Source organism: Rhinatrema bivittatum, chromosome 3 (genome assembly GCF_901001135.1).
Source record: "Rhinatrema bivittatum chromosome 3, aRhiBiv1.1, whole genome shotgun sequence".
NCBI lineage: Eukaryota > Metazoa > Chordata > Amphibia > Gymnophiona > Rhinatrematidae > Rhinatrema > Rhinatrema bivittatum.
This window is the reverse complement of record NC_042617.1, coordinates 116,546-260,724: the sequence shown is the minus strand read 5'-3', so window position 1 is coordinate 260,724 and position 144,179 is coordinate 116,546. Positions and strand designations below refer to the sequence as shown.

The window sequence follows — 144,179 nt, the reverse complement described above, 5'->3', positions numbered from 1 at the left end:
AATTATATGTTCACGTGTATCTATACATATACGTGAATGTTGCAGGGTAGATTTGCACATACTTTATAACCCACATGTATATGATATGTGCCAGTAATAAAATGTTAGGGTATATCTACACACAGCTAGACATGCACGCACACGTGACTACACACACACGGGGCTGCACGCAATCTACACACAGCTAGATATGCATGCAGTTTTCAGATCCTGCCCAAAACATGCCCTGGGAATATTTCCCCTCAATGCAGCCAATTTGTTGTATATTACCCTGAGCAGCCTCATTAGAAAGGTGATTGATAAATCATTAAGGGGATCATTTTCAAACTGCACGCATAAGGAAGTCAGAAGAAACATTTCTAAAATGCACCAGTTTTTAAGGCAGACTTAAGCACATAAGTTTGCTTCAAAACATATCCCATCCAAACTACTCTGTGCAAGTTACACCTGCTGTACGGTGTACACACATTTTCCAGAAAGGTTATGAGCATAATGCCAAATTTTATAAACTATGCAGGTAAATACAGATCTCCACCCCGATGAGTGCCTTTGCTCAGTCCAGGAAACATGTGTGTGAACATGAAATAAGAACATGCCATACTGGGTCACACCAAGGGTCCATCAAGCCCAGTATACTGTGGCCAACCAAGTCCCGAGTACCTGGAAAGTACTCAAACATTAAATGAATAGATCCCAAGCTACTAATCCTTATTGATTAATAGCAGCTTATGGACATCTGCTCTAGGAACCTATTCAAACCTTTTTTAAACCCAGATACACTAACTGCCTTAACCACATCCTCTGGCAATGAATTCCAGAGCTTAACTATGCGCTGAGTGAAAAACTTTTTTTCTCCAATTAGTTTTAAATGTGCTACTTGCTAACTTCATGGAGTGCCCCCTAGTCTTTCTATTATCTGAAAGAGTAAATAACTGATTCACATTTACCCATTCTAGACCTCTCATGATTTTAAACACCTCTATCATATCCGCCCTCAGCCGTCTCTTCTCCAAACTGAAAAATCCTAACCTCTTTAGCCTTTCCTCATAGGGAAGCTGTTCCATCCCCTTTATCATTTTGGTTGCCCTTCTCTGTACCTTCTCCATCGCAATTATATCTTTTTTGAGATGCGGCGACCAGAATTGTACACAGTATTCAAGGTGCGGTCTCACCATGGAGCGATACAGAGGCATTATGACATTTTCCGTTCTATTAACCATTCCCTTCCTAATAATTCCCAACATTCTGTTTGCTTTTTTGACTGCAGCAGCACACTGAACCGACGATTTCAATGTGTTATCCACTATGAAGCCTAGATCTTTCTTGGGTTTTAGCTCCTAATATGGAACCTAACATTGTGTAATTATAGCATGGGTTATTTTTCCCTATATGCATCACATTGCACTTATCCACATTAAATCTCATCTGCCCAATACACATCTAAGTGAGGCTTTGGCTAATACTTGTAAGAACAAGATTATATCTACTTATTCTAAATTTACAGGAAAATTGCTTTTACCAATATTAGATTCCAAGTAAATTGAGGAACAATGGGATGCTTTCCAAGCAGTTACTGAAGATGGGATAATTTGGTGTATCGCATCCATGAATTCCTCTACATGCATCTTTGCTCCTTGTTCAGCAGCACTTTTGAAGATTTGTTGCTTGGACACAGCAGGCAGTACAAAAGATTGTTAATTTATCTCTGAAGGAAGGTTTCCTTCCATCTCAGTTATAGTTAGTGGTGGTCTGACTAATCTTAAAGAATCACAAGTTGGATCCTTATCTTCTCCCTAGCCACCGCCCTATTTCTTCCACACACATTTTGGCTAAGGGCAAAAACAACCACTGGAAATTTTACATCTAAACACTGTGGACCAATTTCAATTCTGCTTCAGGCTAGCTCAAGATACAGAAATATTACTGCTCTTGAGTCTCAACGTCTTCTGATAAGGTTCAGCATTCAAAACCATCACCCTTAACTGGTTAGACAATCTGGGCATCTCTGCGACTGTTTTGGATTAGTTCACTTCTTTTTTCTAACTAACCGACAATACCAAATCAGAAACAGCCACACATCATCAAACTGTGCCCCGAAGTCCCAGCGGTTTTTAACATTTATCTGTGTCTGGTCTGTAGCATCCTCTCTAATTTAGGAGTTGCTTACAGACTGTAGATGGATGATGACCAATTTTTTGTCCCAGTTACATCGACTTTGCATGATGCTTTTTCGATAATCATTGTTTGAAATAAGTAAGTCAGTGGCTGGTGAGCAGTGGATTGAAACTAAATATAGATAGAACCAAGATAATGATTCTTATTTTTTCAGTTTTATTTATATTCTGCCTTTCAGGCACTTCAGAGGATTACATTCAATTACTGTAGATATTTCCCTGTCCCAAGAGAGCTCACAATCTGAGTTTGTACCTAAGTCAGTGGAGGGTGAAGTGACTTGTCCAAGGTCACAAGGAGCAGCGGTGGGATTTGAACCCTGAGCTTCCTGGTTCCTACCCCTCTGCTCTAACCACTAGGCTTGGCCTCCAGTCCTTTAACTGTTTTTTGTTTTCCATTGTGTCCTTTCCTTTTTTAATTTTAAAGTGTAGACCACTCCAGTTTCCTCACAAATAAGGAACTTAGGGGTTTTACTAGACCCAACGCTTTCACGTCACCTTGAGATAAAGACCATGGTCAGAAATGAGGAAGTTAAAACATTTATCACTTTCCAGTTTCCATCCTGTGCTGTTGTCTCTTGTACTGTCTGGTTTACACTATTGCAATGCATTTCATAGGTTGCAGAACATGGCAGATAGGATTAATGTTACCCCAGTATCCTGGCAAGTTAAATTTAAGACTCTAATAGAAAGAGCCCTGTGTACGTGAATGCCTCCCCTAAAATCTACAAGCCTGCGAGATCATTAAGAGATGGGGAGAGAGCCTCCTTGATATCCTGAAGTGCAGCCCCAGGTATGTGTGGAAGAGACCTGGAAAAGGGTTTCAGTGGTGGCAGCCCTTCCAGATGACATTAAAAGAACTGAATTCCCTCAGACTTTCAGGAAGAGTAAATGGGTTTTGTCCATCCCCTGCGCTATGAAGCACAGATGGAAGCTTTTCTTGTGCTTTGGCCTGACCTCTTACAAAGTGATAAATGATGATACCTCTGTGGCTTTTGTTTGCGAAGGTTTTGCTTATGTGATGTGTTTATCTACATTCACAACTTTTTCTGGTAAGTGAATGCAGTGTTCATTTACAATAATATCTTTAAATAATTCTTTAAGAACCTGAGCCAAAGTAATTAGCTAATTGAAATGTAGTCTTGAAAGTGCCCAGTTTTCACTCTTGAGCGTGCTTTGTGTTCCTGCTAGAACCTCTTTATACAAGGAGAGTGGAGAATGGCTGTGACTACACAAATAGCACATAATAATAAACTTACTGGATACAGAAAATTCTCCTTTCCCCATCCGGTGTGTCATTAATATGAACCCCCTCCCTAAAGAAATGAGATCATCCTGTTCCCTGTAAATAGCAGAAAGACCCATTAGTGCTAAAGAAGAGACTTTAAGACCCAGTGTGCCGGAAGCTCAGCCAAACACGAATTATTTTCTGCTCAAACAGCCTCATGCTCTCATCTCACCTTCCCCAGGCTTTGCAACAAGATCATCAGCATTTTTCCTTTCCTTCTATCCTTCCTCTCAGCTGTCTACATTCTCAGTTTTTCTCTTTTCCCTTTCTATTTTATGCTTTATTTCCTCGGTGGAAATTTTCTAAATAAAAAGATACCAAATCTGGTCCAGCAGCAGCCCCCACCCTCCACTGTTTATCTGTGGGGAAAAGGGAGGAAGTTGAAAAAGGTTCCTGGCAGAAACTCTCCTCTTAGCTTCCCCACCGTACACCCTAGGTGTACCCTGACCTGAATTCTTGCAGTGTGGTATTTCCTTACCTTCTCTGATGACTATTCAGTGCCTCCTTTCCTTTTATTCTCTGAATTGTATTGTAATAATGTGCTGTATTTTTAGGTGGGATTATAGATGCATTTGTATGAAAAATGTGACACTGTATAAAATAAAATCATACTGGAAGAATATGAATTCTAATTTCATTATCTATAAATGTCTTACTACAATGCTCCACTTTGTTATGAAAGTCATTCCATTGGATAATAACATATTTCTTTTTAAACAGATGTATGACATTCAAACACAATGGGCCGGATTTTAAGAGGTACGCGCAGGCGTAGATTTGTGCGCCCAACCCGGTGCGAACAAACGTATGCCCGATTTTATAACATGCGCACGCAGCCTTTCCTCCCTTCCCTCCACCTTCCCCTACCTAACCCGCCCCCCAGCCCTACCTAAATCCCTCCCCACCTTTGTTTTGTTATTTACACCCATAGGCTTTGAAAATCTGCCCCAATGTGTCTGAAAATCAGTTGGTACATTCCTGTGAAGGAAGAGATATAAGCAGAGTATTTGTCAACCTCCATTATAGTAACAGCATTTACAATCCAGTCCGAATCAAGGCCCTACGCATGCTGAAGCAGGTAGATATGTGCATGACTCGGCCTGGCGTGCACTGCAAGAATTTAAAAACCCACGTTGGTATGAGCGTATCTCCCAGTACGCGCGCACAAATATTTTTTGCAAGCAGGGTGTGGGCGTGAGCTGGGTGGGGCATGGGCAAGCTGGAACTGCACCAGGAAGTCTGCGCATAAGTCTTTAAGCACACAAGCACCTGCCAGGGTCCCCTACCACATACATTTACTTCTGCTGTGGATGATGTGTAAGCTGTAAATAAAGAAAGCGCGGGTAGTCAGCAGGGTTTTAAGGCTGTGGCCTAACAGGGTAAAAGGAAGGCAAGTTAGCTAGGGGGATTAGGAAGTCATCTTCTTTACTGGGGCGAAGTGGAGAAAAACTGGGAACAGAGGTAATTGCATCGGCACACATGTCTAGTAGAATCCCCCCATTGATGCAAGCAAGCTGGCATTTGTGCGTACATGCACACGTCAATATGAAATCGTGCGCACATGTATGCGCGAATAGTCCATTTCAAAACATGCACGCTTGTTTTACCATTGCCGCATCCATAGGCGCGCGCTGGCAAATGCACGCAGATGTGCGCCCGTACCAGGCTCTTAAAATCTACCTCTATAGTTCTATGTTTGCTTGTATGATTCAATGTCCCTCTTTCATGGAAGAACCCCAGTCTTGCAAGAGTTAATTGCTGGGAACTTAACTTCTTCCTGTCTGAATTTCACTGACTCACCAATCATTGTGTTGTCCTCCACACTGCATGACTTGAAATTCTTCCAGCCTGTGTTGTAAATCTTTCCTCCTTTTTCAGTTTGGATTAACTTGTTTTATGACCTAAGCAAACTGAAAAACTTACTTTTGTAGCACATTGTTATTTAATTAAACCAAATCATACTTATTGTTTAATTATTTATGTAGGACTACACTGGGATTTGTTGGCTTGTATAGAGAAAAGATCGGATCGAGTCTGCAGCTATTGGTCCTTCACTTTTTTCCTGAACCAAACAGTCCAGTTCGAATCCCATCAGCCCTCCTAACTTATGAATACATATACAGGAAGTCCTCAAGTTAAGGTACTTTGAATTACAATGATTCAGATTTACAATATTTTTAATTGTCACCCATTATTCAATTTAGAAGACTTGTTTTGACTTTAAGACATCAAAGCATCTTCCAACAGTCACATGTTGGTGTGCTGATGACCATGAGACCTGGCAAGGTGACATTGGTAGGAAGAGTACCAGGGCCTTCATCTCAAAACAGTGTCAATGCAAGTCCTGTAGGCACGCCTTGGCAGTTTCCTCTTCAACTATTTATTTATTTATTTATTTACAATAATTTGTGTTCTCCCTAGTACCAGAACCTGTTTTAGGAGGATTTCAACAATATAAAATACAAGCTATAAAACATAACACAAGAAAGAAAACATAAAACATCCAGAAACATAACACAAATAAATCATAAGCAACAAGACATCTTATTTATTAAATATTTGTATACTACTTATCAATACTGCTAGGTGCTTTCCAGGTTTTACATTCATAAAATCATTAAAAACATACACATATCAAAACAAAATAAACACAAAATAAAAAGTAAGCTCAACAAAGACTCAACTCTGCACATTAGAACATAAGAACATGCCATGCTGGGTCAGACCACGGGTCCATCAAGTCCAGCATCCTGTTTCCAACAGTGGCCAATCCAGGCCATAAGAACCTGGCAAGTACCCAAAAACTAAGTCTATTCCATGTTACCATTGCTAATGGCAGTGGCTATTCTCTAAGTGAACTTAATAGCAGGTAATGGACTTCTCCTCCAAGAACTTATCCAATCCTTTTTTAAACACAGCTATACTAACTGCACTAACCACATCTTCTGGCAACAAATTCCAGAGTTTAATTGTGCATTGAGTGGAAAAAAACTTTCTCCAATTAGTTTTAAATGTGCCACATGCTAACTTCATGGAGTGCCCCCTAGTCTTTCTATTATCTGAAAGAGTAAATAACCGTTCCCTGTACGTACCCGGATCAGTCCAGACACCTGGGTTATGCTCCCGCACCAGCAGATGGAGACAGAGCAAGATTTTGATTGGCTCAGCCCTGCATATATATAGCAGCGTGCCAGCCTCAGCCTCTCAGTCTTTCTTTGTCTCCAGCAGATGGTGCAGTTGCTAAGCCTCAGTCTCTGTGATTTGGTGTTTGTGGTAGTGTTAGTTTTTTAGTTAGGTTCTTTCTCTGAGAGTTTAAAAAAAGAAAAAAAAGAGGGTTTTGAAGAACAAAGAAGAATTGAAGCCTGTCCCGCGCCATGAGTTCCTCCCAGGGGGGTTGAAAGTCCTGAGGGGACCATCCCCCCTTGGTCGAGGCTGCTGCTAAGGGTCGAGGACCCAGCCTTTTCCGGTTAGCAGCATCGGGGGTTGACACCGGGGAGCCCGGTTCACTCACCCCTACTGGAGCAGGAGTCCAGTACCTGGGACAGCGCCGGCAAGTATTAAAAAAAAAAACTGTTTTATTTTTTACTCAGCGCGCCGACTCTCTGCTGCTAGTTTTAAGTTTATTTCGACTCGTTTTTCATTTTTATTACTTGCAGGTGGAAGGCAGGGGGGAGTCCGATGCCGCGGGGGTCAGCTTGTTGCGCGTGCGGTTCGCGCAAATTGTGTACCGGGTGGTGAAGGGCTGTCCGGGGCTGGTCGGGGGCTTAGCACGGGAACGGCGGCCATTTTGGAAACTTTTCAGGAGGCCACGCGGGCAGCTCTGGGGGAGGCTCCGGTGCCTCCCGCGCTTTCTCCTCAACAACGGCTGTCTCGGGGGGACGCTCTGGAGGGGACTGCCTCTCCTCTATCTGAAGATAGCCCTGAGGAGGCTTCCTGCTCGTCGGCCTCCACTTTTTCCTCGGACTTGGTGCTGTTGCTACAAAAGCTTTTGAAACACAAAGTTCTGAGGAAAAAGTCATCTAGAAAACAGAAGTCTAGGAAGAGACGTTCTAGGGATGAGTCCAGGAAGGGCTCCAACCCACCAAAGGATAAAAGACGTCTCAGGTCAGTTCCTCAGGACTCTGACACAGAGTCCACGTCTCAAGACGAGATGGATCTGCCCTTTGAGCCCTGAGGGGGTACTGGTGGGGCGGAAGGAGACATGTCAGCAAAAGCTGGTACCACTAAAGGTTCCACAGCAGTAGAAGGGGACGACCCTAAGGTCATTCGCCTCTTTAAAAAAGAAGAGCTATCCCCATTTATTCCAGCCATTCTTCAGGAACTCGGCTTGGAGGTGCCTCCCATGGAGTCCCGTCCGGGAACCAAGATGGACCTGGTTTTGTTGGGCCTCAGTGGTCCGTCAGTTGCATTCCCATTTCATTATTCGGCGACGGATATTTTGTTCCGGGAATGGGATACCCCGGAGCTCGGGCTGAAGGTCAGTAAGGCCATGGATAAATTATATCCATTACCAGAGGAAGCGCTGGAGATTCTCCGTCTCCCTAGAGTGGACTCGGCTGTGTCGGCCGTGACGAAGAGGTCGACCATTCCAGTTACAGGAGCTACCGCCCTCAAGGACTTACAGGATAGAAAACTTGAACTTCAACTTAAGAAGGTGTTTGAAGTCTCGGCTCTGGGGGTCCGAGCAGCTATATGCAGTAATTTTGCCTTGAGGGCGGGCCTGCGCTGGGCGCTACAGCTTCTAGCCAATGAAGGACTTTCAGAAGCAGAAGCGACTCAAGCGGATCGCCTGGAGGCGGTAATCGCTTACAGTGCTGATGCCTTGTATGATCTTCTACGCACGTCTGCAAGATCTATGGTTTCAGTGGTTTCAGCTCGTCATCTTTTATGGCTTCGGAATTGGGCGACAGATGGTTCGTCAAAGGCTCACCTTGGTTCCCTCCCCTTCAAAGGGAAGTTATTGTTTGGCAAGCAGTTGGATGATCTCATGCAGTCTTTAGGGGAAAACAGGGCTTTTCGTTTACCGGAGGATAGGCCTCGGACTAGGAGTTCCTATTCCAATAAGCACCGGTTTCGGGGGAATAGGAAGTCTAGACCAGCGAGGTCGTCTGGTACGTCCTACCGTTCAAGCTCTGCGCGGTAGTCGTCGTGGTCGCAGTCCTTTTGTGGCAGAAGTTTTGGGAGGCAGACCGGAGCCCCAGCGGGAACGGGGGCTAAGGCTTCCCAATGAGAATTGTGTGGCCCGTTCCTAAGGACAGGTTCCTCGCCTGGTCCCAATCGTGGGAGCCAGGCTATCGCTTTTTGTCGAGGAATGGGCCAAGATAACGTCGGACCAGTGGGTCCTCAACTGTGATAAGTCAAGGTTACGCTTTAGATTTTGTACAGATTCCCTTAGACAAGTTTCTCGTTTCCCCTTGCGAATATCAAGAAAAGCGCGAGGCGGTGCAGGACACTCTGCAGTGCCTAGAAGACTTGGGGGCAATCACTCCCGTGCCTCCCGGTCAGAGACATACGGGACGATACTCCATTTACTTCATAGTGCCCAAGAAAGAGGGAACCTTCAGACCGATCCTGGACTTAAAAGGAGTCAACAGGTGTCTACGGATTCCACGATTCAAAATGGAAACGATCCGTTCTATGGTCGCATCGGTTCGTCCCGGCGAATTTCTAGCCTCCTTGGATCTTTCGGAAGTCTATCTGCACATAGGAATTCAGCCGTCTTATCAGAGGTTTCTCAGATTCTGCATCCTGGGCAAGCAATATCAATTCTGAGCTCTTCCGTTCGGTCTTGCCACCGCGCCACGCACGTTCACCAAAGTGATGGTGGTAGTGGCGGCACAACTCAGAAGAGAAGGGTTTCTGGTGCATCCCTATTTGGACGATTGGTTGATCCGGGCAAAGTTGGAGTTGCTGTGTCAGAAGGCGGTCGCCAGGGTTCTACAGCTCTTGTGCTCTCTAGGGTGGTTGGTCAATCTTTCAGAAGGCGTTTGACAAAGTCCCTCATGAGAGGCTTCTACGAAAACTAAAAAGTCATGGGATAGGAGGCGATGTCCTTTTGTGGATTACAAACTGGTTAAAAGACAGGAAACAGAGAGTAGGACTAAATGGTCAATTTTCTCAGTGGAAAAGGGTAAACAGTGGAGTGCCTCAGGGATCTGTACTTGGACCGGTGCTTTTCAATATATATATCAATGATCTGGAAAGGAATACGACGAGTGACATTATCAAATTTGCGGATGATACAAAATTGTTCAGAGTAGTTAAATCACAAGCAGACTGTGATACATTACAGGAGGACCTTGCAAGAATGGAAGATTGGGCATCCAAATGGCAGATGAAATTTAATGTGGACAAGTGCAAGGTGTTACATATAGGGAAAAATAACCCTTGCTGTTGTTACACGATGTTAGGTTCCATATTAGGAGCTACCACCCAAGAAAGAGATCTAGGCGTCATAGTAGATAATACATTGAAATCGTCGGCTCAGTGTGCTGCAGCAGTCAAAAAAGCAAATAGAATGTTAGGAATTATTAGGAAGGGAATGGTTAATAAAATGGAAAATGTCATAATGCCTCTATATCGCTCCATGGTGAGACCACACCTTGAATACTGTGTACAATTCTGGTCGTCGTATCTCAAAAAAGATATAGTTGCAATGGAGAAGGTACAGAGAAGGGCAACCAAAATGATAAAGGAGATGGAACAGCTCCCCTATGAGGAAAGGCTGAAGAGGTTAGGGCTTTTCAGCTTGGAGAAGAGACGGCTGAGGGGGGATATAATAGAGATCTTTAAGATCATGAGAGGGGGCACTCCATGAAGTTAGCATGGGGCACATTTAAAACTAATCGGAGAAAGCTTTTTTACTCAATGCACAATTAAACTCTGGAATTTGTTGCCAGAGGATGTGGTTAGTGCAGTTAGTATAGCTGTGTTTAAAAAAGGATTGGATAAGTTCTTGGAGGAGAAGTCCATTACCTGCTATTAAGTTCACTTAGAGAATAGCCACTGCCATTAGCAATGGTTACATGGAATAGACTTAATTTTTGGGTACTTGCCAGGTTCTTATGGCCTGGATTGGCCACTGTTGGAAACAGGATGCTGGGCTTGATGGACCCTTGGTCTGACCCAGTATGGCATTTTCTTATGTTCTTATGTCTTGAACGAGTAGATGTGACTCGGTTATTTACACTTTCGAATAATAGAAGGACTAGGGGGCATTCCATGAAGTTAGCAAGTAGCACATTTAAGACTAATCGGAGAAAATTCTTTTTCACTCAACGCACAATAAATCTCTGGAATTTGTTGCCAGAGGATGTGGTTAATGCAGTTAGTGTAGCTGGGTTCAAAAAAGATTTGGATAAGTTCTTGGAAGAGAAGTCCATTAACTGCTATTAATCAAGTTTACTTAGGGAATAGCCACTGCTATTAATTGCATCAGTAGCATGGGATCTTCTAAGTGTTTGGGTAATTGCCAGGTTCTTGTGGCCTGGTTTGGCATCTGTTGGAAACAGGATGCTGGGCTTAATGGACCCTTGGTTTGACCCAGCATGGCAATTTCTTATGTTCTTATGTTCATGAAAGGACATCACCTCCTATCCCATGACATTTTAGTTTTCGTAGAAGCCTCTTATGAGGGACTTTGTCAAACGCCTTCTGAAAATCCAAATACACTACATCTACCAGTTCACTGTTATCCACATGTTTATTAACCCCTTCAAAAAAATGAAGCAGATTTGTTAGGCAAGACTTCCCTTGGGTAAATCCATGTTGACTGTGTTCCATTAAATCATGTCTTTCTATATGCTCTACGATTTTGATCTTGAGAATAGTTTCCACTATTTTTCCCGGCACTGAAGTCAGGCTCACTTGTCTATAGTTACCCGGATCGCCCCTGGAACCTTTTTTAAATATTGGGGTTACATTGGCCACCCTCCAGTCTTCAGGTACAATGGATGATTTTAATGATGGGTTACAAATTTTAACTAATAGATCCTATTGGTTCTATAAAAAGGATTAGTGACTTTCAAATATCAAAGGAGAATAGGACAGACATTCAAGAACCATCCTGAAAAGAATATGAAAGTAGGTCTCTGACAGATCCAGGGAAAAGAGTAATTTCCCTTGCTTTACCCCTACAATCACTGAACCAACAGTTTCATATGGAAATGAAGTATCCAAAGGTATTTGCCGATTCCTTCCAGATGAAAGATAGGTTCATAAGAACAGTTTTTCATGACCACAAAATAAATGGAGTACCAACTTTGACCCTGATCCCTGAGCAGGACTGGCACAATGGCTTGCAAACACTGAAACCATTCCAGAGTAGGCTTCACTGCCAGTCTTTTGAGGAGCAACACCATAAAAGCACCAGAAATGGGAGTGGAAAAGTGTAGGGATTAACCAGTCTGTATAATATCCAAGATCCACTGGTCTGAAGTGATGTGGGTCTACAACTGATGAGGTTACTGAAGAAGTTTGTAGTCCTCTGTCTCCATCTGTTGATAGGACGGTATAAACCCATTTAACTGGATAGGTCTACCAAGATAAGGAAATGTTTTTGCACACTTTTTTTTTTTGTATAGGGCAGGATATTTAGCAATTTTCTAAACGTACTTTTTGAATATGGAGTAAAATATAATTGTGTGCACTGCCATACAGAAGCTCTAGATTTGACTGATGGGTCTGGCTTCTGCAGTATAGGCTAATGATGCTATAGAAGCAGCATTGACAGAACCAAATAAAGAAGTCCTAGACAATAATTAACAGTGACACCTGTTGACTGTACACAGGGTGCACATATACCATGTTCAAGGTACAGCCATGCTCTGTGACCCCCTAAGGACCACCACTGCAAATGGATGAACTAGGCAGGGAAAGGAAAATTGGTTGTTAGCTGCTAATTTTCATTCCTGTAGTACTACAGATCAGTCCAGACTCCAAGGTTTATGCATCCCTGCCCACAGATGGAGACAGAGAAAGGTTCATGCTTCATAAACCCTAGTGGCACCTGCAGTTCCTCAGTATTGATCTGTACCCAAGCATAAAATAAAAAAGCCAATCAGATCACTCAACCGCTCAACAATCTTTGGACACAACAGATCAACAGCCTCCGCACTCAACCGCCCAACAATCATTGCACTCAACCACCTTACAACCTAACACAACCCCATCAGTGCTGGACAAGTTTGATCCCACATCTACTTTAGAAATAGAGAACATTCTCAAGAAGATAAAACCTTCCTCTCACCCATCGGACTATATCCCTTCAAACACCCTGAGTATGATCACCAACACCATAGCCAAACCTGTTGCAGACATCATCAACTGCTCTCTCACTCAAGGGCAAGTTCCCAACCAACTCAAGTTAGCCATACTCAAACCGCTCCTCAAAAAACCCAACCTTCCCACCTCAGATCCAGCCAGCTTCAGACCTATAGCAAACCTCCCTATGTTAGCCAAAACTATGGAAAAAGTGGTTAACAAACAACTCTCAGATTTTCTTGAAGAAAATAACATCCTCACCCCAAACCAATTTGGATTTCGTAAAACTAGGAACACAGAATCGCTATTAGCCTCACTATCAGACACCATTATCTTTAACCTAGAAAAAGGCCAACCTTGCCTCCTCGCTCTCCTGGATCTCTCTTCAGCGTTCGATACCGTAAACCACCTGTGCCTCCTGCAACGCCTAACGGACATTGGCATTACAGGAGCAGCGTTCAACTGGTTCGAATCATTTTTGGAGGACAGATCATACAAGGTCAGGATAAATAACAAAGAGTCTCGTGCCATCGAATCTAAAAGGGGAGTTCCGCAAGGATCATCCCTCTCCCCGACTCTCTTCAATATATATCTTCTCCCTCTCTGCCAATTACTCACCAACCTCAAGCTTATACACTTCCTATATGCGGATGACATACAAATCCTCATCCCTATAGAGGACACACTACACAAAGCCATGTCACACTGGAGTAAATGTCTCGCAGCTATCAACAACCTACTCACCAGCCTCAACCTAGTCTTAAACACAAACAAAACTGAAATCCTCATTATAGCACCGGAAAACTATGTCCCATCCACTCCTCCGAATGCCAACCAAATTCCGGATACCTTTTCTCAACAAGTAAAGGACCTGGGAGTCATCTTAGACGGTGGATTCAGCTTCAACAAATTCGTCAACAACACAACAAAAGAATGTTTCTTTAAACTACAAACCTTAAAGAAACTAAAACCACTCCTTCTGTACAGAGATTTCCGCATGGTGCTACAAGCCATCATACTCCCAAAACTGGACTACTGTAACTCTCTCCTCCTTGGCCTACCAGCTTGCACCACAAAACCACTTCAGATGGTCCTGAATGCCTCGGCAAGAATCCTCTCAAATGCCAAAAAAAGAGACCATATCACCCCAATCCTGCATCATCTACACTGGCTCCCGATAAAATACAGGATCCAATTCAAGTCCTTAATGATGATACATAAGGCCTTACATAATATCGCTCCACTCAATTTAACATTTCAAATTCAGCTACACACATCAGTGAAACCAACTAGAAGCGCATATCATTACAGACTAACCACACAACAGGCGAAATCCTCCCTGAGGAAACGTGCTCTATCCACAGCGGGCCCTTCTCTCTGGAACTCGCTCCCTCCGGACCTTCGCCTTGAACCGTGCCACACTACATTTAAAAAGAAACTTAAGACTTGGTTGTTCGAACAAGCATTCCCATAGAGCTAATGAGCAAGAAAAAAGGCATTTCATATCCTCCGTATCTTCCCCAGCTTACATCTTTCTGAAGAAATTAACACGAAACTGTACTTAAACATATGCAACACTATATTTTATCCTGTTACCAGATTCTACCAAGTTCAATGTTATTTACTTACTTATTTACTTATTAACCTGCTTTTTAGTTATTAACTGGTTAACCATTTTATATACTTCTCTCAAATTAACTATTTATGTTCATTTATGTTCATTTATGTTTATTTATGTTTCATTATGTTTTCTCAAATTAACTATGTTCAATGTAAACCGCTAAATGTTCAATGTAAACCGCTAAATCAGGGGTCGGGAACCCATGGCTCGCGAGCCAGATATGGCTCTTTTGAGGGCTGCATCTGGCTCGCAGACACGTGTCGCCATACTTCGCGGTTCCCCGCTGACCCAGCTGCTCCCCGGTCCTCCGCCGCCCGGGCTTAAAATGCTGTCAGCCCGGGCGGAACGCGGCAGGACAGCTGGAGTCAGCGGCACCGGCGTGCTCTCTTCTCCTCCCCCCCCCCGCGGCCCGGAAGAGGAAGTGGAGAGCATCGGGTGCCTGCGCGGGAAGAAGAGACCACACTAGCGTGGTCTCTTCTTCCGCGCAGGCACCCGATGCTCACCACTTCCTCTTCCGGGCCGCGGGGGGGAGGAGAAGAGAGCACGCCGACTGGAATCATCCGGGTGCCTGCGCGGGAGTCATCGGGTGTCAGCCGGGTGCCAGCGCTGGAGTCATCGGGTGCCTGCGCGGGTCTTCCCGCGCAGGCACCCGATGCTCTCCACTTCCTCTTCCGGGCCGCGGGAAGAAGAGAGCACGCCGGTGCTCTCTTCTTCCCGCGGCCCGGAAGAGGAAGTGGAGAGCATCGGGTGCCTGCGCGGGAAGAAGACTGCAGCGCGGCTCGGAGGAAAATGAAAATCTTCAACCGCGGCCGATGGGACTCCGCCTTCGCCTCCGCGAGGGCTGAAAATGAAGGAGGTTAGCGTTGGGAGGTGGCTGCTGCTGCCGCGAGTTCCCGGGGGGGGGGGGGGAGAGAGGGTGAATGAGCGAGCAAGCATGTGTGTTTGAGATCCTGTGTGTGTGAGTGAGAGATTGCATGTATGTGAATGATTGAGAGCCTGTATATGTGAAAGAGAGTATGTCTGTGATTGAGATCCTGCCTGTGAGAGAGAGAGCATGAATGTAAGTTTACCATTGGGAACCTGTATGTGTAAGTTTGTAATTGAAAACCTGTTTGTTTGAAAGAGTATGTGTGTATGATTGAGATCCTTTGTGTGTGAGAGAGATCATGTGTATGTATGATTAAGAGCCTGTGTGTATAAGTAAGAGAGAGATCATGTGTGTCTGTGTCTGATTGACAGCTGGTTTAGGTGATGGAGCATGTGAGTATGTGATTGAGAGCCTGTGTTTAAATGAGAGAGAGAGACCATGTGTGTCTGTGTGTGATTGAGAGCTGATTTAGGTGAGGGAGCATGTGAGTATGTGATTGAGAGCCTGTGTGTAAATGAGAGAAAGAGAGGACATGTTTGTAAGCATGTGAATGAGAGTCTGTGTGTGAGAGAAAAAGACAGCATGTATTTATGTGATTGAAAGCCTGTGTGTGTGTAAGCGTGAAAAGATAGACAGCATGTGTGTAAATGTGTAATTAAGAGCCTATATAAGTGAGAGAGAAAAAACATTTGTATATGTGAGTGACTGAGAGCATGTGTGTATAGGTGTGTCATTGAGAGCCAGTGTGAGAGAGAGCGCTGGTATGTGACAGAGAGGAGAAAGTTCCAAGCAAACCACCCCACCTCCTGCTAATTCAGAACAATCTCAGGACACCTGGATATCAAACGTTCCCAGGTATGCAGAGCAAAAAAATTTTTGTATCCTTATTATTTTTCATTACTGGATCTTTGTGTCTGCTATTTTGAAATATTTTGTTGGTATCTGGAAATGTTTTATATGAGTTTTTAATTATTGGATATTCCACTCATCAGCTGTTTCGAAATATGTTCTTTTTGTTAGTACAGTTTTACTGCTGATGATTTTATATTTCTTGATTTGTTTTATAAGGATGTGTGATGTTTCTTTTTTCCTTTGTTACACTGCATACAGAGACTCTGGCTTGTTGCAGTTTCCAATTCAGTTTTTGTCTGCATGCTTCTTGTTATGCGTTTTGGTCTCTTTATTCTATGTTAGGTGAGGGACAGCACGTGATTCAGGTGAGGTTTTCTGCTGGCGTGTAGTTTCTGTGTAGGACTCTATAGCAGCCTGACTTGGTCCGTTTTCCTAATAGGAGATGTATTGGTGTCTTAAGGCCTGGTGTAATATTTTCAGAGACTTATTGTACTTTAAAAGTGTGATCTTACATAAAATGCACACATTTACTTGTATTTAGTTTTAAACATATTGTATGGCTCTCATGGAATTACATTTTAAAATATGTGGCGTTTATGGCTCTCTCAGCCAAAAAGGTTCCTGACCCCTGCGCTAAATGATCGTTTCCTTAGCGATAGTTATGGTTCCTTGTAAACCGGGGTGATATGTATACTATACAGGAACCCCGGTATATAAATTCTTTAAATAAATAAATAAATAAATGTAAAACCAGCTAATTAAAAGATTGAGAACTACTAAACTGTTTCAAACAAGTCTGTTTCAAAAGAACAATAGTACAGCTGAGCGGCTGACTCTCCCCCAACTCCCATCGGGTGGGTTCTGGACTGATCCGTGGTACTACTGGAATGATAATTAGCAGGTAAGAACCAATTTTCATTTCCCTATATGTACCCAACTCAGTCCAGTCTCCTGGGATGTACCAAAGCCCTCTACTTAGGATGGGACCTAGATATCCCGCTCTCAGAACACTCTCATCAAAAGGAGAACCTGAATCTCCCACATCCAAATGATAGTGCCGTGCAAAGGGACTTCCAAGTTGCTGCTCTGTAAATCTCCTGAGGAGACACCAGTTGCGATTCCACGCAGGAGGTCACCTGCGAATGCATGGAATGAGCCTGCAAGCCCTCCGGAATTTCACGACTGCAAGCAATGTAAGTGGACCCATCTCGTTTCGCTCTGCTCCACCAAAGAGGTGGTCCGACCTCCTGAAATCATTCATCACCTCGAGATAGTACAAAAGAGCTCTCTGAACATTTAGCCGCTTGAGCTCTTTCGCATGAGGAGTGGATGCATCTAGAGATGGAAAAGCTGGAAGATCCACCGTTGGTTCCCATGAAAGGTGGAAACCACTTTTGGTTAAAAAAAAAAGAAGGCACTATCTTCAAGAAAACCCCTGAATTCGAAATCTGAAGGAAGGGATCCCTACAGAACAATGCTTACAACTTCAAAATCCTTCTAGCCTAGCATATTGCCATGAGAAAAACCACTTTGAGAGTTGGGTCCTTCAGTGTTGCTCTCCACAGAGGCTCAAAGGGAGCTGCACACAAACCTATGAGAACCGAATTAAGGCACCAAGATGGACAAATTATTTTGACTGGAGGACACAAATTCTTTGTTCCCCTAAGGAACCTAATAACATCCGGTGAGCTGAAACAGAAGAGCCCTCAATCTTACCACTAAGGCAGCCTAAGGCCATCACCTGTACTTTAAGCGAGTTAGTAGACAGACCCTTAGTGAAGCCATCTTGAAAATTTCAAGAATTGAAGACCTAAAAGCATGAACCACATTAGCAGAACACCAGGATTCAAACACCTTCCTTACTCTAATGTAAGTTATATGAGTGGATTTTCACCTGGCTTATAATAATGTGGTTACGACTGACTCTAGATAACCTCTATGCCTCAACCGCTGCCTTTCAAAAGCCATGCTGCTAGACAAAAGTGAGCAGCCTGGTTTGAAAATATGGGGCTCTGATGAAGAAGACCCTCCAGATACCTGAAGCGAATCTGCCCATCCACCGCCATGTTGATCAGATCCACGAACCACGGACGTCAAGGCCACGCTGGAGCGACCAAAATCACCTTGCTGCAATGTTTCTCTATGCGGCGCAACGCCTTGCCCACCAACGGCCAGATAGGAAACACAAAGTAGGATACCCTGCGGCCAAAACAGAACTGGAGCACTGATGCTTTCAGCTCAGTGTTGATGCTTCCAACTGAAGAATTGAAACACTTTGGCATTCTGACGAGTCGCCATTAAATCCACGTGAGATCCCCACTGATTCCAAATGAGCTGCATCGTGGCTTCCGACAATTCCCACTTGCCTGGGTCTAACTGTGTCTGACTCAAGAAGTTCGCTTGAACATTTTCAACCCCTGCTATGTGGGATGCAGCTTTGTGCTCCAGGTGTCTTTCTGCCCAAAGCATTAAATCTTGTGCTTCCCAGGCTACCGCCTGGCTCTTGGTTCCACCCTGCCGATTGAATTCTCACTGAACGACCCTGCACCAATGGCAGAAACCCGCTCAAGGCTAGATGGACCGCCCTGGTCTCCAATCGGTTGATACGACCACACAGATTCTCTCACAAACCAGGAACCCTGGACTGAATGACACTGACACATCGCTCCCCAGCCAGAGAGACTGGCAACGGTAGTAACTAGCACCCAGTCTGGGACCTCGAGATCCACCCCTCATTGGAAGTCTGAAGCCACTAAGAGAGACTCTCTGGCAACACCCTGAAGAAGCAATGGCAGCTGAAATTCCTCTGAGACTGGTTTCCAATGAGCCAAAAGCACCCTCTGTAATGGTTTCATATAGAAAAAGGCCTATGGAACCAAGTCCAGGGTCAATGCCATCAAGCCCAGAACCTGCAAATAATCCCAGACCTTGTGTATGCGCAATTACAACAACCGACGAACTTGAGTCTGCAGTTTTAGAACTCTCTCCTCTGAAAGATACACTTTGCCGAGCAGAGTGTCGAACCGAGTGCCAAGGTACTCCAAGGACTGAGTCGGTGTCAAATGACTCTTCAATATGTTCACTACCAGAGTGACTGAAGAACATTGAGAACCTTGTGGACCGATTGGTAACAGAGCTCCTTCAACTTCACCCTGATAAGCCAGTCATCAAGATATGGATGTACCAGAACCCCCTCCTTCTGAAGAGCTGCTGCTACCACTATCATCACCTTGGTGAAGGTGCATTGGGCTGAGGCCAGGCTGAAAGGAAGAACCTGAAACTGAAAATGTTGTCGAAGGACCATGAAGTGGAGAAACACTGCGAGTCCCAATGGATGGGAATATATAGATAGGCCTCCATGAGATCCAGCGAAGCCAAAAACCCCCCTTTGCAAACCGCCGCTATCTCAGACCATAAAGTCTCCATTTGGAAGCGCAGCACCTTGAGGGCTGCATTCACCTTTTTCAAATTGAGTAGTAAATCACCTGGACCGGATGGTATACACCCCAGAGTTCTGAAGGAACTAAAAAATGAAATTTCAGACCTATTAGTAAAAATTTGTAACTTATCATTAAAATCATCCATTGTACCTGAAGACTGGAGGATAGCAAATGTAACCCCAATATTTAAAAAGGGCTCCAGGGGCGATCCGGGAAACTACAGACCGGTTAGCCTGACTTCAGTGCCAGGAAAAATAGTGGAAAGTGTTCTAAACATCAAAATCACAGAACATATAGAAAGACATGGTTTAATGGAACAAAGTCAGCATGGCTTTACCCAGGGCAAGTCTTGCCTCACAAATCTGCTTCACTTTTTTGAAGGAGTTAATAAACATGTGGATAAAGGTGAACCGGTAGATATAGTATACTTGGATTTTCAGAAGGCGTTTGACAAAGTTCCTCATGAGAGGCTTCTAGGAAAAGTAAAAAGTCATGGGATAGGTGGCGATGTCCTTTCGTGGATTGCAAACTGCCTAAAAGACAGGAAACAGAGAGTAGGATTAAATGGGCAATTTTCTCAGTGGAAGGGAGTGGACAGTGGAGTGCCTCAGGGATCTGTATTGGGACCCTTACTGTTCAATATATTTATAAATGATCTGGAAAGAAATACGACGAGTGAGATAATCAAATTTGCAGATGACACAAAATTGTGCAGAGTAGTTAAATCACAAGCAGATTGTGATAAATTGCAGGAAGACCTTGTGAGACTGGAAAATTGGGCATCCAAATGGCAGATGAAATTTAATGTGGATAAGTGCAAGGTGATGCATATAGGGAAAAATAACCCATGCTATAATTACACGATGTTGGGTTCCATATTAGGTGCTACAACCCAAGAAAGAGATCTAGGTGTCATAGTGGATAACACATTGAAATCGTCGGTTCAGTGTGCTGCGGCAGTCAAAAAAGCAAACAGAATGTTGGGAATTATTAGAAAAGGAATGATGAATAAAACGGAAAATGTCATAATGCCTCTGTATCGCTCCATGGTGAGACCGCACCTTGAATACTGTGTACAATTCTGGTCGCCGCATCTCAAAAAAGATATAATTGCGATGGAGAAGGTACAGAGAAGGGCTACCAAAATGATAAGGGGAATGGAACAACTCCCCTATGAGGAAAGACTAAAGAGGTTAGGACTTTTCAGCTTGGAGAAGAGACGACTGAGGGGGGATATGATAGAGGTGTTTAAAATCATGAGAGGTCTAGAACGGGTAGATGTGAATCGGTTATTTACTCTTTCGGATAGTAGAAGGACTAGGGGACACTCCATGAAGTTAGCATGGGGCACATTTAAAACTAATCGGAGAAAGTTCTTTTTTACTCAACGCACAATTAAACTCTGGAATTTGTTGCCAGAGAATGTGGTTCGTGCAGTTAGTATAGCTGTGTTTAAAAAAGGATTGGATAAGTTCTTGGAGGAGAAGTCCATTACCTGCTATTAAGTTCACTTAGAGAATAGCCACTGCCATTAGCAATGGTTACATGGAATAGACTTAGTTTTTGGGTACTTGCCAGGTTCTTATGGCCTGGATTGGCCACTGTTGGAAACAGGATGCTGGGCTTGATGGACCCTTGGTCTGACCCAGTATGGCATTTTCTTATGTTCTTATGGATGAAACGCACCTTCCTTCTTTGGGCAACAAAATAGATGGAGTAGTGAACTTCTTGAGTTAGACACAGTTAGACCCAGGCAAGTGGGAATTGTCGGAAGCCACGATGCAGCTCCTTGTGTGGAGGTAGGCACAGAGGGATCCCCGCAGTCTTCGCATGTCTGCGTACCATGGTGTTCTTGGCCAGTCCGGGACCACTAGAAGTACTAGCCCCCCTGTGGTGTTTATCTTGCGGATGATCCCGCCCAGTAGTGGCCATGGGGGAAAGGCGTACAGCAGATCTCCCTGTGGCGACGTCTGGACGAGGGCGTCGATTCCCTAGGATTGTGGTTCTTGTCTGCGGCTTGAAGAACTTGGGAACTTGGGTGTTGGACCGGGTTGCCAGGAGCTCCATAGCTGACAGTGTCCATTCCCCAGGGTCTAGACTCTCTCTGCTGAGTTAGTCCGCAGTGACGTTGTCTTTTCCTGCGATGTGGGCGGCTGAGATCCCTTGCAGGTTTGCTTCCGCCCACGCCATTAGGGGGTCTATTTCCAGGGAGATATGTTGGCTTCTGGTTCCTCCCTGGCGGTTGATGTAGGCAACTGTTGTGGCATTGTCCGACATAACTCTGACAGATTCGCCTCGGAGTCTGTGACTGAACCTTAGACAGGCTAGTCTGACCGCTCGGGCTTCCAGGCGGTTTATGTTCCATCCCGATTCTTCCTTGTCCTATTGCCCCTGGGCCGTCAGTTCCTGGCAGTGGGCTCCCTACCCTCGCAGGCTCGCATCTGTGGTGAGCAAGATCCAGATCGGGGGTGATAGTCTTACTCCCTTGCTCAGATGGTCTTCCTGTAGCCACCATTGGAGCTGGGTCCAGATCTCTGCCGGAAGCCGGAGGCGAACGGCATAGTTCTGGGACATCGGGTTTCATCGTGACAGTAGGGTACGTTGTAGTGGGCGCATGTGGGCCCTTGCCCATGGGACGACTTCTAGGGTCGATGTCATGAGAACAAGGGCTTAGAGGTAGTCCCATACCTTGGGGTGAGGATAGCTCAACAGTTCTCGCAACTGGTCCAACAATTTCCTTCTTCTTGTAGAGGGAAGAATGATCTTGCAGGGCTCCGAAAATGCTTCCTTGGTGAGCCGCTGCCGGTGACCCTGGAATTAGTTCCATGGGGGTTTTGTTCCCCTGTATCTGAGATTTGCCTTTTTTTTTTTTTTTCCAGGCTCTATGTCTCAGTGAGAGGCTAGGCTACCGCCCCCCCCATCTTGGCTCTGTAGCAGGCCAACGCAGCCACCTGCACCTTGATGGAGTTGAGAGACAACCTCTTCTATAAGCTGTTCTGCAGGAATTCCAGAATTGTGGGAATTTTGACTGGCCGCGGGAGGTTGTCGCAGTCTTCACACCAGGCTTCGAATATTGTCTATATTCGTATGTAGGTTAGAGAGATGGAAAACTTGCATGCTCGGAGCAGAGTGTCAATCACCGCCCCCACGTATCCACTCTTCTCCAGGCGTGTCTTCTCAATGGCCAGACCATAAGAGAGAATCAAGTTGGTTCTTCGTGGAGGATCAGGCCTTATTGGAGCAGATCCCTGTGAGGAGGTAGAGGGCTCCCTGTCAGTAGTCTTTGCATGTCTGTGTACCATGGTCTTCTTGGCCAGTCTGGGGCCACTAGAAGTACTGGTCCCCTGTGGTGTTCTATCTTGCAGATGATTCCACCCAGTAGTGGCCACAGTGGGAAGGCGTATAGCAGGATTTCCTGTGGCCAGGTCTGGACGAGAGCATCGATCCTTTGGGATTGTGGTTCCCGTCTGCGACAAAAGAAGTTGGGAACTTGGGCATTTGACCAGCTTGCCAGGAGGTCCATGGCTGGTGTTCCCCAGCAGTTTACTATCAACTGAAAGGCTGTGTTCGACAGCCTCCATTCCCCTGGGTCTAGACTTTCTCTGCTGAGGTAATCCACAGTGATGTTGTCTTTTCCCGCGATGTGGGCGGCTGAGATCTCTTGTAAGTTTGATTCCGCCCACGCCATTAGGGGGTCTATTTCCAGGGACATCTGTTGGCTTCTGGTTCCTCCCTGGTGGTTGATGAAGGCCACTGTTGTGGCGTTGTCCGACATGACTCTGACCGATTCACCCCAGAATCTGTGACTGAACCGTAGGCAGGCTAGCCTGACTGCCCATGCTTCCAGTCGGTTGATGTTCCATCCTGACTCTTCCTTGTCCCACTGCCCCTGGGTGGTCAATTCCTGGCAGTGGGCTCTCCACCCTCGTAAACTCACATCCGTGGAGAGCAGGATCCAGGTCTGTGGGGATAGCCTTACTCCCTTGCTCAGATGGTCTTCTTGTAGCCACCATTGTAGCTGGGTTCGAGCTTCCTCCGGGAGCTGGAGGCAAACAGAGTAATTCTTGGACATCGGATTCCATCGTGACAGTAGGGAACACTATAGGGATCGCATGTGAGCTCTTGCCCATGGGACCACTTCCAGTGTGGATGTCATGATGCCTTGGGGGCGAAGACTGCTTAACAGGTTTTGCAATTGGTTCATCAGTTTTGTTATCCTTGTAGGAGTCAGAATGACCTTGTCTTGTCTGGTGTCGAACCAGACCCCCAGGTATTCCAGAGATTGGGAGGGCTGCAGCCAGCTCTTGTTTGTGTTGACCACCCACCTGAGGTTCTCCAGTAGAATTTTGATTCTGGTGGTCGCCTGATGACTTTCCTCTGGTGATTTTGCCCTGATCAGCCAGCCAATCGTCCAGATATGGGTGTACGAGGACTCCTTTCCTCAGTGTCGCCGCCACAACCATGATTGTGGTGAACGTTCGGGGTGCTGTGTCTAGCCCGAAGGGTAGTGCCCAGAACTGGTAGTGGTGGTCCAGGATCGCAAAGCATAAAAAACGCTGATGCTCAGGATGGATCGGGATGTGCAGGTAGGCTTCTGACAGATCCAGAGATGTGAGAAATTCTCCCGGCTATATCACTCTTATGACCGAGCATAGGGAAGCGAGGTGCCCTCAGGTGGCAATTGACGGACTTGAGGTCCAGGATGGGCCAGAACGTACCCTCTTTCTTGGGAACGATAAAATAAATGGAATAGTGCCCTGTATTTTCTTGTTGCGTGGGCACCGGCGTTATGGCCTTTAAGTCGAGCAATTTGGTTAGTGTAGATTCCACTGCCATCCTCTTGAAAGGGTCATGGCAGCGAGATTTCACAAACTTGTCCGGAGGGATGTTGTGGAAGTCCAGAAAATATCCCTCTCGAATGATGGTTAGGACCACATGGCCGAAGTGATCTCGACCCATCTTTGGTAGAATAGGGCAAGCCTGCCCCCCCTATGGCTTCTTCCTGTGGATGGGTCGGCTGATCTTCATTGCGGGGTGCGACTAGGGCGTGGACCAGCACCGGCTCCCCTTTTACTGTGTTTGTTCCGAAAGGACTGGCCCCTGCCTGCGGGGCGAGATGCTTGATATGTACTTCTGTATGGTTTGAAGGGCTGTGATCCCCTGCCCTTAGTTGGTCAGGGGGAGGGGCGCTGGCTTCTCTTGTTCTTGTCCTCCGGTAGCCACGGTACTGGGGATTCATCCCATTTGTCAGCTAACTTCTCCAGTTCGCTTCCGAACAGGACGTTTCCCTTAAAGGGCATTCTCGTGAGTCTCGTCTTGGACATCACATCAGCTGACCAGCTTCTGAGCCAGAGTTGTCTTCTGGCTGCCACAACGGACGAGACGCCTCTGGCTGCGGTGCGCACCAGGTCGGAGGCCACATCTGTGAGGAATGATACTGCTGGTTTTAGTGCTTTGACTGGTGTGGTGGCGTTCCTGGTCTTTGATAAGCAGGCGTGTGTCACCATGGCACAGCAGGCCGCGATCTGTAGTGACATAGCTGAAACGTCGAATGACTGTTTAAGGATGGATTCGAGATGTCTGTCCTGGGCATCCTTGAGTGCCGATCCTCCCTTGCCTGGGACGGTAATGCGCTTTGAGACCACGTAGACCATGGCATCCACTTTGGGGAATGCCAGGAGGTCTTTAGCGGCGGGGTCCGGGGGTATAGGGCTGCCAGGGTCCGTCCCCCCTTGAACATGGCCTCCGGAGCCTCCCATTCCAGGCCAATCAGCTGTTGAACAGCCTGCAGCAAAGGAAAATGGTGGGAGGCCTGACGGAGTCCCTCAAGGAGGGGGTTCGTCTTTGGTTCCCTTGTGGCACTCGTGCCTGCGATAGCGAGCTCTTTCAAGCTGTGAGCCACGAGGTCTGATAGTTCATCTTTAGTGAAGAAACGCCTCATGGTTCGGTAAGGTTCCGTTCCTGGAGGGATTTCCCCTTCCTCCAGGGATCTTGATCCTCATCCGAGGTGTCCACATCCCCAAAGTTGGGGCTCTGAGGTGGGAGGGGCACTTCTCTGGGTTTAGAGGGTCCCGGGACGTTCGGTCCTCTGGGGCAGGCTGTGGTATCGGGGGCACCAGTTGCATGTGGACAAAGGTATGTAGGCCTTAGAAGAATTCTACCAAGGAGAAAGATGCTGGGTCTAAATTGAGAGGCACCGCGTCCCCGGGGAGCCCCGTTTGAAGGAGGCTTCCACCGGGGGTAGCCAGATCCGGTGTACTGTCGGTGGATCCAGATCCCAGTGCCGTCTGGAGAAGACCTTGGCCTGGTTCACTCAGAGCCTCCTTGCACTGTAGACCCAGGGCCGTGGCCTCTTCGTGCTGTGCAGCTCTGATGTGGCATGCTGGGCAGAGGCCCTGAGCTTTGAGCTTCTTGTCCGGTGGTGCCATGGTTTGTGTGTGTAAGATTGCAGAAAACTCCGGTTTGTGTGTTCAAGTGTACGCCGGGAGGCTTAGTTATGCACTCCGGGTGCGCCGACATTGTGCATGTAGGTTGGATGCACTCTCAATAAGATGCACGTGCCGCTGTGCGCACAGGGTTTACTTATGCGCCCAGCACAGTGAAGTGTGTGGCTGTGTGCCTGGCGCCCTTGTGCACGTCGCTGTGCGCACAGCCCTTATGCGCATGCCGGTGTGTGCACAAGTGATTTTGTGCACACTGCTCGAATCGGCGGACAGGGTGGCGATCAAGTGAAAATGGCAATGGCGACCAATATGGCTACCACCTTGGAGAGTCTCCACGTGGGAGGGCCCTCATGTCGGACCGGGTTCTAGCCCGGATAAGGCTGATCAACCTGGTAGCACTGACGCTGGCTGGTAATCTGTGCGGCTATTCGAGCCTTGGAGACCGGAGACCTTTAGGAAGTTTTCTACCTTACCTTGTCTTGGCATTTCCCAGTCTCGTCCCAGGAGGTCTCCGGCTGTGGGGGGAGAGGGAAAAGTACCTTCACCGCCGCGCTCGAAGTTGCACCTGCTGCTTCTCTGCCGCACCTGGTGCCGGGGGCTAAGTCCACACCGGTAGCCAGCTGCTGGACAGAGGCTTACCTTCAACGGCAGGGGAGCATAGCCAGCATGGCTCTCTGCTTCAACGGCAGGGGGGAATGAAGAAACATGGATCTATATTCAGGCAATAACCAACAAGGACTGAATTACATAGTCTGGATAAACAGATAAGCATGGGTGTAGCTTGCTTATTGCGGTGGTTAATACCCCTAACTAATTAAGCTATTTCACTTAGATGCAGTTCCAACACTGCTCTCTACATTAATGGAGGGGGTGGAAGGGAAATAGAATAAAAAAGGTTACTAAGAGCCAAGCGTAACAGATAAGTATGAGAGAGAGAAAAAAAAAGGGTGAAAGCTTTCTGGGCAGACTGGATGGGCCGTTTGGTCTTCTTCTGCTGTCATTTCTATGCTTTTACCTCTGAGGGATCACGGAAATCACCTCAGGAATCTCGACTAGGTGAGGGACCCATAGGTATCCCCGCAGGAGAGCGGGGCTCGTCTGTAGAGGTAAGCTTTCTTCTTTGTTTTGAATTTCTTTGGTAAGAATACTCTAAAGCTATGCAAGCATATATAGATTCCCGAACTGCTATGGAGACAGAAAATACTGAAGAGCAGAGCTTCCTGCAGGGGTATATGTACTGGGGCTGATGTCAGATTGAAATCTGATCCATCTCCAACTGCTATCAGGAGCACACTATACCCATTGGTCCTGAGCCTATCTGCTACACGCTAGGAAAGTATTTATTTTATTTTTTTTTTAATTTGTATTCTCATATTCCATTTCTTGTCAAGTTGTATTAACTTGTTATAATCATTGAATAATTATAAATAAAGATTTTAAAAAAACAACAACCCCCAACCCATTAAACCTGCAGCCGCCTGAGCCTTGTGAGGGGAGGGATCTGGACAACCGGATTTATACCTCACCGGCGCACAGAAGGGTAACAATCCCCAGCACGTCCGCCTCTACCGGACAGGGTAGGACCCAAAGAAATCCTTGAAGAGAAAAATAAAGAAACCCCCGGGAGGAAGGCTCAAAAGAAAAAAAGTCATCCAAAACTGTAGAACTGCAGGTTTCGCACCCTCTGCTGGAGACAGAGAAATACTGAGGATCTGCAGGTGGCACTGGGGTTTATGAAGCAGTGTCAGTGAAATTTTCTCTGTCTCCATGTGCTGGCAGGGATGCATAAACCCAGGCATCTGGACTGATCCAGGTACATACAGGAACAGGGATTATAATATAAAAAAGAAAGAAAACCCTAGGTCAGTGATATTCAAGCAAGTCCTCAGGACACACCCACCAGTCATTGAGATAAGAATGCATACATATTTATTGTGAGTATCCTGAAAACTTGAATCCTAATTAGGTATGAATTGGTACTGTAGGCTAATAAAGGAAGGCAACACAAAGTTGGGCTGGTGACACCCCCCATGTTTTCAGGATATCCACCATGAATATGCATGAGATCTACATATACAGTATGATAAATTTGCACATACTATGCAATGCCTTATGCATGTTTGTACACAAATTTATCTCATGGATATTCTGAAAATCCAACAGGGGAGGGGGGGGGGGGTCATTAGGACAGATATGTGACTTCTGACCATTGCAAGCTACAAAAAAAACAAATTTAGAAATGAAGCAAATGCACCCACTATTAGTAAGAACCAGAAACACACCTGAAAAACTTTTTATTGAGAAAGTGAAAAGCTGGGGGAAGAGGAGGTGGCATGGCAGAGAAGCAGGGGCCTGCTATCCATGAAGAAGTATAGTCAGCAATCAAGTCCTAACCCATGGGGTTAAATGGATTAAGCTATCCTCTGGAGGACCAAGCACCCAACAGAGCACTATGGTACCTGTGCTACAGGCTGTCTGTGGTTGGAGATTGGATATTGGCTATTGGCTATTGGCTTACTCCAGCATTAAGTGAACATGTTCCCAAAGGAGTTCTATTCACCCCATTGTCTTTCAAGTCTAAAATATATTCACAAGATACAGTAGAGAGCTATTGTATGTAAAAATTTGATACATATTCATTATAATTATTCTAAAAAAGCTAACTGGTTGTGGGCTCAATAAATCAGGGTTGGGAACCACTGTTCAGATCAATATTACAGAAAATGTATTCACTCATGGACACAGGGCATTGCCTGCCTCTGCAGTAATCAGCCTCAGCGAGCAGTTCTTGTAATAACTGGTGATGAAGATATGATCCCCGAGGATGGCAATAATAAATGAAGCGCCTATCTGGAGCAGCATCGATCAGTCACAATCCAGGCTTGTACAATCCTTCACCCAACATCTACAGAACAGGGAAAAGAAACATCTCACTACGGAGCCTACATACTAAAAGTTTTAAAATCAAATACATTTCCTTTGAAAATTAATATGCATGTATGTATTTTCATCTTGAACATTATCCCACCAAAGCTATTTGCCCACAATTACACCAAATTCATAGAAAGGTTTTTTTTCCAGGAAATTTTACCCACATACATTTAAAAATGCAAAATACAAAACTTGACCTAGAGGGTGCCTCTATTTAGTACAGGGAAACACACACACCCACACCTACGTTTTCCTGCATATTAGGGGGCCAATTTTAGAATGTGCTTTACCTATAGTGATGGCCTAGTTTTAAAATGCCTTTGAAAATTGTCCCGTCGCTCTCCAAGGGTTAAATGCTTAGCACACATGGTCACAGGACTTTGGTTTCCTTAATTTTCTCTGCCTCCAACATTCTGCCTTCACTCATCTCTGAGCTATTCACCTCTAGGTTTTCTTATTTTTGCAAAACATCCCACAGCTTAGTCTGCAAAAACAAAATGCAGCTAACGCACTGGCTATCATTTTCCCCCTTAACTCCAGGCTCACAACCCCTTATAATAAACTGTCAAGTCAATGGCTATCATAGCTTTGCCCAGCTGGTATTCAGGTATTAGGTTATGATTTCCCTATTCCATCCTATAATGCCTTCCAGCTGAAAGGAAAATTGGTTCTTACCTGCTAATTTTCATTCCTATAATACCACAGATCATTCCAGACCAGTGGGTTATGCACTCCCACCAGCAGATGGAGGCAGAGAACAAAACCTTGAGGTACTGCTATATTCAAGTGTGGCACCTGCAGCTCCTCAGGATTGATTAATACCCAAACCAAGATGCAATAGTCAAACTTAGAAAAACATTCCCATAAGGGCAAACAAGAAAAAACATAAGACACAAGAGTTGGATTCCCCTGAACCTGGAACCCCAGATCCAGACCGTAGCAATTAATGAACAAGGATTATTCCTTATATTCTTCTTATATACAGCAGCTAATCACCAGGCAAATCAGTCATCCGGCAGTATTACCAAGGTGGGCCTCTGGCCTGATCTGTGGTATTACAGGAACGAAAATTAGCAGGTAAGACCCAGTTTTCCTTTCCTGAATATACCCAGATCAGTCCAGACCAGTGGGATTTACCAAAGCTACACTACACTGGGCGAGAACCCGAAAGACCCGTTCTCAGAATGCTATCCCCAAAAAACATGTCCTCCGGTGCCCATACATCCAGACGGTAATGTCTTGTAAAGGTATGCATAGAGGACCAGACCACAGCCCTACATATTTCTTCAGGCAATACCAGCTGACACTCTGCCCAGGAAGCTGCCTGCGCTCTAGTAGAATGTGCTTTTAAACCTGCCGGAATAGGCAGACCATTGCCAATGTAGGCCGAAGAGATGGCTTCCTTCAACCAGCGAGCCAAAGAGGCCTTGGACAAGTTCTCACCTTTTTCGGACCCCTAAACAATACAAAAAGATGGTCCGAGTTTCAAAAGGAATTCGTGACCTCTAAATAACAGATCACTACCCGGCACACATCCAACAGGTGCAGTTCTCTACCAGACGAGTCCCGAGTCCAATTGGGAAACCTGGGCAACTCCACGGATTGATTTACATGGAAGGTAGATACCACTTTGGGTAAGAAGGAAGGAACCGTACGCAAAGACACCTTATCTGCCGAAATGCGCAGGAAAGGATCCCGATAGGAGAGAGCCTGCAGTTTGGAAATAGATCTAGCAGAGCAAATGGCCGCTAAGAAAACTGTTTTCAAAGTAAGGTCCTTGAGAGAGACCCGATGCAATGGCTCAAAGGGTGGAGCGTAGAGCGTCCGTAAAACCAGGTTAAGGTTCCAGTCTGGACACAACTTACAAACTGGAGGATGAAGATGCTTTACCTCTTTTAGGAAACTAACATCATCAGGATGGCTGGCCAGGGGCTTGCCCCCTACCCAGCCCCTGAGGCATTCCAGAGCCAAAACCTGAACCCGGAGGGAACTGTAGGCCAGGCCCTTAGACAAACCCTGTTGCAGAAAGGCTAGAATGTGGGGAATGGTCATTGAAAGGGGCACCACGGCGTGCTGATCACACCATCCATCAAACACTTTCCACACGCAAATGTACACCATGGAAGTAGAGGGACGTTTAGCCTGGAGGAGGGTGGAAATCACCAGTTCAGAATAGTCCTTCATGTGGAGCCGCCGCCTTTCAAAAGCCAGGCTGCGAGAGAGAAGCGATTCTCCCGATCCGAAAAGATGGGTCCTTGATGGAGGAGATCCGAGAGGTGTGCCAGGCGCAACGGACCAACCGCTGCTAGCTGAACGAGGTCTGCAAACCAAGGAGGTCCTAGCCACTCTGGAGCCACCAGGACCACTGAACCTGGGTGTTGCTCTATACGTCGAAGAACACGACCAATGAGGGGCCAAGGGGGAAAAACAGAGCAGAATCCCGGTCGGCCACTTGCACACGAGCGCGTCCAGGCCGACCGACCCAACTTCCTTTTTGCGACTGAAGAACCGTACAGTCTGCGAGTTGGACCGCGTCGCCATGAGATCCAGCTGGGGAAACCCACCCCCCCATCTGGCACAGATGTGGTTCAAGGCCTCCTGGGAAAGTTCCCACTCCCAGGGATCCAGCTGATGATGGCTGAGGAAGTCTACTTGCACGTTGTTCACTCTTGACACATGAGAGGCCACGATTCCCTCCAGATGAATTTTGGCCCAAGCAAAGAGAAGATGTTTCCCGAGCCACGGCCGGACTCTTGGTGCCACACTGTTGGTTGAGATACGCCACCGTGGTGGCGTTGTCTGAGAAGACGCAAACCATTTATCCTTGTACCTGAGGCAGAAACGTCACCAATGCCCTTCGAACGGCCCTCATCTCGAGGCGATTGATGGACCAGGATCGTTCCTGTATGGACCATGTGCCCTGGGCTGCATGACCCAGGCACACCGCTCCCCAACCTTGGAAACGTGCGTCCGTCGACACGACCACCCAATCCGGGACTTCGAGGGGCATGCCCTTCTGCAAATTGGTCCCTGATAACCACCATTCCAGGCTGGCCCTGGCCTGCTGTGACAACGGTAATGGCAGTTGGTTCTGTTCCGACACCGGGTTCCACCGAGACAGTAGTGCCCTCTGTAATGGCCACATGTGAGCAAAGGCACATGGCACCAACTCCAACATCAACGCCATGGAGCCCAGAAGCTGCAGATAGTCCCACGCTCTGGATAACGGAAGATGCAGAATATGAAGAACTTGTTGCTACAACTTGCGCATCCTGTCCATCGTGAGGAACACCCTGCCATCCCGAGTGTCGAAGCGAGCTCCCAGATATTCTAGGGACTGTGATGGGATCAGATGACTTTTTGCTCCATTGATCACCCATCCCAGCAACTGGAGCAACTGAGTTATCCGGCATATCATTTGCAAGCAATCCTCCTCCGACTTTGCACGAATGAGCCAGTCATCGAGGTAAGGTTGGACTAACACTCCCTTCCATCCAGAGAGCCACCGCTTTGACCACCATCACACCTTGGTAAAGTATCGTGGAGCCGTCACCAAGCTGAAAGGGAGAGCCTGGAACTGAAAATGCTGTCCCAGAATCTTGAAACGCAGGAACTGCTGATGGTTGCTCCGAATCGGGATATGGAGGTAGACCTCTGAGGTCCAAGGAGGCGAGGAATTCCCCTTTGCGGACGGCTGCGATGACCGTTCTGAGGGTCTCCATCTGGAAGCGGGGGACCCTCAAGCTGACATTCACCTGCTGAAGATCCAGGATAGGACGGAAGGTGCCCTCTTTCTTCAGGACCACGAAATGAATGGAGTACCACCCTCTTCCCTGCTCGTCCAGTGGAATAGGAACAATCGCTTCCAGACCTAGCAATCTTTGAATCATCTCTACTGCCACCCGCTTGTTGCAGGAAATGCAGTCGACTCCAGAAAGGTCTCCTTGAGGGGGTGAGAAAATTCTAAGGCGTAGTCTACTCTTATGACCTCCAGAACCCACTGGTCAGAGGTGATTTTGGCACACTCCTCGAAAAACTGACAGTCTGCCCCTGACCGCCACATATGAGGAGTGAACGGGCCTGACATCACTGGGCAGGCTTTCCGGCTCCCGCTCCCTGGCTGGAGTCGCCTCTTGTTGGCCTTTAAGATCCACGAAAGGACTGCTGTCAAGCTGTTGACTGCCTGGAGCTGGAGAAGGAGGGGCCGTCCCTCCCAGACCTGAAATGTCACGTATCTCGATAACGGGTCCGTGGAGCGAAGGACTATTTGAATGGCTTCCTATCCTCAGGTAGCTTGTTCCCCTTGGTGTCACCCAGGGACTTCATAAGCGGGTCCAGATCCTCCCCAAAGAAGTTGTCCCCAAAAGGGAAGGTACACAACTGCGATTTGGAGGATGCAGCCGCCGCCCAATTTTGGAGCCACAGCAAATGTCTGGCCGCCACCGAAGAGACCATGCTCCGGGCCGAGGTACGCACCAGATCGTACAAGGCATCTGCCACATAAGCAATACCCCAGAGGAAGCTGGATCCTGCGGTTTCTGAATCCAACACAGACAAGCACGCTGCATCATGCTAGCACAAACCACTGCTTGAAGGCTCAATGAGGAGACCTCAAAGAGGCGCTTAAGGTGAAGTTCCAGCTTGCGGTCCTGGATATTCCTCAGAGCCGCAGCACCCGCCAGTAGAATGGTAGTCTTCCTAGTGACCGCAACACCGCCGCATCCACCTTTGGAGTCTTCAAGCTCTCCAAATGCTCTTCAAGAACCGGGTACAGTTTAATCACAGCCCGGCCGAACTTGAGGCCTGCTTCCGGAGAGTCCCATTTCTGACTGATAAGCTTCTGATTTTTTTCAGTATAGGAAAGGCGCTGGGTGGACCCTGGAGCCTGTCCAGGACCGGGTTAACTCCTTCATTATCGGACTCTTCCTGAGACAACTTCAGATCTAATTCCTCTAGCACCAGAGGAATAAGGGGGCGCAACTCTTCCTTTGTAAAGAGGCGAGCCACCCATGGATCGTCCCCTTCCATCCCGGGCTCCCCTCGGAGTCTGGTCATCCCCACCGGTATTCAGATTTGAAGAGAGGGTCCCGTCTGGGTCCACACTGGCATCCTCCTGGGGGGGGGGGGGGGGGGGGTGTTTCTTCTCCCTGCAGGTCATCTGAGCTGTCAAGGTCCCCACGGACCACGGATGCTGGAGGCCCCCGAGAGTCAGAGCAGGACTTGGGGCTCCCCAGCCCTGCCCTGTGACTTGCACTTAGCAGACTTCATGGCCAAGACAACCTCGTGCATGAGAAGCACGAATTCAGGCGGGAAGTCACCCAGGCCAGCCTTGTTGCCACTGGAGTTCGAATCAGTGTCCCTGGAATCTTCCTGACCCAGCTATCGCACCCGTGGGGGACAGTGGGGGGGGGGGGGTGTCCTTCTGGTACTCTTTCCTGACTGAGGTAGTGGAGGCCGCCAGAGACCTGCTCCTGGAGCAAGCCCCAAAGCTGACCTCTGTGTGGCCTTTTAGGGCTTCAGCCCCTTCGAGGAGGACCCCCCCCCCCCCCCGCAGCACAAGAAGTGCATAGGGAGAGGGAATCCAGGTAGGCTGACCATGTGCCACAGGCTTTACTAGCTTCCACCAGAGGTTTTTCAGCCATTTTTTGTTTTCCACGAATCCCCAGGGACCTTCCCGGGTCGGGCCAGAAGCACGATCCCCCAAAATGGCATGCGTGCCAAAAATAGCCCAGGCACTCCAAGCAGTTGCATGAGAAGGCAGCTGGCAGAGAAGGAAGCCTGAAAGAAAAAACAATATGGCCACCGTGGTTAAAATTAGCTCGGCACCGCCAAGCAATTGCGAGTAGCGTGGCCCTGACTCCCCACGGGGGTAGGGCAGGCCCTGCGGCCCTGAACCAGATGCCTGATCCCTCCTCTGGAGCCCTCAGAAGCTTGAGGGGCTGCCAGGCTCAGCTCTGCCGAGCAGACTGAGGCCCTCGGCAGAGCTGCTGACAACAAGCAGGGAAAAAATCTTTTTTTTTTTTAAATAAAACAGCCAACTATAAAAACAACAAATTTTCCCCAAAGGGGCTACTTCCCTGGGTCAGCAGACACTCCAAGGGAGGCTTCAGGACCGCTGAGGGAGCCAGTTCCCTGGCTATCGGTGGACCTGGGGTATCCAACCCCCCAGTTGCCCGGGCTCTACCCGAGGGATGGCCCCAAACGGAACCTGGCACCTCGGGGAGCAAACAACTCCAGAATTCAGCTCAGAGCTGCAGGTATGCACCACCATCTGCTGGAGACAGAGAAATACTGAGGAGCTGCAGGTGGCACACTTGGTATATAGCAGTGCCTTGAAGCTTTGTTCTCTGCCGCCATCTGCTGGTGGGAGTGCATAACCCACTGTCTGGACTGATCTGGGTATGTTCAGGAACAATCAATTATACATGGCTAACCAAGGCCGTTATGACTAGGATCAATGGAAACATTTAAAAGGTGGAAAAAAGTTGAATCCCACTTAAAAAAAAAATTAATTTCCTTTTTGTTAGTTGATAGAGTCCCAGATGTTCCTAGAAATGCACCCATAGACCAAATATATACAATACTGGGATTGTTAATCAGTCCAAGACAAGCAGCACTAACAAACTGAGTTTATTAACAAAACGTAGGAGCAATGAATGGAAAAAGATTTAATTTGCCAACAGGAACAGGAAAAATGTTGAGATTACTACCTGATAATCTCCTTTTCCTTAGTGTACTGTAGACAGATGGACTCAGAACAAATGGGATAGTATCCGCGTGCTAGCAGTTGGAGACGGATCTGACGTCAGCACAGGAAGCGTAGCAACTTAGTAATCTTCCTTGCAAAAGCTGTTATGGATATGTGTACTGACGCTCAGTGAAAAGTGAAACAGGATTCCCCTGACCGATTGATAGTAGCTGGAGACCGCCAGCATTCCCAACCGGAAGGCGTTAACATCTGGTAGAGTGTACACTCTTATGTAAACAAATGACATGGCTTACCTTGAATCGGTGAAACCCATGTACACAGGCAGCTGGGCGGGATGCTGAGTCCATCTGTCTACACTAAGGAAAAGGAGATTATCAGGTAGTAATCTCAACATTTCCTGGCGTGTAGCCAGATGGACTCAGAACAAATGGGATGTACAAAAGCTTTACTCCCAGCCTGGGCGGGAGGCTGCCTGAGGACCATGTAGGACCGCCCTCGCAAATGCTGAGTCCTCCCTGGCCTGGACATCCAGACGGTAGAACCTGGAGAAAGTATGGAGGGAGGACCACGTCGCCGCTTTACAGATTTCTGCAGGCGACAGCATCCTGGATTCCGCCCAGGATGCCGCTTGTGCTCTGGTAGAATGAGCCTTGACTTGTAGAGGCGGAGACTTCCCGGCCTCCACGTAAGCTGCTCTGATAACTTCTTTAATCCTGCGGGCGATGGTGGGCCGCGAGGCCGCTTCCCCTTGCTTCCTCCCGCTGTGCAGGACGAACAGATGGTCCGTCTTTCTTAGTTCTTGTGTCACTTCCAGATATCTGGGCAGCAATCTGCCAATGTCGAGATGGCGCAATAAACGCCCTTCTTCAGATTTCTTCAAACCCGCCGTGGTAGGCAAGGATATGGTTTGGTTAAGATGAAACTGTGAAACCACTTTAGGTAGAAAGGAGCGAACCGTACGAAGATGGATAGCCTCAGGAGTGATTCTGAGAAAGGGATCACGGCAGGACAGTGCTTGTAGCTCAGAGATGCGGCGTGCCGAACATACCGCCAGTAGGAACACCATCTTCAAGGTTAGAGAATGGAGAGATAGTCCCCGAAGGGGTCTGAAGGTGGATCCCGCAAGGAAATCCAAAACAAGATTGAGGTTCCATAAGGGCACAGGCCACTTTAGTGGCGGACGAATATGCTTGACTCCCTGCAGGAAGCGAGAAACATCTGGGTGCTTGGCGTTGGTCTTGCCATCCCTCCTGGGACCATAGCAAGACAGCGCAGCCACCTGAACTTTGATGGAGCTGAGGGAGAGACCCTTCTGAAGTCCATCCTGCAGGAAATCCAACACAATAGGGATTGTGGTCGCATGTGGATTGGTGCCGTGAGTGTCGCACCATGCTTCAAATTCTCTCCAGATCCTTACGTAGGTGAGGGACGTGGAAAACTTACGAGCTCGGAGGAGTGTATCTATCACGGGCTCCGAGTAACCTCTTTTCTTCAGTCTAGCCCTCTCAATGGCCAGACCGTAAGAGAGAATTGAGCTGGATCCTAGTGGAGGATGGGACGTTGACGTAGAAGGTCCCGGAGAGGAGGCAGGGGAAGAGGCTCCCCTGCCAGTAGTCTTCTCATGTCTGCGTACCAGGGTCTTCTTGGCCAGTCTGGTGCCACTAGAAGAACTAGGCCCCGGTGTTTCTGAATCTTGTGGATGATGGCACCCAGCAGAGGCCACGGAGGAAAGGCGTATAGCAGAGTCCCTGGAGGCCATGGCTGGACCAGGGCATCGATTCCGTGCGAGAACGGGTCGCGCTTGCGGCTGAAATATCTGGGTACTTGAGCATTGGACTTGTCCGCCAGTAAATCCGTGTCCGGAATCCCCCAGTGATCCACAATCATCTGGAAGGCTGTGGGTGACAGCTGCCACTCTCCCGGATTTAGGCTTTCTCTGCTGAGGAAGTCTGCTGTGGTATTGTCCTTCCCGGCAATGTGGACGGCGGAGATGTCCTGCAGATTCGCCTCTGCCCAAGCCATCAGTGGGGCGATCTCCAGAGATACTTGTCGGCTTCTGGTTCCGCCCTGTCGGTTGATGTATGCCACCGTGGTGGCGTTGTCGGACATCACTCTGACTGCTCTGTTCTTCAGTCTGTGCGCAAACTGAAGGCATGCCAATCGGACTGCCCGGGCCTCTAGACGGTTGATGTTCCACGCTGACTCTTCTCCGTTCCACCGCCCTTGTGCGGTGAGTTCTTCGCAGTGTGCCCCCCAGCCGCTCAGGCTGGCATCTGTGGTGAGCAAGATCCACGTGGGTGAGGACATCTTCGACCCCCTGCTCATGTGGTTGGACTGCAACCACCACCGCAACTGGGTCCTCACTCTGGCTGGCAGATGAAGGCGCGTGGAATAGTTCCGTAGACGGGGGCTCCAGCGAGAGAGCAGGGAGTGTTGTAGAGGTCTCATATGGGCCCTCGCCCAAGGCACCACTTCCAGGGTGGATGCCATGAGACCAAGAACCTGCAGATAATACCAGGCTATGGGCCGACTGGCTCCCATCAAATACTGGATACGCTGCCGAAGTTTCAACTGTCTCTTGGTAGTGAGACTGACTGTGTCTGCCCGGGTGTCGAACTGTACTCCCAGGTATTCCAGAGACTGGGAAGGCTGTAGGCAGCTCTTGCTGAGGTTGATTACCCAGCCCAAGCTTTCCAGAAGGGCGATCACTCTGTCGGTTGTCCGAAGGCTCTCCTCTCGAGATTTCGCCCTGATCAGCCAGTCGTCTAGATAGGGATGGACCAAAATTCCTTCCCGCCTGAGTGCCGCTGCTACCACTACGACCACCTTGATGAATGTCCGTGGTGACGTGGCCAACACGAAGGGCAGAGCCCGAAACTGGAAGTGGCGTCCTAGAACCTTGAAGCGTAGGTAGCGCTGATGATCCGGATGGCTCAGTATATGCAGGTATGCCTCTGACAGGTCTAATGCCGTGAGGAATTCTCCTGGCTGTACTGCGGCCTTGATGGAGCGCAGAGTCTCCATGCGAAACCTCGGGACCCTTAAGTATCGATTGACCGACTTGAGGTCCAGAACTGGCCGAAAGGTGCCCCCTTTCTTGGGTTCCATGAAATAAATGGAATAGCGGCCAGAATTCACTTCCCAGGCAGGTACTGGGATGATGGCTTTCAAGGACAGGAGCCTCGCCAGGGTAGCTTCCAATGCTGCCTTCTTGTGTATGGGACATGAGGATTCCACAAACTTGTCCGGAGGGAGGTAATGAAAGTCCAGATAATATCCCTCCCGGATAATGGCGAGGACCCACTGGTCCGACGTAATCGACCCATCTGGGGTAGAAGAGGGTTAACCTGCCCCCTATGGCTCCGTCCCCCAGATGAATCGGCGGATTCTCATTGGGAGGCGCGGCCGGGACCCAAGCCCGGGCCCGCTCCCCTCTTGCGCTGCTTGGTCCGAAAGGACTGATTCCTGGCTGGAGGACGTGGTGCCTGGTAGCGACCCCTGTAAGGAACAAAGCGCTGGGAACTCCTGCCCCTGGAGGGCCTTGGAAAGGCGCGCTGGCCCCTTCTGAACCGATCTTCCGGCAGTCTGGGCACTGGAGAGGCACCCCATGTACTGGCCAGTTTATCAAGGTCGCTGCCAAATAGGAAGGAGCCCTTGAAGGGCAATCTGGTGAGGCGTGTCTTGGAAGGTGCATCAGCTGACCATCTCCGGATCCAGAGCTGCCTCCTGGCAGCTACGGAGGATGAAATCCCCTTAGCTGTTGTCCGGACCAGGTCTGATGCAGCATCCGTGAGGAACGAAAGAGCGGACTCCATGTCTGCCGCTGGAGCGTTGTTTCTAACCTGTGACAAACAGGTACGCATCACCACCGTGCAAGCAGGTTGCGATCCGCAAAGATAGAGCTGCCACCTCAAAGGTCTGTTTCAGAATGGCGTCCAGTCGCCGGTCATGAGGCTCCCTGAGGGCCGTCCCCCCTTCAACTGGAATGGTAGTGTGCTTGACCACAGCGCTAATCAAGGCATCCACCTGAGGGCACGCCAGCAGGTCCTGGATAGCCGGTGCCAATGGGTACATGCTCGTCAGAGCCCGACCCCCTTTGAAGGAAGCCACTGGTGCCGCCCATTCTAAATCTATCAGTTGTTGTGCTGCTTGTAAGAATGGAAAATGGCGGGCTGTAGGACGAAGACCTTCCAGCAGGGGGTTCTGCGCAGAGGGTACTGAAGCGCTGGGACCTGTAATATCCAATTCCGCCAGACACTGAGACACCAGGTCAGAGAGATCCTCTTTAGGGAAGAACCGCCTCATGGTTCTATATGGCTCAATTCTTGGGGGAAGGTCCCCCTCGTCCGGGAGTTCGGACTCGTCCTGTGAGACCTCCTGGTCTGATTGATCCGGACTGTCCAGCGGCGGGAGGTCCTGCTCGCGATAAGGGCGTGAGGGGCCAGGAACAGGATCCGCAGGAGCCGCCACTGCAGCAGCAGCCGCCGCAGTCGCAGTCACCGCAGGAACCACAGGAACAACAGGAACCGCAGGGCCTGGACGGGAAGCCGTTTGCATCTGTACGAAGGCATGAATCCCCTTAAAGAGATCCACCCAGGAAATTGAAGCAGCCTCTAATCGCCGGGGCACAAGATCCCCCGGGATTCCTGATTGGTCGAGACTGCCCCCTAACTCCGGGGTAGCCCCTGGGGAACTGTCAACAAATCGTGGCTGAGACCGGTCCTGGCCTGAAGGTCCCACGGCCTCCTCACATTGGGCACATAGGGAGTCTGGCTCTTCACTGCGCGTGGCTCTAAGCTGGCATGCAGAGCAGAGGCCAAGGGCTTTAATGCCTGAGGCAGGCGGCGCCGCCGCTGAAGAAGCTGCTGCGTTCTGATCCATCGAAAAATATGCGCTGAATGCTTAATACAACAGGCGCGCAATAATAATAATATGCGGCAGCAATAGGCGCGCAATAATAATAATAGGCGGCAGCAATAGGCGCTCAACACAATAGGCGCTTAGGAATAATAAGAAGCAGCAGCAATATGCGCAATATGTTCTTAGCAATAGGCGGCCAAGAAAACAGCCCAATTGTATGCAATATGCACTCAGCAATATGCAGTTAGCAATACAAGCACTATGGCTTTCAATAGGCTCTCAGCAATATGCGGTTAGCAATACACGCTCAATGACATTCAATAGGCTCTCAGCAATATGCGGTCAGCAATACACGCTCAATGGCATTCAATAGGCTCTCAGCAATAAGCGGTTAGTAATACACGCTCAGTAGCAGATGCTCACAGAAATAAGGCAATATACGCACAAGGAGGAATAGAGCCGCGCCTATCACGGGCGCTCAATACCTGAACAAGGCCCCAAAATGGCGTCCTCCACGGCGTGCCACGCCGCCGATCCTCTGTTCCTCGGAGACCAGAAATAAGAGATGTACGCCTTACCTGATCTACAGCGCTTCCCGGCTGGAACCCGGCGGTCTCCGGCTGCGGGGGGAGGGGGCAAGTACCTACACCGCCGCGTTTGAGGATATGCACCTGCTGCCTCGTCCACGCCGGGACCGAGGCGCCTCGTAAGCCTCACCCGGGGGCTGTGTCCCTGCCGCGCTTCGGCCGGACCGAGGACTTAACCTCCGGGGGGGGGGGGGGGGGGGATCACGGAAATCACCCCGGGCAGCTCAACTGGGGGAGTGACCTTCGGGTATCACCACAGGAGCGCGGGGCTCGATATTTTTGCAGAAAGTAGAAAGTAGAATCTAGAATTATAAGAAAAGAGAAAATTAAAGTAGTCTTGGAAAGCACGCTCAACTAGCGTGCAGGCACTCCAAACTGCTTTGGAGACGGAAATTACTAAGTTGCTACGCTTCCTGTGGGGATATATATACCCCGTGCTGACGTCAGATCCGTCTCCAACTGCTAGCACGCGGATACTATCCCATTTGTTCTGAGTCCATCTGGCTCACGCCAGGAAATAAGGGTTAAACAGCAATAATTAGTAAAACACTTGCCGCTATACTTATCCTAGTGCCTGAGAAGTATAGGAAAATATAGTGTCCACATGAGCTGCACAGGGCCCCAGCACAAAGATCTGCTCCTTCTGTATTCCCAACCAAGACTAGAGAGTTCTAGGTCCTTCACATCTAGTTCTTTATCTGAAAAGCCAATCCAAGGACAGAATACTAGCATCAGCTCTCTGATCTATCTCTGGCTTTCTGACTAGTAACAGTTTTCTAGCCGATGGCACTGCAGGATGTTAGTCTTACAGCTTCCTCAGGGATGCTGGAATATGTATGCTGTTGAAGCCTCATTCTGAGACAAGCTAGCATCCCTAGCCTATGTTTGAAGTACAGTGCAAGAGTCAAACACCATTTGCAGGCCAGCTCAGAGGAAATGAACTCTCTGGGGAAAACAGTTATAGGGCAAAATAAGAAATCACAAAACATGCAAAACCTGTTTTGCCACAAACAATTTCAAGATTACTCCACAAACATGGTCTGTATGGAAGGATGGCAAGAAGGAAGCCACGGCTGAAGAAAAGCCATATGATGTGTTGCATAATATTTGCAAAGAATCACTTAAGGGACACTGCACTTATGTGGGAGCAGGTTTTGTGGTCTGATGAGACCAAAGTGAAACTTTTCAGTTGCAATACTAAAGAGATGTGTGGCATAAGAACGTGCCATACTGGGTCAGACCAAGGGTCCATCAAGCCCAGCATCCTGTTTCCAACAGTGGCCAATCCAGGCCATAAGAACCTGGCAAGTACCCAAAAACTAAGTCTATTCCATGTTACCGTTGCTAGTAATAGCAGTGGCTATTTTCTAAGTGAACTTAATTAATAGCAGGTAATGGACTTCTCCTCCAAGAAGTTATCCAATCCTTTTTTAAACAAAGCTATACTAACTGCACTAACCACATCCTCTGGCAACAAATTCCAGAGTTTAATTGTGCGTTGAGTGAAAAAGAACTTTCTCAGATTAGTTTTAAATGTGCCCCATGCTAACTTCATGGAGTGCCCCCTAGTCTTTCTATTATCCGAAAGAGTAAATAACCGATTCACATCTACCTGTTCTAGACCTCTCATGATTTTAAACACATCTTATCAGATCCCCCCTCAGTCGTCTCTTCTCCAAGCTGAAAAGTCCTAACCTCTTTACTCTTTCCTCATAGGGGAGCTGTTCCATTCCCCTTATTTTGGTAGCCCTTCTCTGTACCTTCTCCATCACAATTATATCTTTTTTGAGATGTGGTGAGAGACAAAAAGTTGCTTTATTGTTGGATGATATTGCTCGGTTGGAAGCTCAACATAAACCGGACTGTAAGAGAGCTACCTATTAGAAACTGGAACGGGCCAGACAAGAGTTTTGCTCTTTTGAAACAGCTAAATTTGAGCAGGCTCTGAAGTTTACCAGGGCAAATTAATATGAACATGGTGACAGGGCGGAGACTTTGTTAGCCAGAGCGGTGGGCAAGAGAAGTCACATATCATGGTCTTACATAGCCCAGAGGGCTCGTTGGCATCAGACCCATGTAAGCTTGAGCTTTTAATGGTGAATTTCTTCTCTGATCTATATTTGGATTCTGGAAGGCATGATGTAGGTGTCATCCAGACCTTTTTTTTAAGAAGGTATAGACCTTCCTGCGTTGGTCCCGGGCACTTCCAGCAGGGAAGTGCCCGGGACCAACACAGGTTTCCATGTGGATTTTTACAAGAAATGCCTGGAGAATATTGTCCTCTTTTTGGAGTCTTTATACAATAATGTTGGTCTGATGGACTCTTCTCTAGGGGGTCTGGGTGAGGCTACTATCTCCCTTCTTAATAAACCAGGTAAGGATCCAACTAATTGTGGATCCTACCTTCCAATTTCACTGTTGAATTATGATTTAAAGGTACTTACTAAGATTCTGCAACTTCGTCTGGACAGTCTCAACCCTTTCTTGGTTCATCCTGACCAGATGGGGTTTATCAAGGGGCATGTATCCACTGCTAATACTAGACGTTTATTCAATATTATTCATCTCTCACAGAAACCGGGGAAGACTGGAGTTCTCTTTAGATGCGGAAAAGGCATTCGATCATATTTCCTGGCCTTTTCTTTTCTGTTTTGAGAAGAGTGGGTTTCCCCGGAGAGATTTGTGCGGTGGGTGAGTGCTATGTATGAAGCTCCTAAAGCTAGGCTCTTGCTAGACGGGGTATTGTCTCCTTTTTTTTCTGTACATCGTGGAACTAGGCAAGGGTGCCTCCTCTCTCTGCTTCTTTTTGACCTAGCTGTTGAGCTCCTGGCCACTCTGATTAGACAACAGTGGGACATTATGGGTTTCAGGATGGGTATGCACGAACATAACATATCTCTACGCGGACGATGTTCTGGTCTTTTTGTCCAATCCGCGAGAATTGGGCCCTGTGCTGCTGGACGTGCTCTGGCGGTTTGGGTCTCTCTCTGGGTATAAAATTAACTAAGATAAGTAGGAAATTTTTCCTATTGGACCGTGAAACATTGTCCTGGATTGCAGGATGAATTTCAGAATGGTGCAAGAAGGGTTTACTTATCTGGGCATTTATATTCCAAGGGACCTCTGGCAACTCTAACTATGAAAAATTGCTAGCTGAAGTATGCTGGAACTTGCAGAAATGGGTAGACTTACCAATCTCATGGGCGGGACGTATAAATTTACTAAAAATGAGCATTTTACCCTGATTCTTATACTGCTTCCAACATGCTCCCTGTGATATCCCCATTAGGGTTTTCGACAATCTACATAGTCTATTCTCAACATTTATTTGGAGGTATAAAAGACCACGAATTAAGAACATGCCATACTGGGTCAGACCAAGGGTCCATCAAGCCCAGCATCCTGTTTCCAAAAGTGGCCAATCCAGGCCATAAGAACCTGGTAAGTACCCAAAAACTAAGTCTATTCCATGCTACTGTTGCTAGTAATAGCAGTGGATATTTTCTAAGTCAACTTAATTAATAGCTTAATTAAGCTTAGTCAGTTGTGGCTTCCTAAGAAACAAGGCAGGATGGTGCTTCCCAATCTGAGGATATACTATTGGGCTGCCCATTTACTGCTGCTCAAGGTATGGTTTTGGCATATTGGTGTGGTCTGGTGGTCCCTGAAACAGTCCCAATCTGATGAGATGGACCTCACACTCTGCTCTGCTTTGTGCCCCTGGATTCCCCGATTTGCTGGAGAGTAATTAGGAATAGTCCTTTGCTCGCTCATACGCTGCAGGTTTGGGGACAAGTTAGGGGTTATTTGGGCTTGTCTAGAGAGGTGGTCTCTATAATGGGCCCTATTTATGGTAATACTATGGTTTCGGGCCTTACTTTTCCTCCTGGGTTGAAAGAATGGAGTGAGTGTGGCTTGGTTAGCTTAGCACAGCTCTAGGAAGATGGGAAGTCTCTAACTTTCGAATCCCAGAGTTCAGATTATGACCTCCCCGCTCACATGCATGTTAATTGCAACACAAAATGCCCTATCTCCTCTTCCAGAGCTGAATGGGATGCAGAGTTATTTTTCTGACCCTGACGCCTTTGCTAAGGGCACAACGTTGTGTTTATTGGGGGGTGCTCCAAGGGAAATTTGGTACTGGCACTGATTCAGGTGAAACTCAGAGAGTCTACCTTTGGCAAGAAGGAAGGGACAGTGCGAAGCTGCAACGCTCCTGGAGTCAACCAGAGGAATGGCTCACGACATGAAAGCGCCTGTAGTTCAGAGATGCAACAAGCCAAGCATATCGCCACCAAGAACAGAGTCTTCAGCGTTAACAGGCATAGAGACAGAGTGCACAGCGACCGAAAGGAAGGTCCTGATAAGCAGTCCAATACTAGATTGAGGATCCATAGGGGGACTGGCCATTATGGGTGGTCGGAGGAGTTTAACTCCTTTTAGGAAATGGCCCAAGTCTGGATATGTCGACAAGCAGTCTCCATTCACATCGCCTCTGAAACAGGAGGGCGCTGCCACCTTGACCTCCAAGGAGCTGAGGGACAGTCCTTTGTTCAGGCCGTCCTGTAAGAATTCCAGAATCATGGGGATCTTGATCGACCGAGGAGAGAGCCCGTGTTCCTCGCTCCAGGTCTCAAATATTCTCCAGATCCACATGTACGCCAAGGATGTCGAGAACTTCCACATGCGGAGCAAGGTGGCAATTATTATCGCAGAATATCCATGCTTCATCAGGCGAGCCCTTTCAAGGGCCAGACCGTAAGACAAAACAGAGTCGGGTCCTCATGAAGGATCAGACCTTGCTGGAGAAGGTCCCTGTGCGGAGGGAGGAATAGGGGGTTCTCCACCAGAAGAGCATCCGGGCCAATCTGGGGCCACCAGAAGGACTAATCCTTTATGGACAAATCGCTCGATCTTGCAAATGATCTTGCCTAGCAGAGGCCATAGAGGGAAGGCATATATAGTAAGTCCTCCTCTGGCCAGGTCTGGACCTTTTCTGCGACTGAAGAATCGGGGATACTTCGTGTTGTGGGATGTGGCCAGTAGGTTGATGAATGAGCGGCCCCAGCGATATACCAAGAGCTGGAAGGCTCTGGTTGACAACGCTCATTCTCCTGGATCCAGACTCTCCCTGCTGGGAAGGTATGCTTTGACATTGTCTTTTCTCGTGATGTGGAAGGCAGAGATCCCTTTTAGATTGAACTCTGCCCAATCCATAGGTGGATCTATTTACCAAGACTTGGTGGCTTTTGGTTCCTCTCTGGTGGTTGATATAGGCTACTGTTGTGCATTGTCTGACATTACGCGGACCGCCTGGCCCTGGAGTCTGTCTGAATTGTAGGCACGCTAATCTGACAGCTCGGGCTTCCTGGGAGTTTATGTTCCAGCATGCCTCTTCCTTGGTCCATCACCCCTGGGTTGTCAATTCCTGACAGTGAGCTCCCCACCCTCAGAGGCTCACGTCTATTGTGAGGACTAGCCAGTTTGGTGGGGACAGGCTTACATCCTTGCTTAGGTGAACTTCCTATAGCCACCACTGGAGCCAAGAACATACTTCCATCAGTAGGTGGATGCAAATAGAGTAGTCTTGTGACAGTGGATTCCAACGTGACAGCAGGGAGAGTTGGAATGGCGGCACGTGTGCCCTCACCCATGGCACTGCCTCTAGGATGCATGCCATCAGGCAGAGGATCTGGAGACAGATGCACAGCCTAGGGCGCACTGTGTGGTCAACCGGTGCACTTGGCCCATCAGCTTCCTTATTCTCGAGGGGGGGGAGGAAGATTCTGTCCTGCTTAGTGTCAAACTGGACTCCCAGATACTCTAAGGACTAGGGTTGGTCCGGACAGGGCCAGGAGAGACAGACAGCACCTGTACGAAGCCTTGAAAAAATTCCATCCAAGAAAAGGCTGCCAGGTCTGAGACTAGCCCTGGAGGAACTGGTGTAGGTGCAGCTGAATCGCCCTCTCCCAAGGTAGACTCAGCTCCGGGATGCTACCGGATAAGACTGTGGCTGATCCATCTTCTGATTGGGAGGAGCTTGGCTTCCAAAGGTTCTGGGATGCCAACCCTCCCTGGTTTTCCTCACAATGCTGACACAGGTAGGACTCCAAATCAGACTGTGTAGTCCTAATATGGCAGGCAGCAAAGAATGTCGCTTGTACTTCTTTGCTATTGGAGCCATAATAAATGGTAACTGTGTGCTCAGCCAGCTAGCACCTGACATAGAGCATGCACAGATCCTGTCCTGATGCACACAAGTAGAAGCACACGTATGCGTGCAGCTATGCGAAACGATAAGCGCATAGCATGTGCAGAGCTGCACAAAACCGCACGCAAGATGGCACCGCCACAGTCTGCCATGTGGGGTGCCCACCGAGCCTGCAGCAGGGTCTAGCCCTTCAGGGGGTTACTCAACCCTGCTTGGAAGCCCCCTTTCCCTTGCCCCAATGTGATAGGAAACGTAAGTCTTACCAAAGCCCTTCCATGACTGAATCAGGAGGAATCCTCTTCTCTCTTTACTTACCTGGGCTCAGCGCTTACCGGCTGAGCATAGAGACTGTCTCTGGCTGCGGGGGAAGAGGGCTTTGGCTGTCACTGGCGCGCTCGGCTTCCTGCACCCGCTGCTTTTCAGATGCTTCAGCAGCAAAGTCCATGCCAGGAACTGGCTACAGGACCAAGGCACACCTCCGAGGGATCTCTGAAATCACCTGAGGAATTCTTGACTGGGGGAGAGACCTTTAGGTATCATCGCAGGAAAGTGGGGCTCAATCTTTCTCCCCTTCTAACGAGTACTGCAATCCCGGTAGGGAAAAGCACATGCACATCTGCTAGGAGATGGAGAGATACTCAAGGGCTGAGGTCACTGCAGGTGTATATCTAAGGTAATGTCAATGTTGAAACCTGACTCCATCTCCATCTGCTAGCAGGGGAGCATATAACCCAATGGCCCTGAGTCCATCTGGATACACGCTAGGAAATGCACTTTACCCCCTATTGCCTCAGGTACAAACTTAGAAGTTAACTTTAAAACAAGCACACGTGTACCCACATACACAGCTATATGGACATGTGCACACATGCTCATGTATTTTATATTGTGCTTGCAGTTGTTTGCAGTCAATATAAAATACACATAATTAACCCAACATATAAGTAGTGATTAACACTTATCCACCTATTTTACTTAGCCGGATTAGCAGCTAATTTTCAGACTTATTCAGCTAAGTGGCAGCCACTTACCCAGAGAAGTCAAAATGTATCTGGACAAGTGGCACAAATCTGCTCTATGTATGTAGATGTACTCCTAATTTTAATCATTTACACAAAAAGATTTAACTCACGTAATTTTATCATCAATTTTCAGCTTTCACATGCTTATTTCCTCAAATTTTATAATATGCGCACAAATAGCAAATTACCAGCTTTACCAATTAGTCCACCGGTTGGGGGAACACCCTCTCAGCCTGAAGTCCTCTCACCCAGTATTTTTTGCACTTTTAAGATGCGCTTACAACAGATATTGAGCAGGTAAAAGGCGGACACGCATCACTTTGGCAGCTTTTAAAAAGGAAAATTAGTTCTTACCTGTTAATTTTCGTTCCTGTAGTACCACGGATCAGTCCAGACTGTGGTTGAGCCTCCTTTCCAGCAGGTGGAGACAGACTAAAACTGAAAGGATATCCTATATGAGGACAGAGCCTATCCTGTAACCCTTCAGTATAACCATTGTCAAAGCAGAAAATAACAAAACCAGAACAGGATCAAGTAGGTAACCAAAAAGCTCAATGGGGCAACTGTAGAATAATGTAAGAAACATGGTACGACTTACAGCTCTTGCATACACTTGCTATTCAAAACGACCAAGGCTTCCGGTGTAATCGCTCAGTATTCTTGCACAAAAATGAAGTATTAGCATCTGCGAATCTGCAAGAAACAAGCTTCGAGAGGACAGAAATAAAGACAGACAGGGAAGGGCGTCTGGACTGATCCGTGGTACTACAGGAACGAAAATTAACAGGTAAGAACTAATTTTCCTTTCCCTGTACGTACCCGGATCAGTCCAGACTGTGGGATGTACCAAAGCTTCCCTAAACTGGGTGGGACCGAGACAGTCCCGCTCGAAGCACTTGCCGCCCAAAAGAACCAAAAACCGGAGCTTGCACATCCAGACGGTAGTGTCGAGCAAAAGTATGCAGAGACGTCCATATGGCAGCCCTGCAAATCTCCTGCGGAGAGACCGATTGACTCTCCGCCCAGGAAGTAGCTTGAGAGCGCAATGAATGAGCCTTAAGGCCCTCGGGAACCGCCCGACCTTGGCAAAGATAGGCCGAGGAGATCGCTTCCTTCAACCACCGCGCAATAGTGGTCTTAGAAGCTGACTTATCCCGATTGGGCCCACTCCAAAGGATAAAAGATGATCTGAGACCCGAAAGTCATTGGTGACCTGGAGATAGCGAAGTAGAACTCGTTTGACATCTAGCTTACGGAGATCGCCCCCAGCCGTACCCGCAATCTCCTCTGGGGAAAACGCAGGGAGTTCCAGTGACTGGTTGACATGGAAGTTAGAAACAACCTTTGGTAAGAAGGAAGGGACAGTCTTGAGGGATACCCCGGAATCGGAAAAATGCAAAAAGGGTTCCCGACAGGACAACGCTTGGATCTCGGAGATCCGGACAGCGGAGGAGATAGAGACAAGGAAGACAGTCTTGATCGTAAGATCCTTTAACGTAGCGTGACGGAGAGGTTTGAATGGAGCCGCATAGAAGGCCCAGAGGACCAGGTTAAGACTCCACGATGGGTAAGTGGACGTAGGTGCTTGACGCCCTTCAAGAACCGAATCACATCTGGGTGTCCCGCTAAGGAATGGCCTTCTACCCGACCCAGGAGAGAGAGTCGAGAGCTGATATTTGTATGCGCAGAGAACTAAAAGAAAGCCCCTTGGAAAGCCCTGTCTGGAGAAAAGAAAGGACCAACGAGACCGGGGTGGAGCGCGCTGAGATACCCGACTCCGCACAAACAGATTCAAAAAACCTTCCAGATACGCACGTAAGCAAGAGAAGTCAACTGCTTTTGGGCCCGCAGCAAGGTGATGACCTCTTCCTTGTAGCCCTTACGCCTCAGGCGTCGCCGTTCAAAAACCATGCCGCTAGACAGAAGCGATCGGCCTGGTCGAAAAATATGGGCCCCCGCCAGAGAAGCCGAGGAAGGTGGCCTAGCCGCAGAGGTCCGTCCGTCGCCAGGTTGACAAGATCCACTAAACACGGTCTGCGCGGCCACTCGGGTGCTACCAGAACCACGGGTCCCCGATGGAGTTCTATTCTTCTGAGAACTTTCCCCACCAGGGGCCACGGGGGGAGGGGGAAACACGTACAGAAGAATGTCCGCCGGCCAGGGGAGAGCTAGAATATCCATGCCCTCCGAGCCATGCTCCCTCCAGCGGCTGAAGAACCAATTTGCCTTGGCATTGCGGAGGGTCGCCATGAGGTCCAGGTGGGGGGGACCTCACCTGTCGATCAGATTCATGGCCGCGGCCGAGAGTTCCCACTCCCCCGGAATGAGCGACTGACGACTGAGAAAATCGGCCTGAACATTCTCCTTGCCCACGATGTGGGAGGCCGCCGGGCACTGCAGATGTCGCTCGGCCCAGGCGAAGAGACGACTGGTTTCTAGGGCCACCAGCGGACTTGCAGGTGCCCCCTTGACGATTGATGAAAGCCACGGTGGTGGAGTTGTCGGACAGAACCCTCACCGCTTTGCCACGGATGAGGGGGAGAAACTCCTGAAGGGCCAAGAGCACAGCTCGAGTCTCCAATCGATTGATGTGCCAGAGAGACTGAGCTGTCGACCAGATCCCCTGGGTGGTCTGGGAAAGACAGACCGCACCCCAGCCCGAGAGACTAGCGTCCGTGGTTACTATCGTCCACTGTGGGGCTTGGAGAGGCATTCCCCTGTAGGAGATGAGGAAGGGAAAGCCACCACTGCAAGTCGGCAACTGTAGAGTCCAAGAACGGGAGGACTATGTGAAACTGTTCCAACACCGGCTGCCAACGGGATAGCAAAGCTTTCTGTAACGGTCGCATATGAGCAAAAGCCCAGGGGACTAGGTCGATAGTGGATGCCATGGATCCCAGGACCTGTAGGTACTCCCAGGCCGTCGGAAGAGGTAGCGAGATCAGATTCTGAATCTGGTCGATCAGCTTGAGAACCCTCACACGCGGCAAGAAGACCTAGCCCACCCGGTGTCGAAGTGGGCTCCCAGGAACTCTAACTCCTGGAAGGGCTGAAGGTTGCTCTTGGAGAAATTCACTATCCACCCGAGAGATGCGAGGAGAGCCAACACTCGATCCACCGCCTGCCGACAAAAAGCCTCTGACTTGGCCCGCACGAGCCAGTCATCCAGGTAGGGGTGAACAAGAATTCCTTCCCTGTGGAGAGCCGTTGCCACGACCACCATGACCTTGGTGAAGGTGAGAGGGGCAGACGCGAGGCCGAAGGGAAGCACCTGAAACTGGAAATCCCGATTGACGACATGGAAGCGAAGATACTTCTGGTAATCGCGGTGAATCGGAATATGGAAATACGCCTCTGTCAGGTCGAGCAAGGCGAGGAACTCTCCGGGGCAAACCGCCGCGATAACTGCTCGCAGGGTTTCCAAATGGAACGCGGGATCTTGAGGGCCCGGTAGACTCTTTTGAGGTCTAAGATCGGACGAAAAGACCCGTCCTTCTTGAGGACAACGAAGTAAATAGAATACTGGCCTGCGCCAAGCTCCTTCTCCGGAACCGGGACCACCGCACCCAAACTCAGGAGCCTGGTGAGGGTTTGCTCCACCACTTCCCGCTTGGATAGTCTTTCAGGGCCGTTGATCCCTCCCCCACAGGGATGGTGGTATGTTTGGTGACCGCACAGATGGAGGAGTCCACAGAGGGATTTTTTTAAATTTCCAAACACTCCTCCGGGAGGGGATAGAGCTTATCCATGGCCCGCGCCACCCGGAGGCCCGCTTTGGGAGCCTCCCATTCCCGCAGGAGCAACAGCTTGTGCATGGGATGAAAAGGGAAGGCGGTAGCCGGAGCCCTGAATCCCGCCAAGACCGGGTCCATATCTTTAGGCAAAGAGGCCGTAAGGGTGTCCGTGGGGGGCCCCTCCAACCCCAATTCCTGGAGGACAAAAGGGATGAGGGGTTTCAGCTCCTCCCTGCGAAACATCCGTAGGACCCTGGGGTCATCCCCCTCCAGGGAAGGAAGGATTCGCTCTGCATCAAGGGAGGCGTCAGGATCCGGGAGTACCGGGTCCACGTGGGGTGGGGGGGGGCACCCTTGGACCACCCGCATCCGAATAGGCCCCGGGGGCTCCGCAGCCGGGCCAACAGTCAATGGCGCAGGGAATTTTTGCCGGGGAGAGGGGGTGGACCTTCCTCCTCCTCCTGCAGGCTGGCTAAATAGGATTTATGCAGGAGGAGGACAAATTCCGTTGAAAAATGGGCCCTAGATTTCCCGGGTGGGGGAGGGGGAGGGGGGTCAGGGAATTCACCCTGGGGGCCCGCGGGGCTCAAATCGGGGGGAGACTGAGAAAAAAAAAAAATCGGGCCCCCAGCCCCAGGCAGCTCCGATAACAGAGCCGCTGAAAACTCGGCCTGGCCAAGATGTGGGGACTCGATCCCCGGACTAAATTTGCCTGCCCTGCCGAGGAGGGACCTTCCCCACCCAGCAAGCAAGCAGAACAGAGGCCCTCTCGTGAAAATCGCAACGAGGGCTGACCACAGGAGAGGCAGGCTGCCTGCCTCTGCATAAAGAGAGCTGCTCTGAAGAAAAGAACTGCAGGAAAAAAAGTCTGATTGGCAGCTTGCAGGCCCGGAGTGAAGCAGAGGGGAATCCTGCTGACGCCTGCCTTGCTGGCTGCCGGTTGAAGCCCTCTGAAGACCAAAATGGGTCTACTGCTGTAAGGTAAGTTAAAAAGCACTTTGAATACTTTTAACTGGTTTTGTTTTTTATACAGACTGAGCACAGCAGTGGGGAACTAAGCCCCTTCGGCAGCCAGAGGAGGGAGAGACGAGACCTGGACCACCAGACTCGGTCCCCACACCTGGAAGCGGCTACGGACTCAGGCTATGCAGTGCACAAGGGGCAAAGCCCCCCTGAGTCCGGCAAGAGCCAGGAGACGGAGCAGTCTCCTGCACCAAAGAAAAACTACAACTCCCCATCAGAGGTTTTTTTTTTTTTTACAGGAAGAAGATCACACGAGATCCCTAAGGAATAAGTACTTGCTTGATCCATGAAGAAAAGAAAAGGCTGACTAGCCTACAGCAGGAGACGGAAGGGTGAGCTGCTGCACCTGCTGGAGACAGACAAATACTGGAGGGTTACAGGATAGGCTCTGTCCTCATATAGGATATCCTTTCAGTTTTAGTCTGTCTCCACCTGCTGGACAGGAGGCTCAACCCACAGTCTGGACTGATCCGGGTACGTACAGGGAAGACCTATTTATGCGCGTACACGCTGGCTCCTCCTCAGAACGCTCCCTGGCCCGCCCCTTTGTACGTATGCTCCGTTTTATGCGCATATGTAGCGGTTTTTTAAATAGTGTGTACTCACGCACATGCTATTCTTTACACACCCATCGTTTGAAGATTCACCTATTAGATTTTAAGCCCTTTGGGGATAGGGAAATACCTCCAGTAGCTGAATCTAAACTGCTTTGAAGTGTCTGAAAGGTGGAATATAAATAAAATAAAATCCCCAGATAACTCAGAGTTAGCAGGATAAGTTTATCTGGGTATGGTCAATGGCATGCCTGAATCCCTGATACTCGATCAGCTTCCTCGGTCTGCCTGCAGCTGAACACATGTGGCTCCTGCACCTCGTCACCCACTGGAAAGAGGAAGCAGTACTGCTGATGCTAGAGCTCCGGTCACCCAGCACGGCACAGAATAAACATTTGTGGCCCTCATCAGAAAGATCTCACGCCCCAAAAATAAGACTGGAGGAGGGGATGCAAAGGCAGAAGTGGCATCTTGTCAGTCCCAGTAAGAGGTGGGTAGGACAGAAGAATGAGCAGCAGCAGTGCCAGGGGGCAGTCTGCCGCTCCTCACCACATCAATACATTTTTACCTGCTCATCTTATCTTCAGTCCCAAACTGTACTTACAAATACTAAAAGTAAAGACCTCACCTTCAGCCTAGTTGAGCTGGCGGATGAGCTTGTTGATAGCTTGAGCTCTGTTTCCAGGGGCACCGATCTCCTTCTGGAAGCCTAACTTGTTGCGAGAAGCATAGCGAGCCACAGAGAGCTGGAAGGGCCACAGAAAATTAACAACTTCTTGGAAATTCTTTCCAGCCGAATAAATCTCATGAATCAGATCTTCAAGACAAATCATGCCAAACTTTCCTGAAGAAGCAGAGAATAGATGGGATAAGGAATTAGCTTCAGGAACACTAACACTTTCCTATGTACCGTCAGCTAAGAAATAACTGCCCTCCAAACTCCAGGACTGCGAGTTTCCAGGGTTCTCTCCTTCAGTAAGAGAAAGGCTGTTCACCTCCCTTCCTGCAACATCCACCACAGAGCTGCTGTTTCTCTCCCCCACACCATCTTGATAGGATCCTTATCCATCTCCCCCCATACGAATGGCACAGCATCCATCTCTCTCATACCAGCTCTTCCTGCATTGTCCCCATGCAGCCCTCCACATCTCCCTTACCCCACAGCTCTTCCTGCATTGTCCCCATGCAGCCCTCCACATCTCCCTTACCCCACAGCTCTTCCTGCATTGTCCCCATGCAGCCCTCCACTCCTCCCTTACCCCACAGCTCTTCCTGCACTGTCCCCATAGGGCCCTCCACATCTCCCTTACCCCACAGCTCTTCCTGCATTGTCCCCATGCAGCCCTCCACTCCTCCCTTACCCCACAGCTCTTCCTGCACTGTCCCCATGCAGCCCTCCACTCCTCCCTTACCCCACAGCTCTTCCTGCACTGTCCCCATAGGGCCCTCCACATCTCCCTTACCCCACAGCTCTTCCTGCACTGTCCCCATGCAGCCCTCCACTCCTCCCTTACCCCACAGCTCTTCCTGCATTGTCCCCATGCAGCCCTCCACTCCTCCCTTACCCCATAGCTCTTCCTGCACTGTCCCCATAGGGCCCTCCACATCTCCCTTACCCCACAGCTCTTCCTGCATTGTCCCCATGCAGCCCTCCACTCCTCCCTTACCCCACAGCTCTTCCTGCACTGTCCCCATACAGCCCTCCACTCCTCCCTTACCCCACAGCTCTTCCTGCACTGTCCCCATAGGGCCCTCCACTCCTCCCTTACCCCACAGCTCTTCCTGCACTGTCCCCATGCAGCCCTCCACTCCTCCCTTACCCCACAGCTCTTCCTGCACTGTCCCCATAGGGCCCTCCACTCCTCCCTTACCCCACAGCTCTTCCTGCACTGTCCCCATAGGGCCCTCCACTCCTCCCTTACCCCACAGCTCTTCCCGCACTGTCCCCATGCAGCCCTCCACTCCTCCCTTACCCCACAGCTCTTCCCGCACTGTCCCCATGCAGCCCTCCACTCCTCCCTTACCCCACAGCTCTTCCCGCACTGTCCCCATGCAGCCCTCCACTCCTCCCTTACCCCACAGCTCTTCCCGCACTGTCCCCATGCAGCCCTCCACTCCTCCCTTACCCCACAGCTCTTCCCGCACTGTCCCCATGCAGCCCTCCACTCCTCCCTTACCCCACAGCTCTTCCCGCACTGTCCCCATGCAGCCCTCCACTCCTCCCTTACCCCACAGCTCTTCCTGCACTGTCCCCATGCAGCCCTCCACTCCTCCCTTACCCCACAGCTCTTCCTGCACTGTCCCCATGCAGCCCTCCACTCCTCCCTTACCCCACAGCTCTTCCCGCACTGTCCCCATGCAGCCCTCCACTCCTCCCTTACCCCACAGCTCTTCCTGCACTGTCCCCATGCAGCCCTCCACTCCTCCCTTACCCCACAGCTCTTCCTGCACTGTCCCCATAGGGCCCTCCACTCCTCCCTTACCCCCAAAGCTCTTCCTGCACTGTCCCCATGCAGCCCTCCACTCCTCCCTTACCCCCAACGCTCTTCCTGCATTGTCCCCATGCAGCCCTCCACTCCTCCCTTACCCCCAAAGCTCTTCCTGCACTGTCCCTATGCAGCCCTCCACTCCTCCCTTACCCCACAGCTCTTCCTGCACTGTCCCCATGCAGCCCTCCACTCCTCCCTTACCCCACAGCTCTTCCTGCATTGTCCCCATGCAGCCCTCCACTCCTCCCTTACCCCCAACGCTCTTCCTGCATTGTCCCCATGCAGCCCTCCACTCCTCCCTTACCCCACAGCTCTTCCTGCACTGTCCCCATGCAGCCCTCCACTCCTCCCTTACCCCACAGCTCTTCCTGCATTGTCCCCATGCAGCCCTCCACTCCTCCCTTACCCCACAGCTCTTCCTGCACTGTCCCCATAGGACCCTCCACTCCTCCCTTACCCCACAGCTCTTCCTGCACTGTCCCTCTATGGCCCCACACCGACACTGGGTGTTCCCACATATGGAGAAGAAGCTCCTTACAAAAGTCATGGATAGGTACTGCCACGATTTCCTTGGGTGCACTGATGAACTGGAGAATCTCCAGCACTCTGAAAGGAGCTGGAAGATGATGGCCTCTGCCATAGCCCTTACAAAGCTCGCAAACGACAGGACTGTGGGTGGAGATAGATGCCACTCCTCCGGAGGGGAAGGCTCCTAGAGGGGTTTGTCAGAGAACTCAGAGGACGAGTCCAAAGAGTCATCACCCCACGGGTCATAAGGACCTTCTTCAATGGGGCCCGGGCGCTGAGGGCAGGGGCTATGAGGGACAGTTGGCCTGGGCCCCTATGGCACCAAAGGAACCCCCGGCATCGAGGGGGGAAATAGGCCATGGCAAGCCGGGAGGAATCGGCGGCGGCCCGGGGAACCACAGGCAAGGTTGCCTGGTCCCTGCGGCCTAATCCTCTTCGAGGATCTGGGAATCGGGATTGCTCCAGTGGAGGATGTCGGTGGCCGAAGAAGCATCGAAGGCCTCTCAGGCACCGGTTGCGTCATTAGGGTGCCAAGAAGGACATCCAGACGCTCCAACAGCGGTGCGAGTATCAATGGCAGAGGCTCTGGCACCGGTATGGGGGCTGGTGGCCCCGGCACTTCAACTTTCTGCTTTGAGCATCGCAGACTGCATCCTGCAATCCAGCTCCTCCTGGAAATCCCGAGTGGTCAGGACTGAAGGAGGGGTGACAAGGCGTTACTGGCACACCCTCGGGTTCTCGAGGTGGCACGGCCCCCTGCATCACAGTTGGTGGGGAACGCCTCGGGCTACCAGAGGCACCGGAGGATGGAGCATCCGGTAGCTGGTGCCACTTCGATGGGGGCTCAGTCGCTGAGGTACTGGAACTGTGTCAAGGCGGTGACCAGTGTCTATGCTTTCTGGACTTCCGCCACTCAGCCCGGTCTTTCCCCGGTGCCGAGCATGACAATGACCCAGAGGTGTGCGGGAGGGGAAAGACCACCAAGAATCGATCTCACTCTCCTCAATCCTTAAGGGTGCTGGACAGTGGGATTGCCAGGGGAAGAGACAAAGACAGCTTTCCGCGATCCTTGGGCGCAGAGGACACAGAAGCAGGAGTGGAAGATTTCGGAGTCCCGAAGAGCTTCTCCATTTTATTGAGGTGTGACCGACGCCCTTTGGGTGTCATTTAGTCACACAAACGGCACCCACGGATGTCGTGCAAGGATACAGACCTCATGCAAATCCGTGATGGACATGGTCCACAGGCACTGGGGGCACCGTCGAAAACCTGATGCCATTGAAAAAGAAGCCGGCCGACTTGCAACATGGTGCAACGATCGGTAATCAACCGCGAAGGACAACAAAAAGCCGAAAAACAAGGGTACCTACCAGAACGGAAGGAACCAATTGCGAAGGGGGACCTGACGAGGAAAAAAACGCACAAAAAAGTTTCAAACAATTTGAAGGAGTTGGAGCTCCACAACCATGAGGCTACTGCACCGCAGAAGCACCGCAGAGAAGAAGAATCTGAAGGGGGACCTCGTGGAAAGTTTTCCGTGCCGGGCTCCATCAGATGATGTCACTCACATGTGAGGACTAACATCCTGCTTGTCCTAGGAGAAATTACTTACATGATAATTTCGTTTTCCTTAGTGTAGACAGATGGACTCAGGACCAATGGGTTATGTGCTCCCCTTCTAGCAGGTGGAGATGGAGTCAGGTTTCAAAGCTGACACCACTCTAGATATACCCCTGCAGTGACCTCAGCCATTCAGTACTCTCTTTAAAAGCCATTGTGGACTTACTATTGAAAAACTTTAATACAATTTAATAACTTGATCAAATACTTGATCAAAACTAGTGACCATAACTGTACTCAACCAAACATAAGTGCTGAATCCCAGCAACATTATAGATGCCCAGATCTAGGGATAAGATGATGGCTTACCCGTAACCTCTTTGGGATCGAGATTCATGTACGATTCCTTGGCACTGTTCATGGACAGCCGAGGGTAGGATGCTGAGTCCATCTGTCTACACTAAGCAAAACAAAATTATCAGGTAAATGATTTCTTCGTTTCCTAGCATGTAACCAGATGGACTCAAGACTAATGGGATGTATGAAAGCTACTCCCAAACGGGGTGGTTAGCACCGCCTTCGCAAAGGCTGTGTCTTCTTGGGCTTGATGTCCAGGAAATAGAATCGGGAGAAGGTGTGCAAGGAAGACCACATCTCTGCTCAGCAAATGGCGATGGAAGACGGTAGCTTAGCTTCCGCCCTGAAGGGGTAAAGGCTTCCCTGCCTCTACATAAGCTCCCATGATCACTTCCTTGATCCAGCGAGCAATGGTAGCTCACTGTTTTGCCTTGTTTCCTTGCACCGTGAAGAACAAGAGTGATTTGTCTTGCGCACCGGTTCTGTACGTTCTAGATACTGTACTAACAGCCTACTGACATTTAAGTGCCGTAGGAGGCAGTAATCTGAGTCCTTGCGTCTATCTAGGGACGGTAAGGAAATGGACTGATTCAGGTGAAACTCCGAGACTACCTTTGGCAAGAAGGAAGGGATGGTGCGAAGCTGCAACGCTCCTGGAGTCAACCGGAGGAACATGACAGACAGGCTCCAGACATGACAGCGCCTGTAATTCAGAAATGCGACGAGCCGAGCATGTTACCACCAAGAATACAGTCTTCAGAGTTAACAGAGCACACAGCAGTTGAAAGGAAGGCTCTGATAAGCAGTCCAATACTAGACTGAGGTTCCATAGGAGGACTTTAAGAGTAGTTGGAGGTGTTAACTCCTTTTAGGCAATGGGCCAAGTCCAGATGTGTCGACAGGCAGACTCTGTTCACCTCGCCTCAAACAGGAGAGAGCCGCCACCTGGACCATCAAGGAGTTGAAGGGCAGTCCTTTGTTCAGGCCATCCTGTAAGAATTCCAGAATCATGGGGGATCTTGATTGACCGAGGAAAGAGCCTGCGTTCCTCGTACCAGGCCTCAATATTTTCCAGATTCACAGGTATGCCAAGGATGTCGAGAACTTCCGTGTGCGGAGCAAGGTGGCCATCACTGCTGACGAACATCCACACTTCGGTCAGGCGAGCCCTCCCAAGGGCCAGACCCTAAGACAAAACTGAGTTGGGTCCTCGTGAAGGATTGGACCTTGTTGAAGGTCCCTGTGTGGAGGGAGGTATAGGCGGTTCTCCACCAGAAGCCTCCACATGTCTGCATACCATGGGCATCTGGGCCAAGCCTCTGAGGTGCTCGATCTTGCGAATGATCATGCCCAGCAGAGGCCATTGTGGGAAGGCGTTCAATAAGTCCTCCTCTGGCCAGGTCAATCCCTTGGGAGCGCTGATCTCTTCTGCAACTGAAGAATCTAGGAACTTTCCCATTGTGGGATGTGGCCAGGTCAATGAATGGGTGGCCCCAGTGATCTAACAGGAGCTGGAAGGTTCTGGTTGACAACGCCCATTCTCCTGGATCCAGAGACTTTCCCTGCTGAGAAAATCTGTTCTGACGTTGTTTTCCTGCGATGTGGGAGGCAGATATCCCTTGTAGATTTAACTCCGCCCATTCCAAAAGGCAGCCCATTTCCAGAGACACTTGGTGGCTTTTGATTCCTCTCTGGTGGTTGTTGTCTGCTACCTTTGTTGCGTTGTCAGACATCACATGGACCGGACCACCTGGCTCTGGAGTCTGTGGCTGAATTGTAGGCACACTAATCTGACAGCTCGGGCTTCCAGGGAGTTTATGTTCCAGCGCCCCTGGGTTGTCAATTCCTGACAGTGAGCTCCCCACCCTCGGAGGCTCGCATTCGTCGTGAAAACTAGCCAGTTTGGTGGGGTAGGCTTACACCCTTGCTTAGATGAACTTCCTGTAGCCATCACTGGAGCCGAGAACATACTTCCATCGGTAGGTGGATGCGAATAGAGTAGTCTTGCGACAGTGGGTTCCAACCTGACAGCAGGGAGTGTTGGAGTGGCTGCATGTGTGCCCTTGCCATGGCACTACCTCTAGGGTTGACGCCATCAGGCAGAGGATCTGGAGATAGCTCCACACCCTGGGGCACATCAACTTCCTTATCCTTGAGTGGGAAGGGGGGTGGGGGGGGGAGGGAAGGAAACATCTGTCCTACTTGGTGTCGAACCGGACTCCCAGGTACTCTAAGGCCTGAGAGGGCTTGAGGTTGCTCTTGTCCATGTTCACAACCCAGCTAAGTTCCTGAAGCAGGGACATGACCCTGCTGCTCACCCGGAGGCTCTCTTCCAACGACTTCGCCCGAATCAGCCAGTCGTCTAGGTAAGGGTGCACCAGGATCCCTGTCGCCTCCACTATCACCACCATAATTTTGGAGAATGTTCTGGGGACAGTAGCCAGACTGAAGGGCAATTCCTGGAACTGGTAATGGCGACCAAGTACCGCAAAGCGTAGGAAACGCTGGTGGTCCTGGCAGATTGGAATATGAATGTAGGCCTCCTAGAGTTTAAGAACTCTCCCAGTTGTATGGCCATTATGATTGAGCAAAGAGTTTCCACACGGAAGTGAATTATCCGCAGAGGACGATTGACACTCGAGGTCCAGAATAGGGCGAAAGGAACCCTCCTTCTTGGGTACGATGAACTAGATGGAATAATGCTCCGTATTTTCCTAGGGTGTAGGTACCGGAATTATAGCCCTCAAACTGAGAAGCCTTATTAACGTAGATTCCACTGCCAGTTTCTTGTGCTGGGAGTGGCAAGGAGACATCATGAACATGTCACGAGGGATGCTGCAAAATTCCAGAGTGTATCCTTCTCGTATGATGTCCAGTACCTATTTGTCTGACGTGATCTTGACCCACCGCTGATAGAAGAAGAGGGATAATCGGCCCCCTAACCCCTCGTCCCGTGGATGGGTCGGCCAAACTTCATTGGGAAGTTTGGGTCAAACCTGAGCCCAGACCAGTTTCTCTTTTTGGTTGTCGGCTCTGAAAGGACTGAGACCTTCCTGAGGCCCGAGATATCTAAAATGACGAGTTTCTGTAGGGCCGGAAGCGCTGGGAGCCCCGCTGTGACCACTTTTTCTTATCTTCCGGTAGCCGAGGCACGGGAGATTCCCCCCACTTATTGGTTAGCTTTTCCTATTCGCTTTCGAATAAGAGGGATCCCTTAAAGGGCATCTTTGTGAGGTTTGCCTTAGAGGTTCTTGTCCGCTGACCAATTACGTAGCCATAGCTGTCGTATGGCCGCCACCACTGAGGCTACCCCTCTGGCCAAGGTACACATTAGATCAGAGCTTGCATCCGCTAGGAATGTTGTGGCGGGCTCCATCGCCTCTCTGGAATGCGTTCCTGAGCTACCTGCCTCTTTCAAGAGAAGCAGACACAAGCGAGCCACCGGGGCACAACAGGAAGCGATCTACAGTGTCACTGCTGTCATGTCAAAGGCTTGTTAAGGATGGACTCCAGTCACCTATCATGTGTATCCTTCAAGGCCGCTCTTTCCTCTACTGGGATAGTTGTTTGCTTCGAAATCATGCAGATAGGGCGTCCACTTTCCGGAAATGCAGGCGGTCTTTGGCCTCTGGATCCAGAGGGTACAGGGCCTTCAATGCCCGGCCTCATTTAAAGCTGGCTTCCAGGGCATTCCATTCCAGGTCAATTAACTCCTGGATGGCTTCCAGCATTGGGAAATAAGAGGCTTTCCGTAGAGACACCAGGATGGGGTTCTTCTTTGGCTCCAACATAGGGTCCATGCCAGGATCTCCCTGAGTCTTCAGGGTCTGGGAAACCAGTGCTGGCAATTCTTCTCTGCAGAAAAACCATAACATTGTCCGGTATAGTTCCAAGCCTGGAGGGATTTCCCCATCCTTCAATGAGCCTGCATCCCCTACGTTGTCCTTGGTGGCTTCGTCCCCGTCAGGGATACCCTTGGTGAGGCAAGGCATGATAATAGGGCTGGGAGTACAAGGCCTTCCCAGATGGAGCTCAATCCGGGCAGGGGCAGCAACTGACTGTGCCTGAAGAAAGGCTTGAAGGCCTTGAAAGAATTCCATCAAGAGAAGGTTGCCAGGTCCATGCCTAGGCCAGGAGGAACAGGGGGAGGCGCTGCTGAACTACCCTCTCCTGAGGACACGCAGTCCCGGGATTGTTCAAATCCGGGGTACTACTGGATAAGGTCATGGCTGACCCATCCTCCAACTGGGAGGGGCCGGACTTGGAGAAGTTCTGAGAGTCCAGCTCTCCCAGGGCCTCTTCACAGTGCTGACACAGAAAGGATTCAAGGTGAGACTGTGCAGCCCTAATATGGCAGGCAGCACAAAGAAAGTGTCGCTTGGGCTTCTTTGCTGCAGGAGCCATAGTTCAGTGCAGCTTGTGCGTTCAGTCGGCTAGCGCTTAAACTCGAACGTACACATTTATGCCCTGACGAGCGTAAGTATAAACAACCGGATGTGCGCAAATGTATGCGTGTACTTATAGGTGTAGGTATGCTTGTGGTTATGCGCACAGATGGGCACATACTTAAGCGCGCAGTAGAGCCGGCTCGCACCGTGCGTACTGACTGTCTATGGGGGAAAATGGCGCCACACAAAACCGAGCCGCTGTGGCCTGTATGTGGAGTGCCTCACTGAGCATGAAGCGGGGCCTAGCCCACCGGAGGACTGCTCAATCTGCTCAGAAATCCCCTTCCTTTGCCCCAACAGGATCGGGAACGTCATTGGTACCGCATGCCAAGCAAGAGACCGAAGACTACTTACCAGAGCCCTTCCTCGTCTCAGAGGAGTTCTTTTACTTACCTGGGCTCAGTGCTTACCGGCCGAGTACAGAGACAATCTCTGGCTGCAGGGAGAGAGGGCATAGACTGTCCCTGCCGTGCTCGGTTTCCTGCACCCGCTGCCTTTCAGCTGCTTAAGCAAAGTCCATGCCGGGAACCGGCTACTAGACCAAGGCACACTTCTGAGAGATCTCGAAAATCGCCTGAGGAATTCTCAACTGGGGGAGGAACCATTAGGTATCACTGCAGGAGAGCAGGGCTTAATCTTTCTCCAATTTAAAGGTAAAATTTCCTCTTCTGAAGAGTACTGCGTCCCTGATAGGGAAGACAATCCACATCTGCTAGGAAGCGGAGAGATACTGAATGGCTGAGGTCACTGCAGGGGTCTATCTAGGGTGATGTCAGCTTTGAAACCTGACTACATCTCCATCTGCTAGCAGGGGAGCATATAACCCATTCGTCCTGAGTCCATCTGACTACACGCTAGGAAATATACCATTATCGATTGGTGCACCTCAGGGCTCTGTCCTGGGCCCTCCTCTCTTTTCTGGATACTTGTTTCCTTGATGCTTTGATCTACTCCCATAGCTTTCAGCACCACTGTTATGCTGACAACTCTCAGATCGACCTACTGCTGCCTACATGTCTGAATAACACCTTAAGAAAAGAAAATTAGGTCTTACCTTCGATACTTTTCGTTCCTGTAGTACCAAGGATCAGTCCAGACTCCTGGGTTATGCCTCCGCACCAGCAGATGGAGACAGAGCAAAACTTGACAGGCTCTGTCATAAATACCTGGGTGCCATCCACAGCCTGCCAGTATTACGCAATGTCAAAGCAGAATAATCCCCAGCTGTAAACTAACTATATACAACGGGGGAACCCTAGGGTCACTACACCCAACAAGGAACCTAACCCGAAAACAGACAGGAACAATAATCTTCCCGGCCCAAGAAAAAAAGTGGGCAAATTGTAAGAACAGCGGACTCTCCGACTCAATGCAGAAGTGGGCGGGACTCTGGACTGATCCTTGGTACTATAGGAACGAAAATTATCAAAGGTAAGACCTAATTTTCTTTTCCCTGTACGTACCGGATCAGTCCAGACTCCTGGGATGTACCAGAGCTCCTACTACTTGGGATGGGACCCGGAGAGGCCCGCTCGCAGCACACCTGCTCCGAAATTTCCCTCCCTGGAGTCCTGAACATCCAGTCGATAATGACGTGTGAATGTATGCAACGATTTCCAAGTCGCTGCTCTGCAGATCTCTTGTGGAGAAATCTGGTGACACTCCACCCAGGAGGTCGCCTGGGAACACGTAGAATGCGTCTTCAGTCCCAAAGGCAAGGGCCGACCACCTAAAAGGTATGTGGAATTAATGGCCTCCTTCAACCAACGCGAGATGGAAGCCTTGGACGCCATATTACCCTTTTGGGACCCTTCCAGAGGACAAAGATGATCCGAAACCCAGAAAGCATTAGTGACCTCTAGATAGCACAGAAGAACCCTACGCACATCCAGTTTCTTCAAGTCCTTGGAAGAAGGATCCGACCTGTCGAGCTGCGCAAACGCTGGAAGCTCCACTGACTGGTTCAAATGAAAAGAAGAAACTACTTTCGGTAGAAAGGAGGGAACCGTCCGGAGACTAATTCCGGACTCAGAAATTCGCAAGAAATGGTTCCCTACAGGACAACGCTTGAAGTTCCGATACACACAAAGCCGAAGTGATCGCCACCAAAACGTTGACCTTCAACATGAGGTCCTTCAGAGTTGCCCTCTTCAGTGGTTCGAACGGTGAGCCACACAAGGCCCTTAACACCACATTTAAGTTCCAGGAAGGACAGGGAACAAGCAGCAGTGGACGTAAATGCCTTGCCCCCTTGAGAAACCATGCAACGTCTGGGTGTGACGCCAGCGTCCCACCGTCCACCGAACCACGTAAGCAACCTAGGGCTGCCACTTCCACACTCAATGAACTACAGGACAGGCCCTTGGCCAAGCCGTCTTGAAGAAAGGCTACAATCTCCGATACGGACGCCCTAGTGGGCTGGATTGCCCGAACTAAACACCAAGATTCGAAAACCTTCCAGACACGCACATATGATAAGGAAGTCGAGGTCTTGCGCGACCGCAGAAGAGTGGAGACCACTGCATCAGAATAACCTTTACCTCTTAAACAGCGCCTCTCAAACGCCAGGCCGCTAGACAGAAGCGATCTACCTGATCGAAACAGACAGGCCCCTGATGAAGAAGATTCGGTAATGCCGGATGACGCAATGGTTCCTCCAAGGCCAGACTGAGAAAGTCTGCAAACCAAGGCTTCCGAGGCCACTCTGGGGCCACCAGAATCACCTCTGCAGGGTGACTCTCTATCCGACCAAGGACCTTGCCGATTAGAGGCCAGGGGGAAAAACATAGACGGATCGACGTCGGCCAGGGTAAAGCCAAGGCGTCCACCCTCTCCACCCCCGGTTCCCTGCAGCGGGCGAAGAAGCGTGGAGCCTTGGCATTCTGAAAGGTCACCATCAAATCCATGGCCGGTTGTCCCCATCTGTCGCAGATTAGTTGGAACGCCCTGTCCGCGAGCTTCCATTCTCCGGGGTCGAGCTGATGCAGACTCAAAAAGTCTGCGTGAACGTTGTCTACCCCTGCTACGTGAGACGCGGCAATGCTGAGAAGGTGCCGCTCTGCCCACTGGATCAACAGTCGAGCTTCTAATGCCACCGGGCGACTCAGAGTCCCCCCCTGACGACTGATATAGGTTACTGTTGTCGCATTGTCAGACAACACTCTGACCGACTTTCCCTGAATCAGGGGCAGGACGGCCTGGAGTGCCAGACGCACCACCCTGGTCTCTAAGCAACTGATTGACCAGCAAGATTCGAGCGTGGACCAGAGGCCCTGTACGGACTTCCGCAGACAGACCGCTCCCCAACCAGAGAGGCTCACATCCATGGTGCCTACCGTCCATTCTAGTGCCACATGCGAGACCCCCACCGGAGGAGATTGTCCGAATGCAACCACCATCCCAGACTGGACCGGGCCACCTCCGTTAGGAGTAACGGGAGATGGAACTGCTCGGATACCGGGCTCCAACAGGAAAGCAACGCCGATTGTAACGGTCGTATGTGCGCGAACCCACAGTACCAATTCCAGTGTCGATGCCATGGAACCTATCAGCTGCAAATAGTCCCAACCCGTCTTTCTTTGGAACGACGAAGTATATGGAGTAGTGTCCTCTTCGTTGCTCCAAGGTGGGAACTGGAACAACTGCCCCCAGATGCGACAATCGGAGCAAAGTCTGCTGAACCGCTTGCTGCTTCTCCGTGTGACCGCACGGGGAAGGGAAAAATCTCGGATTGGAGAGGCGAGCAAAATCTATAGCATAGCCGTGTTTTATCACAGAGAGTACCCACTGGGTTGTTGTAATTTTGGTCCATACCTCATAAAAGAGAGCCAGTCGGCCCCCTACTTTCAGTACAGAGGGATGGACCGGCGGGACATCATTGTGCCGACTTACCGCCGGAAGACGAGGGGGTGGACACAGGTCTACCAAAACATCTCCCTCAAAAGAACTGGGACTGCTGCCTACCCCCTCCGGAACGAAAGGAGGATGAAGGGGTACTTGAGCGAGGAACACGAGCCTTATGGTTTCCCCAAAACCTGGGTCTGGAGGAGAAGCCCCCTTGGAATGCGGCCTGTCCTCCGGGAGTCGGTAGCCTTTATTTTCGCCCAGCAATTGTATCATGTCTTCCAATTCCTTCCTGAAGAGAAGCTTACCCTTAAAGGGCAAGGAACCCAGGCGTGACTTGGAGACCCCATCCGCAGACCAGTTCCGTAACCACAAGAGTCGCCTGGCTGATACGGCCCGAAACATGGAGCGGGCCGAAGTCCTAAGGTGGTCATACAGGGCATCCGCACTATTAAGCCATTGACCGCCTCGAGGCGACCAGCCTGCCTGGCTTCTTCCTCGGATAGACCCTCGTTGGCAAGCAGTTGTTGCACCCCACCGAAGACGGCCCGTTAACGCAAAATTACTGCAAATAGCTGCCCGAGCCCCCAGAGGCGGAGACCTCGAAAATCTTCTTCAGCTGAATCTTCAACTTGCGATCCTGCAGGTCCTTCAACATCAATGGTTCCCGTGACCAGGATGGTCGTCCTCTTTGTGACCGCTGAGACTGCGGCATCCACCTTCGGTACCCGCAGGACCTCCAGAGGTCCTGCAGAGCTCTATCCCTTGCCAGAGGGATAGAGCTATCTCCTAGCCTTCATGACCTTGAGCCCTAGGTCTGGAGTATCCCATTCTCAAAAGAGAAGATCCGACACAGAGAAGTGAAAAGGGAATGTAGTAGGAGGGCCACTCTAGCCCTAAACACCGGATCATGGATCCAAGCCAAGACTTCTTGGGTGTGTTTGTAGCGATCCCTAACTCCTCCAGAATGGCGGGAATCAGCGGAGCCAGCTCATCCCTTCGAAAAAGGCGGATTATCCTCGGGTCATCTCCCTCCGAGGCCTGGCTCTGTCTTGCCACTCCCTGTGTCGGCGTGTCATCTGCCTCAGCCCCCCCTCGGGGGCGGAGAGGGCTCTTCAGGAAGTTCCTGATCCAAGGATTCGGGGGAGGACTCCGTGTCCACTCTAGGCGGAAGGGCTCTCAATGGGCGTTTAGATTTGGGCCGCCCCTCCGAGCTCCCGACCGAGGACGAGGCTTATCTGCGGAGAGTGACCCCTAAGGGCCCCCCTACTGGGAAGAGTGCCTCTTGTGGGCTTTGCAGGGCTTAAAGGCTCTATGCATGGCCAATATAAATCCAGAAGAAAAAGAAGTATCAGACCCCTCCGAATTCGTGCCCCCCCCCCCGATGCCCCCGCTGGAGAAACAGGCCGTGGGGTTGGCCACTGTGGGAAGAGCGAGGGCGGGAAATCCCAGGGCTACGGTCACCGACGCAAGAGGAGCCGGCGGCAAGATGGCCGACTTTCCCGTGATTTTTTAAAACTGTTTGAGGGGGACTGCGAGGGGCTCCCCGACTGCGAGCGTCTGCCGCCGCACAACCACCCCCCTGAAGTGAAACTGAGGTACCCTAGTCTCCCGGGATGCAGGCTGAGCACAGCCCATCCTGGGAGAGGCGTGCGCCATCCGCATCACGTGGCATGCTTGGCACCACGAAAAGCACCCGTGCACAAACCGCGACAAAGAAGGGGGGAGGGAGGGCAAAGACGCCGAAGACGACAGCCGCCACCGCACTGAGCAGAGAGAGACAGAGACGCCGCCCGACTGAAATAAGAAAAACGCTCCGTCCCTTTTTTTTTTTTTGTACCTGGAGCTGTCCCTCGTCGGGTCCTGAAGCAGTCCAGTTGGGGTGAGTGAGCCAGGCTCCCCGGTATCACCCTGGCTGGGCTGCACACTAGCACAGGGTCCTCAACCCTTAGCCCCAGCTACTGCTCAACCAGGGGGGATGGTCCCCTCAGGACCTGACAACCCCCTGTGAGCGAAGGACCGGCTCTATCAACAGCTTCCTCCTGAAGTCTATTCTTTTTTTTTTTTTTTTAAACTTAATCGAAAGAAACAATCCACACAAAAAAACCTGACTAAACTAAACACCCCTTTTCTCCATTTTTAAATTGATTCAGACTGTGGGAGATGCACCCGAACCATCTGCTGGAGACAGAGTAATACTGGCAGGCTGTGGGTGGCACCCTGGTATTTATGGCAGAGCCTGTCAAGTTTTGCTCTGTCTCCATCTGCTGGTGCGGAGGCAAAACCCCAGGAGTCTGGGCTCATCTGGTAGTACAGGGAAGTGCTGTCTTGGTCATGTTACGTTTCTCTCTTCACCAAACCCACTTGCTTCTTCTCTATTTCTGTGGATAACAGTTATCCTTCCACTGCCCTCAATCTGTAATGTTAGGGTCATCTTAAGTCTCCTCTCTCCTTCTCTACCCATTCAAAACACTGCTAAAAGTAGTTTCTTTCTCTATATCACCAAAATATCTTCTTCCCTTTCTGAACACACTATCAAAAAACTTTTATTCACTCTTGCTCCTCGTTTAGACTACTATAACCTATGCTTCCCAGGTCTCTCACTAAATACAATCTATTCAAAATTCAGTTACAGAAATTATCTTTTGCCAGTGTTGCTATACCCACATAACCCTTCTTCTCACGTCACTAAAATGGCTCTCTATTCATTTCCACATACAGTTCAAGCTTTTCTTACTCACCTTCAATTACATTCATTTTTCAGCAAATCAGTGCCTCTCCCTCTACTCTCCTGTGCACACCCTTCATAGGACAGATCACCCATCTAAACCCTTCTCTTCCATCACAAACTCTAGACTCTGTGCCCCTTATGCCTGAACAGACTTCCTGAGTGGGAGCATCATGTTCTCCCTCTGCCTTATTCAAATCCAGCTTAAAAACCCACCTTTGAGGCTGCTTTTAAATCTTAACCCTTGTTCTCCTGATTATAGCCTTGTTAGTTTTAACCATGTGCTGTAATAAATAAAATTCCTAAGGTCTATTATTTGAACCGTATGTTTTGCTTGACTGTCTCGTGTGTATTTGGACAGAGCCGAATGCGTCTTGTAGTGCTATAAAAATGGTTAAGAATAGTACCTAGATATTCCTCTATCAATGTGTTGTCTGTTAAGGGAACTGTCTTTCGGTTGACCGTTGCTTGTCCACGTTTCAGGATCAGCTCTCGGATGGATTTCAAATTTGGATATCTGTAAAGACAGTAAGAAATCACTTCAGAAATACTCCATCAGCCAGAAGATGGTTTAATTGTCCATCCCACCACAACAAATCAATAAGGCGTTAAAACCTCACAATGCTACAAGTGTCAGCCAGGTATGAATGAAAAAGAAGGGGATTAGCGAGTAGCGAGGGTTAGCTTTCATAGGACCTAAGGAGAAGGCTTTACATGGGGAGGTAAATCTTATCAGGCTCTCATGACACAGAGTAATAATTACACAGCCTGTGCACTGGGAATAATATGGAACCCTTTAGGGGGTCTCAGGATGGTTTTCCTGCATAAAGTCAGAACTGATATGTAAAATACAATCATGTATAGAAAGGCAGAATGAAAGAAGAGGTAGTCAGATGTGGCACCCCTATGGGTTGGCCACTAGATGTCACCTAGCTCCTATAGATAACCACCAGCTAGAGGGAACACCATTTGGTAGCTGAGTGGGTGGCCCCTGCTTAAAACTAGGTACTAGGGCTGGATTCAGGGTGGTATTTGAGTTCAGAGTTTGGGAAGTGAGGAGCCCTAGGTAGAGTGGGTTCTTCTTGGAGAGACCTACAGCCTCACGCAGTATACCTCTGGGATAAACCTTCCTGTGCACACACAATACAGGTAAAGCAAGAGACTTTGTTAGGATTTTGAATGTGTTAAGGATTATTTTGCCTGGGCAGCAGCTTTGGGTAAAGCTTGCCCCCTCCCGCATCCAGATGCCAGGTCCCTTAGCCCTGTTTATTATGCTTCGGCAGCCAGAAAGGAGCAGCAGGATGGTGGCACTGCAGAAGGTATTTGAACACTTAGTGAATTATTCCATTTTTGGTAGAGGAGAGGGGTTTTTTTGTCCTCCCTCCTCTCAGTCCTGGAGCCCAGGGCAAAGTGTCAGGCTCCCATCAGAAGTAAAAGATCAGTAAAGACGACGCTAGACAGGACCTCCCGCCTCTTGGGAGCCAGGCAGATGGCTGGGTAATGATGTGAAGACAGCTGGATTCAGGTAGGACTGCAACAACCTTTAAGGGGATTCCCTCCCACAGGATAGGATCCTTCCAGAGCATTGTAGAGAGTCAGCCATCCCCAGGACCCAGAGGCACTGGCACGCCGCTGTACATCCATTTATCTCACCTGGACATGGATTACTTTTTAAAGAAATCAGTAATTGTTTATTGAACACCCAGGCCTGTGCTGTGCAGTCTTTGTCCCTTCCAGCACCAGGCAGAAGAGCTGTACACAAGAAAGGGTTACCCACCGCCTGGGCCACAAGCACTTGCTTTCCCACCAAAAAAAAGGGGGGTAATAAAACTGGAGGGGACTTGTGGCAAAGGATGATAGCCCTGAGAAGCAAAATGTTTTGTGTGCCCTTGAAGGTAAATACCCCTCAGAAGAAAAGGGTCACACAGAAAACATATCAAAATGAATTTAGTGAAAAAAACCCAGAACTCTAACATTAAACACTTATCCATACTTTACCATTCCAAATAAATTCACATACACACACTGAGAAACGTAGGAAAGTCCTTGATAACAGAGCACTGCACTTCTGACCCATCTGCTCACCTGAATTACCAACAGATACAGCTTGTGCTTCAGGCACTGTGAAACTATTCCTCTTCCTTCTCCCTATAGGGTGAAAACCTTCCTACTTATAACATCAGCTGGGACAAGAGCCAGCCCAACTCCCCTGCAGCATTTTTAACTGGCCCAGGGACTAGAAGTGCAGCCTTTGCACCTGCTCACCAGAAATGGCAACAGAGAAAACCTGGGATAAGAGGTGAACCCTCCCACCCTGCCAATATTTAATATGGGCCCAGGCCTGCCTGGCTGGCTGGCTCCTCCCAGGCCCCTGACTCCCACTCCAGCCACTAAAATTAAAGCAAGCCTGTGGCCCAGGCCTAGCCTTCTGGGCCTCAATGGACCCATCTCCTCGCTGTTAAAAACTGCGGGGCCCTCCCTCCCTGGACATCACTCTGGCACCATTTTTAAAGCTCCCGGAGCTGAGGCACAAGTAAGTGGGCTTTGCTTTTGTCCTTAAGAATTTTTTCAGTTCAGGTGGGAAGGGGTAAATGGGGACCAGAAGGAAGGTCCCTGGCAGATTTTAACAGGAGTTGCCTACTGAGGCCCAGCTGGATAGGCCCAGGCACCAGGTTCATTTTAATTTTAGTGGCCAAACTGGGGGTCAAAGGGTCTGGGGAGATCCTGGGTTCAACTGGCAGAGCGAGAGGGTGCTTGAAGGGCCACGGAAGGCCTTTTATTGACAACTAATATGAACACACTGAAAATGCACACTCTTAGTAGCTACTAAAATGACAGGATATGTGGGGACCATGGGCTTACATTGATTGAATGGGGGGGGGGGGGGGGGGGGGGGGACGACACATACTTTAGATTTACTGTTTTGCCGTTCAGGGTTGTATTTAATTCATTGGATTAATGAAATTAGGATTTTGCCAATCTCTTGGTCAGACCATTCATTGATAACTTTTGTGGGGTTGTCATCGGCAAACAAGAAAACAAATCTAAGAAATTTTGCTTGGATACCTGTGGACGAGTTTTTAAATGCATGCTCTTTGCCAGTTTGAGGATGGAGATGAGGATGTAGTTCAATTGACCAGTCAGTGGTATTTGGAAATGGCCAGCATGGCGGATAGTGTAGCACCTTTATATTTGTTAACTAAGACCTCATAATAAACCCCTATAGTTCACAGAGGAGTTAAGATCATTTGAATGGCATTAGTGAAAACTGAGTAGTGAACACGAGCAACAGTAATTTAATTTGCACCTTAAGCTATATTTGGAAATTGATAAAACAAAAAATATCTTAGCTCTTTCTTTTCAGCACAAGTTTCTGGTACGGTGAATCCCTCTAAAGAATTGTTTTGGTTGGTTAATGGACTGTTGAGATCAAAAGAAGCTAAGCAGCTGGAACTAAAGACAACTGTGAGAGGTTAGCTTTTTATTTTAGAGAGACTGTAAGCCCTGTGGAGATAGGGAAATATCTATAGTACCTGAATGTAATCTGCTCTGATGCACCTTTGAAGATCCAAAAAGCGGAATATAAAAATATAAATAACTAAAATGTATTATTTGAGGGTAGTTGGTAGAGGGGAGGAGGGTAGTGTTTGGTGATCCTGCAGTTGAGTTGGATGTGGGATTGGTGATGAGGCGTTGTTAGAGGAATTAATGGCCTCACAACCTTGTGTTCAGAATTGGGATATGTTTGCCTCAGTGTCAGGAAATTGAGAGGTTGATGGTTAAAATAAATTCCTCTAAATGACCTCTGGACATGCTACTTGTATATGTGATTAAGACTGCCAGATCGGGTCTGGCTACCTTTATTGTTGCCCTTGGCAATACCTCCTTATTTGAAGGTTATCTTCCTAGGGAGTTAAAGTGCACTATTAAGCCACTCCCAAAAAAAATCCTCCTTGGATCTTTTCTTGGTGAAGAACTTCCATCCCATTTCTAATTTCTCATCTTTAACTAAAATAATTGAACAAGTTGTTTTAATGCAACTTGAAGAATTTGTGACCATTGGGAATATTCTTGACTCCTTACAATCAGATTTTAGAATGTGTCATTGGACAAATATTGTTGGTAGGCCTTATGGATGATCTATTAAGATTAAGAGATGCAAAGTCCCTATAGTCCTGATTATGTTGTCTTGATTTAGTCTATCCCCAGATCCTTTTACTGGGACAATTTTTGTGTAGTTCTCATTTGTCATATCATAAGAAAGAGGTGATATGAGATGAGCACAGGTCACTGAATTCCCACAAAACTCACGTCTTTTGCCTTGTCTTAATATTTTTATTCAGCTTCTGATACAGTTATTTTGCTTCAGTTTAATGTGGTATTCCATATTTATGCCAATAATATACAAATATATGCCCTTTTGGGCCCCAATATTGGGGAAGAAATAGCTCAGATCAAGAGTTGTCTTGAGGAGGGTGGCAGCTGATCATAGAAAAATCAATTATTTTGAACCCTTCCAAGACAGAAGCAATGCTTATTATCTGGAATCGCGTCTAGTTGAGTATTCTGTAATTTCAGTTGGCTAGGAAAGTTCTTCGTTTATTTAAAAGATTTCTTATCCACTCTTCAACAGTTCAGGGAAGGGTACAATAAAACATCCATAATAATTAAGAGTACATAGTTTAGGGATGTTATTGAATGGAGAAATTACTTTCCTGATAATTTTGTTTTCCTTAGTGTAGACAGATGGACTCAGGACCAATGGGTTATGCTCTTCTGCCAGCAGATGGAGACAGAGTCAGGTTTCAAAGCTGACATCACCCTAGATACCCCTGCAGTGACCTCAGCCCTTCAGTATTCTCTTCAAAAGCCACTGTGGACATACTATTGAAAAAACTTGATTTAAAATATGATTAAGAGGAGACCAGGAAGGGGAGAGAGAGAGAGAGAGCGTCCTGAGTGCGTGCCTGTAGCAGTAGACTGGAGGCCTGTCGGGGCTGGAGTGTTCCTGGAGTGCTGACGAAGTGGACAGGACACGCCCCCGAGTGACGTTACCAGCATGCAACGCAGGAGGAGGTTTAAAAACTGCCTCCCTGCGCCGTGCGCGCAGCTTTGGTTTTTTTGAAACATCTAAGCTGCTCTAGGACTCTTCCCATCTCCACCAGGGGGAATTCAAGTAAAAGACGACCTAACTCAGCTAGGTACCTTTTGTTTCTTGGATTTATTTTAAGTTATGCCTCACTCAGCCAATAGTGGAAGGTACTGTAGCTAGTCCGATGTTGGGCCCAATGGACGCCCACATCAGAAGAGGAGTCACAACTCCAGGTGAAATGTCGCTTGAAGGGTTCCAGGAAGGCATGGTATCCCTACGTGACACTGAGATCTTGTTGTCCCCGAATCAAAGAGCAACCCCTGAGAATCCTGCGATGGTTAGACTGGAATCATAGAAGGACACTCCGTAGCTTCCTGAAAAGAGTAGCGAATTAGGTGGTGACCTAGGAACAACTTTGACTTCAGTTGCAGAGGGGGCCAATCTGGTTGGCATCTCAGAGGGTAATGTTAGAGAGATATGTGCTGCCTCAGGAAACTGTTCAAACTTCTGTTAACTTAGGTTATGATGTCGTTGAAATACTTCCGACTGTAAGACCGCCTGTATTTCCTTAGAAGTTATCTGGGAAATCTTAGTGGTTTTAAATAAGAATGTTACTTTGCAATTGAAACCTCTGGTTAATAATATAGAAAAGCTGGAATCCAGGGCTAATAAGATAATTTTGGATGATAAGAGAGATCAGGCTATAGAGAATGTTACTAGTGAATTAAAAAGACTAATCAAAATGAGATGATAAAAGAAAATCAATATTTGTCTAGAAAGCTGGAAAATCTTGAAAACCAAGTCTGTAGTAGGAATTTGAGGCTGGTAAGCTTTACGAAGTTGCCAGCCTTATCAGCGAAAGAAATGTGGAATAAATTTGCCTTAGAATTTTTGAAAATTCCACAACAAGCGCTGCCTCCTCTCACTCAAATATACTATATTCCTTCTTGGAAAATTACTTCTGAGAAAGAACAAGAATTTCAGTCAATAATACCATTAAATGTTACTGAAAGTTTGGAATCCACAAATTTGAAAATGGTTCAACCAGCCACTTTGATTAACTCCTTTTTACTAAATTCTAATAAAGAGTGGGTCCAAAAGTTATTTTTCAGAAACATTAAAGAAAAATTCTGTCAGTTAAATGTAAGATTATTTCCAGATGTCACTAAAGACACTCAAAGGAGAAGGAAAGAATTTCTTAATCTAAGACCTAAGCTATTGCAAATGGGAGCTTTGTTTAAATTAAAATTTCCATGCAAATGTTGTATAAGCTATCAGACTTAAGTATTGTTGTTTTCAGCCATCACACTTGATTAAGTTTATTACAGATAAAGATATAGAGCAGAATTCAGGAAAAGCAAACCCTTAGTAATATAACTAGAATAGCTCTATAAAATGGTAGTAAGATTGTCTGTATTTTCTTTTTCTATGAATGATGTTTGAGGAATAAGCTTTTAAAATGTTTCCATTTGAATCCCCCCCTATATAGAGGATTTAGAAGCTAAATACATCTTGATACATCTAATTTTAAAAACTACAGACCAATTTCAATCCTGCCTTTCATAGCCAAATTAATAGAAAAGGTAGTAAACAAACAACTAACAGAACATCTAGAATTTAATAATATTCTCTTCCCTGCGCAGCACGGCTTTCGAGGAAGCCATAGTACAGGGACACTTTTGTTGTCTTTAAATGACACGGTTTTGAGAGGATTTGTTTATGGAAGAGATTTATACTTGCGCTCTTAGATCTATCGGCAGCGTTCGACAGGGTAGACCATAAGATACTGTTAACTATACTTGAGGAAATTGGTTTGACAGATCTAACATTAAAATGGTTTAGTTCCTTTTTAAGAAATAGAACATTCGCTGTTAAAATAAATGAGAATATATCAGAGAGCTTTCAACTAACAGGGGTCGGCGCTGTCGGCAACATTGTTTAATGTGTATCTGCTGCCTCTGTGCCATTTATTAGCAGGTCTTAATCTGATATATTTTGTTTATGCCGATGATATCCAGATTTTGTTTCCGATTGAGAATGATGTGGATGCGACTATCAAACTTATCAAAATGTATTTAAAAATTATCAGACAAGTACTGACAATTGAAATTAATTTTAAACCTTGATAAAACTGCATTTATTATTTTAGATAGGAAAAGGTTTTATGATGAACAAAAACTAAGCTTGACCACTGATATTAAGGATATGAAATTTGAAAATGTAACAAGAAATTTAGGTTTCCAGATCAATACAGAATTTAATTGCCAAAAACACATTTCAAAGATAGTTAAAGAAGGATATGGGAAGTTAATGATGCTGAAACGACTCAAACCATTGTTATCACAAGAGAATTTTAGATTAGTATTACAGTCAATGATATTCACAGGATTGGACTACTGCAATGCAATGTTCCTAGGTCTACCAAAAGTCGGACTTAGACCTTTACAGATCTTACAAAATATGGCAGCACGTATACTGACAGGTACCAAAAGGAGAGAAAATATAACTCCAGTACTGAAAACGTTACACTGGTTACTGATTGAACAGAGAATAATCTTTAAGGTGCTCTGTATTATCCACAAAATTCTATATGGAGATATAACTGATTGGCTTAATGCGACAATAAGATTGCATGTCCCGCAATGAGATTTGAGATCATCCAATAAGGGACTCCTTACAATTCCAAATATTAAATCAGCCCACTTGTGCAAAGTCAGAGAATGAACCATATCAATTGAGAGTCCGAAGTTTTGGAACAAATTACCACCAGACTTGAGAGTGCAACTTGATGAAAAACAATTTCGGAAGGATTTAAAAACCTGGTTATTCCGGCAAGCGTATACAGATGAATAGAGGACACTTATCCTTTACTGTCTTAATTTTTTTTTAAGGGTAGCATTTTATTCCTAATGATGGTAATTTTTATATCTTTTAGATTATAATTTTTAGATATCTATAATATTATAATATGTATTGTTTCATTCTTCTAACTATTCTTTTGTTTTTTATTATATTTGAATCTTGTGAACTGTTGAGATGGATTCCTTCATACAACAGTATATAAAACTGCTTAAATAAAATAAATAAACAAATGAATAAATATGGTATCAATATATTTCTTATTGGTATACATAATATGTAAATTTGCAAATGGCCATGTATATGTTTATCAAGGTATTCTTGATTGTAATGTTAATATCTGATAAATAAATTAAAAAAAAAAGATTAAAAATGGATAACAGTAAATGCACTCAACAAACACTGAACCCCAGTAAGAATATAGATGCTCTGGATCTAGGGATTGGATGACTGTTTACTCGTAATCTCTTGCAATCGATATCCACTCCATGAGCGAATCCCTGGCACAGTTCTTGGGCAGCCGTGGGCGGGATGCTGAGTCCATCTGTCTACACTAAGGAAAACAAAATTATCAGGTAAGTAATTTCTCCATTTCCTAGCATGCAGTCAGATGGACTTAAGACCTTTAGGATGTACAAAAGCTACTCCCGATCAGGGTGGGAGGCTGCCTGCAGTCCAGTTAACACCGCCCTTGCAAAAGCTGAATCCTCTCGGGTGGGATGCAAGGAGGACCACATCACCGCTCAGCAGATATCGACGGGAGAAAGCAGTCTAGCTTCTGAGCCTTAGTGGAATGAGCTTTAACCCGAGAAGGTAATGGCTTTCCTGCCTCCACATAGGCTCCCATGACCATCTCCTTAATCCAGCGAGCTATGGTAGCCCGTGAAGCTGGTTTACCCACTTTCTTCCAGATACAACACCAAAAGTCTACTGACATTCAAATGACAGAGGCGGCGGTATGCTTCCACGTCCTTTTGCTTATCTAAGGATGGCAACAAAATGAACTGATTCAAATGAAACTCCAAGACTACCTTGGGCAAGAAGGATGGAATGGTACGAAGCTGTAACGATTCTGGAGTCATCAGGAGGAACGGTTCCCGACACAACAATGCCTGTAGTTCAGAGATGCGACGTGCCGAGTATATAGCCACCAGAACACCAATTTCAAGGTTAATAAATGCAAGGAAAGATTGTGCAGCGGCCAAAAGGAGGGCCCTGCCAAAACTTCTAATACCAGATTAGGATTCCACAAGAGAACTGGCTTCACCTCTTTCAGAAAATGGGCCACGTCCAGATGAGTTGACAGGCGGGTTCCATTCACCTCGCCCCTGAAACAGGACAGAGCTGTTACTTGGACCTTCAAGGAGTTAAGGGTCAAACCTTTATTCAAGCTGTCCTGCAAAAATTCTAGAATTAGTGGGATTTTGACTGCCCGGGCGGGGGGGCACGGCGGTCCTCGCACCGGACCTCAAATACTCTTCAGACCTGCACATACGCTAGGGATGTAGAGAACTTCCGATTGCGGAGTAAGGTGGCAATTACTGCCGCAGAATATGCTCACTTCATCAGGCGAGCCTTCTCAAAGGCCAGACCGTAAGACAGAATAGAGTCAGATCCTCGTGAAGGACCGGTCCCTGCTATAGCAGATACCTGTGTGGTGGAAGGCACAGGGAGGTCTCCACATGTCCGCATACCACGGACACCTGGGCTAATCTGGAGCTACTAAGTAGGATTAATCCCCTGTGGTGCTCGATTCTGCGAATGACCCTGCCCAGGAGGGGCTATGGAGGGAAGGCGTATAGCAACTCTTCTTCTGACCAGGTCTGAAAAGAGCATAGATCCCCAGGGACCACTGATCTCTTCGGCGACGGAAGAATCGGGGAACCTTATTGTGAGATGCGGCCAGCAGGTTGATGGATGGGAGACTCCAGTGATCTACTATCAGCTGAAAGACTTTGGCTGACAACGCCCACACTCCTGGATCCAGACTTTCCCTGCCTAGAAAGTCTGCTCTGACATTGTCTTTTCCTGCGATGTGGGAGGCTGAGATCATCTGTAGATTTATTTCCGCCCATTCCATATGGAGATCTATCTCCTGTGACACTTGCTGGGGGGTTTAGGACGAACTTGAACCAGAGGACTGAGACCTCCCAAAGGGCAGAGACCTTTGAAAAGTCAAATTTCTGTAGGGGCAAAAGCATTGGTAGCCCCTGGATAGACCCCTAATAGGCAAGGGGCACTGTACTGCTTTCTCATCTTCTAGTAGCCAGGGAACTGGAAATTCACTCCATTTACTGGCCAGCTTTTCCAATTCACTTCCGAAAAGGAGTGATCCTTTAAAGGAAATCCTTGTAAGATTTGCCTTGGAGGTTTCACCTGCTGACCAGTTCTGCAGCCATAGCTGTCTTCTGGTCGCCACCACTGAGGCCACTCCTCTGGCCGAAATACGGACAGATCCGAGCCAGCGTCAACTAAAAAGGCAGCGGGGTCCATAACCACTCTGGAAATCATCCCCGAATCATCCACCTCCTTAGAGAGAAGTAGGCACGAACGAGCTTCCAGGGCACAACAAGAAGCAATCTGTAAGGTCACTGCTCCTGCGTCAAAGGCCTGTTTAAGGATGGACTCCTTTAAGGCCACTCCTCCCTCCATTGGCAATTCCTCTCTATGAAAAAAACGTAACATGGTCCGATTCGGTTCTAAACCAGGGGAATTTCCCCATCTTCCAAGGAATCTGTATCCTCCTCTTTATCCGTGCAATCCCTGCCAGGGATCCTCTTGGTGAGGAGAGGCATGCTGCAAGGTCTGTCAATAGGACTGGGAGAGGGAGGGCTTACCAGCCAAGGTTCCATCCAGACAGAGGCAAGTGAAGTAGCAGACTGTACCTCACTGAGTCTTGAAGGCCCTGGAAAAATTCTTCAAAAGAGAAGGCAGCCGGGTGCATGCCTAGCCCAGGAGGAACTGGGGTAGGTGCCGCTGAATGTCCCTCTCCCATGGATTACCCAGTACAGAGGTACTCAGATCCAGGGTACTTCCAGATAAGGCTGTGGCTAATCCATCCTCTGAATGGGAGGAGCTGGGCTTAGCAACATCCGGGGAGGCCAACTCTCCCTGGGCTTCCTCACAGTTATGACATAAGTGGAAATCCAGGTCAGACTGTGAAGCCCTAATACAGGGGTCGGGAACCAATGGCTCGCGAGCCAGATGTGGCTCTTTCGATGGCTGCATCTGGCTCGCAGACAAATCAAACTTATGGGCTTATGGCGGCGAGGAGCAGTAGCGTCGGCGGCGGCGAGGGGCGGCGGCGCGCGTGAGGGAGGGAGGGGAGGGGAGGGAAGGGAAACCTCCCCCCCCCCCCGAGATCTTCCGTCTGCTCTATCTGGGCTCTGACCGACGGCCCGCAAATGCGCCGTAGAGAGCAGCTCTACGGCGCATGCATGGGCGAGCACGTCGGTCAGAGCAGAGCGTGCCTGCAAAAAAAAAATGGCGCTGGGAGGAGCAGTAGAGGCGGCGAGGGGCAGCGGCGAGGAGCAGTAGCGAGGAGTGACTCAGGGGAGGGGGGAGAGAGTGACTGAAGGGAGGAGGAAGTGGCTGAGGGGAGGGGAGGGAGGGAGGAGAGAGTGACTGAGGGGAGGAGGAAGTGGCTGAGGGGTGGGGAGGGAGGGAGGAGAGAGCGACTGAGGGGAGGGAGGGAGGAGAGAGCGACTGAGGGGAGGGGGAGGAGGAGGAGAGAGCGACTGAGGGGAGGGGGAGGAGGAGAGAGCGACTGAGGGGGAGGGAGGAGCAGTGGCAGCGGCGAGGGCAGCGGCGAGGAGCAGTAGCGGCGGCGGGGAGTGACTGAGAAGTCACATTAATGGTAAGAAGTACTTTATTCATCATTGGTTAGCAACAGCATAACAACGTTATTAAAAAGAATTCAGAGACTTATTGTACTTTAAAAGTGTTGGTCTTACATAAAATGCACATAATTACTTGTATTTAGTTTTAAACATATTGTATGGCTCTCATGGAATTACATTTTAAAATATGTGGCGTTCATGGCTCTCTCAGCCAAAAAGGTTCCTGACCCCTGCCCTAATATGACAAGCAGCGCACTTTGTTTATTGGCTCCAGAGCCATTGGCGGCGGTAACTATGTTCTGTTGGCTCGCGCTTAAAATTTTATGCGCATAGGAGGTGGGAGAGAAGGAGGAGGTGAAAGGAGAACAGGCAGCCTTCCGGAGGAGCGGTTGATTTCCCGGCCTCGACAGGGTTTCTGCCTGCCATTTCCTGTGACTGACGTCATCTGAGGGTGACGCCCTAGGGCCTACAAAATTGTTCCAGTTGAGGCGCGCAGTCGCCTCCGGCGCGTCGCCAAAGGGGCGCGCGGCTTTGTTTTAATTAACTTTGCCTCCATCTCTTCCCCTTCTGTATTTTATAAAGTTTGACTGCCTCCCTGGAACTCTTAAAGCCTCCATGATTGAAGGGACCTAAGACTCATCCTACATGCTGAGCGTTGGAAGTGTCCGTTTTGAGCCGTTTGGTATTACTTAACATACGGGCTGATACAGTAAACCACGGGGGAGAGCGGGCGAGCGCCTGCTTTCCTGTGCACGTGATTCAGTAACTTAATTTATTTAAATTAGGGCCCGCGGTAAAAAGAGGCGCTACAGACACTAGCGCGTCCCTAGCTTCTCTTTTTTTGACGGAAGCGGCGGCTGTCAGCAGGTTTGACAGCCGATGCTCAATTTTGCCGGCGTTGGTTCTCAAACCCGCTGACAGCCACGGGTTCGGAAACCGGACGCCGGCAAAATTGAGCGTCCGGTTTTCAACCCGCGAGCCCATTTTACTTTTTTTTTTTTTTATTATTTTTAACTTTCGGGACTTCTGACTTAATATCGCCATGATATTAAGTCGGAGGGTGCACAGAAAAGCAGTTTTTACTGCTTTTCTGTGCACTTCCCTGGCGCCGGCAGAAATTAACGCCGACCTTTGGGTAGTCGCTAATTTCTTAAAGTAAAATGTGTGGCTTGGCTTGCACATTTTACTTACTGTATTGCGCAGGAATGACTAATAAGGACATCAGCGTGCATTTGCATGTTGCGGGTGCTATTAGTCTCGGGGGGGGGGGGGGGGGGGGGTTGCATGCGCGTTTGACGCGCTATTACCTCTTACTGAATAAGGGGTAAAGCTAGCGCATCGAAAACGCGCGTCCAAATGCCGGAAATGTCAAACTATATAAAGGAAATGTAAAAACCTGGCTATTCAAACAGGCTTTTTATAAAGAGAACGGAGATAAAGAAAGTAAGTAAAGCAGCAACATAACATCAGCACTCAGCATTTACACCCTAGGTGCTTATTTGTTATTTTAAGAGTCACTGTTAACCTTAGATAAAAAAACAAGAGATTTATATGTAAATTAACTAGGACACATGTATTAAATGGACAAGACATAGGTCACTCATCAAATAGTCTTTATATTGAAATTTTCTGTGACCGGAACCCTGACGGCACTTTTTATAAACTTATAACGTACTATTCACTTTCCATTTTTCCTTTCTTTTTTAACATTAATATTTGTGCCTTATTGTAAACCGTTGTGATGGTATATGACTTAACGATGGTATAGAAAAGATTTTAAATAAATAAAATGATAGATGCCCTGATCTAGGGATTAGGTGATGGCTTACCTATAACCTCTTGGAATCTAGATTCACTTCATGGGCAATTCCTTGCTGCCATTCCTGGGCGGGATGCTGAGTTCATCTGTCTACACCAGGGCTTGGGAAACAATGGCTTGCGAGCCAGGTGTGGCTCTTTCGATGGCTGAATCTGACTCGCAGACAAATCAAACTTATGGCGGCGAGGAGCAGTAGCGGCGGCAGCGCGCGTGAGGGAGGGAGGGGAGGGAGGGAAGGGAACCCCCCCCCCCGAGATCTTCCGTCTGCTCCATCTGGGCTCTGACCGACGGCCCGCAAATGTGCCATAGAGAGCAGCTCTACGGCGCATGCGTGGGCGAGCACGTCGGTCAGAGCAGAGCGTGCCTGCAAAAAAAAAAAAATGACGCTGGGAGGAGCAATAGCGGCGGCAGCAAGGAGTAGTAGCGGTGGTGGGGAGTGACTGGGGGGAGGGAGGGAGGAGAGAGTGACTGAGGAGAGGGAGAGAGGAGAGAGCGACTGAGGGGAAGGAGGATAGAGTGACTGGAGGGAGGGAGGGAGGAGAGAGTGACTGAGGGGAGGGGGGAAGTGACTGAGGAGAGGGGAGGGAGGCGGAGAGAGGAGAGTGACTGAGGGGAGGGGGGGAGGAGGAGAGAGTGACTGAGGGGGAGGCTAGGAGAGAGTGACTGAGGGGAGGGAGGAGAGAGTGACTGAGGGGAGGGGGGAAGTGACTGAGGGGAGGGAGGAAGGAGAGAGTTACTGAGGGGAGGGGGGAAGTGACTGAGGGGAGGGAGGGAGGAGAGAGTGACTGAGGGGAGGGGGGGAGGGGGAAGTGACTGAGGGGAGGGAGGGAGGGAGAGAGTGACGGAGGGGAGGGAAGGAGGAGAGAGTGACTGAGGGGAGGGAGGGAGGAGAGAGTGACGGAGGGGAGGGAAGGAGGAGAGAGTGACTGAGGGGAGGGAAGAAGGAGAGAGTGACTGGGGGGAAGGAGGAGAGAGTGACTGAGGGGAGGGAGGGAGGACAGAGTGACTGAGAGGAGGGGGGGAGGAGAGAGTGACTGAGAGGAGGGGGGGAGGAGAGAGTGACTGAGGGGGTCTAGGGGAGGCTTGAGGTCCAGCTCCTGCAGGATATGAGGGATTAGGTCCTCTAGCTCCTCCTTTTGAAAGATGTGAAGGACCCGCGGATCATCTCCTTCCAGTTGCTTAGCGAGGAGCGGATCATCCGCAAGTGAAGACGGCGGATCTCCCCCCGGATCCGGGAGAGGGGCTGCCCCTCCCCCCGAGGGGAGGGCAACATGTATCCTGGGTGCCCCCTGGTCCGGCCCTGGTGCCCCCCCCCGAAGTGCCCTGGGCTCCCATGGGTGTCTCCGATAGCCGGGGAGCCTTGGCTGGTAGTGGCTGGAACCCGGAAACCCTAGGATTCTCCAGGCGCTGCAGGTAAGCATTATGCATAAGCACAATGAACTCCGCCGAGAACACGGGGGGGGGGGGGGGGAGCCCCCGGGGGTACCGGGAGAGCTAGCAAAGGAACCGGGGTAAGCATCAGCGGGGGTATGTCAAAGAAATCCTCCCCTGCATCTCCTGATGGCTGCTGCACCTTGTCCCCGGCTTCCAAAATGGCCACCGTTCCCGCTGAAAGCCGGGGGCCGGCTCCCGTAGTCCACGGCGTGCTCGAGCACGCGAAAAAGCTTTATTCCGCGGCAGGGAGGTGTCCTCCCCACCAGGGAGGCACCTTTCACAAAGACCCTCGTGTGACCCTCGCGACCCCGGGCCGCCGCACGCCGAGCAGCGGGACCACAGCATGCTCGGAGGCTACCGGGGGGGGGAAGGAGGAGAGCTGCTCGGAGCCGACAAACGAAGAGCGCCGCGGGGAGCGGGAAAGACGCCTCCGCTGTACCCTTATCCCCGGCAAGTGACAGCAGAGGAATGTGCCTCTCTGCTGAGGCGGCCCCGGGGAATGCGCGTCTCGGGACTTGGCACCACCAGCATCCACCGCCCTAACAGTAAAGAGGCTAGAACCTGTAGGAGGAAACAGGAGAAAAATAACAGAAAAGCCCGAAAGAGCCACTTACCCCACCGAAGGAGGGATGGGGGAAGGGAAGGTGCCCACACAGCACTGCTTGCAAGCGATGAGAAAACTCCCACACAGAGCTTCTAACTTTCTTAAAAAACTCTTTTTTTTTTTCTTTCCCCAAACAAACTTGATCCAACCTTGAGAACAGAAGAAGAAAAAATAGAATTGTGGAGAAAAGTCCAAACAGGGGAAGCACACAGTTCCCCTACTCCTATCTGCTGGAGTCAGAAAGATACTGAGGATCTAGGGAGGGTGCACTGGTTGATATGTCAGCACCCTCAGAAGCTTTGTCTGACTCCATCTGCTGGAAGGGGGAGACAACCCACTGTCTGCACTGATCCTGGTACGTACAGGGAATACTGAGGATTAGTAGAGGGTGCACTACCTTATAATGAAGCATCCTTCAAAGTTCTCTCTGACTCCATCTGCTGGAAGGGGGAGATAACCCACTGTCTGCACTGATCCTGCTACGTACAGGGAATACTGAGGATTAGTAGAGGGTGCACTACCTTATAAGGAAGCATCCTTCAAAGTTCTCTCTGACTCCATCTGCTGGAAGGGAGAGATAATCCACTGTCTGGACTGATCCTGGTACGTACAGGGAATACAGAGGATTAGTAGAGGGTGCACTACCTTATAAGGAAGCATCCTTCAAAGTTCTCTCTGACTCCATCTGCTGGAAGGGGGAGATAACCCACTGTCTGCACTGATCCTGGTACGTATAGGGAATACTGAGGATTAGTAGAGGGTGCACTACCTTATAAGGAAGCATCCTTCAAAGTTCTCTCTGACTCCATCTGCTGGAAGGGGAGATAACCCACTGTCTGCACTGATCCTGGTACATAAAGGGAATTCTGAGGATTAGTAGAGGGTGCACTACCTTATAAGGAAGCATCCTTCAAAGTTCTATCTGACTCCATCTGCTGGAAGGGGAGATAACCCACTGTCTGGACTGATCCTGGTACGTACAGGGAATACAGAGGATTAGTAGAGGGTGCACTACCTTATAAGGAAGCATCCTTCAAAATTCTATCTGACTCCATCTGCTGGAAGGGGGAGATAATCCACGGTCTGGACTGATCCTGGTACGTACAGGGAATACTGAGGATTAGTAGAGGGTGCACTACCTTATAAGGAAGCATCCTTCAAAGTTCTGTCTGACTCCATCTGCTGGAAGGGAGAGATAATCCACTGTCTGCACTGATCCTGGTACGTACAGGGAATACAGAGGATTAGTAGAGGGTGCACTGCCTTATAAGGAAGCATCCTTCAAATTCTCTCTGACTCCATCTGCTGGAAGGGGAGATAACCCACTGTCTGCACTGATCCTGGTACGTACAGGGAATACAGAGGATTAGTAGAGGGTGCACTGCCTTATAAGGAAGCATCCTTCAAAGTTCTCTCTGACTCCATCTGCTGGAAGGGGAGATAACCCACTGTCTGCACTGATCCTGGTACGTACAGGGAATGTCATGTTATAACGTTAGTAATTATAAAGGCTGCCTATGATCCAAAAATGAAAAACTTAGGGGAACAAGAATAATGACTTCTTATGTGAGATGTCAATAAGCGTTTCACTGCCTCTTCACCGCTTTTACAAGTCATTTCTGTAATGGGGGTTGTAAACATTACAACAGCTTCTAGTGGTAGTTTCTGCCACTCTGTGCAGGATACCCCATGGGTCCCTTAAGGATAGCAACTGCCATTCCATTCAGTTATTCCAAAGCCTTATGATATATCTATATTATCTATCTATCTATATATATTATCTAAATACATATATATATATAGATAATATATAATCTATATATAAAACTATGACAAGCTATATTTTTCTGTATAATATATGCAGAAAATCAAACTACCACTTACGAGGACGCTCATTTGTTTACTGTATTTTTACTAGCATCCTCGTAAGTGGTAGTTTGATTTTCTACATATATTATACAGAAAAATATAGCTTGTCATAGTTTTACCTAAGATATAGTGACTGCGTAATCCAGACTGCAGGGCAAACACAAATACTAGCAGACCCCGAATGAACCCACAAGCAGCAGCGATCTTTGCTCCAGCCCCCTGCTGTGGTTCCAAGCAAAGGGGGTCAGACCTCCGGGAAGACACCAAACCCCACCATTTTTGCCATAAGAGGCTCCCCTTTGCCAGCCGACAGCTAACCTGGTACCGTGAAAAAAAACCGCAAATGCCACCAATAAAACTGGGCTCATCTGCACCTCATTGTGCATGAAGGAACAAACAAAGAAGCTCCAAAAAAACCAAAGTGGAAGTTGGTCAACCGTAGCCACAGATGTGAAAAAAAAACAAAACAAGACCGTTGCCTCGGAAAGTGAAATATTTATTCCAATTGATCCAAACTAAAAGTAAGACTGCCCGACTCTGGCCGAGTTTCGCCTTGCCAGCTGCATCAGGGGCTCAGTCATCCAGATGGTATAAATGGATTTAAGATTCCCCATTTGTATAAAGATGGCAGTATCTACTGCGTGTAGTGGAAAAAAATGTCACTTTGCACTCATTCCTCACAAATATCGCAAATTCGTTTTCTAGGCTGTGAAAGTGGTTTGTATTTGCTGAATTTCACTCGCCATGCACGGACATACTCCATCATGAAGCTTTGCATTAATTCTTGCTCTAAACTTGAAAGTGTGGTTAAGGCATAAAGTGGTGCTCTTCACTGCAATTACTTGATTAAAGCTGCTGCGTTTGCTCTCTGGGAACTCATGGTGATGACGTGGAATAAAAACTGGGTGGTTCCACTGCTGTTACCGCCCCTTGCGCCTGCCGCGCGGGCAGAGCTAGTTCCCGGAAGGCACAGTTGTCATCCTGCCAGGGCCAAAGTTCACCTCAGAAGAGAAGCGTTACTGGATAGCGATTGGTCCCCAGATTGCCGTACTTCACGCATGTATAGCTAACTGGGGACCAATCGCTATCCACACGCAGGAGCAAGGGATGGTAACAGCAGTGGAAACATCCATTTTTTTATTTCACGTCATCATCATGAGTTCCCAGAGAGCAACACAACAGCTTTAATCAAGTAAGTGCATATCATATATGAACATGCCATACTGAGTCAGACCAAGGGTCCATCAAGCCCAGCATCCTGTTTCCAACAGTGGCCAATCCAGGCCATAAGAACCTGGCAAGTACCCAAACACTAAGTCTATGGTTGGGTGAATCTTGCCCGATGGACTTATCTACTATCCCAGCACCACCGAAACCACCTCTCCCCTTCACGCATCCCGATACCCTGGCACCACAGAAAGACTTACCCCCAGGCGACATAGGGTTCCACTATCTGCAGCATCTTTACTGAGGTTTTATTCAGCTTCACAAATACTCCAGTGAAAATCTTTTGCAAACGCAGTACTTCAATCACTCTTCGTACCTTGGGACTCACCCCCTTAATCCTGAGAGAAAACATGAGAAGGGTTCAGAAGAATATGGGCTTGATCAATTGGTACCAAATATGTACATTTCCCAACAATTTTGAATTAAAAAAAAAAAAAAAAAAAAAGAAAAAGAAAAGCAAGTTTGCTTACCATAAACAGTGTTTTCCATAGAAAGCAGGATGAAATAATCATAAGAGGCCAATATCTAAAGCTAACTGGCAACGCAGGCTACCCAGATAAGACTTATCTGGCTAACTTTCACAGGATATTCAACAGCATGATAATGCCATTGAATGTACCCGGATAAGCTTATCCGGCTAACTTTAGACCGGCTATGGGCCTTGTCTAATGTATCCAGTTAACTTATCCGGATAAGGCACAATATCGCTACCAATCCAGCTAACCCACTGCCTTATATGGCTATTTAGACAGATAAGTCACTTATCCGACTAAGTAGCATTTGACTATCTATCCCAACATGTAGGTGATGACATCTGGTGGCACCAAATAGCTTTTGCTTGACTGAGCATGTGCGGGAATTCCTGCTCGGATGTCGCCTCATGAATCTCCTAAGTCGATTTTAGAGCTAAGTCTAGCTAGGTGGGTATTCAGTATGGATAATTCATCCTATCTAGGGGAAAACTCTGTTTACATATGCAATGGAGAAATTACTTACCTAATAATTTCGTTTTCCTTAGTGTAGACAAATGGACTCAGGACCAATGGGTATTGTGCTCTCCTGATAGAAGATGGGAGACGGAGTCAGATTTCAATCGGACGTCAGCACTACATATACCCCTGCAGGAAGCTCTGCTCTTCAGTATTCTCCTCGAAAAGCAATTGTGGATATATGTGTGTTTGAATAACTTGATTAACTTGAACTGGTTGACGTGAATTTTAGCTGGAGACCACCAGTGCACTCAACTGAGAAATGCAGACACTTGGTAACTATGGGTGTCCTAACTAGAGATAAGCGTGGCTTACCAGTGCTTGTCTTGCTCTCGGGGATTGTCATCCGATGTTTCCATATTTTGAAGCAGCCGTGGGCGGGATACTGAGTCCATCTGTCTACACTAAAGAAAACAAAATTATCAGGTAAGTAATTTCTCCATTTCCTAGCGTGTAGCAGATGGACTCAGGACCAATGGAATGTACAAAAGCTACTCCGGAACTGTGTCCTCCCGGGCCTGAACATCCAGGCAGTAGAACCTCGAGAAGGTGTGAATGGAGGACCATGTCGCCGCCCTACAGATCTCAGTGGGTGACAGCATTTTGATTTCTGCCCAGGACACTGCCTGGGTTCTGGTGGAATGGGCCTTGACTTGTAGAGGCGGAGGCTTTCCTGCCTCTACGTAGGCCGCCTTGATTACTTCTTTGATCCAGCGGGCTATGGTTGCCCGCAAGGCCATTTCTCCTTGTTTCTTCCCGCTGTGAAGGACGAATAGGTGGTCCGTCTTTCGTACGGATTCTGATCTTTCCACGTATCAGCCTAGGAGTCTGCTGACGTTAAAATGGCGAAGGAGGCATGAGTCTTCCGAGTCCTTATGCTCGTCTGGAGATGGCAGCAAGATGGTTTGGTTTAGATGGAAATGAGAAACCACCTTTGGAAGGAAGGAGGGTACAGGGCGTAGCTGTATGGATCCCGATGTGAATCTGAGGAACGGTTCCCGACAGGATAGTGCTTGAAGTTCAGAGAAGCACATATTGTCACTAGGAATGCAGTCTTCAAGGTCAGGAGCCGTAGGGACAGACCGCGTGAAGGTCTAAAAGAAGCTCCCGATAGGAAGTTGAGTACTAGATTGAGATTCCATAGGGGGTACCGGCCACTTTAGAGGAGGTCGTATTTGCTTGACCCCTCTCAGGAAGTGGGAGGCATCTGGATGAAAAGATAGACTGATGCCGACCACTTTGGCTCTGAAGCAGGCCAGCGCAGCCAGTTGAACCTTGATGGAGTTGAGAGACAACCCCTTCAAGCCATCCTGCAGAAATTCCAGGATCATGGGAATTTTGACTGTCCGCGGAAGGATGCCACGGTCTTCACACCAGGCTTCGAATATTCTCCATATTCGTATGTAGGTTAAGGATGTGGAAAACTTGCATGCTCGGCGAAAGGTGTCAATCACTGCCCCCGAGTATCCACTCTTCTTCAGGCAAGCCCTCTCAATGGCCAGACTGTAAGCGAGAATCTAGTTGGGTCTTCGTGGAGGATCGGTCCTTGCTGGAGCAGGTCCCTGTGTGGAGGTAGACACAGAGGGTTCCCCTCCAGGAGTTTTCGCATGTCTGCGTACCACGGCCTTCTTGGCCAGTCCAGGGCCACCAGAAGTACTACCCCCTGTGGTGTTCTATCTTACGGATGATCCTGCCCAGTAGTGGCCATGAAGGAAAGGCTTACAGCAGGTCTTTCTGTGGTCAGGTCTGGACAAGGGCATCGATCCCCTGGGATTGTGGTTCTCATCTGCGGCTGAAGAACTTGGGGACTTGGGCGTTGGACCGGGGTGCCAGAAGATCCATGGCTGGAGTTCCCCAGTGGTCTATTACTAACTGAAACGCTGTGGTTGACAGTCTCCACTCCCCTGGGTCTAGACTTTCCATGCTGAGGTAATCCGCTGCGACAATGTCTTTTCCCACGATGTGGGCGGCCGAGATCCCTTGTAGGTTTGCTTCCACTCACGCCATTAGGGGATCTATTTCCAGGGACACCTGTTGGCTTCTGGTTCCTCCCTGTCGATTGATGTAGGCCACTGTTGTGGCACTGTCCGACATGACTGACAGATTCGCTGCCTACGCTTCAGTCTGCCGGTAACTGGAGGTGGATGGTGTAGACATAGGACATCGGGTTCTTTCGTGACAGTAGGGAACGTTGTAGTGGTCGCATGTGGGCCCTTGCCCATAGTATGACTTCTAGGGTTGATGACATGAGTCCGAGGACTAGGAGGTAGTCCCATACTGTGGGGCGAGCCCCGTTCAACAGTTCTCAACTGATTCATCAATTTCCTTCTCCTTGTAGGGGGAAGAATGACCTTGTCCTGTTGGGTGTCGAACTGGACTCCCAGGTATTCCAGAGATTGGGAGGACTGCAGACAGCTCTTGGTTGCGTTGACTACCCATCCGAGGTTCTCCAGGAGATTCTTGACTCTGGTGGTCGTCTGATGACTTTCCTCTGGTGATTTTGCCCTGATCAGCCAATCGTCCAGATATGGATGAACGAGGATTCCTTCTTTCCTCAGTGTCGCCACCACTACGACCATGATTTTGGTGAACGTCCGAGGGGATATAGCTAGACCGAAGGGTAGCACTCTGAACTGGTAGTGATGGTCCAGGTCCGTGAAGTGTAGGAAGTGATGATGATTATAATGAACCGGAATGTGCAGATAGGCTTCAGACAGGTCCAGGGAGGTCAGAAATTCTCCCAGCTGTACCACCCCTTCTGACTGAGCGTAGGGTTTCCATGTGGAAGTGTGGTACCCTCAGGTAGCGGTTGACCGACTTGAGGTCCAAGATGGGCCGGTACGTTCCCTCTTTCTTGGGGACGATAAAATAGATGGAATACTGTCCAGTATTTCATTGGTGCATGGGCACCGGTGTTATAGCCTTTAAGGTGAGCAATCTGGTTAGTGTGGTTTCCCACTGCCGTCCTCTTGGAGGGGGAATGGCAGGGAGATTTCACAAATTTGTCTGGAGGGATGTTGTGGAAGTCCATGGGTACTGGCAAGTCCATGGGTACTGGCAAGTCCATGGGTACTTGCCAGGTTCTTAGGGCCTGGATTGGCCACTGTTGGAGACAGGATGCTGGGCTTGATGGACCCTTGGTCTGACCCAGTATGGCATTTTCTTATGTTCTTATCCCTCTCGAATGATGGTTAGGACCCACTTATCTGATGTTATCTCGATCCATCTTTGGTAGAATCGGGCGAGCCTGCCCCCTATGGCTTCTTCCTGTGTATGGGTCTGTTGATTCTCATTGTGGGGTGCAGCTAGGGCCTGGACCTGAGCCGGCTCCCTTCTTTTTGTGTTTGTTCCGAAAGGACTGACCCCTGCCTGCGGGGCGAGGTGCTTGGTATGTATTCTGGTACGGTCTGAAATGCTGTGATTCTCTGCCCCTGGATGTTCGGGGAGAGAGGCATTGGCTTCTCTTGATCTTGTCATCCAGTAGCTGAGGTACTGGAATTTTACCCCATTTGTCGGCTAACTTCTCCAGTTCGCTTTCGAACAGGAGGGTTCCTTGAAACGGCATTCTCGTGAGTTTTGTCTTGAAGTCGCATCGGCTGACCAGCTTTGGAGCCAGAGTTGCCTTCTGGCTGCTACAATGAATGAGATGCCCCTGGCTGAACTGCGCACCAGATCGGAAGTCGCATCCGTGAGGAAGGATATTGCTGGTTCTAATGTTTCAACGGGCGTGGTTGAGTTCCTGGCCTGTGACAAGCATGCGCATGTCACCACGGCACAGTAGGCAGCGATCTGCAGTGACATAGCTGCTGCCTCAAATGACTGTTTAAGGATGGACTCCTGACGTCTGTCTTGGGCATCCTTGAGTGCCGTTCCTCCTTCGAGTGGAATGGTGGTGCGCTTTGTGGCTGTGCAGACCATGGCGTCCACTTTGGGAAACACCACGAGATCTTTGGCTGAGGTTTCCAGTGGATATAGGGCTTCTAGGGCCCGTCCTCCCTTGAAACTGGCCTTCGGAGCTTTCCATTCCAGGTCGATCAGCTGTTGTATGGCTTGCAGCAATGGGAAATGGCGTGAAGCCTGACGGAGCCTGACCAGAAGAGGGTTCGTCTTTGGCTCTGCTGTGGCATTTGTGTCTGGGATGGCCAGCTCCTTCAGGCTGAGGGACATGAGGTCTGGTAGCTCGTCCTTGGAGAAGAAACGCATCATGGTTCGGTATGGTTCTATTCCTGGAGGGATATCCCCTTCCTCCAGGGAGTCTTGGTCTTCCTCCGAGGTGTCCGTATCCTCTAAGGTTAGGCTTTTGTCCGGGGGAGGAACATCTCTGGGAGGCTGAGAAGGGCCTGGGAGGTTTGGGTCCTCTAGAAGAGGCTGTGGCATCGGTGTTGCCGATTGCGCCTGTGCAAAGGTTTGCAGACCTTTAAAGAATTCCACCCAGGAAAAGGTTCCTGGGTCTATATTGAACCCAGCGGCATTCCCCGAGGGCCCCGTCTGGAGGGCCGAGCTGGGGATAGAGAGGTCCAGGGTACTATCATAGGATCCGGATTCCTGTACTGGCTGGGAAGGGGGGGGGGGCGGGGAGGGAACAACACCTTGCCTGGTTCCCCAGAGCCGTCTCACACTGTAGGCACAGGGCAGTAGCCTCTTCCTGTTGCGCAGCTCTTATGTGGCAGGCTGGGCAGAGGGCTTGTGCTTTAGCTTTCTTGGCCAGTGGTGCCATGGTTTGTGCGGGTAGTGGGGTTCAAAACCAGTCTGTGTTTATATTTGTGTGCCGGGAGGCGTAGATATGCGCTCTGGGTGTGCGTGTAGGCCGGTATGTATGCTTACGGGGATGCGCGCACCGCTGTATGCACAGCCGAACTTGTGCGCCCGGTGCTGTTGAGTATGGCACTATGCGCCTGGCACCCTCATACGCCTCGCTGTGTGCACGGCACCTATGTGCGTGCCGCTGTGCGCATACGTACGTTATGTGCCCGGCTCGCCGCTGTGCGCACGGCTCAGTTAGGCAGGCAGTACGGCGATCAAGGGGGGGAAATGGCACCGGCAACCACGCAATTAAGATGGTGGCCCCCCTGGAGGGTCTCCACGTGGGAGGATCCTTGAGCCGGATCAGGGTCTAGCCTGGACGGGGCTGTTCAACCCAATGGGACTGACGCCAACAGGCGATCTGTGTGGCTATCCGAGCCTCAGAGACCAGAGACTTTAGAAGGTTTTCTACCTTACCTTGTCACGGCACTTCCCGGTCTTGTGCCAGGCTGTCTCCGACTGCGGGGGGAGAGAGAAATACCTTCACCGCCACGCTCTGTCTTGCACCCACTGCCTCTCAGCCGCTCCCTCCTGGGGGCTAAGTCCATGCCGGGAAGCTGCTGCTGGACCGAGGCTTACCTCTGAGGGATCTTGGAAATCACCTCAGGAATTCCCATCTGGGGGAGGGACCCTTAGGTATCACTGTAGGAGAGCGGGGCTCATCTTGTAGATGTAGGATTTTGAATTTTCTCTCTTCTTTGGTTTGGATTTCCTAACGCTGAGCAAGCGTGTGTAGAGTCCCAAACTGCTAAGGAGACGGAGAAATACTGAAGAGCAGAGCTTCCTGCAGGGGTATATGTAGTGCCGACTCCTTCTCCAACTGCTATCAGGAAAACACTATATCCATTAGTCCTGAGTCCATCTGCTACATGCTAGGAAATAAAAACTTTTTAAAATATGTCTGAAGCAAGAAACCTGTGAGGGAGTCGGTTGGACCATTAGATGACCGAGGGTTTAAAGGGGCTCTTAGGGAAGATAAGGCCATTGCAGAAAGACTAAATCAATTCTTTGCTTTTGTGTTTACTAATGAGGATGTTGGGGAGATACCAGTTCCGTAGATGGTTTTCAAGGGTGATGAGTCAGATGAACTTGACCAAATCACTGTGAACCTGGAAGATGTAGTAGGCCAGACTGACAAAATAAGAGTAGCAAATCACCTAGACCAGATGGTATGCATTCTAGGGTACTGAAGGAACTAAAAAATGAAATTTCAGATCTATTAGTTAAAATTTGTAACCTATCATTAAAATCATCCATTGTACCTGAAGACTGAAGGGTGGACAATGTAACCCCAATATTTAAAAAGGTTCCAGGGGCGATCCGGGAAACTACAGACTTCAGTGCCAGGAAAAATTAGTGGAAACTATTCTAAAGATCAAAATCACAGAGCATATAGAAAGACATGGTTTAATGGAACACAGTCAACATGGATTTATCCAAGGGAAGTCTTGCCTAACAAATCTGCTTCATTTTTTTGAAGGGGTTAATAAACATGTGGATAAAGGTGAACCGGTAGATGTAGTGTATTTGGATTTTCAGAAGGAGTTTGATAAAGAGCCCATGAGAGGCTTCTAAGAAAACTAAAATGTCATGGGATAGGAGGCGATGTCCTTTCATGGATTACAAACTGGTTAAAAGACAGGAATCAGAGAAGGATTAAAAGGTCAATTTTCTCAGTGGAAAGTGGTAAAACCATGGAATGCCCTCAGGGATCAGTACTTGGACCGGTGCTTTTCAATGTTTATAAATGATCTGGAAAGGAATACGATGAGTGAGGTTATCAAGTTCGTGGACAATACAAAATTATTCAGAGTAGTTAAATCACAAGCGGATTGTGATACATTACAGGAGGACCTTGCAAGACTGGAAGATTGGGCATCCAAATGGCAGATGAAATTTAATGTGGACAAGTGCAAGGTGATGCACATAGGGAAAAATAACCCTTGCTGTAGTTACACGATGTTAGGTTCCATATTAGGTGCTACCACCCAGGAAAAAGATCTAGGCCTCATAGTGGATAATACTTTAAAATCCTCGGCTCAGTGTGCATGGCAATTTCTTATGTTCTAGTATAAAAAAGAATGGGTATAGGAGTTAGGACCATAGACATTACAAATCATGACCAACTGGTCGAATAAAACTCCAATTACTACAGCCCTTCCTGCTGTCTTATTAGCAGACTGAGATGAATTGACTTCTCCCACCCACATTTGACGCAGCTTTTTATGTTCAGCCTCATTCAAATGTGTTTCCTGTAAAAAAGACATATGCATCTTTTGGCGCTGCAAAGCTTGTAAAATGTTAAACCAGGAGGCATACCTAACAGAAGTGTGAGACATTGTCTCAACTCAGCAAGGATTACATCCTAGGGTCACATTCTGTCTCTTAACTTTATATTCTGAGCTTCCCAGCCTAAACTCAGAATCATTCCCCATGAGCTGAAGCTTAGTTGCACCCTTCCGAAAGGGACACACTTTAAATACAAGTCCTAGACTACTTCCCCTCTTAACCAAAAATAACTTCCCAAAGCTTAAAACAACTTTGCCTACCCCATATACTGACCCCCATCCCCCCCCCCCCCAAATTCCCAAGTGTCCAATCCTGCTTGTGAAACCACCCACACATAGGGCAAGAGACCGTCATCTATGTGTGAGATTCCCTCCTCCCAGCAAAACATAAGTATGAAATACAAGAAACAACAAACATAAGGAAAGAAAAACAAATAATCCTTTCACATTGCATTATCCAGATGATAGAAATCTCTCTTCCCGCTTGTGTCCTTCCTCGGTCTTCATGTGGAAATGCAGAATCTCCAAATTCTAAGTTCTGCCACAAAGTCCTTCACCAAAGGCTTAATAACAGATGAATGTCACTGCTGTCACCAAAATGACTGTCTGTGACTGCTCAACAAAAGGGATGTCAATCAACGAGTTTCACAGGGTAAAGTATTAAGTAACCAATTAACAGTCTCAACAAGAAAAAGGAAAACAGAGTCAAGGTGCTCTCAGCGTATCCCGTCCGATTGCAAAAAGCTCAAAAACGCAGGAGATTAATCCACTATTTCATAGACAAGGACTTTAATGTCTTTGTTAACTCAGTTTTGTCAGAACGTTTATTTTATGTAACAACTTTTTATACCGACATTCGTGGGTACATCTTATCTGTTTACACCGACCTAAGAGAAATACAGAGAACTGGGACAGGGGAGCCATAACAAGGGGGGGGGGGGGGGAACTAAACAAGGAAAAAGGCAATAGGAGCAATAAACTTAGGTAGTGGCAATAACAGGGAGTATAACATTATGTAAGTATATAGCAGAGAATAAATGTAGCAAACATTATAACATTAATTAAAGTAGTACAGCATAAAATAAGAATAAATAAAAGGGAGATAGTGTGGAGGAGCAGGGAGGATTATGCTGGGAATGCCTGCTTAAAGAGCCAGGTCTTTTACTTTTTCCTGAATTTAACATAAGAACATAGGAAATTGCCATGCTGGGTCAGACCAAGGGTCCATCAAGCCCAGCATCCTGTTTCCAACAGTGGCCAATCCAGGCCATAAGAACCTGGCAAGTACCAAACACTAAGTCTATTCCATGTTACTGTTGCTAATGGCAGTGGCTATTTTCTAAGTGAACTTAATTAATAGCAGGTAATGGACTTCTCCTCCAAGAACTTATCCAATCCTTTTCTAAACACAGCTACACCAACTGCACTAACCATGTCCTCTGGCAACAAATTCCAGAGTTTAATTGTGCGTTGAGTGAAAGAATTTTCTCCGATTAGTCTTAAATGTGCCCCATGCTAACTTCATGGAGTGCCCCCTAGTCCTTCTATTATCCGAAAATGTAAATAACCGATTCACATCTACTCATTCAAGACCTTTCATGATCTTAAAGACCTCTATCATATCCCCCCTCAGCAATCGTTTTCTCCACTAAGCTGACACAAATTGGCACAAAGGCTTTCCTTCGGGCCGCTACTACGGCAGAAAAGTCAGGAAAAATTAAAATATGCTCCCATTCAAACGCCACATTCAGATTCTTCAGGTAAGTCTGCAAAACGTCCATCTTGTGTGCAGAGTTTAAGAACTTGGCAATTACTAGACGGGGACAAGATCTCGTCACTTCGGATACGTAAGCAATGGGCTCTTTCAATGCACAGGATGCCATGCAGCTGCAGATCCAGCTGAAAAGTGCGAGGCAGCCATTCCTCCAACGCTGATGCAAGATAGTTATCGTGAATACTTTCCAGTATGCCAATAAATCTGAGATCCCCTCAACGGGATCGATTTTCCAAATCATTCAATATATTAGCTTGTTGATCTCGATCGCGTTTGAGGGATTCAATCTCTGCCTCCAATTGAGGTACATGATCATCGTAGAGTCAGCCAACAGAATAAATCTCTCATCAAACCTGCTATAAATTTTCTCAAATTTACCGTCCAGCACGGCCACAACTGTGACCGCTACATCAGCCTCTCCTGGGCCGCGAGCTATTGGGGATGGTGGTGCGGACGAGGAAGCAGTCATCTTGGAGCTCACCATTTGGTTCCTGTCCTTTTCTTTTCACTGCGGCTTTGAGGCCATATAAAGGTTGAAAAATTAACGTGCTTTAGTAAGTAAATAACCCAACATTGGATCACAGAGGCAGGAGCAGGAAAATTATAAAATTAACGGAGTTAAACACCAAAGATGAGAGGAGGGAACCTGAAGCTGATCAGGAACATGTCCTACCACTCCATCATGTCACATGGACTTGCAAAATGTCTTATTCAGTGTAACAATCATGGTGCTTATGTTCCAAGGCCTAACCATTAAGGACTAGACAATTTGCCTCCAGCTGTCTGCAATGAAAGAGGAGCCAACTTATCTGAAAGTGGAATTGTCCAGTTTTCAAATAACCTCCCCTTCCTTGCAGCATCCAGAATCTCTCTCCCAACTCTCATAGAGGATTAAGAAACACAGGAATAAATGGTTTACAGTGGGCTCTGACAGAACAAGACCTGTGATTCTGAGACACCCAACTTCCCCACTCCCTCAGAGAAGTCAGATATCAAGGAATAACTGGATTACAGTGGACTGTGGTAGAATAAGGCCTGTGATGAAGAGACATTCTCCCCCAGTTACCATTTCATAATGCATTTTCTGCATTGGAAGATGAAGAAGCCTATGAAGGGATGTCTAAAAGGGGAGTAGTCATGCAATGCACCCGGAAATACTAGAATATGATTATGTGAGTACCTATTTACTGGTTGTAGGCTTTGTTCTTGGTTGAGTGTCACTACAGGCTTGTATAATAGCAGTATTACTGTAGTTTACTGCTTTACCTACCTTCTATTTGGTTTAATATCCACTATGCCCATGATGGAGAAGGGTTTCATGGGTAATGATTCAGATGGACTGAATCAAATCACGGTGAACCTAGAAGATGTGGTAGGCCTGATTGACAAACTGAAGAGTAGTAAATCACCTGGACCGGATGGTATACACCCCAGAGTTCTGAAGGAACTAAAAAATGAAATTTCAGACCTATTAGTAAAAATTTGTAACCTATCATTAAAATCATCCATTGTACCTGAAGACTGGAGGATAGTAAATATAACCCAAATATTTAAAAAGGGCTCCAGGGGCGATCCAGGAAACTACAGACCGGTTAGCCTGACTTCAGTGCCAGGAAAAATAGTGGAAAGTGTTCTAAACATCAAAATCACAGAACATATAGAAAGACATGGTTTAATGGAACAAAGTCAGCATGGCTTTACCCAAGGCAAGTCTTGCCTCACAAATCTGCTTTACATTTTTGAAGGAGTTAATAAACATGTGGATAAAGGTGAACCAGTAGATGTAGTATACTTGGATTTTCAGAAGGCGTTTGACAAAGTTCCTCATGAGAGGCTTCTAGGAAAAGTAAAAAGTCATGGGATAGGAGGCGATGTCCTTTCATGGATTGCAAACTGGCTAAAAGACAGAAAACAGAGAGTAGGATTAAATTGACAATTTTCTCAGTGGAAGGGAGTGATCAGTGGAGTGCCTCAGGGATCTGTATTGGGACCCTTACTTTTTAATATATTTATAAATGCTCTGGAAAGAAATACGACGAGTGAGACAATCAAATTTGCAGATGACACAAAATTGTTCAGCGTAGTTAAATCACAAGCAGATTGTGATAAATTGCAGGAAGACCTTGTAAGACTGGAAAATTGGGCATCCAAATGGCAGATGAAATTTAATGTGGATAAGTGCAAGGTGATGCATATAGGGAAAAATAACCCATGCTATAATTACACAATGTTGGGTTCCATATTAGGTGCTACAACCCAAGAAAGAGATCTAGGTGTCATAGTGGATAACACATTGAAATCGTCGGTTCAGTGTGCTGCGGCAGTCAAAAAAGCAAACAGAATGTTGGGAATTATTAGAAAGGGAATGGTGAACAAAACGGAAAATGTCATAATGCCTCTATCGCTCCATGGTGAGACCGCACCTTGAATACTGTGTACAATTCTGGTCGCCGCATCTCAAAAAAGATATAATTGCGATGGAGAAGGTACAGAGAAGGGCTACCAAAATGATAAGGGGAATGGAACAGCTCCCCTATGAGGAAAGACTAAAGAGGTTAGGACTTTTCAGCTTGGAGAAGAGACGACTGAGGGGGGATATGATAGAGGTGTTTAAAATCATGAGAGGTCTAGAACGGGTAGATGTGAATAGGTTATTTACTCTTTCGGATAATAGAAAGACTACGGGGCACTCCATGAAGTTAGCATGGGGCACATTTAAAACTAATCGGAGAAGTTCTTTTTTACTCAACGCACAATTAAACTCTGGAATTTGTTGCCAGAGGATGTGGTTAGTGCAGTTAGTATAGCCGTGTTTAAAAAAGGATTGGATAAGTTCTTGGAGGAAAAGTCCATTACCTGCTATTAAGTTCACCTAGAGAATAGCCACTGCCATTAGCAATGGTAACATGGAATAGACTTAGTTTTGGGGCACTTGCCAGGTTCTTATGGCCTGGATTGGCCACTGTTGGAAACAGGATGCTGGGCTTTTTGGACCCTTGGTCTGACCCAGTATGGCATTTTCTTATGTTCTTATGACAATTATGTAAGGTCGGCTGTTCACGATGCTATAATGTATATGTTTGGAATCCCGGCCATGGATCGCTGCAGACAGGTTCCCTTACCTCGGCCAGCAGACGCCGGCTTCCGCTTCTCTCCCTGGCCGCGCGGGGCAGGCCACTCCCAGGCACTACTGCAGTGCACCTCCCACATGGCTTCAGATGCAGACTTCTTCCTCACGTCCGCCTCGCTCCTGGTTCCGCTCCTTCTCCTGCTTCCTGCCTTCGGTTTGTCTCCTCGGTTCTGACTTTGGCCTGTATCCTGATTCTTCAGTCTTCTGCCCGTCTTGCCCTTTGGTGTGTTCTCCGGCTCCTGCTTGTCTTCTGCCTGCACAGTCTTATGGCCTGGTTTCTCATGCTGCACCATTGCTGCCTGCCTCGACTCCTGGACCGTCCTCATTCTTCTGGACTTCCGCCAGCCTCGACCCGGACATCCTACTCGACTTCCCTCCGTCAGGAGGCCTTCGCCTAAGTCCTGCCGGCCCCGGCACCCAAGGGCTCAATCTGAAGGGAATGAGGGCTAGTATAGTTAAATCTCCCTCTCAGGTCTCCTGGTCCTGTGCCGCCTCCCGGCTACGAGAACCACAGAGGGCCTCCCCTCTGTGGATACACCAGCTCTCGAACCAGCTCAAGGGTCCACAGCATTATGTTAAAACAATTTTTATTGATTTTCCATATGTAAATACAACAAACAGAGGACTTCCAATTCCGGAATTGTCCCCAAACTTACAAACAGTTATATCTAATGGTACCATATACCCCAACCCTGTTACTCCCGCCCCCCATGAGTCTCTCTGCCATCCATTGTCCGAATCCTCGTTCGGAAAACGCCCAAACCTTTGAGTGGTAATCACCTTAAGCACAGTCACTGATTCACTATCAAACTGCGTACACGATGTGGAAGTCTCTGCAAATACGGACCCCAGACGTCCAGAAATTTCTTCTTCTGTCGTGGTGTAATGCGCATTATAGACGCTTCCATTTGCATCATATGGTGTAGGCTGTTACGCCACGCCCAATAAGATGGACTTGTAGCTTCTCTCCAATGGGTAAGTATAGTCCTTTTAGCAGCTAAACAAGCTTTTTGGATGAACAAACGGGATCCCAGAACTCTCACCTTCAAAGGCGAAATGCAGCCAAAAAGTAACCAATAATAGGAGAGGGGAATGGGTAACTCCAATACGGATTCCAGGTACCGAACCACCTTCTGCCAAAAGGGCTGAATCCGCGGGCACGCCCAAAACGCATGCGATAGCGAGCCCCCTGCTGAGCCACAACGTGGGCAATGAGGCGAAGTTGCTATTTTTGAGTGAAAAGCCTCTTGCGTAGATATATAACTGCGACGGATAAATTTATACTGCATTCTGTGATAGTACATATTGACTGAGAGTTGAGAGATACGCCGAAAACACGCATTAATAATAGCAGATGTTAACACAAATACCCCATCCTGATTCCACCAAAATAGAGCATGTGTCCTTGAGAGTTAATTGTTTGAGCAAATGATAGTGTTGAGAAAGAGACGAAGGCTGCGCCTGATCTAATAGTAAGTTTGCTGTGATGTTACGAAGGGACACTTACTTGGTCACTCATTTGTGGTAGGGAAGCAATATAGTGTTGGAGTTGCAAGTATGGGAACACCTCCTTGGCTGAAACACCATAAGTGTCCTGCAATTCCACCAAAGAGAAAAGTTTACCCTCTGTGCTCACATGACCCACGTGTGTAATTCCCAATTTACCCCATCTTTGAAAGGGAATAGTGTGCAATCCGGGGAGAAAATCAGGATTCCCTTGAATGGGTAAAAGATAAGTACATACCCGGTCTATCTTTAACAAGAGCGTGCATTTAACCCATGTTTGGCGAAGAGGTTTGGCAAGCACATTATGTACCAGAAAAGTATTTAATCTAGCTGACGGGGCTTACAAAACTGAGGTCAACGCATAAGGATTAGCCCAGGCTTGATCCACCAGCAAATTCAGATACGTGGAGGTTCCCAAAATCCAGTCTCTAATTAACCGAAGATTCCCTGCCAAATGGTATAACGCAAAATCCGGAACTCCTAGTCCACCCCTCCCCCAGGGCATACGCATCCAAACCAAGGGAATACGTGCCTTCCCACCCCGCCAGAAGAAACGCCTTTGAATCTTATCCAATTGTAGTAACTCCGCCCGACGTAAAATGAGAGGCAGGTTTTGAAGGAAGTAAAGCCACTTGGGCAAAATCACCATCTTAAACAACTGAACTCTACCCCCTAAAGAAAGGGGGAGATCCGCCCAAGCTCGCAGTCGGTCATGAGTACTCTGTAGCAGAGGATGAACATTCAGTGCATAAAGCCTAGAAAGATCCTGAGAGATAACGATACCGAGGTACTTAAGGGAGTCTACCGCCCACTGCAAAGGAAAATCCCCCACCCATTCCTGCTGCAACGTCGCTGGACTTGCCAAGGCCTTAGATTTACTCATATTAAGATGCAGACCTGAGAATGTCCCAAATGTCCAAATAAGTTGTAGGAGCCACCGCAAGGATAAGAGCGGGTCCGTCAAAAAAACCAGCATGTCATCTGCGAACGCCGCATACTTAAAAAGAGTGGATTGAAAATGGACTCCCCTCACCTCTTTAGTAAGCTGAATAGCTAAAAGTAAAGGCTCCAATTGGAGAATAAACAACAACGGGGATAACGGACAACCCTGTCGTGTACCTCGAGTGACATAGAAGACTTCCGAATGTGATCCATTGGCCAAGATAATCGCTTCCGGGTTGGAATATAAAAGATGTATCGCCTGAAGAAATAGACCTTCAAAACCCATCAACTGCAGCACATGAAATAAGTAGGGCCATTCCACCCTATCAAAGGCCTTTTCTGCATCAAAGCTAATGGCCAAAAAGGGAGTGTCTGAATATTGACACATTGTCATGGCAGCTAAAATTTTCCGGATGTTAGTAAGGGCGTGGCGCTTCCGGACAAACCCCACCTGGTCTTCTCCAACCAGAAAGGGGAGCACGGTCGCCAACCTATCTGCCATTACCTTAGCAAATATCTTATGGTCAAAATTTAACAGAGATATAGGCCGGTATGAATCTGGTGATAATGGACCTTTCCCTGGTTTGGGGATGAGGGTCACATGTGCCCGATTTTCGTGGTTCGGGAAGGAACCAGTTTCCAGCATGGCCGAAAATGATTGCGCCAACGGATTAACCACCTGGTCCATCAAGCATTTATAAAATTCTGCCCCATATCCATCAGGCCCCAGAGCCTTGAACCTTTTCGCCTGTTGAATCACCAAGTGTATTTCTTCCAACGATATCTGTCTATTCAAATAATCCTTTTGTTCCAGTGTTAGCTGAGGGAGTTTAAATTTAGAACAAAACTGCTCACAAGCATCCTTATTCCAACCCTCAGCTGTATACAGGTCACTAAAAAAATCTCGAAAGCAATGAAGTATGTCTTTGCGATCTGTATGTAAGCGCCCGGTACATGATCGTATGGCGAGAATATGACAGGAACCCCGCGCTGACTTCACTAGATTGGCCAATAACTTCCCAGTTTTGTTGCTATGCTGATATAGCTTGTATTGAAAAAACAAAATACTTTTACGTGCTCTCTGATGCAATAAGGTGTTTAGCTCTCCTTGGACTGTATGATAGTAGGCTCTATTCTCTGCTGTATTGTGCTTTGCTAATCGTGTACGTGCCTGCTTAAGCTGCAAAGTCAAAGACAGAAGCCTATGATTCATGGATTTTTTCCTGTGTGACATGTAGGAAATAATATCCCCTCTTAGCACTGCCTTGGCGGTATACCAAAAAAGAACTGGGGATATGGCCTGCTTCTCATTAAAAGCTACATAATCTGCCCAACTTTTAAGTAAGTGTTCACGAAATTTCTCATCAGCTGTCAAGAAAAAAGGAAATTTCCAAAAATTCGAATTTTGAGTGCGAGAGGTCAGTTCTACCTCCAACCTGACAGGAGCGTGATCAGAGATCACGATGTCGGTGATCTCAACTGCCCGGATCTTCGCACACCCATGAATACTAGTTAAAAAATAATCAAGCCTGGATAAAGTCCCGTGTGCCCGCGAGACATAAGTGAAGTCCTTTCCACCCGGGTGAAAAACTCTCCACGTATCCATCAACTGCAAAGAGGATTCTAAAAAGGATGGGCCTCTACCCATACCCGAGGTCGGCTGTGCTGATGGAGACCTATCCAGCACCGGGTCCCGAATTGTGTTAAAATCTCCACCCAATATTATGAAATCTCCCAAGTAAGAGATCAAATGGTTATACAGCTCTTTGTAAAAACTGGGCGTGTACGCATTGTGGGCATAGACATTACATAAAACTACTTTTGTGTTAAAAATTTCTGCTATCAAAATGAGATATCTTCCCAAGGGATCCTTGATTTCTTTATGTAAAGTGAAAGCCACTGTCCGCGGGATTATGATGGCCACTCCTACAGATTTTGTAGTGGCTGAAGCATAATAAATATCTCCCCCCCAGAGGCGACCCAATTTGGAATGCTCTAAATCGGTCAGGTGTGTCTCTTGCAAAAAAGCCACATGGGACTTCCGTCTTTTCAATAAAGATAACATTTTTTTCCGTTTAACAGGCGAATTGATTCCACAGACATTCCACGTAATTACATTAGTGACTCAACTAGAGACCAAGTAATATTTTAATTACCGTATAATGATAAACCAGAATTGGATTAAACTGCAGTGGAGACCCTCCCAGCCAAGATCTCCTACTGCTTGCCAAGTGATTCCCAGATTCCACTCCAACCTTATCCCTGTTAACAGGAACAAACTGAAGATGACAACAGATAGAATTCCTGATCTGAAACCCAGTCCCTGCCCCTTTCCCTCCCCCCCTTCCCCTTGAAATCATCCCCACTCATATACCTCTGATCTTAAACAAAGATCGAGATCACTGGCCCTAAATTGACCCCCTTACCCCGCCCCCAGACCCCATCCACCCCTCCCCCATCCTCTGGACAGAGCCCCCCGTGACAACAAATGGCAATAGGCCCATTAAACAACACAAACCACTCTGTCCCAGGCTTTGAAAATAAGGCAAACCGCCAACATTAAACTGTCCCCCAAAACAACATAGTTCATCCAAGGACATTCAAATAAGTTAAAGGAATTTACTAAACTCTACTGATGTCACATCAGAGTATGCCCCAGGTGACCGTACCTCCAAATAACCAGCATGCCCTCCCGAAACAGTCCACATGTGAATAGACTCTTGAGCCGGGGGAACACATTGTGGATTCAATATCCATGCAGGTCGTTAGCTAGACTCAAAACTGTGAATGCTCAGTCACATGGCCTGCATACAAGCGCCCCAATCCTCTAAGGGCCCCAGATCCCTCACTGCACTGATAATGCATAAAAGAAAGGAAGGAAACATTGAATTAAAATGCCATAAGAGGAACAAAAAGAAAGGCGGGGAGGCGAGAAGAAAAAAACCACACAAAAATCGGGTTACTGTTGTATGACAATATTACAGGCGAAATTATCAGCTTCAACGCTAAAATATAACAGTGCGATTACAGAAAGCCTGCACCCGAATTTATTCCGAGCCACTTTGCTCCCCCGTTCCCACTCCCATCCGGCACACAATAACAGCGCCTGTTCCCAAAAACGATAATAGAGTCCATAGTCCTGTGCGCAGTTCAATCCCATTTTTCCCCAGTCCAGAAAAGCTTCCGCTTCTGTAACGAAGTTGTTTCCCCCACTATCTCTACAGTCTACGGACTCAGAGAACTTCGGGTACCGGGAGTGCAGCTTTAATTGCCCGACAATCAGCCACGTGTTCAACTATTTTAGATTTATGCTCGCTCAATCGGAGCAATCTCCGGCTGCGATCCTCTCTCTGCGGCCATGTCTGGAGATGGAACTGGCTTCGGTCTGTCTTTCCCCTTTTCTTTCTCCTTGCAAACCACCCGGGTGGACATGCCAGCCAGAGTACAGCCCAATGTCAGTGCCTGCCAGATCTGGAAAACTCGGGCACTTTGGCGCCGTTCTGGGGGTGGATGGGGTCTGATTTAAAAGGCCTGGCACCGAGGGAGAAGAAATCACATCCTCTCCCTGCAATGCCCCACGTGATCTCCGGCCCACAGCATTAAAAGAAAATTATTTCTCACCTGCTAATTTTCGTTCCTGTAGAACCATGGATTAGTCCAGACGGTGGGTTATGTCCCCCATCCAGCAGATGGAGTCAGACAAGGCTTCGGAGGGTGATGACATAAGCCTGTGCACCCTCTGCAGATCCTCAGTATAGAGAATATCAAAGCTAATAGAATCAACTATAAAGGATGGATCAAGTGTAACAATCAAACGAATCAATGATTAACAGAACTGTCGCAAGAACTTGAACTTGCAAGAAGAACTGTAGGATAGCCTCAAAGTAACAGAGGCAGAAACACAGAAACAGCAAAGGTAGAAATTAGATCGAGCAGCCAGAAAACCCCAAACCCCAATTAACTTAGGGGAGGGACCTCTGGACTGATCCATGGTACTACGGGAACGAAAATTAGCAGGTGAGAAATCATTTTCTTTTCCCTGTACGTACCAGGATCAGTCCAGACAGTGGGATGTTCCAAAGCTTCCCTACATAGGGTGGGCCCCAGAAAGCCCTGCTTGAATAACCCTGTCGCCAAAGTACCCTCAAGTTGACGACTGAAGATGTAGCCGATAATGTCTTGCAAAGGTATGCAAAGATTTCCAGGTGGCCGCCCTGCAGATCTCCTGGGAGGAGACTGATTGTCGTTCTGTCCAAGACGCTGCCTGAGAATGGAGTGAATGAGCCTTGACCCCCAGAGGAGGTGTGCGACCCGCCCCAATGTATGCAGCCACGATGGCCTCTTTGATCCATCTGGCAATCGTAGTCTTGGTAGCCCCTAGAGCCCTTCTTTGGTCTGGACCAAAGGACAAACAAATGGTCCGAAACTTGAAAGTCATTGGTCACCTCCAAGTAGTGGATCAGGATGCGCTTGACATCCAGATGACGGAGGGCCCACGACTCATCCGCAGGAAAGGACGGAAGTTCTATCGACTGATTCAGGTGAAATGCCGATGTCAGAAAATATTTTAATATTTTGTGCTTTATTGATAATTACTTATATTTAGTGTTGTCAGTAATCAATTAGCCATAAAGAGACATGTTAGCATTAATACCCATATGCCTTTACTTCTTCTAAAAGCCATGGCTTTAGTCAAAGGCCTGTGCTGGAAAAACTCCAGTCCCCTTTTCTCCCCCTTTACAGACCTTGAGAAAGGTTGTTTTCGACTTATTGCTTATCTCTAGTGAGAGATAAGCAATTTTATGGCCTTGGGCATCCTTAAACATGTGGTCACTCAGGCATGAATCCTGGGATGGAGGGGAGTGCATAAGCTCTTCTCTCAGAACTACAAAGAAAGTTAAAAAAAAGACTAAAAGATTGTTTTTTGCCTGGCACACCTTGGCATTAAATAAAAGACCGAAGAATGGGCATCTCTTTAAACAGGGTAAGAAAAACTCCTATTTTCCATATTCTGATATGGATAATATTGTTTGAACCTTATTCAAGGTTTTTAGAACTGAAGTTCTTCAAAGGCTAAAAAGATAGATGTATTGATAGAAAAGATACAGTTACTCTGGATCAAAGAATTTCTCAGGTTATAAAACCAGAAGCAGACACAGAAAGAGAGAAGGAGTGTGACTTTGGATTCTTCCTTGCACATAGCTATAGAGAGACCAGAGCGGGCTGCTTCAGGTATCTGGTAAAGATACAATCATTTATTCAAGTATATGAGAAGCTTTTAATTGCTATTGTTTCTAGATTGGCAGATGTATTAGAAATGCATTGATTAATTAATTGAAAAGATGACATTGGTCGACATCTACCTGATTTTAATATTTTTGGTTACCCTATTAATGGTTGTCACATTGATTGTAGGATATACTCTGGTAAAGTTAAGATTTGAACATAAAAGTGTTTCTTAGTCATTTAGAGATTTTAATATTGATATCTTTCTTTATCTGAAATAAAGAAAATATTTTTTACTACAAACTGACTGGTTTATTTTAAATGCATGCTGTGCTGCATGAATTATTGGTGAATAAAGTTCTGTGGTAGATAAGAACACATATCTCTGAAATTAAACAATAAACTTTTTGTCTATAGGCAAGAAGGGTAAAAAGGAGGATTTAAGTAAGGGGTTTTCCTCCAAGCAGGATTCCCTGGTAATAAGAACATAAGAACATAAGAAAATGCCATACTGGGTCAGACCAAGGGTCCATCAAGCCCAGCATCCTGTTTCCAACAGTGGCCAATCCAGGCCATAAGAACCTGGCAAGTACCCAAAAACTAAGTCTATTCCATGTAACCATTGCTAATGGCAGTGGCTATTCTCTAAGTGAACTTAATAGCAGGTAATGGACTTCTCCTCCAAGAACTTATCCAATCCTTTTTTAAACACAGCTATACTAACTGCACGAACCACATTCTCTGGCAACAAATTCCAGAGTTTAATTGTGCGTTGAGTAAAAAAGAACTTTCTCCGATTAGTTTTAAATGTGCCCCATGCTAACTTCATGGAGTGCCCCCTAGTCTTTCTACTATCCGAAAGAGTAAATAACCGATTCACATCTACCCGTTCTAGACCTCTCGATTTTAAACACCTCTATCATGTCCCCCCTCAGCCGTCTCTTCTCCAAGCTGAAAAGTCCTAACCTCTTTAGTCATTTCTCATAGGGGAGCTGTTCCATTCCCCTTATCATTTTGGTAGCCCTTCTCTGTACCTTCTCCATCGCAATTATATCTTTTTTGAGATGCGGCGACCAGAATTGTACACAGTATTCAAGGTGCGGTCTCACCATGGAGCGATACAGAGGCATTATGACATTTTCCGTTTTATTCATCATTCCTTTTCTAATAATTCCCAACATTCTGTTTGCTTTTTTGACTGCTGCAGCACACTGAACCGACGATTTCAATGTGTTATCCACTATGACACCTAGATCTCTTTCTTGGGTTGTAGCACCTAATATGGAACCCAACATCGTGTAATTATAGCATGGGTTATTTTTCCCTATATGCATCACCTTGCACTTATCCACATTAAATTTCATCTGCCATTTGGATGCCCAATTTTCCAGTCTCACAAGGTCTTCCTGCAATTTATCACAATCTGCTTGTGATTTAACTACTCTGAACAATTTTGTGTCATCTGCAAATTTGATTATCTCACTCGTCGTATTTCTTTCCAGATCATTTATAAATATATTGAATATATTGAACAGTCTGGTTCCACCCTGGTTAAGGTGGAGCCCATCCCTTCGGAAGAGACTCCCCCTTCCCCAAAAGGTTCCCCAGTTCCTAACAAAACTGAATCCCTCTTCCTTGCACCATCGTCTCATCCACGCATTGACACTCTGGAGCTCTGCCTGCCTCTGGTGACCTGCGTGTGGAACAGGGAGCATTTCAGAGAATGCTACCCTGGAGGTTCTGGATTTAATCTTTCTACCTAAGAGCCTAAATTTGGCTTCCAGAACCTTCCTCCCACATTTTCCTATGTCGTTGGTGCCCACGTGTACCACGACAGCCGGCTCCTCCCCAGCACTGTCTAAAATCCTATCTAGGTGACGCGTGAGGTCTGCCACCTCTATACTTCCATTCAAACCCTTTTCACACCGAGACCATTTTGGGTAGAAATGAAGGGTTCTGTCCGCAAGGAGACACCCGAATCTGTGAAACGTAGATAAGGTTCTCTGCATGAAAGCGCTTGCAGCTCCGACACCCTGCGCGCAGACGAGATGGCCACCAGGAAGACCGCCTTAAGAGTGAGGTCCTTAAGGGTGGCGCCCCAGATTGGTTCAAAAGGAGGCCCCACCAGGATTTTGAGTACCAAGTTATGGTTCCATGAAGGACAGGGATCCTGGACCAGCGGCCGAAGATGCTTCGCCCCTCTAAGGAAACGGGCAATGTCCGGGTGAGATGAAAGGGCAGAGTGTGTGGACGACGGCACTAAAGAGCTCAGAGCAGATACCTGTACACGCAAGGAGTTGTAGGCGAGTCCCTTATCAAGACCGTCTTGAAGGAACGTGGGAATCTGAGGAACCGAAGCTGTTCTGGGTCGAGCGTCGTGAGAGGCGCACCAGCATTCGAACACTTTCCAGACTCTCACATAGGCGACCGAGGCTGAAGTCTTCCGTACCTTAAGAAGAGTCGTGATTACTGCATCCGAATATCCTTTGCGTTGAAGCCGTCGCCTTTCAAAAGCCAGGCCGCAAGACAGAACTGTTCTGCCTGGTCGAAAAATACGGGTCCCTGGTGCAGGAGACACGGAAGGTGGCTGAGGTGTAGAGGACCGTCTAGAGCAAGGTTGACCAAGTCCGCGAACCAAGGATGTCTCGGCCATTCGGGAGCTACCAGGATGACTAGACCCTGGTGTCGTCGTATGCTCCGAAGTACCTTTCCCGCCAGCAGCCACGGACTGAAGACATATAGAAGAAGGTGCCGCGGCCAGGGGAACATCAGAGCGTCCATGCCTTCTGCGCCGTGCTCCCTTCTGCGACTGAAGAAACGCAAAGGCTTGGAGTTGAGGAGAGTGGCCATGAGGTCCATCCGAGGTGTCCCCCAGCAATGAGTGAGAAGCTGCATCTCCTCGTCGGAGAGTTCCCACTCCCCCGGATCGAGGCGCTGTCAACTCAAGAAGTCCACCTGAATGTTGTCCACGCCTGCAATGTGAGAGGCTGTCAGGTGGGAGAGATGTCTTTCTGCCCATGACATCAGGCGGGCCGTCTCCAATGAGACGTGTCAGCTCTTCGTGCCGCCCTGGCGGTTGATGTACGCCACCATGATTGCGTTGTCCAAGAGGATCCTGACTGCCCAATTCCGCACGAGTGGCAGAAAGTGTATGAGGGCCAGCCGTACTGCCCTGGTTTCCAGGCGATTGATTGGCCACGCTGCTTGGGCCCTGGTCCACTGGCCCTGCACTGAACTCTTGACACACGGCCCCCCAACCTGTCAGGCTGGCATCGGTGGTGACCACCACCCAGTCTGGAATTTCCAGCGGCTTGCCCTGTGCCAGATGGAGTGGGTCCAGCCACCAGCCCAGGCTGGTTTTGGCTAGCCGAGGTAGAGGGAGTACCCGCTGATAGTCCTGCGATACCTGTTTCCATCGAGAAAGTAGCGGATGAAAGTGAGCAAAGACCCATGGAACTAGGTCGATAGTAGAGGCCATGGATCCCAGGACTTGAAGGTAATCCCACGCTGTGGGAGACGGGAGATCGACAAAGTTTTGAATCTGTTCCCGTAGAGACTGTGCCCAATCCGGTCGCAAGAAAACCTTGCCCTGAGCTGTGTCGAAGCGAGCTCCCAGAAAATCCAGCGACTGTGAGGGTCGGAGGCTGCTCTTGGAGAAGTTGACTACCCAGCCTAGGGACTGCAAGAGCTGAACTACCCGGGCGACTGCTGTTTGACCTTGTGATAAGATCTTCGCCCGAATAAGCCAATCGTCCAGATATGGATGAACAAGGATCCCCTCCCGTCGAAGAGCTGCCGCCACTACCACCATCACTTTGGTGAATGTCCGAGGGGCAGTCGCAAGGCCGAAGGGAAGCGCTTGAAATTGAAAATGCTGACCCAGGATCTTGAAGCGAAGAAACCGCTGATGTTCCTCGAGTATAGGAATGTGCAGGCAAGCCTCTGTGAGATTGAGCGAGGCAAGGAATTTCCCCCAATGTACTGCCGCAATCACCGAGCGCAGAGTCTCCATTTGAAAATGCAGAACCTTGAGGGACTTGTTTACCGCCTTGAGGTCCAGAATTGGGCGAAAGGATCCTTCCTTTTTGGGTACCACGAAATAGATTGAATAGTGCCCCAAGCCCACCTCTCCGGAGGGGACGGGAAGGATAGCCCCCAGGCGCAGCAGTCGGTCTAACGTCTGGCGGATGGCGATTTGTTTGCTCTCTGAACCGCAGGGGGAGAAGAGGAACCTGTCCCTTGGAGGCCGTACAAATTCCAAAGCGTAACCGCGTCTTAGAATTTCCAGGACCCACTGATTGGACGTGACGCGAGCCCACTCCTCGTAGAAGAGAGATATCCGTCCCCCGATCCGGGGTGTCGAGGAGTGGGCAAGGTTGACATCATTGTGAGGATTTGGAGGGAGCCCCTTGGGTCGTTCCCTCCCGAGGTGGTCTGCGGCCACGAAAGGAGCGAGGCCATGACTGCGATCTGGAAGAAGGGGTCCTAGGAGTCGCTTGTCTGGGAGTACAATAGCGGCGTTGGTTGCGGAACCGGCTCCTTGCGCGATTAAACAATCTGGAAGATCTGGGATGATCCTCTGGCAAACGATGTACCGAGTTTTCTCCCAATGATTTGATGATCTGGTCCAGATCCTCCCCGAAGAGAAACTTACCCTTGAAGGGGAGGGACCCCAGGCTGGACTTGGAGGAAGAATCAGCCGACCAGTTGCGCAGCCAGAGGAGACGCCTAGCCGCAACCACCAAGACCATGGCCCGCGCCAGGACCCGGAGCAGATCGTACTGAGCATCCGCCCCGTAGGCTATGACTGCCTCCAGACGATCCGCTTGGCTTGCTTCCTCTGGGGGAAGGTCTTGTGATGTGAGGAGCTGCTGAACCCAGTGGAGACCCGCTCTTTGAGCCAGGGAACTACAAAAATTACAGCGCGTACCGCCAAAGCCGAGACCTCAAATATCCTTTTAAGGTAAACTTCCAGCTTCCTGTCCTGTAGGTCACGCAAGGCCGTGCCACCTGTGACCGGAATCGTCGTCCACTTGGTCATCGCCGACACTGTGGAGTCCACCTTCAGTACCTTAAGAAGTTCAAGGAAATCCTCAGGGAGGGGATATAGCTTTTCCATCGCTCTGCCGACCTTGAGCGAGGCCTCGGGAGTATCCCATTCCCTGGCCAGGAGCTGTAGGAAGGTGGGGTGGGTGGGAAAGGCCCTGGACAGTGGGCGCAGGCCCGCGAGGACAGGATCTCCCTTTTTGCTTGTGGACGAGGCGATGGGTGTGGGCGGCCCCGGGGGATCAGGAGGGGGCTCAATGTCCAGTTCATGAAAAATATGAGGTATGAGGGCGTCCAGCTCGTCCCTCTGAAAAATCCGGAGTACCCTCGGGTCATCCCCGTCCACCTGAGCCACGAGAAGAGAGTCATTCTGACGGGGAGGGGAAGCGCCTCCCCCCTGGTCCGGGGCTGGATACGTTGCCGGAGTCCCTGATGGTGGAAGTAGAAAATGCACCCTGGAGGCCCCCTGAGGGGCCCCAGGTGTCCCCCCCACTGTGTCCTGGTCCCCCGCTGATGGGTCTGCTGTCCTGGGGACCTTGGAAGGCGGGGTCCCCCCATGGGCTCCTTAGGCTGTTCTAAGAGCTGTAAATATGCATTATGCATGAGCAGAATAAATTCTGCTGAAAAGGGGGGGGGGGGGGGGGGGGTGTCACCCGGTTGTCCCCTAAGGCTTAACGGAGGTATCGGAGTGAGGATCGGTGGGGGAAACTCCGAAAAATCTTCCCCTTCATCTCCTGAGAGCTCCTGCCCATGCAGCTCAGATTCCAAAATGGCCGCCGTTCCCGCGTGAAGTGAGAAAGGGGCCGGCCCATGCTCCCGAAGGCGCGCTGACTCGCGCCCAGAAGAACAGCCTGGCAGCTGAGAGGTGCCCTCCCCACCAGGAAGGCAGCTCGTGCACACCCCCTCGCGGGAGAGTTGAGATCCCTGCTACCCGCACGCCGAACACGGTGCCAATCGCGGCATGCCCGGCGGGGGGGTGGGGGTGCGTCTCTAATAACCAGAGAGTGATCGTGCCACAGGGGGTGGGCGAGAAAACGCATCTGCTAGCCCTGCCGACCCAAGAGGTAATAGCAGAGGAATATAACCTCTCTGCTGAGGCGGTCCCGTGGAATGCGCCTCACGGGACCATGGGTCGGGCCACGGCAAGGGGGGGGGGGGGGGGGGGAGAGGTTGAAACCTCCAACATCCACCCCCTAATCCAGGGTCGTTGAGACCCCAAGGGAATCTGAAAAATAAAAACGCTGAAACTGAAAGAACAAAGGAATCACTTACCCTGTGAGAGAAGACAGATATAGAGGTAAGGAGACAAGACAGCACTGCCTGCAAGTGCATGCAACTCCCAACCCCTTATCATCTTTGTTGTTGGGTTTTGTTTTTAAACTTGATCCAACTTTTTGAAAACTTGAACCAACCACTTGATCCAACCACAAGAGCCAAGAAAAGAGAAAGAGGAAAGAAAGGAGTCCTCTGAACAGAGGGGAGCAAGGCTCCCCTACTCCTATCATCTGCTGGAGTCAGGAAGATACTGGGGATCTGCAGAGGGTGCACAGGCTTATATGTCAGCACCCTCCGAAGCCTTGTCTGACTCCATCTGCTGCACGGGGGACATAACCCACCGTCTGGACTGATCCTGGTACCTACAGGGAACAGTATATTACTGCTAAGGTATCTGTTAGTCTAGTTTAAGCCAACCTTAATCCACTTTGAGACCATTCTTGGAAAAGAAGTGAAATATAAAATGTTTGCAAATAAAATCTATTTTGCCGTTTTTTTTCACCACTTTATGTATTACCTTTATTACACATCTACGAATTATCATACCAATAAAGCTTCCTGACTCAGAATAAAAAAAGAAAGTCAGTTCTTCTCCTGCAAGACAGCTCCACCCACTTCTGAGTACCTGCTGCATCTCTTCTTCTGCAAGACAGCTCTTCCCTCCCTCGTCTCTCCTCCTCCTGCAAGACAGCTCCACCCACTTCTGAGTACCTGCTGCATCTCTTCTCCTGCAAGACAGCTCTTCCCTCCCTCGTCTCTCCTCCTCCTGCAAGACAGCTCCACCCACTTCTGAGTACCTGCTGCATCTCTTCTCCTGCAAGACAGCTCTTCCCTCCCTCGTCTCTCCTCCTCCTGCAAGACAGCTCCACCCACTTCTGAGTACCTGCTGCATCTCTTCTCCTGCAAGACAGCTCTTCCCTCCCTCGTCTCTCCTCCTCCTGCAAGACAGCTCCACCCACTTCTGAGTACCTGCTGCATCTCTTCTCCTGCAAGACAGCTCTTCCCTCCCTCGTCTCTCCTCCTCCTGCAAGACAGCTCCACCCACTTCTGAGTACCTGCTGCATCTCTTCTCCTGCAAGACAGCTCTTCCCTCCCTCGTCTCTCCTCCTTCTGCAAGACAGCTCCACCCACTTCTGAGTACCTGCTGCATCTCTTCTCCTGCAAGACAGCTCTTCCCTCCCTCGTCTCTCCTCCTCCTGCAAGACAGCTCCATCCACTTCTGAGTACCTGCTGCATCTCTTCTCCTGCAAGACAGCTCTTCCCTCCCTCGTCTCTCCTCCTTCTGCAAGACAGCTCCACCCACTTCTGAGTACCTGCTGCATCTCTTCTCCTGCAAGACAGCTCTTCCCTCCCTCGTCTCTCCTCCTCCTGCAAGACAGCTCCACCCACTTCTGAGTACCTGCTGCATCTCTTCTCCTGCAAGACAGCTCTTCCCTCCCTCGTCTCTCCTCCTCCTGCAAGACAGCTCCACCCACTTCTGAGTACCTGCTGCATCTCTTCTCCTGCAAGACAGCTCTTCCCTCCCTCGTCTCTCCTCCTCCTGCAAGACAGCTCCACCCACTTCTGAGTACCTGCTGCATCTCTTCTCCTGCAAGACAGCTCTTCCCTCCCTCGTCTCTCCTCCTCCTGCAAGACAGCTCCACCCACTTCTGAGAACCTGCTGCATCTCTTCTCCTGCAAGACAGCTCTTCCCTCCTTCGTCTCTCCTCCTTCTGCAAGACAGCTCCACCCACTTCTGAGTACCTGCTGCATCTCTTCTCCTGCAAGACAGCTCTTCCCTCCCTCGTCTCTCCTCCTCCTGCAAGACAGCTCCACCCACTTCTGAGTACCTGCTGCCTCTCTTCTCCTGCAAGACAGCTCTTCCCTCCCTCGTCTCTCCTCCTCCTGCAAGACAGCTCCACCCACTTCTGAGTACCTGCTGCATCTCTTCTCCTGCAAGACAGCTCTTCCCTCCCTCGTCTCTCCTCCTCCTGCAAGACAGCTCCACCCACTTCTGAGTACCTGCTGCATCTCTTCTCCTGCAAGACAGCTCTTCCCTCCCTCGTCTCTCCTCCTTCTGCAAGACAGCTCCACCCACTTCTGAGTACCTGCTGCATCTCTTCTCCTGCAAGACAGCTCTTCCCTCCCTCGTCTCTCCTCCTTCTGCAAGACAGCTCCACCCACTTCTGAGTACCTGCTGCATTTCTTCTCCTGCAAGACAGCTCTTCCCTCCCTCATCTCTCCTCCTCCTGCAAGACAGCTCCACCCACTTCTGAGTACCTGCTGCATCTCTTCTCCTGCAAGACAGCTCTTCCCTCCCTCGTCTCTCCTCCTTCTGCAAGACAGCTCCACCCACTTCTGAGTACCTGCTGCATCTCTTCTCCTGCAAGACAGCTCTTCCCTCCCTTGTCTCTCCTCCTCCTGCAAGACAGCTCTCCCTTCCCTCGCTCCTACTGCATCTCTCCACCACAGCTCCTTATCAGCTGCCCCATTTTCTGGGCCCCCGTCGCATCTCTCCTCCCCCTCCTACAAGGCAGAGCTCCCTTCACCCCTTCCCTGCTAGGCCAATGCCATCTCTCTCCCTCCACCCTTGGGCTCCTGCTGCATTTTTCTCTTCCTGCAAGGCACAGCTCGTCCCGATACCTCTGCCGTGTCTTTCTTCCTCCAGCAAGGCACAGTTTTCCCTGCCCTGACACAGCTCTCCTCATCCACCTCTCTCATCATCAGTAAGGCCTCTGCTCAACCTGCATAGATTTCCAAATTAGTCCTGTTGTAGATCCAGTCCTTTGGAATGGCCTTCTTGCTGACTTGCATCAGATTCAGGATTATGTGGTGTTTAGGGAAACATTAAAGGCCCATTTATATCATCAGGAGGCATTTTTAAAATGGGGTACTTTCATAATGATTAATGTTAAGCATTTTATTTAGTTCAAGTCCATGTTTGATTTTATTATTTATGTTTACTGTAATCCACTAAGCACAGCTGCACTGATATAAGCAGAAGATAAGTATAATTAAATAGCTCATAATATTCAATGTATGCAAATTATTTCATGCATATTCATTCCAGATATCCTTAAAACTAGGCTGGCTGAGGGTTTGGTCTTGCTTTTGTTTGCTTCACACCCGTGGCTACTCTAGACCAGTGGTTCTCAACCCTGTCCTGGGGACCCCCCCAGCCAGTCGGGTTTTCAGGATATCCACAATGAATATGCATGAGAGAAAATTTGCATACACTGCCTCCATAACATGCACATTTTCTCTTATGCATATTCATTGTGGATATCCTGAAAACCCGACTGGCTGGGGGGGTCCCCAGGACAGGGTTGAGAACCACTGCTCTAGACAGACTTCCGTTTTGCTTTTTGAGGGTTTGGTAGGTCAGGTCTGGGAAGCCCTGTGCTGGGGGAAAGGAAGTTTATATCCCGAGTGTCATGAAGGAAGCCAGACTAATTAAGAACATTAACCCTGCTCTTTTCTTATTTAACAATGCTCCATTATTCAACATTCCCCCCTCCTCTGTTTTATGTATTTCATTTAGTTCTATGTAAACCGATATGATATACCCACGAATACAGGTATAAAAAGGTTGTTAAATAAATAAATAAATAAAATGGTCATTTCTAGTATGCTAAAGGCACTATTCTCCCCATCCTAACACTCTGCTCCTCAACGCCACTGCTTTTTATTTTTCGTAAGCTGTGTATTTTTGCTATTGATGTGTGCCTGAACAGAAAACCAACATGGAAAGCTGTGACCGCCCCAGAATCCTCTGCTCTCTTAGCCTTGTGACCTCAAAGTGACTTGCAGAACTCAGCTGGACAGGCACAGTCAAGCTGGCTCCAAGATGATGCCTATTCATAAGGTCATACAAAGAAGAAACCAATGGCAGGAGCTTCAGGCACTATTCTCAGGCAAAGATGTGTTAATTACCTTGACCAGTAAGATTTTAACAGAACAAAGGACTATCTCGAGAGTCATGGTAAATGGGCCCCACCTCCTGGGAAAACTAATCAGGACAGTTCAGAGATAGTCACATCATGCTGTTGACATGACAACCTATGTAAATGAATCTTTGGGCAGTCATGCAACTATCCAGAATCTTCTACCCTTGTTCAATATTGAATGCTATCTATAAAAGAAGGATCACTTCCTGTATACGATGAGAGGCATGGCATCAGCATCTACCAAGAATACTTATATTAAACAATAAAAAATTAGGCTTTCAATAGTAAGTGTTCTTGTCTCCCTGGCCATAAGCGTCATAAAAAAATGGGGTGGCGCTTAACACTATGGCTATCTAACATTATGTAAATTTTCTGATAAGACTGTATCCTCACTCCAATTACTCCACTGATTTCATTTATTCAGTAATCTTGTACCTCACCCAGATTATTCCACTCTTCTTTGTTTTGGTCCATTATATCTATGCTGTGTTCATAAATATCAGATGTAAATTCTCATTGCAAAAATCCTCGAAAAAACTGTTAACCATCAACTCTCTGATCATTTGGAATCACAAAAAATACTTTACCCATCACAACACGGATTCAGAAAAACCCTCAGTACGGAGACACTCCTACTGACCTTGCCGACTCAGCACTCAGAGATCTAGATGCTGGCCAATCCTACCTTCTTATACTACTAGACATATCCTTCGCATTCGACACCATCAACCACATCCTCCTCCTAACCAGGCTAAGCGAGATTGGACTAAACGGCACCACAATCAAATGGTTTAGCTCCTACCTAACAAACAGAACATACAAAGTCACCTTCAACAACAAAGAATCAAAACAGTTCCCCCTTTCACACGGAGTCCCTCAAGGATCATCACTTTCCTCCACCCTCTTCACATTTACATGCTCCCACTATGCAAACTCCTCACCAACTTGGGCCTACAATACTTTGTATACACCGATGACGTCCAGATCCTCCTCCCCATGAAAGAAGACAAACAAATCACCCTCCTACAATGGAACTCTATCCTAGCCCAAATACAAAAACTCCTATCACAAATATCATTCACCATTAATCACTCAAAAACAGAAATCCTGCACATCTCTTACAATCCCCCCACAGAGAATATCCAAGACCATTCATCCACACAAAACAAAAGCCAAATCATCGCCAACTGTAAGAGATCTAGGCATCACACTAGACTCCGAGCTCAACCTGAAAACCTTCATCAATACAATATTAAAAGAAGGATACTTCAAACTACAAGTCCTCAAAAAAAATCAAACCCCTTCTTCTCACTCAAGACTACCGATCAATACTCCAGGCCCTCATCCTATCTTAACTTGACTAATGTAACTCCATCCTCCTCTGACTCCCTGCCTCCACCCTCAAACCCCTCCACAGTTACTGCAAAATGCAACAGCCAGATCCCTCACAAACAGCAAGCGCTCCACACACACATCACCCCTATACACATCACCTCCACTGGCTCCCCATAACCCACAGAATTCAATATAAAGCCCTCACCCTCATGCACAAATCCATCAACAACAAAAAGACAGACTGGCTAAAGGACACCCTTCATCCATACACCACGCAAAGAAACCTGCCCTCTAAAAACACTGGACTACTTACCATTCCCTCTATCAAACAGGCCCACCTCACCTCAACACGACAACGCGCAATCTCAATAGCAGGCCCCGCACTGTGGAACAAACTACCAGCAAAACTCCAGACAGAACCCTCATCACAGAACTTCAAGAAAGCACTAAAAACCTGGCTCTTCCGAAAAGCCTAACCCGCCAACAATTAACCCTCGCCACTGGGATCCAACCCTAAACAACCGCTCTCCAACCCAACACATAACCCACTAGAAATCTTATAACTCCCAAACCACAGGTCCTCATTGACTCAATAACACTAGCAGTCACAATGTTAATTAAGTCACATTTCTCAATTTTCAATGTTATACAGGTACAACAGAACACAATATTAAGATTAAAGCAATACATAGAAGCAGTTTTTCAAGTTACAATAATGATGGCAGTCATAATTGTTAATCAAGTCGCGTTTGTCATCTAAAGTTATACTGTTAAAATTATATAGTTATAATGTTAAAGCAGTACGTTGAGGCAGTTTTTCTTACAAGTTACAATGTTACAATGTAAAGATATGACCTGTTGTCACACTATCACACAAGTTATCATGTAAACCGATGTGATACCCATGTTTGAATGTCGGTATATAAAAACAAATAAATATATAAAAATATATAAATCATTCAATAATCCTCTACCTCATTCCGAGTACTCCAGCAGAACAAGTAACAAATCTGACATAAAAACTGTACTGAAAAATACCCCCAAAACAAAGGTTTGCCTCTTTCTGTAATGTGATACTGGAAAATTATTCCCTGGCCAGAGCAGAGCTGTACAGGGGAAGGAGGGGGCAGTGGCCCCTGCTACTACAATACTGCTGTGCAGGAGAAAAGGCATCGAGGGAGGTGTGTGTGAAAAGCTTGCTGACATTTTTCCATTAATGGAATAATTCTAAGAAAAAAAAAGGTAACTACAGAAAAGTATCCTCACTCTGCAATCCGAACAGCGAAGGCCAACTTTCGTCCCTCTGGTACAAGCACACCTCCAGGCTTCCTCTCCATGCGATGTAGTCGCACCTCATCCCGGTGTTTTTTCTGGGAGTGACGGACAAATGTTTCCAGACGCTTAAAATGGATTTGCTTCCCCTTCTGATGCTATAAGAAAACAGCAGCCATTGGATACAAACACCAATAACTAGATTCATTGATCAAAGATGTGACCTCACAAACACAAAACTCTTTATAAATTTCACCATATGGGCTAAAACCTCACACAAATGACTGTCCATTCAGACCACCATACCAGTCACTCAAAGAAATACTGCTCTTCACATAAAGTGGCTTTGGCCATTAAGTGAATAATAAATGAAATAAGTTCATGTCCACCCACCATTAATGTTACCAGATGAACACAGTGCTGCACAGACACACATAACTGACAGTCCCTACTTGTAGGAGGCTACAATCTTGCTTGGATAAACAAAGATTAAAAACTCAAACACCCATCCAACCAAAGAACCATACAGATCAATCTCACAGCTCCCGTACAGTGGAACATGGGCCAGCTCCACAACCTGTACAAGATAACCCGCAAACCTCCAGTCCCTATCTCAACAATCCCATTATGAGCAGTGTGACATCAGCTCATTCCTCATCTTTTATAATACTATCAATCTGCAGTCAATCGGCTTTTCCCCTCCCCTCAAGCTCTCTGCCAGACCCCCCACTACCACACTACCTTTCTCTTCTCCTGTAGCGCCTGCCTCGCCTGAGTAGCTTTGATCGCCTGATAAGTTTTCCTCTTCTTCAGTAGGTTCTCGGGCACCAAGGCAATTTTTCTTCTGGATCTGCAGATAAAGAAGTCATTGAAGGGAGACGGCTAGCATCCTTAAGGTACTGGGAATTATTGGAATTAACAGCTGTGATTCGATGAACTACTATTAATTATTTTAAAAATGCTACTAAACTGACACAGCATTTTAGGTTAATGACTCTTTGTGTCCAGGAGGTGTGAGGCTCCTCTGCAGCTAAGAGGGAGCCTCTGAGGGTGAGTCACAATGGCCCCCCATTCACCCATCACAGGCCGGAAACAGTGGCAAGAAACCAGATTCCGACCCTGCCCAGGCCGCTCCCCTCTCAGTCACTGGTCTAAAAATGGAAGGTGCCTGGGGCTCTCTGGGGAAGGATAGATCAGGGAGCTGTGGACGGAAGAGGTGGGGAACAGGGACAGGATAGAGAGCCACACACAGAAGGGGGCTGGGGGAGGTGACACGGAGGGGTTAGAGAAACGCACACAGGAGGGGGCTGGGGGAGGTGACACGGAGGGGTTAGAGAAACGCACACAGGAGGGGGCTGGGGGAGGTGACACGGAGGGGTTAGAGAGCCGCACACAGGAGGGGGCTGGGGGAGGGGTTAGAGAGCCGCACACAGGAGGGGGCTGGGGGAGGTGACACGGAGGGGTTAGAGAGCCGCACACAGGAGGAGGCTGGGGGAGGCGACTGGAGGGGTTAGAGAGCCGCACACAGGAGGGGGCTGGGGGAGGGGTTAGAGAGCCGCACACAGGAGGAGGCTGGGGGAGGTGACACGGAGGGATTAGAGAGCCGCACACAGGAGGAGGCTGGGGGAGGCGACTGGAGGGGTTAGAGAGCCGCACACAGGAGGGGGCTGGGGGAGGGGTTAGAGAGCCGCACACAGGAGGGGGCTGGGGGAGGTGACACGGAGGGGTTAGAGAGCCGCACACAGGAGGAGGCTGGGGGAGGTGACATGGAGGGGTTAGAGAGCCGCACACGGGAGGGGGCTGGGGGAGGGGTTAGAGAGCCGCACACAGGAGGGGGCTGGGGGAGGGGTTAGAGAGCCGCACACAGGAGGAGGCTGGGGGAGGTGACATGGAGGGGTTAGAGAGCCGCACACAGGAGGGGGCTGGGGGAGGTGACATGGAGGGGTTAGAGAGCCGCACACGGGAGGGGGCTGGGGGAGGGGTTAGAGAGCCGCACACAGGAGGGGGCTGGGGGAGGTGACACGGAGGGGTTAGAGAGCCGCACGCAGGAGGAGGCTGGGGGAGGTGACACGGAGGGGTTAGAGAGCCGCACACAGGAGGGGGCTGGGGGAGGTGACACGGAGGGGTTAGAGAGCCGCACACAGGAGGGGGCTGGGGGAGGTGACACGGAGGGGTTAGAGAGCCGCACACAGGAGGGGGCTGGGGGAGGTGACACGGAGTGGTTAGAGAGCCGCACACAGGAGGAGGCTGGGGAGGTGACACGGAGGGGTTAGAGAGCCGCACACAGGAGGGGGCTGGGGGAGGTGACACGGAGTGGTTAGAGAGCCGCACACAGGAGGAGGCTGGGGGAGGTGACACGGAGGGGTTAGAGAGCCGCACACAGGAGGAGGCTGGGGGAGGTGACACGGAGTGGTTAGAGAGCCGCACACAGGAGGAGGCTGGGGGAGGTGACACGGAGGGGTTAGAGAGCCGCACACAGGATGGGGCTGGGGGAGGTGACACGGAGGGGTTAGAGAGCCGCACACAGGAGGAGGCTGGGGGAGGTGACACGGAGGGGTTAGAGAGACGCACACAGGAGGGGGCTGGGGGAGGTGACACGGAGGGGTTAGAGAGCCGCACACAGGAGGAGGCTGGGGGAGGTGACACGGAGGGGTTAGAGAGCCGCACACAGGAGGGGCTGGGGGAGGTGACACGGAGGGGTTAGAGAGCCGCACACAGGAGGAGGCTGGGGGAGGTGACACGGAGTGGTTAGAGAGCCGCACACAGGAGGAGGATGGGGGAGGTGACACGGAGGGGTTAGAGAGCCGCACACAGGATGGGGCTGGGGGAGGTGACACAGAGGGGTTAGAGAGCCGCACACAGGATGGGGCTGGGGGAGGTGACACAGAGGGGTTAGAGAGCCGCACACAGGAGGAGGCTGGGGGAGGTGACACGGAGTGGTTAGAGAGCCGCACACAGGAGGGGGCTGGGGGGAGTGGTTAGAGAGCCGCACACAGGAGGGGGCTGGGGGAGGGGTTAGAGAGCCGCACACAGGAGGGGGCTGGGGGAGGGTTAGAGAGCCACACACAGGAGGGGGCTGGGGGAGGTGACACGGAGGGGTTAGAGAGCCGCACACAGGAGGGGGCTGGGGAGGTGACACGGAGTGGTTAGAGAGCCGCACACAGGAGGAGGCTGGGGGAGGTGACACGGAGGGGTTAGAGAGCCGCACACAGGATGGGGCTGGGGGAGGTGACACGGAGGGGTTAGAGAGCCGCACACAGGAGGAGGCTGGGGGAGGTGACACGGAGGGGTTAGAGAGCCGCACACAGGAGGAGGCTGGGGGAGGTGACACGGAGGGGTTAGAGAGCCGCACACAGGAGGAGGCTGGGGGGAGGTGACACGGAGGGGTTAGAGAGCCGCACACAGGAGGAGGCTGGGGGAGGTGACACGGAGGGGTTAGAGAGCCGCACACAGGAGGGGGCTGGGGGAGGTGACACGGAGGGGTTAGAGAGCCGCACACAGGAGGAGGCTGGGGGAGGTTGACACGGAGGGGTTAGAGAGCCGCACACAGGAGGAGGCTGGGGGAGGGGACACGGAGGGGTTAGAGAGCCGCACACAGGAGGAGGCTGGGGGAGGTGACACGGAGGGGTTAGAGAGCCGCACACAGGAGGGGGCTGGGGGAGGTGACACGGAGGGGTTAGAGAGCCGCACACAGGAGGGGGCTGGGGGAGGTGACACGGAGGGGTTAGAGAGCCGCACACAGGAGGGGGGAGGTGACACGGAGTGGTTGGAGAGCCGCACATAAATGGTGGCTGGAGCGAGTTAGAGAAGCGAGGATGGCGGCGGACCCGCTCCAGGCATCTAGTGATACTCACTCTGCATCCTCCATCTTGCCGCGTGACGTCCCTAGTGAATGGGCGCAGGCGCCGGAAGTAGCGGGACAGCATTGGAATTACTTCCGGTGCGCCGGGCCTGGCTTCCTGCTGCAGGTGGACGCGGCCATTGAGAGCGCATGCGCGGAGGAGTGGGTGGGATGTGGGAATTCGCGTTTGCGCAGAGCTGGAGGGGAGGTGGCAGAAGGACAGAGGCAGTGACGGAAGCCTCTGCTGGGGGTGGGGACCTCGCCTCCTGCCTCTGACGTACCTGGAATGTGCACGTGTTACATCTCTGATCGCAGGGACCCTTGCTTCTTTCCATAGAATGCCATTTTGTGTGCTGGTACTTGCTCTTTTTCTGGCCACAAACTTAAATGTCTGCAAGATCTCATCTCCTACAGGGTGCTGTGTAATCATGTAGTGTCCTGCGGTGACATTAAGAATAGGGGATTCAGTAAATGACCAACATCACCCCTCTTTCCGAAGGCACAATCCCATTCTTTTCCCTCCCCCTGCCTCCTGCCATAATCACCTAACACTGTATCTCCCCTCTAAACCTCCCTAGCATATTCACCTACCTTTCTGTCTCCCCACTACATCCATCCCCATCCCAAAAAGTGAGATTGCCAAGGAGTGAGATTTTTCTGGTGGTGTGGCTGTGCTATAAATCGGAAAAGATTTGACTATTATACTACTTTGCAAATGAAAGGAACTGAGCAACATTTTGGGGAAGGGGGAGCCTTTTCCAAAAGGATGGGCTCCAACTTAACCTGGGTGGAAAGAGGTAGTTGATGTTAACCTTCTAAATGGAGAAAGAGCAGCTTTTAAACTAGAACATGGAGAAAACCCAATAGTCACAGCGGCATATGGTTTGCAGGGAGGTGTCCTCTAAGGATACTAAAATAACTCAGGAGTTACAGCATCCCGATAAAGAAGTTTCAATAAAGCAAAATTCCCTGTACGTACCCGGATCAGACCAGATTGTGGGTTGAGCCTCCTTTCCAACAGGTGGAGACAGACTAAAACTGAAAGGATATCCTATATGAGGACAGCTTATCCTGTAACCCTTCAGTATTTGTCTGTCTCCAGCAGGTGCAGCAGGTCTCCCTTCGGTCTCCTGATTTAGGCTAGTCAGCCTTTCTTTCTTCCTTACTTCTTGGATCAAGCAAGTACTTATTCCTTAGGGATCCCTTGTGTTTTTTCTTCCTGTTTAAAAAAAAAGTTTAGTCAGGGAGTTTATAGCTTTTGTTTTTTCTTCAGGAGACGGCTCCGTCTCCTGGCTCTTGCCGGACTCAGGGGGGCTTGGCCCCTTGTGCAGTAGCCGCTTCCAGGTGTGGGGACAGAGTCTGGTGGTCCAGTTCTCGTCTCCCCCTCCTCTGGCTGCCGAGGGATCTTAAATTCCCACTGCTGTGCTCAGTCTGTAAATCCAAAAAAAAAAAAAAAAAAGGGTTTAAGTTTTAAAGTATTCCAAGTACTTTTTTTACTTACCTACAGCAGTAGCCCCATCTTTTTTGTTTTTGGTCTTCGGAGGGCTTGAACCAGCATAAGCTGGCAGGAGTCAGAAGGCAGGAGTCAGAAGGTTTCCCCCCTGCTTCACTCCGGGCCTCCCAGCTGCCAATCAAACTTTTTCTGCAGCCTTTTTTTCTCTCAGTGGGGCTCTCCCTATGCCGCGGCAGGCAGCCTGCCTCTCTTGTGGCAAGCCCTCCTCGCGATTTCGTGAGGAGGCCTCTGCTCTGCCTGCCTGCCGGGTGGGGAAGGCCCCTTCTCGGCAGGGCAGGCAAATTTAGACCAGGGACCGAGTCCCCAAAGCATGGCCAGGCCGTTCCCGGGTCGGCAAAGCCCAGGAACTGCGGCCATTTTGGATTTTTCATCGGCTCCGTTTTCGGAGCTGGGGGGGCCGATTTTTTCTGAGACACCCCTGATTTGAGCCCCGCGGCCCCCCAGGTCGGGTTCCCCGACTCCCCTTTGCCTCCCCCTCCCGGGAATTCTAGGGCCAGTTTCTCCCCAGAATTTGTCCTCCTCCTGCACAAACCCTATTTAGCTAGCCTGCAGGAGGAGGAGGAGGAAGGGCCCCCCTAGCAAAAATTTCCCGCTCCGCGCTGTTGACTGTTAGCCCGGCTGCGGAGCCCCTGGGGCCCATTTGGGTGCGGGTAGTCCCGGGGGTGCCCCCCCTGACCCCCTGGTGGACCCGGTACTCCCGGATCTGGTCACCTTCCTTGATACAGAGGGTACCTTTCCCTCCATGGAAGGGGTCGACCCCAGGGTCCTACGAATGTTCCGCAGGGAGGAGCTGGAACCCCTCATCCCCTTTGTCCTCCAGGAATTGGGGTTGGATTCTTTGCCCAAAGATATGGACCCGGTCCTGGCGGGACTCAAGGCTCCGGCTACCCAAAGCAGGTCTCCGGTTGGCGCGGGCCATGGATAAGCTGTACCCCCCCTCCTGGAGGAGTGTTTGGAAATTTTAAAAAATCCCTCAGTGGACTCCTCCGTCTCTGCGGTCACTAAACATACCACCATCCCTGTAGAGGGATCGACGGCTCTAAAGGACGCTCAGGACCACAAGCTTGAGGCACATATGAAGCACATTTTTGAAGTCTTGGCGCTGGGGGTTTTCGTGCGACCTTTTGCAGCAGTCTCATGCTACGGGCAAGTCTTAGGTGGGTTCAACAGTTACTCTGCAGCCAGGACCTCCCGTCGGCAGAGGCGGAACAGGCTGAGCATCTCGAAGCCGTCGTCGCTTATGGGGCTGATGCACTCTACGACCTTATTCGCGTCCAGTCTAAGGCGATGGCTTCGGCGGTCTCTGCCAGACGTCTCCTCCGGGTGCGCAATTGGTCAGCCGATCCTTCCTCCAAAGCCTGGCTGGGCACGTTGCCTTTCAAAGGTAAGCTGCTTTTTGGTGAGGACCTCGAGAAGCTTATGGTTCCCTGTACGTACCAGGATCAGTCCAGACGGTGGGTTATCTCCCCCTTCCAGCAGATGGAGTCAGAACAGACTTCGAAGGGTGTCGGCATATAAACCAGTGCACCCTCTGCAGGAGCTCAGTATCTTTCTGACTCCAGCAGATGAGAGTAGGGGAACCAGTTGCTTCCCCAGTGTTGGCAGGGATTAGGTTTCTTACTCCTCTTCTTCTCTTGCTTCTGACGACTTCACAGTCTGGATCAAGTTGTTTAAAAAAAAAAAAAAAAAAAAAGTTCAATTTTTGGGGAGGCGTGGTTTGCAGCCTGTGCTGCCTCTTTCTCTCTCTCCTCCTCCTTCCCTGGTCTTCGGGGATAAGTTGCTGTACTTTGTTGTTTTTTTTGGCTTCCTTTTCAGGTTTTTTTCTCCGTCAGCGTCTTGGGTGCCACGTGGAAGCTGGTGGCGCCGGCCTCTCCACGGTATCGGCTCTCGCCCCGAGGTCCCGAGACATAACTTTCCCCGGGGCCGCTGCAGCAGGGAGGGGTGATTCCCCTGCTGCCGTCCGGGGCGTTCAAGCGGGCAGTGCAGGCCGGTCTTGGCCCCCCTGTGGCACCTCTCCGTCACTTGGGCCCCCCCCGCGGCTTTTACTGTCCCTCCCCCGGCGGCCATCATGCCTCGGCCGTCCCGGTGCTCGCCCTGTGGCGAGCCGGGGTCGAGGATTTTGCACGAGGGGATCTGCGCGAGGTGCCTTCCCGGGCGGCCATGTTTGATTTTCAGTGCAGCGATTTGCCTGACGCAGAGGAGGAAGGAAGGGACTCTCGGGAGGTCTCTCCCCCGAATCTGGCCCCGGCGAAGACCCTCCCGGACCAGGGCCCCCTAACTGCCTCCACTTCCAGCCCCCCCCCCCCCCCCCCCCGGGCATGCCGATGTTTCTCCGGAATTTATGTTATTGATGCACAGCGCATATTTGCAGCGTTTCCCGCTGTCCCCAGGCCCAGCCCCCACTAAAACGCCGCGTCTTATGGCTGCTCCACGGGGCCCCCGTGACCTAGCGGGGACGGTAACTGGGGCCCCCCGGGAGACCGCCAGGGTACATTTTGCCCCGGGAGGGAGCAGGCGTAGCCCTGGACCTGGGGGGGATCCCCCGGTTCTTCCGGACTCTGCCCCTTCGGACGTTCAATCGGATGGGGACGACCCGCGAGCGCTCCACATCTTCCGGAGGGAAGAGTTAGATGACCTGATCCCTCAGATCCTCGTGGAACTGGACCTGGATCCACCGCCAGACCCGCCAGTTCCAGTTGCCTCAGTCGTCTTGACGTCTTCCAAAAAGGGGGATCCAGTCCTGGCTGCCCTGCGTCCGCTGTCCCGGGCGTTCCCCACACCACACATGACTCATTCTTGCAGCTCCTGACTAGGGAATGGGACACTCCTGAGGCCTCCTTAATGATCAGCCGGGCGATGGAAAGGTTGTATCCGCTCCCGGAGGATTTCCTGGAGTTAATCAAGGTGCCAAAGGTGGACTCGGCGGTCACCAAGAGGACAACTATCCCGGTGACGGGCGGCACGGCATTGCGGGACACTCAGGACCGCAAGTTGGAGATCTTCCTTAAGAGAGTCTTTGAAGTCTCAGCGCTAGGGATGCGAGCGGTCATGTGTAGCTCGCTCGCACAGAGGGCCAGTCTGCGCTGGGTTCAGCAACTTCTTCTCAAAACCTGCCTCCTGAGGAAGCCGCCCAGGCAGATTGTTTGGAGTCCGCCATAGCTTACGGAGCGGATGCCCTGTACAACCTGTTCCGAGTATTGGCGAGGTCCATGGTTTCGGTAGTCGCGGCAAGACGCCTCCTGTGGCTCCGGAACTGGGCGGCGGATGCCTCTTCCAAGCCAAGCCTGGGCTCCCTACCCTTCAAGGGCAAGTTCCTCTTCGGCGAGGATCTGGACCAGATCATCAAGTCCCTGGGGGAGAACGCAGTTCACCGCTTGCCTGAGGACAGACAACGTACCTCCCGGTCCTTTGTAACTTCTCGGACAAGGGCCAGAGCACAACGTTGCTACAGGAGTTACAGGCAGGCGGGACCACGAACGCCCTCTTCCAGATCCCAGTCCTGGCCCCGGTCCTTTCGTGGGCGCAGACCCGCGCACGATGGGTCGGGACAGGGGAACCCCTCCAAGTCCACTCAATGATGCCAGGCTCGCCCACTCCTCCACCCCCAGGATCGGGGGTCGACTCTCGCATTTCTACGAGGAGTGGGTTCGCATCACCTCAGACCAGTGGGTTCTGGATACCCTAAGGAATGGCTACGCCTTGGAGTTTGCCCGCCCCCCGAGGGACAGGTTCCTCTTTTCCCCCTGTGGGTCGGATCTCAAGAGGAGAGCGGTACAGCAAACTCTGGACCGGTTGCAGAAGATTGGGCCATTTCTCCCGTCCCCTTCGGCGAGGTGGGCTCGGGCCATTATTCCATCTACTTCGTCGTACCCAAAAAGGACGGCTCCTACCACCCCATTCTGGATCTAAAGGAGGTCAACAAGTCCCTACGGGTCCTCCGGTTCCGCATGGAGACGCTACGCTCAGTCATCGCAGCAGTGCATGAGGGGGAGTTCCTGGCATCCCTGGATTTGATGGAGGCATATCTGCACATACCCATCCTTCCGGCTCACCAGCGATTTCTCCGTTTCAAGATCCTGGGTCAACACTTTCAGTTCCGGGCTCTCCCCTTCGGGTTAGTGACCGCTCCCTGAACGTTCCCCAAGATCATGGTGGTAGTGGCGGCAGCCCTGAGGAGAGAGGGCATCCTCGTTCACCCCTATCTAGACGACTGGCTGATACGGGCAAAGTCGTTTGTCCAACTGGACAACCCTGGCGGCGGTCGCCAAGGTTGTCCAGTTGCTTCGCTCCCTGGGCTGGGTTGTGAACTTTGCCAAGAGCTCCCTCGTTCCTTCTCAACACTTGGACTTCTTGGGAGCGCTTCGATACGCGTCAGGGCAAGGTCTTCTTGCGCCCGGACAAGGCCCAATCCTTGTGGGAACACATACGGCATTTTTCTGCGTTACCAGAACCCACCTCCTGGGACTATCTGCAGCTCTTGGGCGTGATGGCCTCCACCATCGACCTCGTGCCCTGGGCGTTTGCACATCTCCGTCCCCTTTAGGCGGCTCTCCTCTTCCGCTGGAAACCAGTCTCACAGGATTATCAGATGGTGCTTCCTCTCCCGCAGGTTGCCAAGGACAGTCTGCGTTGGTGGTTGGATCCGAGGCAACTGGCCCGAGGCGTCTCCCTCGAGGTTCCCAATTGGGTGGTGGTCACCACCGACGCCAGTCTCGCAGGGTGGGGGGCCGTATGCGAACGAAGCTCCGTGCAGGGGATGTGGACGAAGGTACAAGCGTCGTGGCCGATCAATCGCCTGGAAACCAGAGCGGTGCGTCTGGCGCTCCTTCATTTCCTTCCATTGGTGCGGAATCGGGAGGTCAGGATACTCTCGGACAACGCCACTACCGTCGCCTACATCAATCACCAGGGAGGCACGAGGAGTCGGCATGTTTCTCTTGAGACGGCGCTTCTGATGGAGTGGGCAGAGATTCATCTAGCCCGCCTCGCGGCTTCACACATCGCGGGGGTGGACAACGTTCAGGCAGACTACTTGAGTCGACAACAGCTGGATCCCGGAGAATGGTCACTCTCCGACGAAGCGATGCAACTCCTTGTCCACCGATGGGGGTCGCCGCACTTGGACTTTGATGGCGACCCTCCCTCAACGCCAAGGCCCCCCGCTTCTTCAGCCGCAGAAGAGAGCACGGCGCGGAAGGGGTGGATGCTCTAGTCCTCCCGTGGCCCTCCCACCTGCTCCTCTACGTCTTTCCTCCCTGGCCGGCTGGTGGGCAAATCCTACGGAGAATAGAACGTCATCAGGGGCCCATGATACTCGTGGCTCCAGAGTGGCCCCCGTCGGCCCTGGTTTGCAGATCTACTACAGTTGGCGATCGACGGTCCGCTTCGGCTGGGACATCTTCCTCGTCTACTCCACCAGGGCCCGGTATTTTTTGAGCAGGCAGAACTCTTCTGTCTTGCGGCCTGGCTTTTGAGAGGCACCGCCTCAGACACAGGGGCTACCCCGAGGCGGTAGTCTCGACTCTGCTGAAGGCTCGGAAGACGTCTACCTCGGTCGCTTATGTACGAGTCAGGAAGGTCTTCAAGATGTGGTGTTCCAAGCAGGGCACTCGTCCCACGAGGGCTTCAGTACCTCAGATCCTGCAGTTCCTTCAGGACGGACTAGATAAGGGACTTGCCTATAATTCGCTTCAGGTCCAGGTGGCCGCCCTTTGTTCACTCATACATTATGGTGATCACCCTTCCCTCCTGCTCCAGCCTGACATCGCCCAGTTCCTCAAGGGGGTCAAGCACTTGCGCCCTCCGGTGAGGGACCCCTGCCCCTCCTGGAATCTCAATCTGGTACTTCGAGCATTGTCAGGGCCGCCCTTCGAACCTCAGTGCGGTGCAACTATCAAGGATCTCACCCTCAAGACATTTTTCTCGTGGCCATCTGTTCCGCCCGCCGCATCTTGGAACTTCAAGCATTGTCCTGCAGGGAGCCCTATCTCCGATTCACGGACTCGGGGGCTCCCTCCGCACCGTTCCTTCCTTCCTCCCGAAGGTAGTTTCGGCCTTCCACTTGAACCAGACGGTTGAGCTTCCGTCCTTTGCATCCGACGAACCACGGGCTCTCCGCCTCTTGGATGTCAAGCGCACGTTGCTTCGCTACTTGGAGGCTACTAACGACTTCCGGGTCTCAGATCATCTGTTCGTGCTCTGGTCGGGCCCGAAGAAAGGTTCCCAGGCCTCGAAGGCGACTACTGCAAGATGGCTAAAGGACGCCATTTTCGTGTCTTACATCGGAGCGGGACGGACCCCTCCTTGCGGCGTCTTGGCTCACTCTACTTGCTCACAGGCAGCCTCCTGGGCGGAGGTGCGGTCCGTTTCCTCTCAGGAAATTTGTTGTGCGGCAACATGGAAATCGCTGCACACTTTCTCGAGACATTATCGTCTTCAACCTGGCGTCCGACAGCCTCTGGACACTTTAGCGACCAGGTTCTCCGAGCAGGCCTCTCAGGGACCCACCCGGTTTAGGGAAGCTTGGGTACATCCCACCGTCTGGACTGATCCTGGTACGTACAGGGAAAAGAAAATTATTCCTTACTTGCTAATTTTCATTCCTGTAGTACCAAGAATCAGTCCAGACATCCACTGCTATTGGGTTCTTGGTCCTGCTCTACTTGGGTTGCTCTTTTCTCTCTGAAGAATGCCGTGTCTTTCTCGCCTTTCACGTCTGTGTTCACAGCTCCCTACAAGTTGGCAGTTTTTGCCGCACGTTGAGTTTTCATGTTGAATTTGTTGTTGAATATCCGTTTATGGTTAAGTATCCTTGATCCAGACTGCTCCTTCAGTGTTCTGTTGGGCTTTGATATACTTGATACTGAGCTCCTGCAGAGGGTGCACTGGTTTATATGCCGACACCCTTCGAAGTCTGTTCTGACTCCATCTGCTGGATGGAGGACATAACCCACTGTCTGGACTGATCCTTGGTACTACAGGAATGAAAATTAGCAGGTAAGGAATAATTTTCTTATTCCTTGGGGACAATAAGGTCCATAAGCTTCCAGAGGACCGTCCGAGACCATCCCGCTCCTTTACACCCTCTCGTCCTCGTTTCCTGGGTCAGAGACGGTATATCCCAAATGGCCGGGGTGGCTCCTCGAGGGGTTATTCTTCTCGCTCTCAGTCTTGGTTGCAGCCCTTTCGTGAACGTCGGCCCTTTTGCGAGGGCCAGCCCGCGCGCTCCACCCCCAAGCCGGCCTCCCAATGAAGTTCACTTGGCTCATTCCTCGGTCCCCTTCCTAGGCGGCCACCTCTCCCTGTTTTTCGAGGAATGGGTCAACATCACGTCAGACCAGTGGGTCCTCGACATTACAGAGATGGGTACGCCTTCGAAATTGTTCGCAACCTACCAGATCTTTTCCCCATGTGGGCGGTCCAAGCGGGAAGCGGTGGAGCAAACCCTCGCCAGGCTCCTGAGTCTTTTCGTCCGATCTTAGACCTCAAAAGGGTCAACCGGGCCCTCAAGATCCCGCATTTCTGCATGGAAACCCTGCGAGCGGTTACTGCGGCGGTTCACCCCGGAGAGTTCCTCGCCGCGCTCGACCTGACAGAGGCGTACCTTCATATTTCGATTCACCACGATTACCAGAACATAAGAACATAAGAAATTACCATGCTGGGACAGACCAAGGGTCCATCAAGCCCAGCATCCTGTTTCCAACAGAGGCCAAAAACCAGGCCACAAGAACCTGGCAATTACCCAAACACTAAGAAGAACCCATGCTACTGATGCAATTAATAGCAGTGGCTATTCCCTAAGTATAATTGATTAATAGCCATTAAGTATCTTCGCTTCCATGTCCTCAATCGGGATTTCCAGTTTCAGGCACTCCCCTTCGGCCTTGCGACCGCCCCTCGCACCTTCACCAAGGTAATGGTGGTGGTGGCGGCGGCGGGCTCTTCGCAGGGAGGGAATTCTTGTTCACCCCTACCTGGACGACTGGCTCGTACGGGCCAAGTCGGAGGCTCTTTTGTCGGCAGGCGGTGGATCACGTGTTAGCTTTTCTCAGCGTATCTCGGGTGGATAGTGAATGTCTCCAAGAGCAACCTTCAGCCCTCCCAGGAGTTAAAGTTCCCGGGAGCCAACTTCGATTACCCATGTGGGCAAGGTCTTCTTACCACGTGCGAGGGCTTTCAAGTTGATCAACCAGGTTCAGGATCTGATCTCGCTATCCTTCTCCGATGGCCTGAGACTACCTTCAGGTTCCTGGGGTTCATGGCGTCCACCATCGACCTAGTCCCCTGGGCTTTTGCTCGTATGCAACCGTTACAGAAAGCTTTGCTAACCCGTTGGCAGCCAGTGTCGGAACAGTCCCGTTCTTGGGACTCTACAGTCGCCGACTTTGCAGTGGTGGGCTTTCCCTTCCTCATCTTCTACAAGGAATGCCTCTCCAAGCCCACAGTGGACGATAGTAACCACGGACGCCAGTCTATCAGGCTGGGTGCGGTCTGCCTCTCCCAGTCCACCCAAGGGATCTGGTCGGCAGCTCAGTCTCGTTGGCATATCAACCGATTGGAGACTTGGGCAGTGTTCTTGGCTCTTCAGGAGTTTCTCCCCTTCATCCGTGGCAAAGCGGAAAGGGTTCTATCCGACGACTCCACCACTGTGGCTTACATCAATCGTCAAGGGGGCACCTGCAGTCCACTGGTGGCCCTAGAAACCAGCCATCTTTTCGCCTGGGCCGAGCAACATCTGCAGTCCCTGGCGGCCTCCCACATCGCGGGCAAGGAGAATGTTCAGGCCAATTTGCTCAGTCGCTCGATCTGGGGAGTGGGAACTCTGATCGTCGACAGGTGGGGTCCCCCCCACCTGGACCTCATGGCGACCCTCTGCAATGCCAAGGCAAATCGGTTCTTCAGCCGCTGGAGGGAGCACGGCTCGGAGGGCGTGGATGCTCTGGCTCTCCCCTGGCCGGCAGACGTCCTTCTGTACGTGTTCCCCCCGTGGCCCCTGGTGGGGAAAGTTCTCAGAAGAATAGAACTCCATCGGGGATCCATGGTTCTGGTAGCACCCGAGTGGCCGCTCAGGCCATGGTTCGCGGATCTTGTCAACCTAGCGACGGATGGACCTCTGCGGCTAGGCCACCTTCCTCGGCTTCTTCGGCAGGGGCCCATATTTTTCGACCAGGCCGATTGCTTCTGTCTAGCGGCCTGGCTTTTGAACGGCGATGCCTGAGGCATAAGGGCTACAAGGAGGAGGTCATCTCCACCTTGCTGCGGGCCCGAAAGCAGTCGACTTCTCTGGCTTACGTGCATATCTGGAAGGTTTTTGAATCTGTTTGTGCGGAGTCGGGTGTCTCAGCGCGTTCCGCTCCGGTCTCCTTGATCCTTTATTTTCTCCAGAAGGGCCTTTCCAAGGGTCTTTCTTTTAGTTCTCTGCGCATGCCAAGTTTTCAGCTCTCGGCTCTCTTCTGGGTCGGGTAGAAGGCCATTCCTTAGCGGGATACCCGGATGTGATTCGGTTCTTGAAGGGCATCAAACACCTACGTCTGCCTTCTCGTACCACTTGCCCGTCATGGAGTCTTAACCTGGTCCTCCGGGCCCTCTGTGCGGCTCCGTTCGAACCTCTCTGTCTTGCTACTTTAAAGGATCTCACGCTCAAGACTGTCTTCCTCGTCTCTATTTCATCCGCTCGCTGAATCTCCGAGATCCAAGCGTTGTCCTGTCAGGAACCCTTTTTGCGTTTTTCCAATTCCGGGGTATCCCTTAAGACGGTCCCTTCTTTCTTACCAAAGGTTGTTTCTAACTTCCATGTCAACCAGTCACTGGAACTCCCTGCGTTTTCCCCAGAGGAGATTTCGGGTACGGCTGGGAGTGATCTTAGTAAGCTAGATGTCAAACGAGTTCTACTTCGCTATCTCCAGGTCACCAATGACTTTCGGGTCTCAGATCATCTCTTTGTCCTTTGGTGTGAGCCCAATCGGGGTAAGCCGGCTTCTAAGACCATTATTGCGCGGTGGTTGAAGGAAGCGATCTCCTCGGCCTATCTTTGCCAAGTTCGGGTGGTTCCAGAGGGCCTTAAAGCTCATTCATTGCGCTCTCAAGCTACTTCCTGGGCGGAGAGTCAATCGGTCTCTCCGCAGGAGATTTGCAGGGCCGCCACTTGGACGTCTCTGCATACTTTTGCTCGACCCTACCGTCTGGATGTGCAAGCTCCGGTTTTTGGTTCTTTTGGGTGGCAAGTGCTTCGAGCGGGACTGTCTCGGTCCCACCCGGTTTAGGGAAGCTTTGGTACATCCCACAGTCTGGACTGATCCCGGTACATACAGGGAAAGGAAAATTAGTTCTTACCTGTTAATTTTCGTTCCTGTAGTACCACGGATCAGTCCAGACGCCCTTTCCTGTCTGTCTTTATTTCTGTTCTCTCTAAGCTTGTTTCTTGCAGATTCGCAGATGCTAATACTTCATTTTTGTGAAAGATTACTGAGCGATTAAACCGGAAGCCTTGGTCGTTTTGAATATCAAGTATATGCAAGAGCGGATAGTCATACCATGTTTCTTACATTGTTCTACAGTTGCTCCATTGAGCTTTTTGGTTACTTGCTTGATCCTGTTCTGGTTTTGTTATTTTCTGCTTTGACAATGGTTATACTGAAGGGTTACAGGATAGGCTCTGTCCTCATAGAGGATATCCTTTCAGTTTTAGTCTGTTTCCACCTGCTGGAAAGGAGGCTTAACCCACAGTCTGGACTGATCCGTGGTACTACAGGAATGAAAATTAACAGGTAAGAACTCATTTTCCTGTAGACCACGTGCCTATAGGTAAAATACCACCTGAGTTAAAAGATTCCCAGTTGCCTTTGTTAACTGATAAGCAGATTGTTAATTCAAACCAAAAACATACTTTGAAATGTCTGTATGCTAATGCCAGAAATCTATAAAGTAAGATGGGAGAGTTAGAATGTATAGCACTAAATGAAGAGGTAGACATAATTGGCATCTTAGACCTGTTGGAAGGAGCATAACCAACAGGACATAATTTGTACACTATACCAGTGTACAAATTATGGGGCAGATCTTAAAATTGACGCCCGATTTTATAACATGCGCACGTTGCCGTGCGCATGTTATAAAATCCGGGATCAGCGCGCGCACCTTGCTCACGCCGAGCCCGAGGGGAGCCCCGATGGCTTTCCCCGTTCCCTTCAAGGCCGCTCCGAAATCGGAGCGGCCTTGAAGGGAACTTTTTTTCTGGCTTACCCCAGCTTCCCCTCCCTTCCCCTATCTAACCCACTCCCCATCCCTAACTAAATCCCCCCCATCTTTGTTGGACAAGTTAAGCCTGTCCGAGGCAGGTGTAACTTGCACGTGCCGTCCGGCTGCCGGCTCGCTATTCCCCAGCCCAGTGGCTGCTTCGGAGGCCACGGCCCCGGAACGCCCCCGGGCCGGCACCACGCCCACGGCTCCGCCCCCGAATGCCATGCCGCTCCTGACATGTCCCCACCACGCCCCCAAGCAAAGCCCCGGGACTTACGCTTGTCCCGGGGCTTTGCGCGCGCTGGCGCACAAGTCCCCTACGCACAGAAATCCAGCTGGATTTACGCGCACAGGGCTTTAAAAATTTACCCCAATATCACAATGATAGGATGGATCAACTTGGTTGGGTTCTGGCACTTTATGGTAGAGATGTCATAGAGTCCAACAGGATAAAAATCCTGCAGGAGAGTAAATGCGCAGTAGAATTTTTAAGGATAGAAATTCCATGTGTAACGGGGAAGAATATAGCAGTGGGGGTATACTACTGTCCACCTGACCAAAATGAAAATACAGATGATGCAATAAATTTTTCTTTATATCTGCTCCCACAGAGAAGTCAGATATCCAGGATTCAGAAACCCAGGAATAATTGGCTTTCTGTGGGCTCTGGCAGAATAAGGCATGTGAGAAAGAGACACCAACTTTCCCTGCTGTTACCTTTATATAATGCATTTTATGCATTGGAAAATGAAGAAGTACCAGCAACAGACTATGAAGTGATTTCTGAAAAGAAAGTAGTCACCCAGTGCACTCAGAAACCCTTCAACATGATCAAATGTCATAAAAGAAAGCAACTTGGATAGGATCTAATATCCTACAAGTAGCACACTGGTTTAGACAAATGGTGAAGCTCTTCACCTTGGAATATGTCTCAGCTAAAGAGGACTCATGGAAGAGCTTCACCAAAACACTAGCTATATGGGGGAAATTTATGGACTATATATCTCCCACAGTGCCAGATCTCCCTAGCTAAACCACAATTAAACATATCTAATAAAGTTCTTGTAATTATTCAAGATTCCATGGAATATGCAATGCTAACATCCATCTCCTGACTCTCCATACAATCTCTGTTAAATATTGGGGGGGAAGCAACTGCACTCTTAAGGAGCTTTCAGGTTTTATATGACTCCAAACTTAAAAGAAGGTTGTGTTAACTTTGACTGTCATAATACATAATTTTCTTTTAAATTATGCCCTTTATGTATTGTTCATTGTATATTGGCGTTCCCGCATAGTTGAGCTATCTCCAAAGGAATGGTATTTGCCATTGTAACTGTTTATATATATATATATATATATATATATATATGTTGACAGATAAGTTCTGAAAGGCCTGATAAGTCAATTGCTTAGTATGTTGAAAACGTCAATAAAAATTATTACACAAGAAAGCAACTTCATCCTCATCAGAGGAATCACTTTGGGAACTCATTTTGATGGGGACACAAGGGGTACGATGAGTGAGGTGATCAGATATGCAGATGGCACAAAATTATTCAGAGTAGTTAGACCACAAGCGGATTGTGATAAACTGGAGGAGGTTGCCAAAACCAGGGACGGAGGCTGAAGCCGGAGTCAGTGGATGAAGCAGGGTCAGAAGCCAGAAGTCAGACATCAGAAGCCAAAACCAGGGACGGAGGCTGAAGCCGGAGTCAATGGACGAAGCAGGGGCAGAAGGCAGATGTCAGACAGGAGTCCTGATGCAGCAACTAGCAACTCAGAATGAGCGAACCTCGTTGCAAGGCAGGGAAAGAGCCTAGCTGCAGGACTTAAGTAGGGCTGCAGCGTCTGATGTCATCGGGAGGCAGTTCTGTAGTTTCCCGCGCTGGCCCCTTTAAATTCAGAGCCCCTGCGCATGCGCCCGCCTAGGGGGCGGGGCCAGACGTGAAGGAACGCCGCGGCCAGGACAGGCCTAGTCAGCCTCGAGGTGAGTGGAGGACCCGGGGCACGGCCCAGTGCTGTAACATTTAATACAAATGCAACGAATACGGTTCTTTTCATTCGGGGAGCCTACAATTCATTTCGGGGGGCCCTCCAAATGAAACAAATTGGCCTTATTCATTGCATGTCTTGTATTTGTTTTAAACAAATGCACATTACTAGTACAAGTGAGAGAGAGAGCAATTTCTTTAGCGAGTACAAGTTCATGGAACTCACTACCAATCGAAACCCGCCTGCAAAAAAACATAAAAATTAAAAAAAAAGAAACTAAAACCCGGCTGTTCAGGAAGGCGTTTTCTGAAATCCACTAACAATAAGTTTTCAGACTCACGTATTACTAATTCACTGTCACTTTATTAATTTTACTTACATTGTTGTACCTGTTACTTTATTTTTATCACCTTAACAATGAGTTCTCAGACTAATTCCCTGCCATTTTATACATTTTTAGTAAGAAGGTTTTTTACCTGTCATTTCTATGTTTATCATTGATTTAAATGCTTTTAGTGTGTTTATATGCTATTAACATTTTAACTATGCTTTAGGAATATTTTATATTTATTAGTCTTGATAATATGGTGATATGTGTTTTTAGGAACTGAAATGTACTAGAAATTTTATGCTATTGTTGTAAACCGTTATGACGGAAGTTACCGAATGACGGTATACAAAAACTTATCAATAAATAAATCGTTTTTATTCCCCTTCTCAATTCACAAACCAGCTCCCGTGTTCGTTGTCATCCCACTCTCAGGGGCCCTGCCCCATTCCTTCCTTTCATTTTCCCATCTTTTCCTCTGAGAATACTACCCAATATTCTGCCTTTCAACAAGCTGTTACTCATTTGCCTCTAGGGCTCTCCATTTCCCATATTAACTAGCCATCTGGTCAAGAAAGTTGGAATATATGTATGGTACCTACCTATCATATGAGGAGAGGGACAATTCTTATTAAACCCAATTCATACAAAAATATTCTAAAAATCTCCTACTATTTATTTAATATAAGGAAGACAATATCTTTTGATGATGAATATTTTTTTTGTAATTGAGCAACCAAAGATATTCCGACGGTGTGGTAATTTTAATAATTACTTATTGCAACGCGAACAAAAATGGATCTATTATTTTAATACTGTGGCCCCAAATGGACTGAATAAAGAGATAGATTGGTCGGTCTTTTAGGCTTTATTTATTAAAGCTTTTGATTACAACTGTGATTTGTGGGGGACGTACCGGGTTTTAGTTTGATTGACAGGAGGAGTGGAGGACACTTCCGGTGATGTCACATATGATGGGGATTTAAACTACCGGCTTCCCCCGAAATGTTTCCAACTTGAGATGCTGAGATGCCATTGTTCGGACCGGAGGTATTAGAGACGAGTAGTACTCCTTCGGTGAGATGATATATACGGGATTGATCCTTGCATTGGATACTGAGTTTTCCCGCTAGGGTTCTTGAAATAAACTTGTTTGTATTGAGATTGTCAAATTAAGATAAATTTCTTATTGTTGCTGTAGGGTGGAGGGTGTGATACTGAAGAGGTAACATTGGGGTTTTTAGGTATGAAGAATATCGGGCCGATGTTTTTGACTACAATAAAAGAATATTTTCCCTGAAGAAGGCTTGAAGAGCCGAAACATGGTCCATGTCGGAATTGAACAACTAGGAACTGAACAACCAGGAATTGAACAATTAAATTGGCATTGAACAGCTGAATCGGCTAAGTATCTCTCTTTTTTATAGAGTGATTTTCTAAGAGCTGCATGAGAGCTATATATGGAGTATAAGTAATGGGTGGCCACAAAAGACTAAAGAGGATATTTTTTAAAGTTTTTTGGATATACAATAAATATTTTTGAAAAATTAAAAACATTCTTATAAGGAGACAATAAATGACTGAAAAAAACAGTGCATAAAGGTGATACTGCCTGCGGCCCTTTCTGGGCGAGAGACAGCAGATTATATGCAAGCACAGACATTATGATATTGTCTTCCTTATATAAATCAATAGTAGGAAGATTTTTAGAATCATTTTTGTATGAAACTGGGTTTAATAAGAATTGTCCCTCTCATATGATAGTGTTTTGCTGTGATTATTGAGGGAAGGTAGCTTCCGTTGTTTGGTGCCTACCTATACCACATGAGGCAGCCAGTGACCCCAAAAGGACTATCCGGGAGCTTGCACTCAGTCTCACTGTAGCTATTCTCCCAGCACTAGTGGGGACCAAGCAAGCTACAGAAAACACAAGGTCTCATTATTGCTGGCAGCTGCTTGTCAGAGTGAGACAGGACATACAGACATCATGGAGAAAGGAGGAATAATAGAAGAAAGAGAGGCCACCCCAGGGACAGGCAAGTAGGAGCAGTGACAGCAGAGACATTGGGAAGGAAAGCTTATAGTCTCTGTCTAGCCGTATAGAACAGCAAGAACCAGCTGCTCCACTGCTGCCCACATTGAGGGTGATGGCGATGCTGAAGGACCCTGTCATGCCACAGTGCTTGGTTATGGGTTGGAAGATAACGATACCTCACATCCACCTTGCCATGTGCAGACACAACTTACTTTATCACTGCCTAGCTTATAAATTGAACCAATTTATATTGATGTCTACCCTATAACTGACACAATATGGGGCAGATTTTAAAAGCCATGCTCGCGTAATCCGGCTGGATTTACGCACGCAGGGGACTTGCGTGTAAGTCCCGGGGCTTTGCTTGGGGGGCGTGTTGGGGCGGTGCGGCATTCGGGGGCGTTCTGGGGGTGGGGCCGTGGGTGTGGTGCTGGCCCGGGGGCGTGACCGAGGCCTCTGAACCAACCCCCAGGCCGGGGAATGGCACGCCGGCAGCCCACCGGCGCGCGCAAGTTACACCTGCCTCGGGCAGGCGTAACTTTCTGCACAAAGATAGGGGGGGATTTAGGTAGGGCTGGGGGGGTGGGTTAGGTAGAGGGAGGGGAAGGGGGGGGGGGGCCGGAAAAAAAGTTCCCTCCGAGGCCGCTCTGATTTCGGAGCGGGCTCAGAGGGGACGGAGGCAGGCTGCTTGGCGCGTGCAGGTTGCACAATTGTGCACCCCCCTGTGCGCGCCGACCCTGGATTTTATAGCATGCGCGCGGGCAGCACACGCATGTTATAAAATCTACGCCCATGCATAACTTTAAAAATCTACCCCATATGTAAATAATCTGTAAATTTAGCAGTATCAACTCTTTTTACATCCAAATTGTGTTGTATATAATCTGTAAATTCAGCTGCAGCAATGTTATCATTTAATCTACATATCATTTAGATTCTTCAGTGTTCATATATGAGTGTATAAGTCATTTTTTAAATCAGTCTATTTAGTTGTATGTGTTAGCTCTAACAGCCTGTACACCAAGTACGATAGATATACTAGTAGTTTGTGACCCTATGCGTGATACCATTGTACACTGCTTTGGGTGAAAGTTTACTTTCAAAAAGGCAGGTAATACATCCTAATAAATAAAATAAAAATGACCAAAGTATTCTAATTGCCCTGTTAGCCCATTTGAATATGTAGGAATAAGGGCCAGAGGGAGTAAATAGTTAGAGTTTGTGTGTATCTGAGACAGTAAGAAAGCCAAAGGGAGTGGCCTGGATTGGCCACTGTTGGAAACAGGATATTAGGCTTGATGGACCCATGGTCTGACCCAGTATGGCATGTTCTTATGAGTTAATTCTAGTCTGTCTTTTCCTCCCTCCCACCACACTCCCACCCATGCCTAGCTCATCCTTTGATTTATAGGCAAGAGACACTTTTTTTTATTAAAAATCAAT

General features: G+C 49.0%; 1 protein-coding gene across 2 annotated transcripts; it reads right to left on the bottom strand.

The window, feature by feature from the left end:
* Window positions 1–28,221: 28,221 nt before the first annotated feature.
* On the bottom strand, window positions 28,222–126,062 carry RPL7L1 (ribosomal protein L7 like 1). 2 transcript variants are annotated; one of them, XM_029592776.1, is made up of 7 exons: window positions 125,906–126,062; window positions 122,525–122,633; window positions 121,778–121,941; window positions 88,472–88,609; window positions 69,936–70,045; window positions 54,204–54,419; window positions 28,222–28,849 (listed from the first exon to the last, which is right to left on the bottom strand). In XM_029592776.1, the coding sequence occupies exons 1-6, from the start codon at window positions 126,052–126,054 to the stop codon at window positions 54,211–54,213; spliced, it is 879 nt and encodes a 292-aa protein (XP_029448636.1). In that variant the 5' UTR covers window positions 126,055–126,062; the 3' UTR covers window positions 28,222–28,849; window positions 54,204–54,210. The 2 variants fall into 2 exon arrangements, with proteins under 2 accessions (XP_029448636.1, XP_029448637.1); XM_029592777.1 differs by lacking the exon at window positions 125,906–126,062 and adding an exon at window positions 125,638–125,774.
* Window positions 126,063–144,179: the final 18,117 nt, after the last annotated feature.

Bases quoted from the DNA above. Each gene is read 5' to 3' on its own strand.
- RPL7L1 (XM_029592776.1), bottom strand. From the start codon at position 126,054: ATGATTACACAGCACCCTGTAGGAGATGAGATCTTGCAGACATTTAAG. The intron at 121,942-122,524 runs GTAGTGTGGTAG...GTTTTCTTATAG, and splicing joins CGCTACAGGAGAAGAGAAAG to CATCAGAAGGGGAAGCAAAT. The intron at 54,420-69,935 runs GTACTATTCTTA...CTGCTTCTTCAG, and splicing joins ATTGATAGAGGAATATCTAG to GAAAGTTTGGCATGATTTGT.